The following is a 125,125-nucleotide window of genomic DNA, read 5'->3' as shown; positions in this document are numbered from 1 at the left end:
GTACACCGGTACGTGCGGTATAATGGTCATGGGCATACTATATAGACTTGATTTTATTGTCAAATGCGTGCATGGATGTGGTATATTGGCCTTGGATCCAATGATTATTTCGTGACCGGTGCAGGCTTAACGAGCGAGTCACTATAGGACGTACATTATTAGTAGCATGGGCCACCCAAGGTCAGACTCGGTCGGGCTGCTAGTGTTGTGGACGGTAGCGTATAATGGTCGACGCACCGGCATTGTATTACGGGTCTTTTAGGACAACGCCAACCCTGCTGAGAAGGGGTAATATCTCGGATAGACTATATATGATAGTTATGACCTATAAAGCATTAGTTTTCTACATTAGAAATACTTAGGTCATTCCCACTGGAAGTACACTTATTTCTCTCTACAAAACAATATTTTATGGTGTATTAACAGAGACAACACTTCTTTCAAATCCTTGACAAACTACATGCTTATTTCTATAAGAACTGGCTCATGTAGTGGTTATTACATCTAATAGGAGACCTATCCTTAAAAACAGACAAGTGGCAAGGTTGCCACTACTGATCTATGTAAGACTAGTAATCTTCATGTTATCAGGTTGTTATTAGTTGATTAGTGTTTACATTTCATGGATAGTACATACTTGACTTTCTCTCAGATTTATTTCACCTTCCTATACATTAACTCTAATAATGTTTAGACAGGCGATGCCCGGTGCACCACAACAAAATGGTGTGACGGAAAGGAGAAATCGAACTCTGCTATAAATGATTAGGTTAATGATGGCGCAAGCAAACCTACCAATATCCTATTGGGGGGATGCACTTATGATTGCAGCCAACATTCTTATTCGAGTGCCCTCAAAATCAGTACATTCCACACCGTACGAGTTATGGACCGGTAAAAAGCCCAATTTGGATAATTTATGACCATGGGGTTTGACGGGTTTTGTTCATGATACTTCCCATAAGTATAGGAAGTTAGGCCTAGAGGAAAAAAATGTATTTATACAATACTCAAAACATTCTAAGGGATGTGTATTGATAGACGAACAATCGGATGGAAGAGTGACTGAAATAGAGTCACGAGATTTCAATTTCATTAAGAATGAATACCCTAGCAGGAGTGAGCTTAACAAAGGTTTTGAACTCTATGAATTAGTGGATCAAGAGGGAGACACTCCAAGTAGCCTAGTAGAGAATGAGGAATAAATTTCTCAATCTCCTAGGGATAGTGGGAGTGACTTGCCGCCTAGTGGGAGCACACCACTAGAAGAGGATTCACAAGAACCTCAATTGAATAGAAGTAAACGTGGATAAAGCCCTCGACGACACTTTGAGATTGAAGGGGAGGTTTTAATGGTTGCTCCACAAGCTAATGATGAGCCTAGGTCATACCATGAGGATGTCTCATCTCCAGTTGGAAATGAGTGGATGAAAGCAATGAATGAATAAATAGAGTCAATGAGGACTAACCAAGTCTGGGATTTGGTAGACCTTCTATCAGGACACAAAGCCATTGGAAATAAATGGATTTTAAAGATCAGGTATAAGGCAGATAGTTCAATTGAATGGTATAAGGCACACCTTGTAGCGAAGGGTTACACCCAAAAAGATGGTGTTGATTACGAAGAAACCTTTTCTCCAGTAGTAAAGTTTGCCCCCATTCACATGATCATTGCCATTGTCGCATATTTGGATTTAAAACTATTCCAAATGGATGTTAAAATTGCATTTCTCAATGGAGAACTAGATGAGGAAATATATATGATTCAACCTATTGGTTTTGTAGCTAAAGGAAAAGAGCACAAAGTTTTCAAGCTCAAACGATCCATTTATAATTTAAAACAATCATCTAGGCAATGGTATCTAAGATTTTATCAAGCCATTATTTTAATGGATTTATGATGATCGAAGAAGATCATTGCGTGTATGTGAAACGATCCAAAGGAATTTTTGTAATCCTTTCTTTATATGTTGATGACATTTTATTGGCATGAAATGATAAAAACATGATTGTCACCACTAAAGGATGGTTGTCCTTTACTTTCGAAATGAAGGACATAGGTGAAGCAGATTATATTCTTGGAGTTAAAATTTGTAAGGATCGTTCAAAGAAACTTTTAAATTTTTGTCTCAACAGACTTACATCAAAAGGATTCTTGAACACTTCCAAATGCATAACTGCAAACCCATTGACACTCCTATTTTTAGGGGCGAACCCTTAAATCTAGAAATGAGTCCTAAAGCTCAAGAAGAAATGGAAAAGATGTCTCGAGTTCCATATTCTAGTGTTGTGGGTAGTCTAATGGATGCTATGATGTGTACTCGACTAGATATATGTTATGTTGTTGAGTTAATTAGCATATTCCAATCAAATCCACTCGAAAGCAGTGAAGAGAATACTCAAATACCTCAAGGGAATGGTGGATTACGCACTTTGCTATCAAAGCGGAGATGTGTGTTTAGTTGGTTACAGTGATGTTGATTGGGGTAGTGACCTAGACGAGCACAAATCCACAACAGGATATGCATTTTTGCTTAGTAATGGAGCGATTACTTGGAGTAGCAAAAAGCAACCTTGTATAACTTTATCTACTATGGAAGCAGACTATATAGCATGCTTAGCAGCAGTACAAGAGGCAGTTTGGTTGAGGCGATTCTTACAACATTTGAATGTGGTCACAACCATTGATGATCCTGTGACAATTCATTGTGATAATATGACAGCACTTGCCTATGCTAAGGATCCCAAATATCATGGAAGAACCAAAGACATAGACATCAGATATCACTACATACGAGATATGGTCGCAAAGAAAGAAGTGGTGCTTAAACATATTTCTGTGGGGGAAAATGCACTTTACCCCCCCTGAAATTTGACCATTTTTTCAATTTGAATCTCAATATTTAAGAATTTGCAATTTACCCTCACAAAGTTACAAAATTTTGAAATTCAAGCCATCTGTTACTCAATTTCGTCTTCTGAGACGGAAAGTTCAACATGTGACACGTAGGTGAGATTTTACTAGCCAAATGGGGGTGGCCGAAACCACCCCCAATGGGTTTTGGGGGTGGTTTCGACCTTCCCATTGGGGCCTTGGAGGGTGGCCGAGCCACCCCCATGGGCCGTCGGTTTGGGGGTGGTTTTGGCCGAACCACCCCCATGGGCCAAAGGGGGTGGCTCGGCCACCCCCAATGGGTTTAGGGGTGGTTTCGGCCACCCCACCCCCGTGGGCCATGGGGGTGGCACACATTGGGGGTGCTCCCCATTGGGCTTGGGGGTGGTTTTGGCCACCCCCATTTGGCCCCTTGGGGGTGGTCGAACCACTCCCTTGGGCCGTAGGTGTGGCTTGCCACCCCCAATCCGGCTAGATGGGGTGGCCAAATTTATTTATTTATTTTATTAAATAAGGGCAATATGGGATTTCACAAGTTGGGTTGAGGGCAATATGGGAAGTATCAAACCTAAAATCTCACATGGTCAACTTTTCGTCTTCTCAGACGGCATTAATTAATGGATGGTTCGACTTGCAAACTTTTGAAACTTTATGAGGGTACATTGTAAATTTTTAAACATTGGGGTTCAAATTAAAAAAGTGGTCAAACTTCGGGGAGGTGGGGTAAAGTGCATTTTTCCCTATTTCTACAAGTCAAATGATAGTTGATCCGCTAACAAAGCCTATAGTTCGAAATGCTTGTATGACTCATGTTAGGAGTTTAGGACTACGTAGATTATGATTATTTTGCCGACCATGTACATTGAATGTATTTTACTTTGAATATTATTTTTATATATGTGATGATTTTTTTTTTTTTATGACATTAAATGAATCATATTTTTTTTACTAATACACACACATAAGCCATGTTTGGTATTGGCGAAGGAAGTATGTCAACAGGTTTAGATTGGCTTTCTCACACGAGCGATCGCCTCTAATGCTGTGGTAGCAAGGTAGATCAGGATAGGCGCTTGGGTAGCTACTAGACTAAGATATGTACGGTGTTTCTGAGCTTAGCCATACACTCTTTTGGAAAGAGAACTCCACCATAACATGTATTTCATATTACATGTGCTCATTCGACCGACAATTGAGGTGAGTGAATCGATCCCTTGTTCCTCATCGTGTGAGTCTTATGGGTCATTATTAAGACCCCAATTATGCCCTATGTGACCTTTGACTATGTTGTGAGGCAAAAGATCCAGTGTTTTCTACTTTAGCATGTTGTCTATAACCATGAATGATGTAGTCTAAAGAGACATGACTGGGAAAGCAGTTGACCCTAAGCTAAGTAACATGAGGGCAAGGGAAGATTATTTGGTAACACATTCACGTTTTGTATTTATTGTCGACAGGTTATGCCACTTTTGAATGTTGCGACATAATCGTGAATGCATTACAATTAGTGGGGGTTTAACATATTTATAAAAAATTAATTTCATGAGGGATCCGAGATGTTTAATCCGATGTGACCGAATGAGTCTAGGGAATAACGAGACTTTGTTTTGCTTTTAGGGATGTTGCTATGCTAGTATCTAACAGGACTTAGTGTAGTGCTCCTGATCTTTCTACAGGTGTGCTCGACGATCGCACGACCTATTTGCAAGAATGAATGCTGTCAAAGATTGATAAGAGAGACGTATCAATATGATAGATGTTTGGTTAGCCCATGCTTACCGTGTGTAAGTGGGAGATGAGATGGAAGTTAAAATCAAATTATTCTTTTCATCATTTCAGAATTCAAAATTCTAAATCTCAATTCTCTCTTCTACTCTCCATCAAATAGCATTTAGGTTGTGAGCATATATGTTTTGTTTTTGTAATAAAACACCACTGTTGAGTTCATTCAAATCTGTACGTGAGAGGCATCACTACACATTGTAGAACACTTACCAAAGATCCTTATTTGTAAGTTCTAGAAGAAAGGTACACACATAGAACTCTATGTATTTATATTTATGTTTTTCCAACACCTAGCATTTCCGAATTGGTAGAATATCATTCGGAATAGATACAACCAAAGGATTTACTTATTAATATTGCCATGTATTATCTGGTACCATAAGGTTCATCTAAGATTCATGTTTGCATGATCTCCAACGATGGAGAGATAGGAGAGATGATAACTTACTATATTAATGCTACCATATCCGTGTTTTTAGTTTAACATGGATTTCATTTCACTCTTGTTAGTGTTCTTTGGGAGTTGATGTGTTTTCTCATCCATTATTCTGGGTTTATTAAGAGGTTAAAAAAATTTAGTTATATTGGAATTCCAGTATAACCAAAACAAATTTAATTATTAAAACCATTACCGCCCTTTAATATATATATATATATATATATATATATATATAGGTCGATAATTTTGTCTGTGTATATCTATGCGTCACTGTATATATGTTGAGGATGTTAGGGGTGTAATAATTGAGATATTTTAGGATTAAAATATGTTACGATAGATATCATTAGATTAGGGATTAGAATTTAAATATTAGAGATAAATATTATTATTAGAGTAGTTTATTTTACTTAGTCTTTTATTTTCACTATGCATTGTAATTGTCTATTTAAAGCCATCAAGCTCATTAATAAAAGATTCAGATAATTAATCACAAACCTTGAGTTTGAAAAATGATTTGTAAGTTTTCTCAAAATCTAAAAGGTCTATATTCCTTTAGAATCTAAGGTCTAAGTTTCCTCAAACATAAAATCTAAGGAAACCTAAAATCTATTCCTGTTACATATTTCCCATAACAGAGAATTTATCCGCGTTTTTTTTGAGGTTCTCCAGCATAAATTATGTTGAGATAGATTTGTATGTAATAAACGTTAGGTAAAATAATGCCGAGAAAGTTCAAAATTTTCTTGGTGTTTGGTTATACGCCAAGAAAAAAAAAAAAAAAAAAACATTTACAACACTAGGTTTAGCAGCGTAAAATATAGGCCGAAAAAAAACACTGGGAATTAATATTTGTAGTGACCTTCTGAGGAAGACTTCCATAAATTTCTTTTTAATCTTTATTTTCAGAATTCCTTTACGGCTTTTAATTTTGAAGAAAGCCTATAATTAATAAGAACACCTCTAACTTGTCTTTGCCAACTACGATTCACCTAACTTGTCTAAAAGGCTTTGGTTCAAAACTTTTGTCAATTTCAATTTAAACTGAAAAGGCTTATTGATTAAACTACTCCCATCCAAGCCCAATTTGCCTACAACTGTCAAGTTTTCTAGCTACATGAATCATGATGATTTTTTTTTCTCTGTACTTATTCCACGTATAGAAACACCCCATATGACTGATATTCATGACTTCAATATATATTATAGAGACATCTACAAAGGTCTTGCTCAAGGTACGTATTAAGGTCCTTTTCCACTCAACTTCTCTTTAGGACTTTTTACAAAACTAAAATCACAAGCAAGAAGCCAAGATTGGCCCCCAACCTAGTCTTTAAATGTTTCAAGCCCTCAATCCGGCCACAAAGTTCTCCTCTCCCCGCCATTATTAAAAGCACAGACAAAGAAAACAAAATAGAACTTCTTTCCTTGATCAAACATCACTCTACATGTTTTTTTACGTTAACTTGGTTTTTTATTCCAAATTCTTGCAGGAGTCTAAGTAGGGTTAAAGGATATTTTGAGTGTCATGTCTCTTTCTGCATCCCTCATGTGGAGTGTTGAGATGGTCATGCCTCTACCTGTATTTTTTGTTTTGGTGTTTAAACTGCTTTGTGTAGTCCTTACTAAGAGGACCGGGTTATTTTATGATTCATTTCTTACTTTTTTCTTGTATGTCTCGTACTGTAATTTTCTTTTTAAGTCTGTTGTTAGGGAGCCCACTTCTTTTTAAGTGTTTTAATCTCTGTAACCCTTTTCTTATTTGCTAAAAAAAAAAAAATCACTCTAAAAGTAATAGTTTGACTTTGAAGTTTGAATTAATTGAACAGAAACAATTACACAAAGATTTCCAACCATGAACCATTCTGTTTATAATACCCAACCTTAACTCTTCATAATTAACTCGAGTTTCCACAAGGCAAAACATATCAACATTCAATCTATTTGCCATACCTTTTACCTCTTTTTGTTTTATGGGATCATTCAAATCCTTACATTCCAAATGAAAAAATTCATTTCAAAACTGATGTAGGAGAAAAAGAGAGATAAAATGTCTTTATTTATTTATTTTAAATCAAATATCTTCATATATGGATTGAGGTCCATTTACAATTCCTTCAATTCAAAAAATTGTTCATTTTTACCTATGAACAATCTAAATTAAGCCATGTACGCATTAAAAAGAAAGCAAGCATACAAAGAGCCAAAAAGAACAAAAGGGTGGTTGGACCACCCCTTAAGGTGGTCGATTATCCCAATAAGTGGTTGTAGTGATATGACCACCTCTTCACCCTTTGAGAAGGTGGTGGGCCACTCCAAAGGAGCGATTGGAATGGTCCAACGATCCCCCTTCTTCTTCCTTTAGACCACCTCTCCACCTACAAGGAGATTGTCAAATCACTTGTTTTGAGAGTGGTTCGATCGCTCCCTTTAACTTCATCTATCAAATGGTGAGGAAGATTAAACAGTAGTGGGTTTCTCCAATATTCTCCACAATTAGACAAGAAACACCATTGTCTTTTTATCTTATCAAATGTGATTGGCTTGGTTTCTTATCTTAAAGAAACCCTCTTTTCTTCTTTTTGAGGAACAATCCAAATCAAGATAGCCATATGAGACCCGACCTCAACAAAACACTCCACATGAGGGTTTTCTTCTTTTATTCTTCTCTTTGTGTTGCTCTCTCTCACTTTATGTCCTATTACGAAGAAACAAGTTACAAATCATTATCTCAATCATTTTTTTCGTAAATTCATCTAATAGTTAATGTACCCGTTTACCATACAAAGAGATATATATATATATATATATATATATATATATATATATATATATACTGTCTATATTCGAAGAAATTGAAGGGGTGTCTAGTGTTTTACACGTACACACCCCACAGTTGGGACAAAGACAGCCACTCTCACCTAGGCCTCAAAATAAGAAGAAAATTTAGTGCACTCTCAGATTTCTTTGATATATAGAGAGAGGGATCAGGATCCCGGCAATGCTTCAAAAATTGCCCATTAGCTTTTTCTCAAATCTTGGCCATCCAATGTTATTTAACAGCCACAATTTCGTTATGTGTCCCAACTAAAAATAAATAACAAAATATTATTTATTTTTTAAAAAATATTTATAAAACAAAATATTAAAATTTAAATTTAAAAAAATTGGGGTGGCCGGCAATCCCAACTGAGCCTTCTGCCACCCCCAGGGGCTGATTGGGGGTAGTTGAAGCCACCCGCATAGCCCTAGGGGGTGGTTCGGCCACCCCCAATCGGCTGCTGGGGGTGGCCGAACCACCCGCTATGGCCATGGGGATGGCTTCAGCCGCCCCCAACGAGTCCTTGGGGGTGGCTTTCGGCCACCCCCATGGCCATAGGGGGTGATTCGACCACCTCCCATGACCAAAACCCAAAAATTAATTTTTGGGTTTTGGCCATTAATGGGGGTGGCCGAACCGCCCCCTAGGGTCATGGGGGTAGCTTCGACCACCTCCAACCGGCTCCTGGGGGTGGTTTCGCCACCCCCATGGCTCAATTGGGGTGACCAGCTATTTCATTTTTTTAATTTTTAATCTTAATATTTTAATATTTTATTTTATATATATTTTTAAAAAAATAAATAATATTTTATTATTTATCTTTAGTTGGGACACATGGTAAAATTATAACTATTGAATGACATTGGATAGTCAGAATTTGATAAAAAGTTGATGAGCAATTTTTAGAGCATTGCCGGAGATCCTGATCGCATAGGGAGAAGTTTGTCCAACAATCATTCCTTGAAGATGTGAGAATGTAAATCTAAGCTGGCTGCTCAAAAAGGACCTTTATTACCTATGACAATGAGTTGAGGCCTATGAGCAGGAGCAAGTCTCCCGACCACGGCAAAAGAAGCCAGACTGCCAGGCCCCTCCCAATTAAAACGCCGCTCTAATTCCCACCTATCTCCCCTCGATCTGCATTTTTACTTTTACATGCTATATATATATATATATAATGTTATTGCGGTGCCAACAAAATTAATGACCCACACAAATGTTGTCGAAGTACGGAGAAATGTATCATTTATTGTTGTGCAGTGCTTATCGGCCACACTGTTTTTACTTTTCAATTTTGTATTTCTTTTTTTTTTTTTTTAATTTGGTTTGGTTAATTGATCCCTGATTAGGGCATACGTGAACACAATAATCAAACCCAAATTGTTTTTTTTTTTTTCTTTTGTATAGGACGAATAAGGTTGCCTTTTGATGGAGCGAGGCGGGGTGAGAAGTAGAAGTTATACACACTAGACTTCATATATAGATCTTCTATAAATCTTAAAAAAATTCTAATAAAAAAATAGGGAATAGTGAAAAAAAAAAATCTCTTAAGAGTGTTTTCTGTTGGAAAAACTAAAGAATAACATTGGCAACAAAAACTAGTAGGCCAAGCTACCCTTATTATACTTAAATAGGTTTACGATCTCAATCCTGAAAGTTTAAAACTGTTAAAAACTCGCTCAACCGAACGTCGCACAAGTGTTGAACGAAGTTCTTGTCTTGCCATTAGTTGCAATATTCTTGCTCAAGCAAACATTGAAAAAACTTCATGAACCAGATTTTTGAACTTTTATTGACAGTCAGTTTTGACTTAGTAAACTTCAAATTGATTGCCAATTATATTTAATTTTCTATTTTATATTAGAATTTTAATTTATTAGGATCTTATTTAGTGAAGATCTTATTTATTTTATTAGGACTTTATTTCATTTCCTTATTAAGATTAGGTTTACTATTACTACTAGAATTATGTTTACTTTCTCTACAAGTATTTTTCTTCTATAAATAGGATACTTTGTAATCTAAAACATAGATTTAATTTAGTTATTATCAAATCAGAAAATTTTCTCTTAAATACTCTTTTTTTAGCCTGCTGATTTGTTTTATCTTTCGGTCATAAGATGCAGACACTTTTGATTGTTGTTACTTATGTCAGTCATGACGAGATACTAACATCGTCATGAGGAACTCTCAGAGAGAGAGCTGAATCTTGGAACTTGCATTTCTCGTCATAATAAAAACATGATGAGATAATGACAAAACAAAATAAAAGTTTCAACATTTCAACCATTTCGTCATGACGAAACCAAACAAAGAGTGCCCCAACTTCTCTGCCCTATGTTTGGCCTTAAACAATCGTCTAGATAGTGGTACTTTAGATTTCATAAGGCTGTTACTTAGATTGGCTTTAAAATGCTAAAGGATGACCATTGTGTGGATGTCAAATGTATGAATTAAGAAGAGCTTTTTTATTCTATCTCCATATGTAGATGACGTTTTATTAGCTAGAAATGATATGGAGACGATTGTCTTCACGAAAGGGTTGTTATCCTCTACTTTTGAGATGAAGAACATGGAAGTACCAAAATCTTCTGCTTCTCTCTCGAGAGATGTTTTCTTTTTTTTCCTTTTCACACCCATCCACCTCCTCTATGAGGGCTCTCCACCGCCTTTGTGGGGGCTTCTCCTCCCCTCTTCACCTCCGCCTAGTGCGGCCGCCCCTCTTCCCTCCTTTGTCACTCGTTCTCTTTTGGCTTTTCTTTTTTCAATTCATAACGAAGAAGCTTCAACGACAGTCCTCCATCTCCAAGCCACCACACCTTGCCTTATCGTCACTCTCTAACTATTCTCCTCCATTAGCCGCTACGCCGTGCCCGGTTCTACGGTAAATCTCAAATTCAATTCTCTCTAGGCCCGATCTATCGTCATTCGTTCCTCCACAGGCCCGACGCGCCTGGCCACTGGGTTCCCTAGCCTTCCAGCTCTCCAACGCCGCCTCTTTTTTCTTCATCCAACCACCACGCGCCAGCACATGGGATCACATGCATCTACGTGTGAATCTAACGCGCCTGCGCGTGGATCTCATGCGCCAATGTGTGTTCGCCGAGCTGCCGTCAGAAGCTCCTTCGCCCCTCTATTGAAGTCGCTGCTTCGTGATCTTTTTTACTGTTATTTTTATTTTCCCTGTTTTTTTACCTTTGTTGTTTTTTACAACTTTTTGTGTATTTTGCTACTTGTTTGTTTCGTGGGTTACTGTCTCCTCGGTTTATTTTGCTTTGTTTGTTTTGTGGAGACTTTTATAGCTAGTGTAGTAGTAGATCCTCTCTATTCTACAGTCCTTGTATCGGACTATGACAGTACATTTTTGGTTTCAACCTCTTTAGGGTGGTTGTTTCCGGTTCCATGTGGGAGTTCAAATAAATTTGCCTTAATTTGTACCCCTTTTGCTTCTGTAACCACCTTGAGCGACCCGAGTCACTCGTTTGACCAATTTCCTACCTTATGTAATTATTTCTACATTGTTTTAGTCTGTTGTTGGGGAGCCCACCCCTTTTTCGGTTTTAAGATCACCCACTCTTTGTTTCTTTCGGATCAGGAGTGGTAAGGATCTTCTCTTACAATCATTTTCCTTATTCAATTAAAAAAAAAAAATGAAGAACATTGGGAAATCTAATTATGTGCTTAGAGTTAAGATCTTGAGGGATCAATCTAGAAAATTTATAGGCTTGTGTCAAGAGACTTAATGATCAAGAAGGTTTTAGATTGATTTCGTATGCGCAATTCTAAACCTATATATAGTGATAGTATGGCAGCTTTGCCTTCTCGTTAGGTTTCACACTTCATTTTCTGTATGAGGGAGATGATTGGATGAGAGATTAGGAGGAGATACTTAATGGATATGGTGTTTAATGTGGACAAGTGGGAGACGTTGGAAATTAATTAATCCACGGAACATCCACGTGGGTTAGTCGAACTCGTATACCTAGTTGAGATAAAGAGTAGGTAAGATGGTTAATTATTTGATAACTCCCCGCAAATTTGGATTGAAATAGAACTTTACTATCATGAGTTTGATAAATCTCTCTCGATTGGACCTTCTCCCTTTTTAGAACTTTAGTAAAGGAGTAATGTTGCATGTCAGCTCCGATCTCAAAACTGATATAACTTTTAAAATTACCATTAAATTTGTAATAAATTACTATTAAATTTGAGCTAATTGTAATTTTAAAAGTCAAATCAATTTTATGAAGATATAAGGAGGACATGGAAGTGACATTTAGAATTACTCTTGGTAAAGACGAAACACTAAGTTGGTTTTAAAAGGAATTGAACGTACCTTTCATGAACTGATGAACACGCTTTGAAAATTGAGAAAAAATTTGTCTAATGCCTACATCCATGATCCCTACGTGTAACCATCAAAAGCCCTATAAATTAAAGTGTGGAGACTCAGAGGAGACTCTAGTAGCCTCCTAGGTAATGAAGAAGAGCACTAGCTAATTCGTGAGATAGTGGATTAGATGTAGCCTATGAGACAAGTAACAAATCCGACCCGTAAAAGATCTGCTTGGAGTGAGCTATATCGAATAACACTCGTTATTACGGCCTTCATTTTTTGACCACTCAAAATTTACATGAAGATCTATGAACAAGACCCAGTTGATGTGTACGGTTGAATGTGAAAACATTGTAATAAATTTCTAGTTTTTTAAAGACATGTTGTAATAAATTTGTATAGTAATTATTCCAACTCCACTGCATTGACTATTTCTTTTTTCCTTTCTTTTTGTTTTTTTATTTTTTATTTTGGATGAAAAACATAACTATATTTGTACATGGACATGCCATAACAAGTTAGATGTACATTAATGCATTAGCTAGAAATTATCATTAGACATCTAGTAGCCCCAACCAGAACCGCCAAAGAACTCAGACATCTAGGGTACCTTTCAATTAGAATGTCGTTATTATGTCAATTACATTTGATGCCCCATAAAATGGGCAACTCTGTTCAACTTGGCTATACGTACCTTTCTTTTCTTTTCTTTTTTTCTTTTTTCTAAGCTCCTCTTGGCTATACTTGACGAGATATAAGATTAGTCAAACACGTATGAAACCAAAATATGAGTTGATAGAAACTAAGGATTGCTTAAGGCTTGTTTCTTATTTATTTTCTTGTTTTTATCTCTCTTTGCCCTCTTAAATCAGCTTTATAAGCTGATTTTAATACTCTCCCTCACATGTGGGCTCAAATTCTCCCTTAATAAATGAGGTCTAACACATGAAATATTTAATTAAAATAAGAGGTGAATGACGGTGTCAAAGTTTGAACTTATAACGTCTGCTTTGATTTATCATTAGATCAAAATCTAATAGTAGTCCATCTCAAATTTAATAGTGATTTTAAAAGCCACATCAACTTTGATATTTTTTTTTAAAAAAAAAAAAAAAGAGATAAAAATATGTTTTCTACCATTACTCTCTTGTTTTAGGTGATTCCTTTTGGTGAGTGTTCCTTCCTGTAGGAGAGATTTGTTGTTTCATAAATGTTCATTTGGAATTAGCTAGAATCCTCTCTACGTTAGGCAAAAAATTGGGATAAAATTGTCTCAATTTTAAAAGATGAGGACAATTTTATCCGAATGAAATGGAGAAGGTCCTATTCCGGCTATTTGTTGCCTCCTTGATGACGTGTGTGTGCGCTTCAAGTAAGATGCTTGCAGGTAGTTTGGATATTGGCATGGGTCAGCTGGTTATAATTGTTCAACTAGAAAATGTATGCCTCCATTCTAGGAACGAATTAAAGCTAATTATAACCAAGCCATATATCAACAAGTATATCTACCTGCTCTCATAAACACCATAAATCAATTTTCACCATTTCAATCGAAGTGAGAAATATTTCACAAAGAACAGAGAGATAGAGGGAAATTACAATATTACTCTATATATAATTTTGGAAATAAATTGAATGCTATATATCCAATTAATTTCAGGGACAATTATCAAAGAGGACAAACAAAATAGAGGCCTTCAGCATAGGAAACATTATTAGGGTCTCATCTTCGTCAATAGTAGCCACTTGCTGCCTGTTTTTGTCTCGGGTCCTTTTCCATGTCTGAAATGTAATAAATAGTCAGTAGACATATATAACTAATATAGTTTAATATGTTATTTTCTTAATCATGATATATAGTTTAGTATTTATATAACTAAAACTAGAAGTTTAATTGACATTTTAAAGTGTTCAAAAATTTAGCTTTATCGTCCTCAAGGGGTAGCTCAATCGGCTGTGAATCACGCCTCATGAAACGGTGGTCACTTGTTCAAATCTCCCATCTCCCTCCTCTTGTATGGACATGTCAAAATAATAATAATAATAATAATAATAATAATAATAATAAAGAATCTAGCTTTATCCAATACTATAAATCCAACATGTTGCCTATTGACATCCAAGAAAATCGGGGCATGTTAGAACTAAATGATATAACCATGCATGGGAGGGAGTAATGCTAGGAAGCATATCTGTTTTATCTTTTAAAAGTTGACGTCGCTTTTAAAATCACCATTGAATTTTAGATTGATTACTATTAATTAGATTTTAATCCAATAGTGATTTTAAAAGCCACATCAATTTTTTCTTCTAGACAATACCAAGAAAAATTTCAAGAGGAGGGAAGATCTAGTTTGTAGATCTAGATCTAGATACAAATCTAGTCTCTTCAACCTTAATTAGATTTGATCATCTTTTTTGACTAAGGAGTATCTTCTGAAGGGATGTCTACGATACTGTGATCCTCCGCTGCTGCTTGTGGGGTTTTCATTTTTTATTTTTCATTTTGTTTGTCCTGGCCTTCGGGTTGAGGATGAATTTGTTGTCCTGGTCTTCGGGTTGAGGATGGAGTAGATCGGTGTAGGGGTTTAACTCTCATGGCTAGATTTTTAGTTTCTAGATGTTTTTTATTTTTGTTTTATATTTGGGCTACCCATGTCCTAAATCTTGTTTGTACGAAGCAGATCTGTTTCTTAAATGTAAGTGTACATGAGTTAGCAGAAGCTTGAAGTCATTTTTATGACTTTATAACCTTCTTAGCTTTTAGCTATGATTTTTCAGAGCTGTATGCTCTGTGATATAAGATTTTTATGCTCATGAAAGTTCATCAATAGAAATTCCATATTTTTCAAAAAAAAAAAAAAAAAAAAAAAGCCACATCAATTTTTGGAAGATAAAAAGATAGTTCATAGCATTACTTAAAATAAGAATACTCTACCAGAGGAAATGATACATGTAAGAAAGGTGAATGTTAAAGGAAACTCACAACATGATCAAATGCCCCATCAACCAAATAAGATTAAGATATTTGCCCTACCCAAACATCCAATCATACTAAGACCACATCTATATAAGATTGGGTAAAGGTAAGAATCAAGTATGGTCTCATGCCCTAATCTCTACCGATTTTTCTGATTCTCTTATTACCTTACGTCAACACCTTTATTGACTTAAGCATTGGAGGTAGTGCAGCCGCTGCCCCTTCCCTCCTTTGTGGCGCACCACTCTAGCATTTGGATGTCTTAAAGAGATCCAAGATTGAGGACTAGGTGTACGTAGTCACTGTATTAACAATTTGTAAAAACTATTGTAAAATTCCTATAAAGAGAGATGTTATGATATCTTCATTTCTATGCAAAATAACTAACCATAAAACTTACTTTTTTTCTAGTTTAGCTAATCAATTTTTCAAAACATGCATTCAACCATTTATCTAAATTTATTCTCAATTTTATTACAATAATTATTTTTAAACTTTTTTACTCAAATGAATCATCCCAAATGACACAAAATTAGACAAATCTTAAATCAACAAATTAGATGAATAATCGCAAATTGAAAATCAAACAAATAAGAAGAAAATCAATAACTCAGTTGTGGATGGCGGTGTTGTGGGTTTTAGGCTGAAGCACCCCGATCCCATACTGGGAAGATGTGAAGTAGTCCACATAAAGTTGATGGTTTATAAAGATAGTCATAAGTACTAAGTCCTACATTGTCTAGTTATTATGTGAAATTAAGTTTTATAATAAACTCTAGGAAAGCTCCAAATTGATTAGCTCTTTTGGGGTTATAGTATAAATATAGCTAGCGTTTTTTCTAAGTTATTACAAATGATATCATAGCCACTTAATAACATCAGGACATGTGGTACGTACTTGAGCACTGCATGATGTGGTTTTGACGAGGACATTAAGAATTTAAAAGGGAGAGTTTGCAATACTCTAATCCCATATTGTGAAGATGAGGAGTAGCCCACATAGAATTGGTGGTTTATAAAAATAGTTATAAGTGTTATGTCCCACATTGTCCAGTTACTATATGAAACTAAGCTTTATAATAAATTTTAGAAAAATTTCAAATTAACTAGTCATTTTGAGCTTATAGTGCAACTGTGGTTAGCGTTTTTTTCCTGATTGTTACATAGGTGACAGTAGCTCTATGCGAGATTGGAGATGGAGTGTGCATGGTTCTAGGTATTGGGTATCAGGGGTTCTGTGGTGGCAGGTCTCTGTGTCTTGGGCGAAGGAGGTTTAGTACTGCAGGATTGGAGTTGGAGAGTGTGGCGGTTTTGGGCCTTAGGTAGTGGCACTTTTGTGTAGTGGTGGATCACTGGGTTGTGGATGGCTATGTCGTGGGTCTTGCGCGGCGGTTGCTCTATGCGCCTGATTGGAGCTAGAACGTTCAAAATGGCGAGCAAAGACACGGTGCTTCGATTGCGTTCAAGAGACATAAAGAAATGTTTAAAAAACAAGATAAATTATATATTAAAATAATTATGCGGTCATAAACAGTGTCACATCACATGTTTTCACAAACAGATTTTACATTTGCTTTTAAATAAGTTTTTCGGCATTTTCATTAGCCATTTTAGCTAAAAATATAAAATGACTAAACCATTGAGTATGCTCTATACATCAATATATATATTTTATTCTGCCCTTTGGCATCCTATAAGTTCAGAATTTTCAACAGAAATAAAAACAGAAATACACTATTTTTTTACATATATATGTCGGTACATGCATACATAAAAGCACATTTATACATACAAACATACATGGGTCCATATCTATATACCTATATATATAGATCATATTTGGTAACATTATATTGAATAAAGAATTGACATATCTTCCCCCTCATCCGTTTGTAGCAGGGAAAAGGAGGGTGTGGTCATATTCATTTCATATCATCTACATATGCATATATATTTGGTAACGCAGCCAAAGCTCTTCCCACCTCAAACCCTAACATTCTCCCATAGCGACAGATAAACAGCTTTGGGTTTCCAATTAAACCCGGTTTTCCTTAAAAACCACTTCTTTTCCTTTCCCGGTCCCAGCATTTCCTGACTGCCGTGGGCACTACCAAATCAACTTTTTTTTTTTTTTTAATCATCATATTAATTACCTCTTACCTCTCTTCTCACTACCCTCTTTGGATCCCAGCTCCTGCTTCTTCTTCTTTTTCTTTTTTTTTTTCTTTTTTTTTTTTTTTTCTCTCTCTCTCCCCCCATAAATTTCTATATATAAAGACCTTTAAGTTTTACTGTTGTGATACATAGCCCAGTTCTAAAGCAGGAGGCGTCTGAAAGAGAATAAAAGCTTTTTGCTTTCTCGTCCTTGGCGTTCTGCAATTTGCAAGAGCTTGTTTCTCTCTTTTCTTTGCTTTCCTTTGCTTCTCCTTCTTGGGTAACCAAGCTTGCTTTGACTGCTCAAGAGACATGTCGAACTGCATCGATGTTGCGCCTGAGCAACTCTGCTACATCCCCTGCAACTTTTGCAATATTGTTCTTGCGGTATCCCTGATCTGAGAACTCTTTTTCTTCACCCTGGAGATGGGCTTTTTAGCTCTTATAAATTCCCACTTATTAAAATTTTTTTTATATATGTGTGTGTATATATATATGTGTGTGTGTATACTTGTTTGTTTGTTTGTTTGTGTGGTTTCTTTCTCATATATGCATATCTAAGGGGAAAGAACATTTTAAGATCCTCAAAAAAGCTAGTTTTGCTTTTATTTTACTCAAATCCATTAAATTGCTTTCTGGGATTTCTTGTTTTTGTTACAGTCAGGTCTCCATCGTCGGACTTTTCTTTTTCTTTTTTCTGCAGTCAAAGAAAAGTCATATCTGAAGGTCCTGAAGTGCTGCTCAAAAAACAGGACAACACACACACACACGCAGCGAGCGAGAGAGAGAGAGAGAGAGAGAGAGAGAGAGATTATTGGTTTTGGTTTATGGTGTTGTTTTGTAAATCTGGGGCTTTTAAGCGTCAAGCCAAGCATTTGTTGATAAAACTGACGAGGACAAGTCCTTCCTCCTTTGATTTCTTCCTCCTGCCTTTTACTTACCTTTTCTTTGCTGAAGAGAAAAAGAGAAATGAAGATCCCAGTTGAATTATTTCTTCATCTCACCCTTCCCTAGAAAAACCAAGAACCTGTGCCTAGCTAGCAAGCTTCTAGGTTTTTTGTTTTTTGTTTTTTTTTTTTTTTTTTTTTTTTCAAGAAATACCCTAGTTTTGCAAAGAAATTTTGGAAATGGGTCTTCAAAAGAAAAGGCCAAATAATTTTCAGAATAATTTTCAAGAAATACTCAGTTGAATATTGAAGAATGAACTACACCCACAACCTGTTTGATTATTTTACTTCTGATAAAACAAAAAAGAGCTTCTGATCTGATCTTTTCCTTTTTTGATTTGATATTCGATGAAGTCTAAGGTTTTATTCTTTTATTTTATTTTTTATTTTTGGTGCGGTTTTGCAGGTGAGTGTTCCATGCAGTAACCTGTTTGACATCGTCACCGTCCGATGCGGGCACTGCACCAATCTATGGTCCGTGAACATGGCCGCCGCGTTTCAGTCACTGTCATGGCAAGATGTTCAGGTGCTTGCTACCCTATTATAATATATTGTTTGTTGATAATATCCACACAGACAAAAAATTTCAGCTTATTTTTAGGGCGTTGATAGCCCTCTCAGGCCTATGCTCTCTGGGTCTTACTTTCTTTTGAGCATTTCAAAGCATTTTTCCCTGTGTCAAGTGGTCGGTTGCAGTACTGAAACCCTAGCCAATCAGCCGCCAGACCCAAAAACCTATTTCTTTTGCTTTTCTCTAGACCCATCACGGGAAAGCTTTTCTCTATTCCTTTTGAAGAAGAAAAAACAAAACAAAAAACATTTTGAGCCGCATTTTTAAAAATGTGATTCACCTTGATTTGATTGACGAGTAGGGTTTTGTGGTTTAATGATTTCTCTTCATCAGCTTTGTCTTCTACTGCCCTGCAAAAATACTTTTATTTTACAACTGTCAATCTGGGTTTTATATGCTTTATTTCAGACCATTTTATTCCAACTGATTCAGTCTTTCAATCATCGTTTCCTCCCTCTCTTTCTCTTTCTCTCATAAAAAATCATTGCATTTCTCTGAGATACCTCTCTCTTTCTCAGCTCTTGTATATATATCTCTTTCTTTCTTCTCTCTTACATTAAGTTGTACCTTCAATTGATCAATGGTAAACTCAGGCACCGAACTACTCGACGCCGGATTACAGAATTGAGTCGGGGTCGTCTTCCAAATGCAACAAGATTGCAATGCGAGCACAGCCAACAAGTGTCACAGAGGAAAGGGTTGTGAATCGACGTGAGCCACCCAATATTTTATGTGATTCAAATGATTTCATTTTCTTTTTTGATTTTCTTGATTTTTTTTCATGAGCTGTTGTTTTCCATTTCAGCTCCCGAGAAGAGGCAGCGAGTGCCATCTGCATACAACCAGTTCATAAAGTAAAAACAAAAATAAAAAAATAAAAAAATCTTCTATATATCGATTCTATTGGATATCTTTTTATCCTTTGCGTTGAATATATTCAAACTAGTTCCCCATTTCTCATGTAAAACAAAACTTCTTTCGTATGCAGAGAGGAGATCCAGAGGATCAAGGCCAATAATCCGGATATTAGCCACAGGGAAGCATTTAGCACTGCTGCCAAAAATGTTAGTACACTGCACAATCACAAAAACTTCTTTATTTAAAGCATGGATATTTGATGTACTTACACTTTAAGTTTTCTCTTTGCTAGTGGGCACACTTCCCTCATATTCATTTCGGCCTCATGTTGGAGACCAATAATCAGGCTAAGTCCTTGGACAATGTAAGTTCATTCCGAAAAAAGAAACAAAATTAAATCAAACTCCTTCCATTTTTGTCTACTTTTTAAGTTGCATTCTGCTTCATCTGAACTCGGTTCTACCATATATAGGTGTATATATATACATTAAGATATGAGTGCTAATTAGCACAAAAACCCCTTGCTAATTGTCCATATGATATTGTTGAAAGTAGAGCCTTGTAGTGTTGTGAATGGAGAATCTGTTGAACAATGCTTTCTTCTGTTTCAGTCTCTAAGCTGATATTTTCTTACAACCCTATTTCCTGTAGTGTTACGATCTGAAGTGGATAATATCTAATTAATTATATTAGAGTGGTATTTTTATCTCATAAAAAAGTGAAAAAAAAAAAACAAAAAACAAAAAACAAAAAACAAAAATAACTTTCAAATATAATGAACTGAATATTATGAACCGGAGAGTATTTGTTATCATGAACCGGAGAGTATCTGTTCCGATCTCTTTAGCTAATTGATAGTTTTTTAATTTGTAATTATTTGTTGATGATTTTCAACAGGGGTCTGAGAAGCATTTAATGTCGATGGCTACACTACTGAACAAATGAGGGGGGAGTCTTGATTGTACGAGACCAGTTGTGTACTTGGGAGAAATTCACGTTCTTCAAAGTAAACAAAAGGCCTCCACGTTAATTAATGTGTTTTAAGGAGATTTAACTTTTCCTTATCCATTGTATCTGTGGCTAGCTAGCTTGTTGTTTAGGGGTTTCATTTACAAGACTTCAAGTGCATGATGTACGCTAAGCTAGCTACTTTTAGTTCTCATCGTCGTCAACCTTTTACTTTCTTCCCAAGATTATTACTAAATAAATTTATGCATTTTAATTTGTTCCTTTCATATATATATATGGCCATATTTCTTAAACTACGCTCTTCATATATATATATATATATATATATATATATATATATATATATACCATCATGTCATGCATATATACACACATACATCATTCATGACATTTACAAGCAGGCTATATATATATTCAGAAGAGTATAGCAATATACTAATTATTTCACAAGCCTTGGCATGTGGGAAAGGATGTGTAGGTTTTATCTGAAGAATATTTCAATATTGTTGCCCACTTTGTGTTAAAGTATCATACTAAGAACATGTTTGGAATTGCGTTTGAGAAATAGAGCTTTTAAGTCAAAAAGAGCTTTTGAGCAAAAGCTTTATTTTTAAGTTTTTTTCAAAAGTGAATTATAGCCATTTTTAAGCTTTTTGGATTCTAAAAAGGTCTTTTAATTTTTTTACCAAATGAATACTTTTTTTTTTTTCAAACGGACTTTTTAAGCGTTAAAAGCACTTTTATGCTCCTCAAACGCAATCTCAAACAGACTCTAAGTGATTAAATTTATCTCTTCCTATAAGCTTAACTTTTTGAGATAATTGGTAATTTTACACTTTAGAACCTCTTCGGTAAAAAAAAAACAAAAGAGAGAGAGAGAGAGATCTATTAACCTCTTCAACCATTGCGTGAACTCCACTTCTTGTGTTCAAGCACTAAGGGCATATTTAGTAACTTACAAATAAAAAAGTGGCATATTTAGTACATTGAAATGATGACTATTGGAGAATAGGAATAAATACTAATTACTAGATGCATGTTTAGTACACTGAAATGATGACATTATTGGAGAATATGAATCAGTATTATTAGAAATACAAGAAGTTTGAATGGGATGACCATCCATATTCATTCGTTTGGTGATAACATAAGAATAGAATTTTGAGTCTGTGTTGTTAAATTACCACTTACCATCTATTTTAAAGTTTAAGCTAATATAAGATATAGTTCATTTAATTATTTAATTAATGTTCTAACAATCTCCCTCATGTGCGAACTTAAACTTCCCCTTAATTACTAAGACTTAACAAGTGTAATATTTAATTGAAATGTGAGGTAAACGACAAAAACAATGTTCAAACTCAATACCTTTTTAATTCTGAGACCATGTTAAATTACCACTTATTCTAAAAGTTTATAACGATAGAAAATTGTTAATTTAATGATTTAATTCATATGTATTTCACAGTTTGGTACAACATGAGAACATGACAGAATAGAAAAAGATTCCAACCTAATTTTTTTCTTTTTTAAATACTCTTACTCATAAAAATAACACAAAAATAGCACCCCTCATGATCGAAGCCAGCCCCAACCACCACGCAAGGGTGGTAAGACCACTTGATTTGAGCCATTTGGTGGTCCCAACCACTATATATATGGCACATCAAGGGTGGCAGTGACCACCCCATATGGGTGGGTTTAGGGGGTTGGGAAAACCCTTGGAGGTCAATTGAGGTAGTTGACCACCCTCACACATGCTGGCCGGATACCAGTAAGAGTGTTATAAAAATGACGAATGGTTTTTGGAGAATAATTATTTTTAGAGTTATTCTATTTTTGAAAGAATACATGCATATTACATGACTTTTAAGGAGGAATAATCATTCCTCATTTTAGTAGAATAACTATTACTTAAAAATGGATATTCTCGAGAATAAAAATGTAAATAAATAATAGAATAAGTATTTTAAAGAGAATAGCTATTTTAGAGCATAAGTACTACATTTTGTTAAATCATCTCTTATCTTAAAAGTTGAAGTTTACAGAAAGAATTAAATTTAATAATTTCATCAATATTTTAACAATTCTCATCACATTTGGCCACAAATTCTATTTGAATAGGTGAGGGCCTAAAACATATAATATTTAATTTAAATGGGAGGTGAATTGACGGGGTCAGGATTCGATCTTAAAACCTCTAGCTCTGATACTATGTTAAATCACAACTTTTTTTACAGTTAAAGCTTATAAAAAGAGATAAATTTAATTATTTAATCAACACTTTAAAACATTTGTGTATATCAAACAAGTCCTAAAAGTTAAGACTTCCGGTATGAATTTAGGATATGGATAATAGCAATGAAAGTATAATATATAAGTATCTAACAATGCTGGGAAATTGATAATACTTGGCAGCCAATTTCTCACCAGCCCTTTATGCGAAAGACAAGACACGAAAACGCACACCAATCATACATATACACAAAGAGTTTACGTGGTTCGGTCCAAATCCTGGCCTACATCCACCAACAAGAGAGTTCCATTATCATTAAATTCTTACAACTCATAGTACATACCCATACCGCCCTAGAGAAAAGCCCCACATACTCTCAACAAATGATAATTGAGTTAGACAAAGAACCACTCACTCTCTTGCCCCATCCCCTCCCTAGCTCTCTTCTCTCTTCCTCACATTGAAGAAGCTCTTCTTTGAAATTTTTTCTTGGGATTTTGGATTTTTCAGATGATCTCAACCAAGGATTACATGTCATTTTATAGAGACTTAATTAATCACAAAAAATAGGAGAACAATTTTAATCTAATTGCTACTGGGAAAACCAAACTATTATGAACACAAAGTCTTTTCCATGATGAAGATAAACATTGCGGTCCACATGTTTACCCACACACGTTTTCTCCAGAAATCCAATTCCAAGTTGTCCTTGGACTCCTTTTAAAACTAACCTTATATTCTTATAGATAAATAGGACTTGAGCCCACCAACTTGAATATTGACATTTTCTAGCAATTATCTTCACACTTGTTGACAATTTAAGTCATTATCAATAAATAATTGTGAAACAAACTGATGAATTGACCATTAATATGATCACCAGTGGCTTAGGCAAGCAGCACATATTTATTGCTCTTTGTCCTGATGCAGAGATGACTTAAGAGCCATTTGAAACCTAAGTAAACAAGTCCTATCCTTATCATTGATTCTGAATTTTTCCTGAAAAGCACATTAAAAGAAGGTAGCCTACATATAGTTTGTCAAGTACTTGAATAACATTTTTCATTCTCATAGACCATATATATATATACACCTGTAAAAGGGGAAATTGAAAAGCTCGAACTATTTATGTTTTGTGGTCCTTTAATTTATTTTATATGTTTTGCGGCTCTCTGATTACTTATTTTATGTTAAAAGTGGTATCTTATTTATTTCGAAAGTCCAACTAGAATATATAATAAAACAAGTCATTACACCAACAAAAAGTATGTAATCATTCCCATTCCTTGGAAGTTCCTAGTAATCTGGATATGAAAATGATATATATATATATATATATGTTATGGGCACCAACAAATGGCACCCATATTAACTTAGCTCTTGTCTCGCTTCTAAGAGATTAGGGAAGACTAAGAAATTGATATACAGTAGAGGAGGAGACTCCTTCGAGGGCAGTAGGGAAAAAAAACTTCAAGATCAATTTTTTTTTGCCCAAATCCAAAACTGGAATTCTTGTGCTCCATAAGAGAGTCAAGGGAATTGTGATGGAGGAGATCTGCTACATGGGACCAAAAAGGATTGTGGCACATGTAATCCACGCACACATGACAACGAGTGGGATACACTTGTAGGGACGAGGGCCAGTGTATGGAGGAGGGGAGGCTGGCAAAGGAGGAGGAGGGGCGCTTTGGTGGTGGAGATGGAGGGGAATTGCGGTAGATCTAACCTCCAATAACTCAAACAAAATACCAAAAAAACTAGAGAATGAAAAGATGAATTTTAGACCAGAATTTTAGTCTAGAAGTCGTATGTTATGAGACACTCGAAGAAAAATAAGGTTTTTATGCCTGAGTCAGCTAGGTTAAAATGGTTTTCTTGCCGATGGCATTCGGACACAATCCAATCACGCTCTAATCAAGCCATTCTATTTAATTCCAATTTGGACACCTAGCAACCGAGCTTAAAACCGAGTCATTTCATCCAAAAATCGTTCGGACGCCTTCTAGTCGTTCGAGCCATTCATGTATAAATTTTTAAACTAACAACTCGTTTTGACCGAGTACATATTAGAATTTGAAAACATTTGTCAAATAAAAAGCTCCGGGACATTGAATTATCTTTCTAATGCCACCAAATTTGCCTCATCTCATATCGGAATCTAAAGATATGTCTGTTTTACTCTTGCCGCATCTATGTTAGACATTATCTATAAACTTGAATTCCTACGTTTTCAATCAACTTTTACACTGACTTAACCCTAAACGTAAAACTTAAATCAAAATAAAAAATAAAAAATAAAATTTTTAAAAAGTACATTAGAGTTGGAGGTGGATGGAGAGGAGCTCTTTCCTCTCTGCCCAAACTGAGATCCAGGAGGAAGCTTGGGTTTTGCCTTTAGTAGAGTCTTACAAAGGAAAGCTACATCTCAACCAACCAATCAATTCTCTCATAATTGATGTTTCTTTACCAACATGACGCATTGAGGCACTAGAATGACATGAGTCAACTCTCTCTTCTCCTCACTACCATCTAGTCAATTATTGGTGCTTAGAAAAATAAATAAATAAAATAATCTCGTCACTTATTGGTGATAATTATCCCAGGAATTTAACTTAATTGGTAACTGTCACGTGCACAGTGTTTTGGAACAGCTCCTGCAAAGGCCCCAGAGAAACCCATAGTGAAAGCTACCTTGTTTCAAGAAAAAAGATAGATAGAGAGAGAGAGAGAGAGAGAGAGAGAGAGAGAGAGCCACGAATAATGTATCATGATTTTATACGAGAAACTTTCATTTTCACTTGGAGTACTTCTTGACTTACGTCCATTAAAAATAAAAATAAAAATAAAAATAATTTTTTAAAATTTTAAAGTAAAAATCAGAGAAAAGGGTTTTTCTGTCCAAGAAAAATATAAGTAGATAAAAGGGAGAAATTAACGATGATCCTGGACCACATAGATGGGCATGGGCATGGGGCATCCCATCTAAACATTCAGAGAATCATCCACAAAAGCACTAAAGGTGGAGCAATCACTTTTGCAGATTGCTTCAAACTTTGATTTATCAGCTCTTGACTGAGATGTACATGGAGAGAGTTAACTATATATATGGTCTATTCTTCATGCACTTCATGAGATGGATGCAGTATCTCCTTATAAAAAGGTATATAACAAGTGGCAAAATTAACATTTCTTTCACTCTTTATCATAATGACAAGTGAGCTATATAGGAATTAAAGTCATCTCCACCACTCTTTCTTTATGGAGCCATTCATGAATACCAAAACTAAGCCATCACCATTGTACGTCTCTTTAACATCAAAAGCAGAGGCAGAACTAGAGATTTGTGTTTAGGGGGGGCGCAAAATTCTAACAAAAAATAATTTGGGGGTCAAAAATTAAATTTTATAAAAATTTTATAATTTTTATTTGATTTTATTTTATTTGATTTTTTGGGACCACATTGGGCCCTAGGGTCCCCCCAAGGCTGCCCAACGTGGTTTCGCCCCTAATCAAAAGTAACATCATTCTTTATGGAAATGAATTATCTCCCTTTCAAATGAAATGGAGATGGGTCATTTAGTGAAAATGATGTTAAAATTGAGGTAAGATTACCCTCATCTTTTAAGAAAATGACAATTATGTCCCACCCTTTTGCCTAAATGGTTACTCACTTTACATTGGCTAACGTTGTGTTGTAAGCAAGGACGGAGCGAGGAGGCTTTGAGAGGGGGCATATGCCCCCCTCTCAACCCCCAATTTTTATTTTTTTTTTCATATGGGAAAGCGGAAAAGAAAATTATACCTTGCTAGTTGAGTTGAGTTGAGCATGTTAACAATCGGCACATATTACATTTATATAAAAAAAATAAAAAAATAAAAAAAAACCAATTAAACTCATAAACTGTGTTGTGATTTGGCGATTTCAAATTTGTGATTTGCAAACTTAATCAGCCAAATTTATTTTCTTCAAGCCATTAAATAATTCAAATAAACTATTTAATTGTTTATGAATAGAAAAGGCAAAAATAAATTAATTATTTATTTATTTTGTTAGTTATATTTTTTATTTAATTTTATTTTTTAATCTTGATTCCTCTAAACCAAAATCTTAGTTCCGCCATTGGTTTTAAGTAATTGTTTACCCATTAAGAAGAATCAAGCTAAAGCTTTGTCTAGAGTTTAGCAAACAATGTGCTTCACAGTACAGTAGAAATATATATATATATTTTTTAAAATGTTTGATGGAAAATGGGGAGAAAGAAGCTCTACACTTGTAATCATTGACTTGTCCTCGGGATCTGCAAGTGGGTACTAGTAGATTGCAAGCTGGCAAATTTTATTTTATCTTTTGTATTTTTCATAAAAGAGAAAATGAATAGAGTCGTGAATAGTAGGGATGAATTCATGGGTGGTGGTGCTGGTGGTGCTGGCGAGGGTGCTGCAATGAGACACACATCTGACAATTAGAATCTGAAACGTCAAATTCATGTCTGTTAACTATTCATTACATTTCAATGTCATTTCACCTCTGACTTGCCCACACCTCCTGACCGGCAGAGCCCCCTTCCCTTCCGCACTCGCTCTCCTTGGAGTTTGCACTTTGGACTCTTATCTCTCCATCACCCTTTTTTTGTTTTTTTTTTTTTTTTTAAAAAAAAATAAAATAAAATAAAAGTTAGTACAATAACCTTTATATAATATAAAAACGTTTTAAGAACAGATTAATTATAGTATACAAAAATAACAAATAGGTTCTTACACCCAACTTCCGTCTAAAAGAAAATCGTCAATTAATAAACATGTCTTATAAGTGACACGGAGATGTCATAATCTGATTGATTTTTGTTGTACAGAAGTTGGATCATGGGCCTATTTGTTATTTGAAAAATGCTAGAAGTACCAAATATTTTATCATGAGATGGATGTTAAGATAGTGTGAAACTTATTCATTGGTACCTACCTATAGCATTTCTCTTTATTAATTATTTTGATTATTTTCGATGAATTGATAACCCTAACGTCCATTTCTCTTGTTATTTTTTACATACCACAGATGTTTCAAAACTTATTTATATATACCATAAAAAGCTGACTGCAAATCGGTATTGTGACGTTCCACATTGCATGAGCATAAAAAAGATGATGTGTTTATATGGAATGAGGCCTTTTAGGAGTAAACCTAATAATAAAACCATGCGCGCTTGGCCCAAAGCGGACAATATCATACCACTTAAAGCAGAGGTATTACATATGGTATCAAAGTCATAGCCCAGCTTGAGATGGGGGAAGCGTGCACAAGTCCCATGAGATTTGCCAACGAGGACGCTGAGTCCTAAGAGGGAGTAATTGTGACGTCCCACATTGCCTGCGCATGAAAAAGATGATGTATTTATATGAAATATATTCTCTCTAAATAGTATGACCCATTTTAGGGGTAAATCCAATAATAAAACCGTGTAAGTTTGGCCCAAAGCAGACAATATCATACTACCTAAAGCCAGAGGTGTTACAAGAATAATCACGTGAACTGAACCATATAATATGGTATGATATGATCTGCCTTCGTCCATTAGAATGTTGGTGGAGGTGCTCCTGATCATGTACAAAGCGCAAGTGGGTCCATAGAGTTTGATGCATTAATTGTGAACTTTGAGATCATGGGGTCCCTAGAGAAGTGGCATCCTAGCAAGCTGAAAGAGATAAGTTCTTTGTTAATAGAATTGAAGCCAACATGTGATTCCCATGGCATCATGTTCTGTGAGAGAAATATGCCCTTTTTTTTTTCTTTTCTTTTTTTCAAAAAAATTCTCCAATTTGTGAACATAACTAGTGCCACGTGGTGCCTCAATCATCCAACCGAACTTCTTCATGCGAATTGGACCACATGCAAAACAATCAATTAATTCACCTAGGATTTACTCCATTGAAATTAAAATGTCGGATGGACATGGACCTAATGATCAACAACAAAAGGACCATGTTGGATAAGATACTCCATGTTATAGCTAGCTGTCATGTAAGTGAAGGGGTCGGAGGGGTTCTACAGTCGCTCTAGAGATGGCCCTATCTTGATAAAGTGCATTAAAATATATGTAGCTTGAATTTGAAGGATATATTTTGGTGGGGATTTTTGAATGGACAAATCCTATCATTTTTACCTCCAAACCATGAAATTCTATATGTATGTGCTCCATAAGGAAACAGCTAGGTTAGGAATCCAAAGAATGTATGGCAAAAGCAAGGCAATTATGATATCAAAGATGGGTCTAAGATATGAAAGGAAAGTACGTCAAAAATAATACTACTATCTTTAATGAAAGAAAGCCCCAGTGATTGAAAAATGCCTCTTCAAATTGAATTAAATGAACTGGATGGATAATATACAATTACGCCTCGTTTGGTTCGCGGAATGTCTAGTCTATTGGAAAAAGATTAGCTACTATTAGAAATAGAAGAGTGTGGAATAGATTAGCTATTCTTATTCCTTTGTTTGGTTGTAACGCTGGAATAGACTAGCTAATCATATTCCTTTGTTTGGTGCAATGCAATATGTTGGTGAATGAAATCATATTGTGATCAAATTTTCAAAAATACCCTTATAATACAAATACAATTTATATTATTAAGGACTTTCATTCCTTTTTTAAAAAAAAAAACATAAACAATTTTACTATAATTTTTTTTTGTTTTTTTATTTTTAATTATGTCAGGTATGTGGCTTTTTTTTTTCTTTTTCTTTCTTTTTTTTTTTTTGCAATTACGCTACAAAATTATTTATATAAAAAAATATATAGTTGGAGAAAACAGAATCAAACTCAATCTTGAAATCAAAAAAATATAGTTGGAGAATGTACAGAGAATCAAAAGAAATCAAAAAACAGATTATATATTTGTATTTTATAAAAACCTAGCAGATTCTGTTTCTCCGTCATAGAAAAAAAAAAAAAAAAAAACGAGAAAAAAGAGATACGGAGAAACAGAATAAAAATTAAAAAATTAAAAAAAAAAGGTACATAAAAAAAAAAAAAAAACAAAGAAACAGAGAAAAGAAAATCAGAGAGAAACGGTACAGAGAATCAAAAGAAATCAAAAAACATAATTAGGAAAAAAAAAAAAAACTGAGAAACGGTACAGAGAAGGGAGACGGCATAGAGAGAAAAAAAAAATCGTTTGCACTTTCAAAAAAACCATACCATAAGAATCAGAGAGAAAATAGAAAGAGAAAGAGAAAAAGAGAGATAACGAAATATAGAGACGGAGAAAAGAGAAACAGATATATATATATATATATATATATATAGAGAGAGAGAGAGAGAGAGAGAGAAATATAGAAGAATTAGAGAGAGAGAACGAAATCCCACAAGTGAGATTTTTTGTGGCAATTTACACAATTAATTTAATCCCACAAGAAATGATTAGCTAAGTCACTCATTTTTTAGTGGCTTAGCTAACCCTGTGTGTATAGGATTAGTAGTCCCATGGGAATAGACTATTCTCAAGAATAGAGTGTTACCAAACAAAGGACTAGCTATACCTAATATTAGCTAGTCCAATCCAGGAGTTTATTCCGCAAACCAAACGGGGCCTAAAGTTATATTTGGAGAATATTTTTATCTCTTCAAAAAGTGAAAAGATAAAAATACCCTTATAGTATAACTAACTGGATACAAGGATCTATTCCCTTGAAATATGGTTGGAAAGAGATTTTCTTGAAAAATTATGCTACTATAGGGTGAGTGATGGTAGAGCCCTAATTAAACATCTCTAATTACAAGCCCAGCTAGCCCTAAAGCTGAAAACTCCTCTACTCGATCTCAACGGTAATATCCAGCGGGTCTCCAAGGTTATCAACATGAACACCAGAAGCTAGGTTGAGGAGAAAAAACTAGACACTACTTTGACAAGGAATCCGCTAATAGCATCCTGAGGATCCAGCTGTCCCAAAGTCCTCCCAAGTATACAACGATCTAGAGCACAGTGCTGAGGGCTACTTTTTGGGCCTAAGGGACATGGGCCCACACCTGACCGAAAAGCGGCCCAAGTCCCGAGTAATGTGACTATCTTGGTTCATCAATTTAACATTCTCAAAACTTTATGTGTTACCTTCGTTGGCAGCCCTTAGGGGCCACTTTTGTTTTTTTAATAGGCCGAATTATTTATTTGACTTATTTTCGCTGATTTCTTTGTTACTTAGATGTCGCATCGACTTCGGATTGTTTCAGGGTTGTTGTTTAGGTTGCCCACACAAACTTTATTTATTTTTGTTGTAATTCTCCTTCTCTTCATCGAATATATATATATATATATATATATATATATATATATATAGAGAGAGAGAGAGAGAGAGAGAGAGAGAGAGGAGCCCACATGCAATGCTACCAGCTACAAAGACTGTCGATGGGGAACCAATACAAATTGTTAATTGAAGGCTATTGTTGTAGAGTTTGCACCCCTATTGAACCATGCCACTAAAGGCTTATAGCCCCTATAACACGGCTCAAGGGATGTCACTACTAGTGATCTAAGGATCATACTTCATCTCATACTATCAGAGAGCTTAACAACCCTCACGATCTAGGGACAATCATACTCTGATAATATGTGATGAATGATCATTCCAACTTAGTGAGGGTTTTCAAGTCAAAGGTGTCCGAGATAGGTCCTAGTGAGGTCCCAGCTAGGTCTTGATTGAGTCCCTATAGAGTCCTGCCCAAGTCCCATAGAAGTCCCGACTAAGGCTCAGCCCAATCGCTTTGGGGTCACGGCGGTGTCCCAATGGAGTACCAGTGAAGTCCTAACAGAGTCCCAATTGTGTCTCAACGGGATTCCGGCAGTGTCCTGACAGAGTCACAACCGAGTTCTATCGATGTTTGGACAAAGTCCCGACCACTTCTTGACAATTTCCTAACAAAGTCTAGGCGGTGTCCCCACGGGTTCCCAACGAGGTCTAGGCGGATTCCAATGGAGCCCCGGCAGTTTCCGAACAAGGTCCCGAAAAAGTCTTGGTGATTTGAGAATGGAGAGCTCAAACTCGAAAAATAGTTTAGAGTATTAAAAAAAGAAAACCATTTTACGAAAAATTAAAGAAGCTTTTTGGGTTAAACAGAAAATGTATTCCGTTTACTATTATTTTCTGTCACACTAAACACCAGAAAATATAAAAAAATATTTTTTAAAAATCATTTTACGCCGAAACAATTAAAACCTTATACTTTATTTATTAATTTTTCCCTTCTTCATATGGCCAGATGAGTACCAAGTGAGTATTAATATACCTTTTTTGGATTAGAAAAATAAAATAAAATAAATAAATAAATTACCTTTTTTGGGTTCTCATTAAACAAAACTGTTAGCATACGTACATAAGATCTTTCCTCACCCAGGGAGTTAATACGTGGGGCATGGCTACCAAAGTGCTTGCATGCAGTTTGATCGATCAGAGTAGACTTTCAGAATATTACTAAAGTTGTGGGTTTATAAGAAAAATTAATAGAAGATGATGGATTTAATTGCAATAAAAGCACAAGGGTTCTGAAAGCAAGTAAAGCCTAAATGAATTAATCTTTTAAATGCAAGTTATGAGGCATTACACCCAGACAGTATTGCATATTAAGTGATCAAAATCATAGGTTATTTTTTGTTTTCATAAGAAGTGGATGTGTTTGGACACAAGGTTAACTTTGTCCTGGAGTAATGCTAGAAGGAGGATTAGTCCTTCTCGTGTCCTCTCAGTTCCAGATGTGACTTGGTTTTTTTTTTTTTTTTTTAACAAACAAGTTATCTTCATTAATATAAAATCAATCTTAAGCAAAATATTCCATCATACAATGCCAAAGATACAAGTTAAAAATTCTACGGCCCCAACAGCATCTATGATATTGCCAATAGTCTCTCGGGCTATTACAAAACAACACCTTAGAAATGTCATCATTACAATTAGTATATAGATCTACAGCATAAACTTACGTATCACATCTCTAGTCGCTGTCTCTTTCATCAATGACAAATCTTCCATAAATTTAATGACTCACTTGTCATAAGTTAATAGTTTGCTCCTAAAAAAAAACAAAAAGAAAACAAAAGACCTACCGGAAACCATTCCATTATTCTTAAGCAAAACCTAATAAAACAACAAATCCAAGGCTTGTTGCAGCCCAGCAGACTTGTCTTATTCAGAAGCAAAAGCAAAAATACATAATCAAAAAAAATAAAAATAAAAATTATAAATTATAAAATTAAAAAAAAAAAAAAAAAATGGTAAAAACCACTCCACTCCCAGTGACAACATCAATGATTCGCTGGCGTGTGGCCGGCAGAATGATGCATGAAGGTCAACGGCTAGAAGAAGAGTGGCTGACGAGCACGGTGAGCCATGCTGATTTTGAAGAAAATAGCTCTAGAAATCCCATCAAGTCTGATGGGATGGTGGTGAGCAAAACATGATAGGCCAATAGAGAGTTTGGACAGCGGATCTAAGCAAAGGGGGAAAGAAGAGAGGGGAAGAGAAAGAAAGAGGGGGAAGGAGGGGGAGACCTTCCCTTCTCCCTTGCCGCCTCTCTAATTTTGTATTACTCTAATGAAATAATGAATAATATTGTTAATTTAAAAGTCACGTTACATTTGGGAAGACACAATGATGATTCTAGTCCTCCTAGAATTACTCGATCAACAAAGCCACTCACTCAGATTGGACCACTTGTTATAAAAGATTGGAAAACCCTCTAGTTGTCCAAAATTCATGACAGATTGAAATTTTGCTCATTAATTTGGATGATTGCTTGGAACAGAACTATGTACCTATCAAAACCAAATTAGCAAACTTCATCCCCTTAATGGAAGAAAATGCTCTCACATGCTCCCTTTGCAACTCAGAAGAAGAATTTCCTGAGCTTCCACTTTCCGATTGTCATCTAGCTTGAATCCTATTGGCCTATTGACGTCCAACAATTTACAGCAAGGCATATATAGCAGACTGGATCGGACAATTCTAAACCCTAATCTTACACTCAAGATAAATCCTGAAGAAACTTGCTATTTTCTCATGTTTGCAGCCATTTCTATGAACTCAATAGGGATGGCATGAAAAACAAAAAACCAAAAAAAGCCCTTACATGAACATGAATCCGAACTTGTTTAGCAAGTCAAGAAAATATACAAAGAACACGGGAAAGTTGTTGTTGCACTTTTCCTGCCCATTTTTGTAAAGAAATTTTGTTGCATTTTTTCCAACGGACGTGGCAATCTCAATTTACCCTTGAACTTTTTTTATTTTTTAAATCAAGATTGAACTAGAGGTAGACTGCACATGCCACATCAGCTAAGTTTGCTATAAAAAAATGCAAAATAGCATCTCTTTTATATTTGCTTATAGAAAAAGAGGACATATTTTATTATCTTCAAAATATAAATATGTAAGTGGCATCAACATTCTCTCCCCTTCTGTAGATCCCTTCCATCCCTACTTTGCTCCAGAATCTTCAAAAAAAAAAAAAAAAAATTATTATGGTCCAACCAGAATCCTCAAGAGAGATTTTTTTTTTTTTTTTTTTTTTAAATTCCAATCTCATTGAAGAATGATCACGAGCATAACGCTTTCACATCATAGAGCAAAAAGCTCTGAAAAACCATAGTCGAAGCTACGAGGTTACAAATCATAGATGCTTACATAAAAATCAAACATTCAACACCTATCTATGACATCAATATCCGCTAACCTATGACTACTTTTCAGTTGTAACATCAGATCTGTTCCAAACAGATTCAACTCAATGCATAAGTAGCTCATCTTCCTCGTTTTGAAAACAGATCACATCTACAACCCAAAAGTCTGGACAATTCTTAGTCAAACAAAAATACAGACAACAAAAAACAAAGAAAGCCCAGCCCCAATAAAAAAATAGCCATAAAAGCACAGATCTGCTCCTAAGAAGACTAGTTCTACTCCTCATCGACTCAAAACGGTTGGAAAACTACATCATTTTCCTTGAAGATTGCTCACGAGAGCAAATCTAACGAAAAAACTATTATTCAAAACAAACAAAACAAGCAACACAGCCAATAAATCAGTAGCGACCGGAGTGGAGGAGATGATGGGCACTGGCCAGCGTTGGCACGTGGTGGAGTGGATAGAGGAGAAGGGAGGTGCAGCACCTTAGAGGGAGGGCGGTAGCGGCCAGAGTTGCTAATTTCTGGCTGAAAAACACTTATAAAAACAAAGAAAACCAAGAAAAAAAGGCGCAGAAAGGGAGTGGGGGAGAGGGCCTCCTCCTCTCTTTGACGGCTAAACTTGCAAGGAATATTCAAAAAATATCCTCAAGAAAGAGATCAGAGTATGATAAAAGTCCAATCCACATTCAATTACTTTCTATTTTCATTTGCCATGGTTACGGTCAGGCGCAAAACTAGCCCTATCCAGTGCCCTACAAAGTTTTCAAAAATTTCTCTAAATCTTACGGTTTTTTTTTTTTTTATAAATTGAACCCCTCAAAATTAATGTAAAACCTGGCCAACCTAGGGCGTCCCATATAAAATCCGAGTTGATGTTAAGGATTGTTCCTAGCCTTGGGGGGAATAGACTTCTCTTCATTTTAAGTGAAATAAATAGAAGCCATTTATTGGTAAGAATTTATGTGACTATATCTAAGGGTGTAGATAATGCCACATGATACAAACAATGACCTATCCATTTCAAATAAAATGAATAATCTCTCCATTTCATGCTCTGAAATTTGAATTTAAAGTTAGTGTATCTAACGGTGTATATAAAATAAATATTGACACGTCCTTTAAAAATATAAATAATGCAAAATCATGTACAACATTAGATGCACCTATTTTAAATTATATTATCCGACTATAAACTCATTAATGAACCATAAGGCGGTCTCATGGGTACCAAGAAACAATGTATTAATGGATGAAATGAACAATTTTCTGCTTCAAACACCTTTTTCACCCATTCCCACTAAAGAGAACAATGACTAGAGCACAATCAGTAGACCGGGAAAAAACAAAGATCCTAAAACGTCACCGTTTTAGATTAATAGCAGACAGCATCTTTTTCAAACGAACTGAAAGATAACCTCGTATTCTCATCTGATCCAAAGCTGTACTTAATACCCAAAGAATCTTCGTGAATGTTAGCACTGCTTGAAGAAGGGAAGGAGAAAACAAGTGCAGGAGTAGACCTCTTTGAGCCAAAATTATATGAAGGAGCTGCAGGTCCCTCTTTTGGCTGCTGCTGCTGCTGCTGCACGCCGCCACCAGCTGAGAATGATGGCATGATGGTTGGTGTTGGTGGCTCCACTCCGGAGGAAGAAACCGGGAACGAAAACCCAGAGCTTGTATCTGAAGCAAACGGCCATCTTGACTCAGGCTTGCTAATAGATATAGAAGGCAAAACTGGCTTAGTCACCGAAGAAGCCAAACCTCCTTTATTTAGGGCATCAGTAGAAGCTTCAGAAGTGCTCTCCTGAGGTGGAACCTTAAAACGAGAGCTCCGCCTCTCTTCAATCCTTAGAGCATAATTCTTCAGTTCAATCTGATCTCTATTCTTATAAGAATTTGGTAAGCTATTATGCTCATTTGACATTACATTGGTGGCATCAGAAGATTCAGGTTTCTTCCATGTGGCGGCTCGCTCCAACTCAGCAGACTTATCTTTAGGAGAGGGCTGACTTCTATCAAGATGTTCCAAAATCTTCCTAGCCATCTGATTAGTATGTGGATGTACCATAGGAACACCCACCTCAGAGCTCTGTGGCTTGCTGTTTAATGACTTGGAGTTTGAAGTGCCGCTTGTTCCTCCAAGTGCCATATTTTTCTTGACAGCAGGCAAGAAGCCTTCAGAAACATTAGAATTTTCCACCTGTGAAGGACCGTCTAAAGAAGAACGAAAATATGCAGATCCTCTTGAAGAAGATTTTGCAAGAGGTTTATGCCTTATCCTACGCATAGGTCCCACCGATCCATAGTCACTATCCTGTGCATCACTCGTTTTCACCTATGCATTCAAACAATAAGTAAATCGATCAGTCCAACATACACATATGTTGACAACGATTCAATTTTGCCAATATAGAATATTCAAGTTCCAAGATGTTATATAAAGCAAAGGTAGATTGGCCTACTAAAATAACATGGAAACATAACTGTAAACCTTACATGTATTCGAAATGTTTCACAAGTTGATAAATCTTTACTGCACACAAACTTTAAATCTTTCATATCCGCTTGTTAATAAATTGACAGATGCATCAATCATTCACAGCATAGAAAATTTCAAGCAATTATGAAAGTAAGAGAAAAAATTAAAAAATAAAAATAAAAAAGGATCAAGATCTGAGAAATATATCAATGGTAAAAGCAGCCAAAACTTCGGCTACCTTGCCAGTCCATCTTGTACTTAAATACAGCGCTAAATTCTAAAACAGACCATCCAAAAATCATTAAGAGGCAATAATAACCTGATTTGATGCTTTAAAGATCAGAAAAGAGATGTGACCTGGCTTATTTGGTGCTGATCTACTACTAGCATAGCCAATAAAATACATAGGATTGCACGTAAAAGAGGCTATACAAGCTCTCACAGCTGGATTGAGTGAGTCCAGAAATGGCGCCATGATCCTTTTCTCTGGAACAATCGAGGGCACTAGGGCGCTGCCAGGAACAATTAAGGAGCCATGGACTAAAAGGGGGTTAGTGGGCAGCAAGATGGACCTTCTAAGAGCATTCACGTTGGACTAGGCAAAGTTTGGCCAAATTTTAGCTAAAAACCCCCAATTTTTATATTTTAGCTACCCACTTTTCTAAAACACCATACATCACACTCAAAATCTTTCTCCACTCTATTAAAATATTTTTTTAATAATTTTACATTATTATTTTTTTTAACAAATTTCTCTCTCCTCCTGATCTCTCTCTCTCTCTCTCTCTCTCTCTCTCACCATGCAGACTCAAGCGGATTTGGAAGAGGGCTCCATGTGGTCGTAGCCACAGACGGCGGAGACGGTCACAGCCACCTCCTCCTACTGTGACGTCTTGAAAGTCTTTCATCATCTGAGAAATCCAACCCACGAATAAATCAAAGCAGGCAGCAGCATCAACCAAAAGATCCACTAAACCAACTGCCCAAATATGAAAAAATAGTTGCTTTTCCTAACATACATCATACACTCACTGCATCAAACTCAATAGTCAAAAGTACCCAACAACTTCACATATCACGATTGACACCGAAATTCATATATCAAAAAGAAACCCCTCATCAGAACCATAGTAGTAGAGCCCAAAATAAGCACATCAATGGTCAGTCAAACATAACTGATCAAACACAAAAACAGAGAAAAATGGCGATGAATCTGCGTAGGTAGAGAGGGAGAGATTGGACTATATGAAACTCTCAGATGATGAAAGAGTTTCAATTTCTCATAGCCGTACGCTCATGTTTGGAGGGGGTTTGGAGGGGTGGAGTTTGGGGCAGAGGCGCTGGTGCTCATCGTCATCCGCTCATGTTGCAGAGAGAGAGAGAGAGAGGGAAGAAGAAAAAAAATAATAATACAAAATCTTTTAGAGATGCTACAGTTGCTCTCCACATTGTAGCAAACCCAAATTTTGAGTTTTAGCCAAATTTTGACTAAAAAGAGGATTTGCTGAGTCCAATGCTAATGCTGTAAATGGGCTGAGAAAAATCCAGAAACTTGACCAAGGGGCAGGACTATATATTGACCTGATCAAGATCATGGCTTAGATATTTCCAGCACCAAATTGGGCCTGTTTGGCTCCCACAAATTCAAGAAATAATTTGTGTATTTGACAGGACCCTTCCAGCAACATCATTGACTTGATCTGGTTACCAACACATCCCAGACATGCAAAACCATTTAAAAACAAAATAATATGCTATTACAAAGTCCCGATGCCTACTCAACAGAGGAACCCCAAGAAAAAATGTACAGAGTCTGTTTTCGAGCACATCTATGATTTAGAACAAAGTATGTTCATAGAGCACATGACTCCTCTATCACATGACCTGTGAATAGATGTACCAGTTGTTTGGAAGACAAATGAAGTCTAAGTGTTTAATTAATAGTACGATTTCATATGTTCATTACTCCATAAAACATTCATGAATCAACAAGAGTACTAGTTCATTACTCTTTACAGAGAAAATCAACAAGAAAATATCTACAAAATCCAAACCAAACTTAATAAAATTTAAAAAGGACCATCCTTGCAGGAAAAAGAATATTACAACATTGGGGCATGAATTATGAGGATTGCTATTATGAAAAAGTACCTGTCCATATATAGGAGTTTGTGATTGCTGCAAAGGAGTTGATGCAATGTTCACGCTCCTACTGCCATCACCTCGTAATTGAGTGATCTGATGACATACAAGTTGTGTATAATGGGTAAATCTCATATGCAGAAAAGCACATCGAAATGAATCACAGCTAAAATTACTTGATTCAATTTTACATACCCTGGTCTTGGACTTTGAAAAAATAGTTCTAGAATAAGGTGTTCGGGGAAAGTTATCAAGCCCGAATCTGCTTCTGTGACTTTGTGGGGTCAAATAACCATGTTGATCCTGTGCCATGGCACCAGGCCAGCACATGGATGGCTTGGGCGAAGGTGCTGGAATAAATGGTTTTGCAGCAGATTCATCACCATGTAGTAATGCTATATCATCTTCTGATTTTATATTCTTAGAACCAAGGCCTATTTCTGATGCTCTGTTTCCCATGTATGCTCTAGCAATTTCAACTGGTGAAGCACCAACTTCATCTGGCACCTAGAAAGTTTAATAAGGACCTAAACTTGTCAGAATATGGGAACAAACAAACAAACAAACAATATATATATATATATATATATATATATATATATATATATATATATTAAATTCAAATGCACCCTACGAAACATAAGGAAATTCTGAACTTCCCTTCAGATAGAAGCATAGAAACCTAGTAAAAATGTTAGCTTAAAGGCCTTTAAAATAATTAAAAGCATTTAGCGACTCCTGGTACATCCTAAAAGTTTTTAAATTTGCTAGATTCATTTATTTTTTCTAACACGGGGAAATATATATGAAGCCCATTGATTCCGTCTTCAACACCAAAAGAAGACCAAAATGTCATTAAATTAGCAAATTTAAGCAACACTAAAAGTTTGACTCTAGCAAAAACCTAATGGACTAAAATTTAAATATACAGCAATACCTCAATTTTTTGTGTCGTTTTTTGTTGCTCTTATCTAACTGATGTTGGACATCATTCATGAGAACTAAGAAGTAATAGACATATGACATAGGACTACCGTTCCTTTAAGAGCTAGAGAAATAAGAAATAAGGAAAACATAAAACCTCACTCAGGGAGAAAGATATGCCCTTTAAATTGCTCTAGAGATATAAATCTTCTCTCAGCTGCTAAAACATCCTCTTTAACCATCCTCAGCATCTATTTATACTCCCAAAGCATAAAACTCTAATCGGAAGGGGGGGGGGACCCCTCTCTAAGCCAATAATCAAGTATTCATCTAAAATTTAGGTGTTGTGATATAACCTATCTTATAGTCGTTAAATACTCACCCTCAAGCATTAGATGAGGCATCTCCAAAATAGAAGCTACTTAAAGCCCTCAAAGAAGGCAAATGACTTGGCCCTAAGAGGATTTTAGATGGCAATAGCTTTGAAGAAGCCAAGACAACATCTCCTTATATGATGCAGATGCGCCCACCACCAAAATTCACAAGGATTACTAGGAGACCAACCATGAATGAATGTCCAACACAAAATATTATGATTAGAAAAATATAAGAAAAATCAGAACAACTTTTTTTTTCCTTTTTTTCTTGTTACTTATAAGCAATATTAACAGAATAAGAAGTCAAACACCACCTAAGTAGATTCCATAGAGTTGACAATAAATAAAGCCCATAATTTTGTGTGCAACATTATAAATTAGAACAATTAAACTGACTGGTAGCCATCTCTGATTGAAAATCAGGCTTCAAATTTATCCTGGGCATGAGGATAAACTGCTTAGCCCGTCAGGAGTGAAAGCTCCTGGATTACCTGGTAACTGGTTCTGGCGGGTGGGGTCAGTTACCCGTAGGAGTTTGATTAACGGTGATGATTGTTGTACAGTATGCGTTTGCGACGTGCAATTATCTGAGTAAAGTTCTCCTACGTTATCAAAAAAAAAAAAAAAAAGTAGCTTGAAACACCACACGCATTGGGACCTACACATCTTCTCAAGAAGCTTTGTATACCACAGATCCTGAGAAAAGTTTTCACATGGTGTTTACTATGGTGCACTAGAATGTGGAACCTAATTTGCAGCAAACAAGTAGGCAATCAACCCCTAATTCCTCAGAGATCTAAACTTAATAATTGCAACGCAAAAACTATCTATGATGTGTCTGTCTTGTGTGCGTGAGCGTTTGTATGCGTGAGAGAGTGAGAGAAAGTCCTTCCATAGAAGATAATATTTTGTTGTTTTACACATTTTTCTTTTACTCTAAACTGCTGATACTCCCACAAGACAATTGATTCTTAATATATGAAAAGTAAAAAATATAAAAATATACTCTCAAGCATTGAAAAAATATATATATAGCAATTATATTTTCTCCAATGACATGTAACTACAAAATCAGTGTCTGTGCCTATGTTCTCATATATTGATATTGTGGTGATGCATATCAAACAACCTTTATCTATGCCATCAAACACCTAAGCAGGTATCCTCCAATCATAGAAATGATGAAGCATTAGAAAAGTTTGTCTTCAAGTAATTCTGAGATTAGTCTAATGATGTCACAATTTGTAGAATTGGAGCATCAAAGCTGAAGTTTCATTTTCACAGCGGGAAGTATCTTTCTTTTCTATTCAGTTATCATATATATATATATATATATATATATATAGGTTCCTGAAAGTAATTGAGGTGAATTGTTGTATATACCACTCTTTAAGAATGTGATACTTGGGCATTGTGTTTTTCCATATGTAAAACATAACACAAACTATGCATAAATAAAGAAACCTATGCACTATTACTCCAAAAACAGCCACCTTTGGATACATTAGCATCCCTAACAAAGTTTGTTCTACAGGCATATGTCACGATTCAAAAGCCAAGTTGACAATGATGCCTTCCTCTACACAGCTTACTGGAGCAGAGGCGTCGAACTTACCCAAAGAGCTCTCTTTGAATCTTTTTCTTCAAGTGAAGTTCTTGGAGTTTCATGTGCTACTACAAGCCCCGCAGGTTCTCCTCCTGCAGTCATGTTTGGATTAAGATCAACAGCCCTAGAATATAATATCTCCTTCAAACGATTAACTTCTTCCCTGCATGGAAATGAGTAGAATTAAGAAAGGGCTACATTAACGTTAAATACTTTACAAACTCAGTGGTCCTAGAAAAGCTTAAACTTACAAACTTCATCCCACAAGACTAAAATTCTTTAATAGAAAGAGACTTGATAAATCAGCAAAATTGACAAAACATCATTCAGGGTACAGAAGCAAGGTTCTTCAAAGCAAGCAACCAGTTGCCACCCAAATTAATCAGACAAACTAGCAATAAATTTGACCCACCTAGAAAATCTTTTCCCTTTCAACAGCTTTTCAATTTTACTAATCCTGTTATCATCAGAAAGGTCAGCATTTTTGTCTTGTTTGTGCCCATCAAAGTCAGAGCCACTATTCACCGCTGCTCCGCTAGGACCTGCTACTACAATTGATCTGTTTAATTCAAGCTGCAAAAAATTAGGGCCAAAGTCAAGAATAATGCTGATGGGAATGGAAAGGTTAACCTAATCAAAGCCCTCCAAAATATAAGATCTTTAATCCAAATTTATGGGTCATTGAAACTAACCTTTTTACATTTAAAAGTTGTTTTGTAATTTTTGAACAATCAATTTATTAAGTCAAGCGTGCTACTGAATAAAACCAGAGGCAAGGTTTGTAACTGTTTTAACAAAAAGGACAGAATCCTTACATCTAATGTGCATTGGCCATCATCACACCCACCATCTTGTTCAACTTCTGCATTCAAGTTTTCCATCCATTAATCAGTAAGATAAAATTATATGACCAAAGTTCAGCACAAATCAGTACGTGATCTTTTTATAATATACCAAAAGTGAAAAGGGATAGCAGTGAATAAAAAAAGAGCTTAAAGGAATACATTGTAATGTATACATGTCAGAAGCATGGAGACCACAAAAAGGCTTTTCAACACTTAGAGAAAATAGAACAATAGAAAAACGATAAATAAATTACCCCAAATATTCTAAAAGAGTGGTTTGGTGATAAATGCCACAAATTTCACAGCATCGTCTTCAGCGTTACGAGCGAAGTATGCACACAAACAGTATGGGATAAATAAACACCCTAAGTCTATTCATTCTGTTCTGGAAATATATTCTTCTCTACTGCACGTCGCTCCACGTCTTTTCAAGTATTTAATCCAGCCTCCTTCAAGCCGCTCAACCACAGCCTTTTATATAATTTTTTTTTATTGTAGTAACTCCCATATTCCAATGTTCTTCAGATGTGCTCATTCTAATTACCTTTCTCGCACTATGCAAAATTATTAAACTTCCTTGAACAAGACAATATGAAATTGCACCTCTACCACACGTGCCAGTTCTGTTCCGTAGATTCACACTCCACAAGGCATAACCCACCAATTTCAAAGTGTATCAAAGCCTATACTTCTTGAGAGACACTATTTTTTTTTTTTTTTTTGTAAGTAATAGACAAATATTATTAAAAGCATAAGGCGTCCCTATATACACAGGAAGTATACAAAATGAAACACCTAACTAGAAGCAGCAAAAAGAACAAAAAAATCACTATAACTAATTGTCAAAGGAGAAACATAAGCAATTGTCCATAGATACAAAGTTTTGAAGAATAAGGCTTTAATCTCCTCCAAAGTCCTCTCCAGGCCCTCAAAACTTTTGTCATTCATTTTCCTTCATAAACATCATAAAAAGCACGTAGGCACCATCTTCCACACAGCAGCACTCCGCAGACTACCAAACGTCCATCAACAAGCAAACGGATCAACTACACATCTAGGCATAACCCAAGACAAACCAAAACAATTGAAAAAGGCAATCCAAATGACATAAGCCATGTCACAATAAAGAAAAAGATGGTCCACGGACTCTCCATTTCTCTCACGCGTGCAACATGTGTCCCCCACAATGACGTGCCACTTTCTAAGGTTATCCATGATAAGGATCTTACTAAGAACCGCTGACCACACGAAAATGGCCGCCTTCAAAGGAGCCTTAGTCCACCACACACTCTTCCAAGGGAAGCGACAACCTTCACTACAAACCAGGGAGAAATAGAACGAGTTAAATTTAAATAACCTTCTTTTGGGGGGGACCCATCGCAACTTATCTTCACTTCCTCATCTCACTCTAACTGAGTACAACACCTAGAAAAATAAGGCAAAGACATCCACTTTCCAATCATGAGTCGTTCTAGCAAAACTCACACTCCACTGGTTTGAACCACCATAAAAATCCAAATGAGTCGTAACAAAGGCATCCTTTGCACGAGCAATACAAAATAAAACTGGGAAAGCCTCCTTTATGGCCACATCCCCACACCACTAATAATGCCAAAATTTAATCTTGGAGCCATCTCCCACCTCAAATCTAGCATGACACAAAAATTTCTCCTAACCTTTTTTAATATTCTTCCATAATCCCACCTCAAATGCTACACAAGGCTCAAGCAAACACCCGCCCCATGAACTGCCAAATTTAGAGTCCACCGCCACTCTCTACCAAGCCTCTCTCTCAAGCCCATAGCACCACAACTATTTACCTAAGCGAGCATGACTGAACACTAGCAAGTTCCGAATTCTCAACCCTCCCTTAGAGAGCGGCAAACAAACCTTAGACCAACTAACAAAGTGATATTTGAACTCTTCACCTAGCCCACCCCATAAGAAATCACATTGAAGCTTCTCAATACAGTTAGCAACACTAGGTAGGCAAATTGGCAAGTGTGCTCTTAATAAGGGTAACTATAATGACTTAGGAAAAAGCGCTAGTCACATCTGCACTATCACCTCAAAAGAGATACAAATGTAAGCAATGTGGGACTTAGCATTCATGAGCATATCTTATAAACTACCCACTCATTATGTGGACTACTCATCTTTTCAATATGGGACCAAGTGTTACAGTAATCCTACCACCCTTGGACAAATACACAATTTTCCAATTAGCCAACCAACGATCTATCTTCTCAATAACACCATCTCAAATATGTTTGGCATTGTAGGAAGCCCCCAATGGTAGGCCAAGATACTTTAACCATCAAAGAGAAAACCGCACAACCTAGAATTCCAGCCAACCTTTCCACATGATCAACATTGCCCACAAGAATCAATTCTAACTTCGCCAAGTTAACCTTTAAGCTTGAAGCAACTTCAAAGCAAAGGAACAAGCACCACAAGTGACGAAGATGAGCTGAAAGAGCACCACAAAAGATCAGGGTATCATCAGCAAACAGAAGGTGAGAGAAAACAAACCCACCACATTACCCACTGAAAAACCAGCCAACAACCCCCCACTAACAGCAGCAGAAATCATTCTACCTAATGTCTCCATCACAATGACAAACAGGGGGGACAAGATATCCCCTTGTCTCAAACCACAAGAGCTACTGAAAAAGCATGTTGGAGTGATGTTTACCAAAACTAAGAAATTCATCAAGGAAATGTAATGAGCTATCCAAAAGCACCATTTCTCCCCAAAACCATGCCTCCACAGCATATACAACAAAAAGTCCCAATTAACATGATCATAAGATTTTTCAAGATCCATTTTGCAAATAACACCCGGCTCACCAAATATTAATCTACTATCAAGACATTCATTAGTGATAAGAACAGGATCTTGAGATACACAATACGTTAGGCATGAGTGCTATACTCCAAAAAGGGCTTGGCTATTTGTGTGTGGGATACCATATTGAACATAGAGAAGTACGGTAGATAATTGTTGTAGTTTGCATAAACGGTTTAGACAAAAGGCAGAGGCACGTTACTCTCTTAGGGTCCATTTGGTTTGCGGAATAGGCCCCTGGAATAGAATGGTTATTCCTATGGAATAGTCACTCTTTTGTTTGATAAGGGTTTATTCCTAGGAATAATTATTCCCATGGCAATCACTAATCCTTTACACATAGGAATAGCTATTCCTCTCAAAAATGAGAGGAATAGCTATTCCTAAGGGAAGGAACAACGTTTTCCAAAAAAACCATTTTTTTTTCTTTGAAACTTAAAAATAAATAAATAGATAAAAACAAAAAAATAAAAAATCATGTGGGTGGCCAGCCACCCACAGAAGGCCCTCTGGGGTTGGCCTAGCCACCCTAATTCACATCGAGGGTGGTTAGGGCCACCCCCAGTGCATGTTGTGGTGGCCGGCCACCCATTGACCTTTTTTTTTTTTTTTTTTTTGTAATTTGAGTTTTGGAAAAATTAGAAATCAAATGGGCTTTTTAATAATTTTAGTTTAATTCCAATTATGAAATATGTGTTGCTACCAAACTAGAGAATTTGAATAATTATTCCATTTCCAATAATTTTTTTTTTTTTTGATAGGTAAATTTGTATATATCAAAAACCCAACAGGGCGCAACACGATTACACAGGGAGTATAAAAGAGTGTGTCTAAACACCCAATAAATAATGTGCACCATAATCATGTGATAGAGCATTTAATGTTAAATAAGAAATTAATTGTACAAACCTAGTGGATGTAACAATACACACTATTTTCCTCATAAATTAATTGTACAAACCTAGAGCATTTAAAGGTTGTCAATTGAGTTTCATGCATTGATGGTACTGAAAACCTATAACTGAATTTCGATCGAGAGGGGGATACAAGCATCTATGCTGGGGTTTTTTTTTGGGGGAGGGGGGGGGTGATTGTAGTGGCAAAGGGTGGCTCCAAGTGAGGTTGGTGTCAATAGGAGAGAGGGTGTTTTCTAGGGTATGCTATGGCATGGACGTTCACCAAGAGGGAAGGTTTTGAAGATAGAAGCTATAGAAGGAAAATGTTTGCGCCATATCGGTTGACCAAAAATGTTGTTTGGTTAACGAAATTTTCCAAGGGCAACCAAACACCCAAAAATACCGAAAAAGTTTTACATCAATACAAATAGAGCCAAAGAATGCACATGGATTTCTCATATTTTCAAAAAAAGCCAGCATTAAACTAAGCCCCCTCCTCTTGGAAACACAGTGGTACAACAAAAAACTACCAAAAGACAGTAGCTGGGGCTGAACGTATCAGATTATGAACTCACTTATAACTAGCACATGCCTACTCCAAGCTAATTCAATGCTAATCTGATGGGGTGTTCATGGAGTAGGAGGAAACTCTTAAAATTGAGAGACATTGCAAGACATTTTATATTACATAAGGTGGGGACTGGAGAACTCATTTTTCTCTGGCTTCATCCTTGGCATCTTGATGGGGTTTTACATGAAACTTATTGTCCTCGAATCATCTATGTTGCAGGGAGTCAACTAGATGCTCCATTGTCTACTGTCATTCGAGATAAGAACTGGTACTGGCAGGAGGCAAGGTCTGAAAACCTTGTGAAGATTAAAAGTAAATGGTCTTTGGTGAGTATTGGTGATATGGACCAGCCTACTTGGAGTATTTCTAAGAAAGGGTTTTACAATTGCACTGATACATGAAATGCCAATCGGGTAAAACAGCATCCTGGCATTTGGTGGAGGTTAGTTTGGTCAATGGCAATTCTAAGGCAGGCTTTTATCTTGTGGTGGCTGCTCGAGATTCTCACCACGGGAGAGAGGCTGTTCAAATGGGACTTTGGAGGTGACATGCTTTGTGTCTTTTGCAGGATATGCATTGAAGGGAGAAATCTTTTTTTTTTTTTTTTTTAACGTAGCTTCTGCAAAAGAGTATGGTTGGGAAATTTGAGAAAGTGTTTGATTGATGATCCTCCTTATGAATGGGATGTTATTGTAGAGAGAGGAGTAAAGAATTGGAATGGTAGAGGATTGAAAGTTGCCTTATTTAGACTTGTTTTGAGTGCTTCAGTTTGCAACCTTTGGTGGGAGAGAAATAATATAAGGCATGGGAATCAGTTGCAGACCAAGGAGAAAATTATTCAAAAATTTGTTGGGAAGTTATAACAAGGATTATGTCTAAGGGCAGGTTTCAGAGAAGTAAGGAAAATGAAGATTTATGCAGCAGCTGGGACCTGATGGACAGTATTTTTGGATACTGATGAAGTTGAATCCTCTGGTGCATTTTGCAGAGTAGAATTTTTGCTGTGGCACTGGTTGAAGACTGCTGGCAGTTGCTGAATCCTATTTGGTTGGAATTTTCCACGTTTCAGATTGGTTGTTCACTGTTTCTTGTAAAGTGTATCGTAGTATAGTTCTGTGTACTGCAGGTTAGAACGATTTGCTGTTTAGTGTTGTAAGTAGATGTGAGTCTTGTTTGCTGTTGTTTGCTTGGTGCTATGTAAAGGCTTTCCTCCTTTACTGTATAGTTATGTGTTCAGGAAACTTTGATTTGTTTCCCGGAATTTCTAGCTAATTTTAGCTAGAGGGTGTTTATAATTCTTTGTTGGTTAATGACATACTCATTCATCCAAAAAAGAAAAAAACCAATAATATTCTATAATACCAACTTCAAACTCCTTACGCACCAAAATTAGTATGAACGTAGTTTGTTTTTAAATTAAAGAAGATAAAAAAGTTATGCTTCTGTTTAAAGCAACCACCAAGCCCCACCCCCAACACACACGCACACACATTCTTTATTAATTAATTTTACATCGGAGCCCAGTTCAAGAGTTAGTCGTGGTGCAACTTTTTGTTAATGCTACACCACTCAATAACTAGTAATCGAATTAATATTTTTTCCACAATTAGATTACATATTATTTCTATGCTAATGATGCATCCCCTAAATTTCATGAAAATCCAATGCCATTCATTATCAAATCCATAATTCATGTATTTTATATGTTCTCTAAGATGTAAAAACTAAAATTTTGAACATTTTAGAGAGGAAATAGCTTTTAATCTTTCCTCATCTCGGTAGAAGGCAAGCATATAGATTACAACGAAAGCACGTAATAGCTTTTAATCTTTCCTCATCTCGGTAGAAGGCAAGCATATAGATTACAACGAAGGCACGTAATCGAACGGTTGGGTTGTGAGGGCATTCAAACTAGCAGTGAGTTCATCAAAATACTCATCCAATGAAAAGCTTTTGAGCCGTGTAATATTCACAAGAGCTACAAACTTGAACCTAACCCTAATATATATATATATATAAAGTTTGAGGTAATAACTTCTTCCAAAACTTCTTCCAAAACCTTAATCTCTCAAAATCAGATGCAAAAAGAGAATTCTATAGTAAGGAGTGAGATCAACTTACGGTGGTCTTGATCCGAGAGAGAAGGAAGGGCATTCCTGGAAGCTGGTTTGGAAAAAAACGAAGGGATAAACCGTGTGGCGCCGCTGGAAATTAGGCGGTAAGCCGGATCGACCAGCTTCAATAGCCAGCGGCGTTGGCCTCCGGCTTCCGCTTGGGATTGGCTCGGCGGCGGCCGAGAGTACGGTGTAGACGGCTGCTTCCGCGGCGGCGGCTTCCTGGCCTTCCCTCCGGCGCCCCTCTCATCCCCTGCCCCGTTTAGCCCCGACGACGGCGTTTGCCCGTCGCTCATTATCTCTCTCTCTCAGTCCCAAGCTCGCTTGACGATGGTTGGGTGGTTTGACAGGGACACGGGGAGCGCACGACTTCATTCAAGTTGTGGGGACGATGATCGTAAATAGGGTAAGGCCACGTGGCATCACTTATTTAAATCTCCGTCCCCTCAAACTTTGGCTTTGTTTGTTAAGTTGCAACACTTTCTCCAACTTCTCACAGTACTCGATTAGATACATCTGAGCACGCTGCAATTCATCATGGGTTAATTGTGTATGTGGCAAGCCAAGTTTTGTTAAAAGACAATTATGCCTTTATGAAAGATAGAAAAGCCAATACTCATCATTTCTTCCTCCAACAAATTGTAAAGTCCCTACTCCCTCATTCGTTCTTCCATATCCCTTCCCAGCTCCCCCCACGATATGGTGTCCTGCCAGCCACGACGAACGATTGCCCAAATTTTTAAATCCATTCAAAAGCTAGTTATGCCGATGAAGGGCTCCATACAGTCACTCTAGACATCTTTCTGATCAATATCAAAGATCAAGGTTTGCTTAATTTTTCAGATGTCAACCAGCATTTTGAATTTTTTTTGGGGGTTTAATGCTCTTCTATGTTCTTCTTGTTAAATAAAAGAAAAATAAAAATAAAAAACAAAGGGTTGGCTAGCCACCCCTCAGCCAAAACGAACCACCCAATTTTGTGTAAGGTGTTTTGAAGGGGTAAAATAGGAATAGGGTGTCCTTTTATTTTTCAAACCGGCTATTACTCACTGGCTCAGTCTGTTCAACCACAAGTTGTACCTAATGAAGAGGCGTCAACCCATAGGAGAACAGTGCCATGTAAAAGCATGTCGTTTGCCAAACACCCTCCTTGTCTTGTGATTTGAATCTCTCGATTTTCTTGAGGTTTTTTTTTTTTTTTTTTTAAGGGAAATCATTTCAGTTTCATTAATTGATGAAGAATTATGAGCATAAAGCTCTTACATCACATAGCAAAAGTTATGAGAAAATCATAGCCGAAGCTACAAGGTTACAAGTCATAGATACATACATAACAATCTGACATTTAAGACCTATCTATGACATCAAAATCCGTTAACCCATGACTAATCTTTAGTTGTAACAACTGGTCTACTCCAGACAGACTCAATCCGATACATAGGTAGCAACATCCTCCTGCCGAAACTCATCCTCCTTGACTCACAAGTCAGAAAATTATTCACATCCTCAACCTAACAAGCCAGGACCACAAAATACAGGGAAAACGAAATATACAGGAAAAAAATAAAGAAAAGGCACAAAAGCCCACAAAACACCACCGAACAAAGGCTACCGGATGATTCTAGCCAAAGCGCGAAAAAAACCATGCGCAAACGCGTGCGAGTCACAATCCATCGCGGGGTTGCCAGAATAAAAAGCGGCAGGTGCCGTTGGAAGCGGGCAGGGCTGGTGCGCATTGTGGAGGGGCGTGTGTTGAGGTGGGTCTGACGGAGGGACATAAATCAAGCTTTGAAACAGTTCGATCCAAGAGCCCCCATCAACCCCAAAAAAAAAAAAAAAAAAAATGGTAGAAATGGTGGACAGCACACCCGGCGCAGTGGCGCTTGAGCTTGTAACATAAAATAAAAAAAATAAAAATAAAAAGCAAAAAGAAAAAAGGAGAAGAGTTGGGGAAAGGAGAGGGGGCGCTCTCTGCTAGGGCAACAAAAGTTTAATAATTAATACAAAATTGGGTGAACTTTGTATCTTGAAAGTTGTTTTGATGCATTATGGTGGATTGTACGAGGTCATTAGGTTGTTATAATGTGATTTTGATTATGAAACTATGGTTGTTCTTGAAATATATATATATATGAAAGAAAAAGAAATGAGGATGGAAGGGGAAAGATATGTATGGCCTACATTTTGTATATTCACTATATATATGAAATAATATATATAACTCTATTTATAGAGAGACAATATGTAATGGTCAAAAAATCATAAAGTAGACCTAAACTAATTAAGGAATGGAATAAACTCTACAATAAAATATAATAAAGGAGAATACAAATATTATAACATAAAAAGAAATAATTTATTAAGGAAAATATTGATAAACCTAATTTAAAAAATATACAATATTCCAACATCACCCCTCTTGAGTTTAGAAAACAAAATGAATTAAAGGAGGCCGAAGTCAATGGTTGGATTAAGGTGGTACCGCGCAACAAAGGCTCACAGTGGTGATCAGAGAAATGCTAGAGAACAAAGACAAGCCGCTAAAAAATCCGGTGAAAGGCCAAACCGCAATTGACAATGACGGCCAAAGAAATGTTGGAGAACATATGTTAAGATAAAATAATTCTAGGATCCCCAATGAAGCAGAAAAAATAGCATAATAGAAAATAACAAACAGTCACACAAGACACCAAGATTTAAGTGGTTCGGCTTAACAAGCTTATATTCACTAGCGGAAACAATCCATGAGAAATTACTAACAAAATGATGGAGTACAAAGAGTAGTACAAACAAAACCACTCAAACCCAAAAATTCCAATACACCCAAGCACACAAAAAAGAATTAAATACAAAATAGAAATATTCTCTAAATTCTCTTAATGCCCTAAGACACACCAAGCTTGTGAGAATACAAAATGAGAACACTTTCAAGTCCCTCTGTTTTTCTTTGTTCTCATATGGAGCTGCTGCCTATTCTCTCTCAAGTTTTCTCACACACAAAACTGTAGCACATTCACTCACAAAGATGGTCAAATGGTTATATATAAAAGTAGGTCAAGGCTTCACGGTTAAGGAATTGAATTCTTCCTCTTGAAGAAAGTTGCTGGATGAGACAAAATAAGTGAGGTATCCCGGTTCTGGTTCTCGATTTTGCCCAATAACCAGGAATCGGGACTAGGTTGACACCCTTACTTTTCAGGGTGTTAAAGCATTCACAGCAGCTTCCTCGTCATTTTCCATATGTTTAAGGATTCAAACTACTTTTTGCTCCCATACATCAAAATACACTGCAATAGCTTCTCTTAATCATTCTTTATATCATTAAAATATTTGTTTTTTTTTTTAATTATATTATATATATATAAGAGGAGAGATGAGAGAGAATTGTAAGAGAAAATAGTAAAGAAGATAGAGAAACGTTTATATATATATATATATATATATATATATATATATATATATATATATATATATTTTATTTTAATAATCATAAGGATTGCAATAGTGGAACCCTATACTTTGGGTTCCACTATAGTGATCCTCATGATTGAAGCTCATTTAAGGGGTCTGCTGTGGAACCTTTTTTGCGATTTTTTGGACATATTCCATACACATAGGGAATAGACTCCCTTATAGGGAGTCTACTGAGAATGCTCTTAGCGTACGTACGGGTATTATTACATAATGGGTAAAAGGGTTCAGGCGTACGTTCTAAGGTATTGCCCATTGGGTTAAAGACTGGTCAACATACGTATGGGCAGTCCCCTGGCGTACGTTCTCACTGAAGACAGGTGCGTACGTATGGGTGGTCCCTTGGGCGTATGTACGGTTAGAAATTCTCACTTATTTTGTCTCACCCAGCAACTTTCTTGAGGAAGAATTCAATTCCTTAATTAGCCTAATTTTATATATAGCCATTCGGCCATCTTTGTGAGTGAGTGTGCTGCAGTTTTGTGTGTGAGAAAACTTGAGAGAGAATGGGCAGTAGTTCCGTATGAGAACAGAGAAAAACAGAGAGATTTGAAAGTGTTCTCATTTTATATTCTTACAAGCTTGGTGTATCTTAGGGCATCAAGAGAATTTAGAGAATATTTATTTTTGTATTTAACTCTCTTTTGTGTGTTTGTGAGCTTGGGTGTATTAGGGCTTTTGGGTTTAAGTAGTTTTGTTTGTATTACTCTTTGTACTCTATCCTTCTGTTAGTGAATTTCTCTAGGAATGTCTCCACCAGTAGATGTAGACTTGCTAAGCCGAACTACTTAAATTTTGGTGTCGTGTATGACTGTTTGTTATTTTCTATTCTGCTATTTTTTCTGCTTTATTGGGGATCCTAGAATTATTTTATCTCAACAAACTGGTATCAGAGCTTAGATATTTATTTTGCGGGATGGTTACTGCAAAATATGAAGTAGAGAGATTTGATGGTCAGAATAGTTTCAATCTTTGGCATATCAAGATGTGGGCTTTGTTACGACAACTAGGCTTGACGAAGATTTTGGATGGCAAGGTGCCATCAACACCATCAACGGAGGAAACAAAGGAACTTGAAGAAAAAGCCCACAGAGCAATTTTGTTGTCTCTTTCAGATGATGTTTTGAGACAAGTTGCCGACGAAGAAATTGTTGCTGGACTTTGGAAAAGGTTAGAAAGTTTGTACATAAATAAGTCTCTCACTAACCGTTTATTTCTAAAGCAATGGTTATATACCTTCAGCGCCTCTTTGTGATCATCTAGATGACTTTAATAGAATTATTTTGGATCTGAAAAATATTGATATCAAAGTAGATGATGAGGATCAAGCACAAATTTTGTTATGTTCACTACCTGATGTCTTTGATAATTTTGTTAATTCAATGTTATGGGGTAGATATACCATCTCCTTAGCTGATGTTAAATTTGCTTTGAATTGTATGGAGTTGAGAATAATATTAAATGGTAAAGGTAGAGGGTTTGTTTGTTAGGGGTCATTCAGAAAATTGCTTTAATTTTAGAGGTCGATCTAGTGAGAGAGACTCAGATAAAGGAGGCCAATCGCAATTCAATTTGAAGAACAGAGTTAAATGTTACTATTGCAAAAACTATGAGTATTATAAATCCGAGTGTCCGAAGTTGAAAAATAAAGAGGAAGGTGATAAGCTAAATTCCTCTTCTATGGCTGGTATTGTCGAAGAAAATTATGAGGATTCAGAATTTGTCCTTGTAGTTATTGATTCAGATGGTTGTCTTAATGACAAATGGGTCCTTGATACTTGTAATACCCCAATAAAAAACAATAATTTTTATTTAGATTAATGATTTCACAAATCATTGTTTTATAACAAAAGACCTAAACCCTTACGAGTAACCCAACCCCTTGAGTATTTTAAGGCAAAATCCAAGTTTGGACCATACTTCACTTAAGAGGGAAAGCCAACCCAACAATTTTCACCCCTTTTATTCAGTAAAACTCTATGTGTAAGAGAGTTTTGAAAGAGGTGAAGAGTTTCTTTGGTAGTTTTACTTCAATAAGGTATTATTCTTAGCCTAACTCATTCCTTACTTAGTTGTTATGTTGTTTAGATGTTTTTCATATTTTAGTTTGCAAGTTTAAAGCTTGTAGTTGAGTTGTTGGCTTTAATTTTAGTTTAATGATAATTTAGCATTTTGATAATGTTTGATGTGATTTCTTTTGCATGGAAGTGTTATTTTAAGTTAGAACATGAGTTAAAGACCTTAGGACTTGCTTAGAAATTGTTTGGAGGCTTTTTGGTTTGAAAGGGCTTATATGTCCAACACAGAACGTTCGACCCACTTTGTCCGAACGTTTGATGCCGTGGCCAAATGTTCGAATCCTTCTGTTCGAATTTTCCATGGTGAGGTAGAAAGTTTGTTTTGAACACGTTTATGTATAAGTTTTGTTTTAACTTGAGTTTAAAACTGATGATATGTCTTTTTCTCAGATTACGAGGATGTGGCCACTCTAGAGAACTTTAAAAAAGCACTACAGGACACACTTGACTATAAACTCACATGAATATTACTTTGTTATTTTCCCCATATAGCATGATTATTTTAAGTGTATCAAATATGCATCTTTACAACTCTCATGAAATATATTTTGGATATTGTTAACTATATTTTTGTGAAAATGTGTACTGATTAAGCAAGATAATGAAAATTATGAGATTTGTAAAAGTATGCATAGAAAAGACGAAAAGACTGAAAGACTAAAATTGCATCGTATGACACAGTACACAAGTAAGTGCGGGATAATTGTCATGAGCTTACCATACAAATTAACCAAATGGTCAAAATATGTTTATGTTTATGATGAGCCTTAGATCCAATAGTTGTTCATGATCAACACAACTATGTTCGGTTGGTGGTCACTATAGAACATGCATCATTAGTAGTGTGGTCCACCCAAGGTCGAACTCAGTCAGGCGACTAGTGTATAGACAGTAGCATGCAATAGTTAGAACATTGATACTGTTTTACTTGTCCATCAGGACAACACCAACCTTGTCGGGAAGGTGTTAATATCTTGGGTAGACCATATGGAGTTGATTTATGACATAATTATTATATTACAACATGTAATACATATATATTGCATTTATGATCATATGATGAACTGTGACATATATTGTTGCATGTGTTTTATAAACAATTGAGTTCACATATAATTATGTGTATGTTATGTGCATTTATACATACTAAGTTATTAGACTTACTCTTTTGTGTGTGTTGTTATAAATAGTATAGCAAAATATGGATCTCGGGAAGTATCCGGTTGTTGTGAGGGATTTGATCCGGGTCATTTTTTAGGATTTAGACCTCGTATGGCTAATGTTCATGTGGGATGCTGATTAAATCACAAATGTATGATAGATATCATCTTTATGTTGTACCTTATTAAATATTGGCTTTAATTATATTTCATAACAGTTAGACTTGCTCTATAACTTATTTTGATGATTGGTCTTTGACTGTGACATTTATAGGTTTATCTATATTAAGATATTTTATATTTATTATGGTTACTTGTTTATTGTGGATTTAAATTATAACTATCTATATTTATAAGTAAAAAATATTCCGCTGCAGACTTTCTTCAGAAATGATGAGATTCCAGAGTTTTGTTCTTCATGGAATAAGATTGGTGGATTATTTGGTAACCGTGTTGAAGAGAGTAGATATTGTACACTTTAAGACATCCGTGCATTTGATTATGGACTGGTCTTTCGTCTACAACGATTTTTTCAAACCAGTGACAACAACCACGTAAGCCAATTTATGCTTTTACCCTAATTTATTTTTTTCTTCTCTAATATTTTTTTGCCAGACCAACAACGTCTTCCTCTTCTCCCCTGCGATGGTGTCTTCTCCCTCACTCTTCTCCCCTGCAATCTCTCTCTCCTCCCTCACTCTTCTCCCATCTTATCCCCCTAACAGCCTACCAATACCCCTCTACTACCCGAATCAGACTACCTATGCCTTTGACTTTTTTTTCCAAAATCAGATGCGGAAGGATAAAAGAGAAGAAAACAATTTATGCAGGAGAAGGATAAAAGAGTAATTTGAAAGATGGGGGTGAGAAAAAATCTGCAAGAGAATGACGTCTTGCGTTTAATCGAACCCATCTTTTCTAAAGTGCACAGTGTCTACCCTCTCCAACACGGTTACCAAACACCACCTGAAAGATGAACCATGGAGTCAATTGATAGTTAATTGGTTTCATCGGTGCATTACATCGACTAAGCCACAACTCCTAGATGTTGGGAACCTTCCGATTGAGTTATAACCTGACTTAGGCCCATTAGGGCATCGGTGAGAGTCAAGACGACTAATACTAATAGGATTAAGGATTCTCATTTCATGAGTTAAATTCTTACCCAATTATACGCCCAACCACTTTGAAAATTTTCTTAAGACCATTGAACCACCACCACTAATGATTTGTCACCCAAGCTTTTATTATGAAAATAATGCAACAAAGAGCATCAAACCTTTTGTGCGGCATATAGCATAAAAGGAAAAAAAAATGTTTTTATATTTTTAAGAGTATTTTATATTTAAGTCGTTTGTTAGTTATTTAAGAAAATGAAAAAATATACTAAGGGTGATAAAACTAGTTATAGTGTTTATCACATTGGAGAAAACTAATGAAAATTTTTTCAAGTGATTGAAATTGTGAGTCAATGCATAATTTTATAGATGTAGTGGGACTCTTTTCCAATAGTTGCAACTTATTCAAGAGAAACAATCTTTATAAGAGTTGTTTCTATTTCTTATGAAGAGAAATTTCCTATAGAAACCTATCACTTTGGGAGATTCTTGTATAGTGTAATAACTCTCGACACAAACATTCACAATTTTGTTCTCACAAGAAAAAATAAAAGAAAAATAAAAATATTTGAAAATATTTTTGAAAGAGGCTATGCCTATATCTTCACAATACAATTGTTAGTTAGTTAGTTTTTTTTTTTTAATCAAATAAGGGAAAAATGGTTACATTTGATCCAACAACAACAACAAAAGGGTGGGCACCCCAACAACAAAGCCCAAACAGTTAATGCAACAAGGATACATGGAAAAGTTCAAAAGGACCAAATACAGAGAATGATCCAAAAGGACCAAACAGTAGAAAATGGTTTCATCCATGGCCTCAGAGAAATCATAAACTAGCCGGGCTATTCCTGGGCCGCACAAGGCGGTTCTAAAATGCATAAGAACTCGATGAAGAGACTTATGCGATTAAGGCAACAATCATTGTTAAATGAAAGTTGCAGGGATGACACTGTATAAAACCGAGAAGGAGCCGCTGAAGGACAACCACCGGCATCAAAAACTCCCCCACAAGGTCAAACCAGATCAATTCAGGGAGATAGTAACCCACAGAAAATAAGAAAAACAGCACAACCAAACCTAAAAAATACAGGGAAATAACAGCAAGATTACAACCAATAGACAGAAAGATTACAACACAACAACAAATACACAAGCCAGAAGCTACAGTGGATGATGAGAGGCGGGTGGAGAAGATTGGGCAGTGACGATGGAGAGGAGCCCGGTGAATGGCGACGGTGGAGAGGAGCAGCAACTGGCCAAGAAATACCAAAAAACAAGGGAATAGAAAAACAAAAAACAAGAAACAGAGGAACAAAATACCACACAACACCGGCAGGGGCGGAGGTAGGCCTGCGGAGGGAAGATCGGAGGAACCACACGAGGAGGAGATGGTGGACGGCTGTGGTGGAGATGGGACAACGATGGCAGATTTGTGGAAAGCTCGACCAATCTGTGGTTAATTTGTGGCGGAGGAGGGACAACGAAGGCAGATCAACAATAATCAATTGTTAGTTGATTATTAATGATAAGGTAAGGCAACACATGTTACAAGTTGATTTGACCAAATGTATTTGTTATATAAGTTTAAAATTAATTAGCATTAAATATGACTAATGATTAACAATCACTTTCTATTGATATAATATGGTGTTAGAAATATTATAGTTTTTGATGATTATCATTGATAAAAGGGAAAATTACAGTTTACTCCCCTAAAGTTGACAATGTTTTTCAATTCGAACACTAAAGTTTCAATTTTTGCAATCCACCCCCCCCCCAAAGTTTCAAATTTTTGCAATTTGACCAATTGTATCCAAAGCTTCCCATATTGCCCATAATTTTTTTTTTAATTTTTTTTTAATTTTTTATAAAAAATTCGGTTCTGGCCATTTTTGCATCCCCAAATTTATTTTTGTCTTCATAAAAATAAAAATTAGGGGCAATATGGAAATTTTGGGATAGTATTGGTCGAATTGAAAAAAATTGGAACTTTGTGGGAGTGGATTGCAAAAATTAAAACTTTAGTGTTCGAATTGAAAAACGTTGTCAACTTTGGGGGGGTAAACTGTAATTTTCCATTGATAAAAATATCAAACTCAATCAACAATCAAGAGATAGAGCTAATAGCTCCATCAAAACAACATCACTAATATAATATGGAGTGTGATCCCTCCATATCCTATCATTGACATTTGTAATAGCCACCTTCGCAAGTCGGTGTGCCGCATTATTAGCTTCACGGTGGACAAAGCCACAATTCCACCTTGACAACGTTTCAAAATACGACGTGTGTCCTCCACTAAGTGTCCGAAGCGGCTCCATATACTCGTGGTTGAGTTAACAGCTTCCACTACCTATTTCGCATCCCCCTTTAAGAACAGTTGTTGTATGCCAAGGTCTCTGCTAGACATGCTGCATGATAGGAAGCAAAGGCTTCACCCGTCGTTTGTTCAAACGTGTACAATCATGTTTTAGTCATAGCCACAATAACCCGTCCCCTTTCATCCCTGACAACGACACCTATCCCCGTCCTTCCACGAGAATTATCTATAGCTACATCCCAATTTGCCTTGTATCATCCTAGGGTAGGAGCTAACCAACTTGTTCCTTGTCTGTTATTGTTTACGGCGTTTGCAGGAGGTGTTTGTTCATGTACTTGTTTGAATTTTGCCTCATATTTAATCGTCTCTAGCACAATAACATTTGGGCTGATGAAGCTTTCTTCGTGAATCAACTTGTTCCTCCGCAGCCATATATGTTGAGCTAGTTGTATAAACAGAGCAAAATCTTCCTTTCCACATCTGGAAAGGAAAACAATTTATTATTTTTGTGATAACTCTCAACACAAACATTCACTATTTTTTGTTCTCAGAAGAAAAAAACAAAAGAGAAATATAAATAGTTGAAAATATTTTTGAAGGAGGCTATGCCTATATCTTTACAATACAATTGCTAGTTGTATAATGATTTTAATTATTATAAAATCATTTACAATTTGATACAACAATTTATAGTTAATAAAATAGTTAAGTAAAAAAATTTCAATTGATGTTTCTTTTTTGGTAAGTTGAGGCCTCTTCTACAAACAAACATTATGTCAAACTAGCCATACAAATTGTTAAAATTATGCATTCGTCTTATGGCCACAATCATTTTTTTAATTTAAATATCAATTGATAGCTCATATGAGTGAAATAAATTAGTTAAAATGGAGTACCACAATAGTTTGAAAAGAACATCAACATACAAACTTGATTAAGTTAAGATTATAAAATTATAATATGGTGAAAGTTGCTTTGTCTTGTGAAAGGGTGTTAAAACTAATTCACGGAGGTAATGGAAGTAGAAAAGCAAAAAAGCATCTCATTACAAGGTAGAAGAATATATTTATGACTGTAATCACAAACTCTGCTAGCTACATTTTTGTTGGACTTTCACATTTAAGGTTACTAATTGTCTACTTAAATTAGATTTTTCTATTGATTTACTTAAATTTTATTTTTATTTTTGTTGCTGTAATATTTGTTACTTGTAGTTAGGGTTATCAATTTTTGACACGATTTGCGCACACAACACAAAGCTAACATGATATTAAAGTGTTAGGGTTGAAAAACTTGACTCGTTTAATTTAATGGGTCGAGTTCATGTTGACATATATAATATTATACCCTTGTTTCAACACAACCTAAACCTGAAATGTCACACGTGACATAATGATGAACAATTTTTAATATACTCTGCAAATTCAATACAAAATTAAATAATTATAATTAAAAAGTATAACCCATTTAATTAAATATATTAAATTATAATTTTATACATATATCTAAACACAATTCAAACATAACACGCGAATACGGTAATCCTGTCGGGCCATCATATTTCCGTCACATAGATAGCACCAAAATAAAAGTTAAGCTTTAGTTTAGCTCTATTTAATTATTCAACAATTGTACTATCATTTTACGAAGGATCCCCAACCCCTCCAAATTTCCAAAGTAATAGTCGTACCATATTTAGGACACGTGGATAAAAAAACCAAAGCGGGAAGTACATTTGCGTGTGTCATCTCCTTGCTTTTTAATTTTTTATTTTCTGAGCTGTCACGTCCTTCATTTTCACTTGCAGAGCTTAGAGATCGCTTGGCATTATTTCGTGAGAGGTTAAAATTGACAAATTCAATTTTCTGTCTCTCTCTCGGAGCTGACCAATCCAAGTTCGGATTCAATTGCGTAGCTCTGGCGACACGAGAATCCGGTTCTCCGGTGAACTCTCTCCATTTTTCTTATTCTCCGGTGAGACTCTCGCTGGAATATCCTCCTTTATGCTCGCTTTCGCTTGTTGTAATGGCTTTTTCACTTTGATTCTCATATAGCGTATTCTCCCATTTTACGGTCTGTTTAGTAGCTGAATAAATAGCCGAAACGACTGGTGTAGAGCTCTGGAATTTTCTTTTTTTCTTTTTCTTTTCCTGAATCTTGATTACTATCTGGCGTTAGTTTTCTTTGCAAATGTGAAATCAAAAGAGGTTATTAGCAACAAAATTGAGTGTAGGTATTATTTTTATACTCGATTTTGATTCTTGGATTTTGATTTTGATTTGCTTTCGTCCTTTTCTCAGCAATCGAAAATAGAGACTTCGATTTTTGTTTATAAATGTATGTCTTTTTGAATCTTATTTGCGTTGAGGTTTTGTTCCTTTTTGTGAATTATTACTGAAATTGATTTTATTTTTGATTTGCTAGACATATCTGAGTTTTCGCCTTAGTTGAGTTGAGAATTTGAGTAACGTTTGTGGCAAATGAGCTTGGAGAGAAGATGAAGAGTGTGTCGAGAAAGGTCGGGAAGTATGAGGTGGGCCGAACCATCGGGGAGGGAACTTTCGCCAAGGTTAAGGTTGCACGGAACACAGAGACCGACGAGAGTGTAGCCGTGAAAGTTTTGGCCAAGAGCACCATTCTGAAGCACAAAATGGTTGATCAGGTACTTTATTGTTGCATAAATGCTTGAAAGAGTCTTATATACAAATTGTATGAATATGCAGGTTTCTTTGATAGCATCCATATGAATAAGAATGGTTATCGTCTAATTTCTGAATTGGCTATGTTTCCCAATGCTTAGCTTAGTAGTGCACGTCTCTGGCTGCTGCTGATTTTAAGTGTGTGATATTATCTGCCCCCTTTTTGCTCCTATTCAAGGGGTCAAATTGAAATCAATCTGTTGTTGCGTAGAGCAGGGCATGTTCAGTTTTTGCTCATTCATATGCACTGCTTATTGACTGTTAATGGATTCACGACAGCTGCTTCTGCTTTGTGACTAGGCTGCGTTTGATTGCCACAAGTTGGTTTCTTATGGAACTAAGTTTCTGTGGAATCTGATAATTTCGCCTATATTGCAGGATTTTATAGAGGTTTTATTTTATTTATTTGTTGTTTTTGCGGCGAAATTTCAAATCATTACTTTGTAATGAAACCAAATGAACATCTGAAACTGGGCCTTCAACCATTTTCCAGGTCACAAGTCCAAACAGATAAAATCAGCCTGACATATGGGTGCTCTTTGTGCCTGGCTAAGAAGATGAGACAGAACTAGTTTAAAAGTGAGATTGGTTCAATTTCTAGTTTGTACTACAAGGTTTAATAAAGATGTAAAATAGACCTATGACATATTCTACTCATTTTCTTGTTTGAATGGAAGACGTTTTGTTACATAAGTGCCTCAAGTATTTCTCTGTATGGTAGAATTATGATAATTATAGGGTTAGTGCTGACTTTCCTTTCTCTGTGAAATGATTTGGCTTACCTCTTATTGAGCCTTTCAGATTAAAAGAGAGATATCCATAATGAAGATTGTCAGGCATCCCAATATTGTAAGGCTGCATGAGGTATGCTTTAACTCTTTAAAATATAGTACCAATTAGTATAATGATTTTCCTCTAATTTTGTTTCATATATTTTTGGCATTGATGACACTCCCTTTTCTCTTCTTTCATATTCCTTTTAAATTTCAAGGTTTTGGCCAGCCAGGCAAAGATATATATAATTCTCGAGTTTGTAACTGGAGGAGAGCTATTTGATAAAATTGTAAGGTTTCTCTTGTCCTTATGTACATGGGCAACGCCCAAGTCTTTATGCCTTTTGGGTTGCTTAGCAAATTTGAAGCGAGATGATTTTTGTGTCACTAAAATATTGTTGAGGCCTCCAATTTGTTAATTTTAGATAATAAACTACGTTTTCCTATGCAGAAACTTTTATGCAGCAAATTTTAATGTTTACACTTGAATTTGATATAAAGGTTCACCAAGGAAAACTTCCTGAAAATGAATGTAGACGATACTTTCAACAGCTTATAGATGCAGTTGCACATTGTCACAATAAGGGTGTATACCACAGAGACCTGAAGGTACCTGCAATGTTTTTTGTGGGACTTATTCTTCTGTCAATTGTAATTTCTAGATGTCATTTCTGGTCCTGTCTAAATCTTCCTTCTTTTCCTTTGATGCACAGCCAGAAAATCTTCTTCTTGATGCATATGGAAATTTGAAGGTTTCGGACTTTGGACTGAGTGCGTTGCCCCAGAAAGTGAGCATGTTTGCATTAAATAACGCAAAAAGTTTTAACTATGCATATACTTTTTCTTACTCACTACCCTCTCTCTCTCTCTCTTGTTTATATCTACGAGCAGGGGGTTGATCTTCTTCACACAACGTGTGGAACCCCAAATTATCTTGCACCTGAGGTATATTCGGTCTTTAAGATAAATAAACATTGGAAAGCATCTATTATGCTTTGCCATTTAATTGGACTCTTCACATATTGGTTTTAGTTGATTTTGGCCTATGTGTTTGCTAATTGTTATTGCCTTTCATTTTAACACTTTTGGATTGCTAGACAATTTGTATTGCAGATGTACATATATTTCTATAATAATTCTATATTGTCTGGCTAAATAAAACCATGTTGAAAAGTTTTGTTGAAGTTTCTGAAAGCGGATTTACTTGAGTGGATATAGGTTTTTCTCAAATTGTGAGAATAGTAAGGATAATGTTGAATTACGTGAATGGGCTTAATCTCCACATTTTGCCAAAGAAACTCCAAAATCAAATCCGGAGATCCTTAGATTAAATTTGGAAATTTTAGCCATCCCTGTAATTTTAATGACCATTCCTGCAATTATGAGAAAAATTCGCCCCCCCCCCCCCTCTTTTTTTTGGATGAACAAACAATCCATTAAGCTATGAAGAACACACACGAGACCATAGCTACTTAAATCTGGAGATCCTTTGGTAAAATTTGGAAATTTTAGCTATCACCATAATTTGAATGCCCATTCCTGCAATTATGAGAAAAATACACGATTTTTTTTTTTTGGACGAATAAACAATCCATTAAGCTATGAAGAACTCAAGTTCCCTTGTCACAAACTGACCCCCAAGGGAACCCCAACAACAAAACAAACACAACACCATTACAAACTCATTTGCCTAAGACTGCATTACACAACACAGCACCACAGCTACTCAAACTCCCTAAATTACAACCAAGAGAACTACACCCAAACATCAAACAAACAAATACAACACAATTTCAAACTCCTTTTCCTAAAACTGAATTTGGAATAACCCAAACAAAACAACGAACCTGCTAAAATCAGAATCTTTAAACCCATTCTTGAAAGCAACTCTAAGCTTCACATCCCATGACATGAACTTCAATATATTCTATTCTGAACTAACTTGTCCTCCAAAAATTCCGTGATTCCTTTGCATTCAAATTTGATACTCAATAGCATATTACAGTTCTCAACCCTTTTCCTCCTAAATTTTTCACTCCCAAAACTAGAATACTTTACCAATTATTTTCAAGGAAACCCCACATACACTTCCTCAGTGGTTCTCCCCACAAACATTTGGTAAAACCACATTCAAAATAAAGATCTCTATTTTCAATACCATTTCTGCAGAAAACACATTGATAATCCCCTGTATACCCCCATTGCATCAATCAATCTGGGGCAGAAAGTCTGTTTTTAATTGTCAACCAAAGTATAAATGCATGCCTTCGGATTGCACATTAAAACCAGACTATTCAGCACCATGTAACCTCTGATAATTTTTGAATCTTATAGCTTTCCAAGTTTTATAAGTAGAAAATTGACTTGACTTAGAAGGAAGCCAAGTAGGTTCATCAGCTTCTCCTAGCTGGATTGAAGGAAGGAGACTCTGAATTGTCACCAAGTCCTCAGATCTAGCAGGCCTCCAAATCCATTGCTTATCCACCAATACAGTAGAGTTTAGCTTCCACATGACTTGATGCATCATACACAACCCGGCCCAAATTTCTCATATAAAGCATCTAGAGGATGCTACTAGTCATGCCAAAGAAAAATGTTTTTCACCATTCTGTACTGCATATTGTAAGAAAGTTCTAGCTATCTTCCTTAATTTAAGGATTTTCTTCCAGCCCCATGAGCTATTTGAAGCTACTTTAATAGCTCAAAATGATCTTCCCTTTAAAATATTCTCCTCAGCCAAGCAACCCTGAAAGACCTGCCCGAGCAAAAATATTCCAAATATGCTTCAATATGGCAGCTTTATTACAATCCTCTATACGTTTCAAACCCAAACCCCCTTCTTGTTTAGGGATACAAACTAAATGGCAAGCTACCTTTACTCCCAGAGCAGACTGATCAGTCTCTGTCCACTGAAAGCTATTAAACTTAAGTTCAATAGTGTTGATGATCTTCTTAGGAAGAATAAACATGACCGACCAATAAACTTGAATACTGAACCGCAACGAAGATAGCAACTAAAGTATTACAGCGAAAGACAGTTTTTTTAGATGCCCAGGAATTGATTCAAGCTGTAATTCTCTCCAATAATGCCTTGCAATCCAATGCACTCAATTTCCTAGCAATGAGAGGCACCCCTAAATATCTAATTGGCAACTCACTCTCTTTGAAATGCATCATACTTGATATTTGTCTCTTTACTTCTTGAGGAACACCAGCATAGAAAGTAGGAATTCTTTGAGTGGTTGCTGTCAAACTTGAAAGTTTCTGAAATTGTTCCAGCACCTTGACAATAATTGCTATAGATTGCTCATTAGCTGATGAGAACATTAAGAGATCATCTACAAAACATAAGTGAGTGATTTGCAACTTTGAGTAATTAGTACGAAGCTTAAACTGCTTTGATACCTGCACTTCCTTATTCATCAGTTTTGTTAATACCTCCATTGCAATCACAAAAAGATAAGGTGACAATGGATCACCTTGTCTCAAACCCTTTTTCCTCTGAAAAGACCAGCTAGACTCCCATTAATAGATATAGAATAAGAAGGATTTGTTGTGCATTGTCTATCCCAATTCACAAACTTATCTGGCATTCCCACAACAGAAGGCAATACGGAATAAATTCCCAATTAAGAGAATCATAAGCTTTCATAATATCTACCTTCAATGTGCATCTTGCTTGCCCTTTCTACCTGTGGTAATCTTTAACAATTTCTTGAGCCATTAACACAAATTCAGCTATGCTTTTCTGAGGAACAAAAACTGTTTGACTAAGGCTGATTAATACCTATATGCAAGGCTTCAGTCTAGTGGCCAATATTTTAGTTATGCATTTGTAAATCACAATGCAGCATGAAATGGGCCTAAATTCCTCCATACAAGAAGGATTCTGCACCTTAGGAACAAGGTGATAATAGCTGCATTTGTCTCCCCTAATAACTTGCTAGTAGTGAAAAAGTCCTTTATAGCTTCAACCACATCACTTCTTACAACAGAGCAAGCTTTCTTGAAGAAATGAGAAGAAAAACCATTCGACCCTAGAGCTTTCTTACTTGCAATAGAAAACAAAGCTTATTGAATCTCTTTTTCAGCAGCCATAACTTCCATAGTTGCTGCCTGAGAAGAAGAAACCTGTGAATGCAATAATTGATCCAGCAAACATGCTTCCTCCTGCCCAGAATGATGCAATTGAGTCCCTAGCAACTTCTGATAGAAATCAACAGCTACTTTCTTAATATGATCTCCTCCACTTTCACCCCATTAGTATCTCAAAAACCCCAATAGTATATTTAGCATCCCTCATTTTCACAAGCCTATGAAAACATGCAGTGTTTTGATCATCCAATGCCAACCATTGAACCCTTGATTTCTGTTTTTGAAATGACTCCTCTGCCTTAAGGAAAGAAACTCGAATCACACCCAGGATTTCTCATCAAGCAATCTTGAACATAATCCAATCTAATACTTGCTTGTTGAACCTTCTGTGGAAGACTCCCAAATATAATCTATTCTTCTTTTTAAGAGCTTACTTCACAGCTTTCAGCTTCGAACAAACCCTAAACTTAGGCACCCTCTAACATCTTTTTGCCAACCAACACTTGCCTAGTTCAAAAAATCCTCATGATCTGTCCAGAAATTGAAAAGGCTTTGGACCAAAATTTTTCTCTAAACCTACTGTAACCAGGGCAGGAGAATTATCAGAAATCCCTGGTTGAAGGAACTCCACATTTGCTTGATTATCCCTCTAAACGTTTGATAATATACTTATTACTTATCAAAAAAAAAAAAAAAAAAAACTTCTCCATCTGGTCCAATTACTCATATCCCTATCAAGTTTCCTTGCTACAGAATGATTACCTTATCTCTTATTACTCCAGGTTAAAAAACTCCCCACATGAGTAACATCCATGACTTCAATCTTATGTAGACAACTACAAAATTCTTGTTCATATGTATTAAGTCCTACCATATCCAGCTTCTCTTTAGGGCTCTTAATAAAATCTCTTGCAAGCATCCAAGGTTGATCACCAATAGATTCTTTGGACATTTCAAGTTCCACCCACAAACTTCTCCTCTCCACACCTTTTGTAAAGGCATATACAAATGACATGAAACAATCCCTCTTCCCTTGATCAAATTTCACTTTACAAGAAATAACTTGACTTGAAGACTGGATTAGTTGAACAGAAACAAACTCTTCTTTCCAACACACCCAAATTCTCCCAAGACCATGAATCGAATAGTTACACAAATACTTCCAAACAGGAACAATTCTTTTTATAATAGAACCCACATTGTCTTCCTCAACTCGAGTTTCCACTACAAAACATATCAACCTTTAAACACCTTGCCATTCTCTTCATCTCTTTTTGTTTTAAGGGATCATACAAATATCTTATATTCCAAATGAATATCTTCATTACAACACAAAGGTAAGGGATAAACGTCTCTCGGGGGATACCACCTCAACTTCTACTACTTGCTTCCCTTTTCTTTTCTTTTTGTCCATACTTATCACAGCAGCTTCTATGAATTGACTGAGTAATATATCTGGAGTCTTAATCCTTTCTGATCCTTCCACAAACTCCATCTCACCCACATGTTCATGATTAGCTAAGACTTCAAAAGACTTGTGTCCTAGCAAATTCAGTTCTTTTAAAACAATTGAGTTACTTCTTCCACCCTTTGGCTTCTGAATCACTTCAACAGATTTCTTCTCAGGCACATTGCTTTTCATTGACTTTCATTTTTGCAGTAAGAATCCAAACCTTATCGATCTTTTTGGGCAAGTGAAAGTTGCATGTCCAAACATCTTACATTGATCGCATCTCAAAGGTATCCATGGATATTCAATTTCCACAACACAGGATCTACTATTACCTATATCTTCTTCTATATTCTTTGGAAATTCAGCATTAATATCCACTTCCACTAAAATTCTAGCAAACCCGAATCTATTTTTTTTTTGGTAAGTAATGTAAAACTTAATAAAAAAAGCGTAAGACGCCCCTTAGTACATAGACAAACCCCAATATTTAATCAACTGCTTATTTATTTATTTATTTATTTATTTTTCTCTCTTTATTTAGACAGCTGCTTATTTAGCTCCATTAGTTATTAGCTTTTCAGATTTCCTTGCTCTTTTTTCTCTTTTGTATTAAGTGTTCTCTTGTATATTTTCTATATACTAGGGTTGCGCCCTTCTGTGCTTTTGATATATACAACATTACTTATCAAAAAAATAAAATAAAATAATCAACATACAATGGCCTACCCACTCCACTAGCAACATCCCAAACCAATTGAATTCCATAATGGTGGAGGTATTAGGTTACTGGTTTTGAACTGTTGATCGATAATTCTATTTATTCTTGAAGAAATACGACAACTCTGCTCAGGGAGACAAAGACAAATTATGTTGCGAGTGTATATTTACTTGGTGTCTGGAATATTGCAACAATTTGAACTACATTAGAAGTTCCAAGCGATCCTTTTGCCTTGCTGAATCAGGTTGATGGAGGGTACAGAAATTCACAGAAGGCTGTGCTTTCTATCCCATGTTGCTTTCTCCCCAATCTTTTACCCAACTTATGTGATTTGTAAAACTTATTTCATTCATCCTTCATGCATCCACTTTTCTTCATTGTTATCTCTCTGAATAATAGTATGTTTGTCTGTGGAGATTCTTAACAAGAACTTCAGTATCGACTGAGCTTCATATGATAAGATAAATTAATGCAGCATTGTGGTAACTTTTGAAATTCTCTAGCTTTATTGTTGTCCGTAACAACTTGTCTGTTTCCTAAAATTTAGGTGGTCCAATTGTGAGAGCAAATTTCTTCTTCTTCTTCTTTTTTTTTTTAGATGACAGAAGTCATATTCTCATTTTTTTTAACTGATATTTTCCAGCTGCTTACACTAGATAGTTGCCTAACAGGTGCTTGGCAACCAGGGTTATGACGGTGCAGCTGCTGATGTGTGGTCATGCGGAGTCATCCTCTATGTTCTAATGGCTGGTTATCTTCCATTTAATGAGTCTGACCTTCCAACTCTGTACAGAAAGGTCTCCTGCTATCATTGTACTTTGGATTGATTCCACAGATTGTGGATTTTCTTAGGGTTCTATAGCTACGAACTCAACAGTTTTTTAGATGCCTACACTTTCTGCTGATTCATTTCCTTCTGTTTTAAGTTGTGATGTACAAGTATGTTGCAAGGCCCATCTTGTCTTCCACCTCATTTGCCTGTATTATCTAGAGTTATGTCTCACATTTGAGGAGGTTGGCATGATGAATTCATATAATATAGACACTATTACTATGTATTTCTTATCATAAAAAGGTATTTAGCTTCACAAACTGCCTATTTTATTCTGTTATGACTCCCATGAGGAACGAGAAGCCTTTCTCAGTGGATTGAATGTGAGTCGCAATAACATATTAGTACATGAGTATCATTGAGAGCTACTAACTAACTGCACTTGTGGTTGATTTGTAGATAAATGCAGCAGAATTTTCTTGTCCACATTGGTTTTCTCCAGGGTTTGAGTTGTTGATACACAAGATACTTGATTCCAATCCTAAAACTGTAAGTACTTTGTTTCACCATCTTCAGATCCTAAAACTTTTAGTAATTTGTTTCACCATCTGCAGAAAATGGAATTGCTTTTTCAATTTACACATATATTTGTAAATTCCTGCTCTGTTTAGGAACTGCATTGCGTGCCAATTTGCTTCTCAATTATCTGAATTAGGTGATCTGTATGACTTGGAATAACTTTTTCTATGTGGTATAGTATGATATTTATTTGAAACATGCTTTCCTACTACTTCTAGGACCAGTTAGATGGTGATTATATGTTACACTTGACTTAGGTGATTGGCAAATTCATATGCACTAATGTTGAACTTATAAGCCCATCCCTCTTACAAATATGGAGAAAATGCTAAGACGGGTATGCCCTTAAAGTGCTGATATCAATAGAGTTAGTTTCATATTATATGCTTCTAACTTCAACAAAATGAAATGCGGGGTAAGCCGTAAACCTTAATATCATATATGTGTTCAAGTTAATATGGTGGTGAAAAGGGTGAAGATTAGGGCTGTACATGAATCAAGATGTTTTTTAACAGTTCAAACTTAGCTCGTATAAGTTTCATTCAAGCTTGGTTCGTTTATCGAGCCAAACTCGTTTAAGCTCCACTTGGCTCGGTGATATACACACTCATATGAACATATATGTATGTGTTATATGTTGTATCATATATGTTATTAATATATTATATTATATCATATGTTATATATGGTATCATAGCATGCCAGTTGCGGCATTTGTAGGATAGATTGTGATATTTGGTTCAATTTTTATGTCTGATTAAATAATTTTTCCATATAACCGCTGGAAGCTTGAGGTCCTGTTTTATGTTCTTTGCTTTCTGTAATTATTTCCTGTTTTATTGCAGCGCATTCAGATTGAAGGCATAAAAAAAGATCCATGGTTTCTGAAAAACTATGTTCCTGTAGGGCATAACGCAGATGAGAAAGTGGATTTGGATGATGTTCGTGCAGTTTTTGACGACATTGAGGTTGGTTATTGCTTTTCTTTTGCTATGTATGATTTTCTTTCTCATTTAATTAATAAATTTTCTAATGGAAGTTAGAACGATATCTGATTTTGTAGTGGGACTTCTAAAACATATACAGTAGTTTACAAAGTTCACTGTATTAAACTTAGCTTTTGCCCTTTATAGACCATTTTCTCTGTTTTATTTTATGGACTTGAGTTTCTCTCTAATTATGTTTGGAACTATTGGTATATTGCAGGACAACTTTGTTTCTGAGCAGTCAGAAAATAATGAAGGGGGTCCTTTAGTAATGAATGCATTTGAGATGATTACACTATCGCAAGGGTTGAATTTATCCGCATTGTTTGACAGAGGACAGGTAGGGTTATCATTCCAGAACTTTTGCGATCTCATCTCCCAAATAGAAGTCTTTTGAGTACTTTTCTTATTCTACTATTCCACGAGTCCATAGTGTCTTTGGAGTCAGCATATGGCCATTTTATTCTTTTGCTTTATCCTGTGTAGTGACGAAACACAGTTTAAAAAACAAGCTCTGTGGAAGACTATTGCTAGATTAGAACTATGGAAATGATATACAATATTTTGGCTTCCATTGGTTGTAATGGATCAGGGTAAGATATAATATACGTGGACATATATTTAGTAAAAACAAAGACTAAATATTTTTGGGTTCAGTGTTTGTTAATGAAACAGGGCAAGAAAAGTAACTTTTGCAATATGTTTAATCAAAATGAGCGAAAACCCAGGGAGTAGGAGAAACTCATGTTCTAGAATAATGTCATAAACTTCATAGGGACAGACATTTTGATATAATTTGTTAAGAGTATTTTTAGGGCCATTGGTGGTGTGTCACGCTACAGAGATCTTGATTTCTTCAAGGTGATAGAATATTTTTCTTTTTTGGTACAGTTTACGCTGTGCTTCCTGGATTATTGAGTAGATATGAAATTTTAGAAGCTCAGGGCTTTCTTGTTCTCTGGCAGGATTACGTCAAGCGACAAACTCGTTTTGTTTCCCGCGAACCAGCAAAAGTCATTATTTCAACTGTTGAAGCTGTTGCCAAATCGATGAGTCTCAAGGTCCATACACGCAATTACAAGGTATTAGCCATAATGTCTATCATTCATATAGATTTCCTTTGCTGAAATGCATGTACGCTGTATCTGCATCTCTGCCACCACTAACACAACCATCTTAAATCATCAAGCTGGTTCAAGAAACTGTTCTTCATGCTTGTCATTAAACTTGTCACAAATGGTTGTCATGATCCTTTGACTGTGCTTATTGTATGATCATAATTGTGCCATGGTTTTCTTTTCTATAATAGACTTGTCAAACAAATGCCATTTAAAAAATTACATGTTATTGACAAAATGATGTCCAATTATTATAGGGTTTACCTTTATATTTTGTTCATTGATTTTTCACGTCTTAGAGTTTGCATAAGAAATCCAATGCATAAAAAGCACAAGTACTGCTTTCTAGTTTTATTAACGTTTTTACTTTTTATTTTTTAAAGTTTAATATGTTTTAATTTAATATTCCTTACAGATAAGGCTTGAAGGAATAGCTGCAAATAGGGCGGGACAGTTTGCAGTGGTCCTGGAGGTAACTCCCAGATTTTGTTTCTACATCCCTGTTTCTATTCTTCTTCTTCTTTTTTCTTATTATTACTATTTTTTTCCTCTTCTCTTTTTTTGGTAGTGATGCCTTGATTTCATGTATAGGTCTTTGAAGTTGCACCATCACTTTTCATGGTAGATGTTCGAAAGGCTGCTGGGGATACTCTTGAGTATCACAAGGTTAGCTTCTACTTATATCTGTAAATTTAAATCTGATTCCGAGAAATGTGTCCGTATTATCATTATGCTCTATCAGACCATATTTATGATGAAATTACATAATGTCTTTTCTCTTAATCGCAATCACTTTTGGGGGATTTTCCTTGTCCCAATAGTTCGACATCAAACATGTATCTAAGTTCTTGTTGGTGCAGTTGTTGGTCTTTATGTCACTAAAACACGCTAGTCATCACGGCTAGTTGTTTCTCTGTTGTTGCTACCTCTAATAGTGACTTATGACTAATTACATACATGTTGTTCTACCCTTTCATTCTTTGCCATTTGTCAATCTCAATAGGGTTGTAACAGAACCAAACTGTTCACAAACAACTCGAGCTCTCAACTCATGTTCGGTTTATTTAATAAATGAACTGAGTTGGAACAAAAATTTTCGTTAATTTTTACTCGATTATTGACTCGTTTTGAACTTGTACTAACTCGTATAAAAACTCACCATTCATTTTGAGCTTGTTAGTGCGCGCGCGCGCGCACACACACACACATATATATATATATATATATATATATATATATATATATATATATTTGTTTATTTTTCTTCAACGCATCTAGAAATCTAAAAAAATCAAAGAATCAGTTTTCTAAAAAAAAGAAAGCCAGTTCCTTTAAGTATTGACTAAAGTGCAAAAAAAAGAAAAGAAAGAAGAGTTGTCACTCACTAGATGACAAAATCCAATTCAAACAAATATTTTTACTAAACACTCCACTAAGCAAGCTTCTATTTTCGAACTCTTTGGTTTTTACTAAGCACCATACCACTCTAGAACACCACCTCACCTAAACCTTTAATAATAATTTGTGATTTATAGTTTTTTTGCGGCCACTAGTCATATTCTATTAGGTTCTTCTGATTTCCCCAAACCTATCTCAACCTTTTTCACCAAATATTATCACTATTTCTTTTATCTTGTTCTTTCTTTCTCTCACTCTCAGCCAACAGTCACTTCTTTGTCCCTTCTCTCTCTCTCTCAAGCATAACCATTAACCCCCTTAGCTTCTCACATGGCCACACCCTACCTCTTCTTTTCTTTGAAGTACTCCAACAGCCTGATCATTGTGGCCATCTGGTTCAACGCTGTTGTAGTTTCAGACACAATCAATGGTGTCAAAATAGGTGATCCGGAAGGTGAACAAGAACTGGGATCTAATTCGTGGGATTGGGAAGTACTTGAGGTCAAAGATGTACCACAAGAGAGGCCTTGGGACATCAAGGCCAAAATGGAGGTGTTTTTCCCTGCTACGGTGCCAGGCCCAAGGCACCGGAGCGTCGAGACCAGTCAAGGAGTTGAGCTCGAGCTCAAACTCGGTTCAATTTCGACTCGTTTGATTTATTTGAGTCAAGTTTGGACTCAACCAATTTTATGCAAGCCAAGCTTGAACATCCCGGTTGTAGCTCAACTTGAGTTCATGCCGAGCTCGAGCCAACATTTGTTTTTGTCTGAATTTGAACAGCCAATACTCAGCTTGACTCGGTTCGATTAAAGCATTAAATCTCAACATCCTTATTTCAGCTAGCCTAAATTATCAATTTCTTGTTTCTTAGTCTCAATCAGACAATTAGCATCAGTCATGGGTATATGGAGCTTCGACAGGTTTGAGGTGTTTGGTGTGTCAAAAGTTTGTTAAACGGCATCTGATGGTGCAAAACCTTGGGAAAATTTAACTTCCATCTCCTTATTCTCTTTTCCTGGATTCTATCAACTATCTTAACACCTCTTTCTTGTGGGCTCTTTTTGCAGTTTTACAAGAATTTATGTGGCAAACTAGATAATATCATTTGGAAATCAAGTGAAGGTAAGGCTAATTCCAGTATGCTTAGAACAATGACCTGCTGAACCAGTTCCATCTGTGTGATGCAAATGTGAAAGCAGATAAACAGAGAGTGTCTATTTCTTTTTCGGGGCAAACGATCTACAAACAGGAAAATCTTGCTCATACAGGACCTACGTATGTTTAATCTTGTTTTTTTTAGAAATAATCAGTATGTTGTTGTATTGCAAAATGGGAGTGCACCAATATATTGTGTACTTCATTTTCCCACCGATACACCCGGGGAGACTTATTAACCCTTTCACCGTGTATATATAGACGCTCTATGACAATCAGAAAGTTCGTGTCAACTTGTGTTTGGAAAGTTGGAAAGAGATAGGAATGAAGCTTCCTTAAGGTAATGTATGGTCATATGGATGCGATTCATAATGTTCCGTACCTTATTGATTACTTTTTTTGTTTTTTTGTTTTTTGTTTTCCTTCGCTTCTTGCTTCTGTTGTAAATGTGATTGTTGATTCTCGGATTTTATAATTATACAATCATAAAATGGGATCTTACTAGTACTAATATCACCACCCGAACACGCCTTTAGGAAAAAAAAAAAAAAAAAAAAGGGAAAAAGAAAGACCAAACAAAAATCACCTCCCAGAACTCATTATTGACATTCCCTATGGCAGAGACAGACCTACGGGAGCCTTGGCCACGTTAAAAATTTTGCCAAAAAACTCTCCACCCGAAAGATTTTGAAAAGAAAAAAAAAAAAAAAAAAAAAAACCCAAAAAATTAAAAGTGAATGTTTTTTAAGCTGTCATTAAATAGAGAGGCTTTTATTATATTGTTTGTAGTTGTCTACTAATATGCAAAAAAAAAAAAAAAATGTTTCTTCTCAAAGTAATTTACGGTTTGGCATACATTTTATATATATATTTTCATTAAAGTTATTTTGTGGATGCAAACTATTTCTTAGCCTAGATGCCATTAAATTTTTGAAGAATTTTTGGGACAATAATACATTTTTGAAGTTGCAATTATCGTCTCTACTATCGCAAATGTATAGTGTAGAAACAAAATTGTACCAAAATTAATAATATTTTATGATCTCGCTTTAATTACCTCAAATATTTAATACATTTTATCATTTAAATAAAGCATGTTTTTGTGTAAGTATTTGAAGATTTATTCATAGATCAATTGAGAGAATATATTTCTTTTAAATTATATCCATCCTCCACTAGAGTAAAAAAATAATATTTAAAGAAAATAGAGAATGAAATTAAAAAATTTGTTGGAATTTGTATTGAAAAAGGAATAGATAAAATAGAGAAAAATGCTTTTTTAATTAGGTAAAATGCATGATGCTACTCTAAGACTTTGATTGTTAAACCATTATTCTCGCTATTGTTTTTTGCTTTTAAATTAACAATATTAACAAACAACCTAAAACACAAAACAATTAAAATTATTTTTATTTTTATGTCACATCAGAACACTTTTTTAAATAATAAAATAAAAAGTATCATCTAAAAATCATCATCAAACGATTTATTCGTTTTTTTATTATTATTATAAGGAAAATGTTACATTTCTTTTTCTATTTATTTATTTATTTTTTTTTTCACTTTTTAAAATTACCATTAAATTTGTGGAACCATTTATGTCCTACACATGAACCCACAGATTCAATAGTAATTTTAAAAAGTGAAAAAATGAGAAAAGAATCCGGAAAAATGCATGAGGAATATACTTTGCCAATGTACATAAAGATACCAATTTGTTGAGTTGCACCATATCAATTTGATCAAATTGATATAGTGCAACTCGACCTACAAGGAGACATATCTGTTTCATTTTCTTTATATATATATATATATATATATATATATATATACCGAGTCTCCCGAAGAAACTTGAAGTTACTACAAGTCAATTCTGAAATTTTTATTTGCACTCAAAGCCTGTATTTTCAAATGTAAGTTTTTGCAATCAATTATTCTAGAAGAAATACTATTCATGAATAGTACCCAAAGATACTATTCATGAATAGTATTACCTACATAGCTGGATAAATGACTATTCATCTGCAGTGTTACTGACACAAGAAGACAATTTTCTTTTTCGGAAACACATGTTATGTTATCTAGGCAAGTTACCTGGCTTTCATTGCAAAAGTCTCAGACTTTCTTGTGAAAACATCCTGCTTGAAAAAAAAAAGCATGTTATTTAGAAAAGTTACTCAGCTTTCAGTAAAAAAAAAAGTCTCAAATTTTCACGTGAAAGCATCTTGAAGAATCTTCTCATTTGCCTATTTAAGACGGCATCCAAATGAGGGGAAGACAAGTCCTCCTTGATAAAAAAAAAAAAAAAAAAAAAAAAACGAACTCTAAATTTTTCTCTTCTCCCTCTTTCTGAAATCTTGATTACAAGAGATGTACTTCAGAATTTTCTTAATGTGTCAATATTTCTCGGAATTGACAGAATTGTTTCATGTAATGGAAGTTCTATCTTCAAGTTAAATCAAAGCCTTACCATTTGTAAGTACATATTTTCTAAATATTTTACTTACTGCTTTTATATTTATATCTATGCTTTGTAACATGTTTTCATATATATAGGAGGCGCCCTACCGAACTTCTCCTTAAGAATTTCAGTGCATCTCATAGGGGAGAAATTGTGGATGAGGGTAATAGCAATATCTGCATTTACATCCGTAAAATGTAAATAATGGTTTTTGATATCTGCAACCGCATCTGCATCATGCGATTATTATCCGCATTTGCGCGGTTAATGCAGATAATAAGTGCAGATATTATCTGCTATCTCGCATTTGAGGTAATGAGTGTTTTAACCTTGAGAAGTTGTAATTTACTAATTATTTCTTCTAGTAAATACACAAAAAATAAAAAAATTATAGCTGAACACTATTGTTCAAATCACACTTCCTAATCATTTTGCCAAGAAATTTTCATCACATATATTATTTAATATTTAGCTTCTAGTATTTTTATAGTTGGTGACGAGAAAAAACATTCTAAAAAATAATAATAATGATGAAGGAAGAACATATAGGGCAATTAAATTAGAATAAATCAGAAGAGTTTCCTAAAAATAAAATCTACACACATAAATTAAAAAATATTAAATATAATATATATATAAAGGAATGCTGAGATGATCCGCATACCCTAAAATCGCTATTCGCATCCGTATATGCGGATAAGTGCGGATAGCAAATGCAAGCAGTTATTATTCACCTGCATTTTCACCCCAGTGTCTCGTTGTTTCTTTATAAATTTCTAGCTGAATAATGGTGCTTTAATCCACACTTATTTGCTATATATAGCTGGTAAGCAATATATATTGCCCATTTTTCTATAAAATGAGGAAGACCGATAGCCGTTTTGCTAACCCTTTGCGTTGTGGAATTTTTATTTTTTATTTTTTAAAAGTGATATTTATATTGTCTTTTTATTATTATGATTTTTATTTATTCTCTCTTTTAGGAGCGGTGGCGTATTTAATTTTACTTTCTTTTTTTTTTCTCATAAAAATATTAAAAATTAAACCTAAATATAGTGGACAAACTTTTTAGAACAAAAATAATGTTTGGCAAGTTTGACCATTTGTAAAGGATAGGATTCTATAAGACGAACTCTTCGGAAGCATCAATAATTGTGTTGTGAAGTTCGGCAATGCATGCATTATAAGGATATATGATTAATTGTTGGTCCTAGAATGTTATGTTGCATGTGTATTACGTTGGTCTATTTATAGCTACAACTCAAAACAGCACCAATACAATTTCACGTTTCTTGCAATTAATTTTTGGATTCGAACAGCAAAATTTATTAAAAATTGTTTAACACCAATCTTTTATATTTCTTGGTACGGTACATTCACCTCAAGCTAGGGCATCTCGAGTCTACTCATCTAATTTAGTGGGTTCTTTAAGAATTTCAATAATGACAGAAATTTCCTCCAAATCCGTTTAGAAAAAATTTTCTTCAACCTACTTCAATAGGTGATAAGTGTCATCTTTCACATATTTGTTTTTTAATATTTTCAAGAGTCATTTATTGTCATTCTATTAACCTAATAATCTAAATATTAATTTTTGAGAAACTCAAAGATATTGAATGACACTTGTCACTTATTGAAATAGGTTGAAGAAAATTTCTTCCAAACAGGTTTAGAAGATTTGTGTCCTTTCAAGAACTTAACCGTGGTTCCCAAGGAGTAGCTCAATCGGCTGTGTACCACGTCTTATGAAGCGGATGTCACTAGTTCGAATCCCTCTTCTCTTTTCCCTTGTGTGGATATGTTAAAAAAAAAAAAAAAACAAAGAACTTAACTGTGATACCTAGATAGCAACACTTTCATGGAAAGTAATCAAGCCATTAGATCACCATTATTTTTATAAGAAAAACAAGTCAATAATCTTCTCCGCACTATTTTTATAAGAAAAACAAGTCAATAATCTTCTCCGCACGGAAGCCACTCGCCCTCGTCAATCTCCAAACGACTAGCTATTAATACGATTAACACGATAAATATCTCGCCTATAAAGAACTTCACGTCTTATGGGTATCAAGGCTACTATAATGGACTAAGAGCCTCTCCCCTTAAAAGTGGTATATGCAAGTTTTTTACATGCACTAAAAACATCACCGAGGTGGTGTTTGTCAAACACCAAGGTAGTCCACTGTTTACACTTTTTGTAAAAAAAAATTAATAATAATTGGTATAGAAAAATGAAAATGTGATATATATTGAAAAGTAAAAAAATTTATTTTATATTTATTTTTTATTTGAATAATAATAAAAAGTGAATGATATTTATTTTTTTTAAAATAAAGTGAATAATATTTAAAAAATGGTAATGTTTTTAATATACCAAGCCTAGAATATTTAATTGTTATTCTTTTGGAGAGAGAGAGAGAGAGAGAAGGAGACCCTAAATTAATGAGAACGTGGGGAGTCTGTACCAAGGCAACTGTGCAAATAGAAACTTCCGTAGATAACACTTCAAAGACTATATAATAATAATATTATAAGCATTGATAATTTATCTATAACAAATTCATCACAGAAATTAACATGTTAATGTTGAGGATTTTGACTATATAATCTACTCAAATTCGATCAACCTTGGAAGTTTCAAGGTTGGAAGAACTTATCTTTACATTTGCATTTCCATGAGAGAAGATAATAGCTCTCATCTCCCTGATGAGATGAAACTTTCAGCTTCAAGTCAGTTCTGTGGCGTGGAGATGGAACCAAAGCAGCCATGCAAGGCCGGCAGCTCAAGCACTTGTTAACACACCGTGGAGGCCTTGACCCCAAAACCAACTTCATTTGCTTCACACCTTCACTCTCCCTCACTAAATTTGACCCACCTGCAAGAGAATTAAGAACCCTCTGTGTGAGATATTTTATATGGGTTTTAGGGAAAAAGAAAGAAAGAAAGAAAGAATGGGTATTTCTATGTTTTGTTTTTTTTTTACCTGATTTGGAAGGTAAGAATGTGAGTGATAAGAAGACCATCACAAAGACAGCATTCTTGAGCCCATTTAAGTCTTTTCTTGATGAAACCATCAATCCTTTCTTCAAGTAAAAGGAACACCAGAAAGATGAAAGTTTTGCAGAGGGGTTTGGGAGTTCAATTAGGGAGAGATGGGTGGTGGGGAGAGGTAGTGTATTGCTTTGCTCACTGGTAGGTCCCAACTGCAATTACTTGGCTCTGAAGTTTCTTTGGGAGCAACAGTGGCTCTGACTTCAGGTTTTCAGTGTGAATGACAGGAGTCTCAGTTTTTGCTGGCAGAAATGACAATCCTTTGCTGCCTTTTCAAATTATTGGAGTACCCTTTTTTGTCATCATCTACACTTTGTTGAATCATTCCCGCTGGGTTCTGTTTTCTCACTAATGGCCGTGAGTCTATGACCTCTTGACATTGGGTTTTGGTTGAGGGAAAATATGGAAACAACCCTTTATTCTCTGACTATTTTTAGATCAAGGCCAGACATTTTTAATCTTTCTTTTTTTCTTTCAATTTTATTACCATGTGCTAAAAGTTTTTTCTTTTAATTCACAACAACCTAGAGTGTAGACATGAAAGTAAGCTCTCATGAGAGATCTGTAGCCAGCAGAGCTAGTGGTTGTAACCCATGATGAAAATTCAGAGTATTTATAAGAGAACCCCAGATAATATAACTTAATTCCTTACTACCTTTCGAGACAATTTAAAGACTAAGGTTTACAATAGTTGAGGAATCTCGTTTAAGAGCGGTGAGTTTGAAACCCTATTAAACAAGATTTTGTTGAAGCTCAAATCCGGATATAAGATATTTGTAAGACCAAAAGGGTTCTTCGTAAAAGATGGACTATGGACCTGTTGTAAAAGACCCATGGTAGCGATGGTGTGTAGCCCATGTGCACCAAGGAGATGCGTGTGGTACATCCATTGGGATATGACCCATAGGGTCGAAAAGATTAGACCGGTAAAAGTAGAGAAGAGGCGCGTGGATAACAGAGGTGGAAAGATCGATATAAGAAATCTCTAAAATCCCAACCAAAAAGACAATAAATTTAAGCAAGAAAGGATAAATACGAGTCTAAAGAGACCGGAGGTGGGGACATCAGGTTGGGGGAGGAGGGGAGGGCTCGTTTTTCCCTCCTCCCTACCACGGGGTAGGGGAGAGGGAATTTATTTTCTTTGAGAGTGTTCTCATATGACTTATCAATTCATTAAAAAATCAAAATCATGTATGAGTTCACAAACGGACAAATTTCTTTCATATCAGTTTGGAGAAAATTTTCTCTAAACTATTTTAATAAGTGATAAGTATCATTTAACAATCTTTGAATTTCTAAAAAATTAAAGTTTAAGTTATTTGGGTAGTAGAATGACAATAAGTCTTTAGATCGGTAAGAAATGACATTTAAGACTTATTGAAGTAGGTTAGAAAAAATTTCTTTTCAATTGATTTAAAAGAAATTTATGTCACGGACAAAATTACCTCAAACAACTACAAATTATCTAGATAGATTTTTTTTGTGGAAGTCTTTAAACATTGATCTTTTGATACAAAAGTCAATCCTACATGAATAGAATGGAAAGATCTAGCTAGCTAGAAGTACCAGAACAATGGCTTTTAAGTTTTAACTGACTCAACGAAAGAACAGAGTAAGGACACAATCCCATATCACTTCAAGTTTGAAGAAAAAATCTCTATTATTTGGACAATAGATTCATAAATGGACAAAGCTCAGTAGGTGGGGGGAGGGGTAGTTCATTAATGATAGGTAAATACATAAAATAAGCTAAAAATATCTCCTTTTCCCCATCAAGAAGATGAATGGGAAAAATCTCTATTGAACAAGATGAAGCAGAAAGTAGTAATTTTAACAAAGAGGCTATTGTAATAAAAAATCGTCAGATTCCAATTATGCCATGTACAAATTATCTCAAGGATAAAGAAGAAATAAAAATAAAAAGCCTTTCGATCTTCCATTTCCAAGCAAGAAATGAAAAAAATTATAGTACTCTCCTAGTCAAGTACATGTCTTAGGAAATTGATACTCGATTAAGGAGAAATAATAACTATTACAGAAGTTAAAATGAAATAACTCTTTATATTCATTAGTTTGATTGTAACATTAAATAAAACTTGGAATATGTATTAATTCTATTGTTTAGTACAATGCAATATGTCGGTAAATAGAGTCATATTATAATCAAAGTTCCTAAAATATTGTTATAATGGAATTATAATTTATATTTTTATCGATTTTTTTTTTTTTTTTTTTTTTTTTTTTTAATATAAACAGTTATATTAGAAGGGAAAAGTTTTAAAGTGTGGATATTGCTCGTTACATTTAAAAAAAAAAAAAAAAAAAAAAAAAATCCAAAAATCGGATTTTAAAACAAATACACTTCTCGAATATTTTTTGAAACTTTTTTAAATGACGCATTTAAATTTGCAAGCCCGTTCCCCAACGGCTACCTAAGAAAAATTCAAATCCTAATTTCTATTAAGTTCCCCGTCGCCTTTCTCTCTAAGAAAAAAAAAAAAAAGGTTCCCAATTCCTCCTCCTCCGCTCCTCATTCCTGCTCTCCCTCACCCTCTCCAATGGAGACCACCAACGCCATTCTCAGCACGCCCCCGACAAGTCCCGCAAACACCCCAACCCCGTCTCCGCCGACTCCTCGGCTCGCTCCTCTCGGTTCGAGGCCTACAATCGTCCCCTGGCGGCGGAGGCGGCCTTCAGGGAGAAGCTGCCAATCCCGGAGATTTGGCCCTGGGTGGAAAGACCAACGGAAGAGCTCTGTCCTCGAGCCCTGCTGCCGCTTCCAGGTTTTATTTTCTCTGTGCCCTTCTTTCAAATTGATCGCTGGAGATTTTGGGAAAAATGGAAAGGTAATAGAAATTGGATTTACGTATGCGGTTCATGTTGAAACGATTGGCCTATAGTTTCGAGCAAGTGAAATGAAATGAAATGTAGACTCTGGAGGCCGAATGATTGTGTTTGTTTTATTTAATTGAATACAGATTATTGTTTAAGCGAGTTTCAAATAATCAACTCTCTAAGCGCTACTAATGGTATCTACTTTTGTCTCCCCTATTTTTATACTCAAAATTGGGATTAACGTTTTAGGCTACCTTTTAAAAATGTCGGATTCACAGATGTATAGTATGTATTCAGTGCTTTATATTACACTTCTATTCCTTGTTTGGTTGCCAAGAAAGTGGAGAAAGTTGTGAATTACAAAGTTGTAAACATGAAATTACTTCATATGTTCAATTATTACGTTGAAACGGTGATTGATGAAAACAATCAATCTTCTCTCTCTTGTTGGCGCGTGATGTGTTTGATAGCTGTCAAATCTGGGTAGTGCACATTGGGTATTAGCTTGTGCTCTGATTTACATTCAAAAAAAGGTCAAGTTGCTGGAGAAGTTATAATAACCAGGGGCAACAAGATTTGTAAATTGTAATATGAATATTCATGGGAAAATGGGGTTGCAACTCGCTCCATTCTGTCATCATAGATATCTGTCTTCATTGCATTTTGTTTTGACAGTTGCGTTATATTCTTATATTTCTGTTTCTGTTTTTGTTGGTTGACTGGCTGAACAAGATTATTGCATATATTTCGCTGTATCTCCACAAGGTCTGACCACTCCTAAATTTTATTTATTTATTTTTCTTTGGCACCTGAAAAATTGAGAAGCAATTGAAACAAATTGAATAAGAGTAGGAAAAAGTGCATAGAAATATGTGTAGGAAGAAGGAATTAGGGAGCTGCTTGTCCAGAATAAAACAAAACCTATAAATTGAAATATACAAGTATTAAACAAAACCTATAAACAGAACTAGGGAGCTGCCTGTACTTGCCGAGGGCTCTTCTGTCTCCATTCTGCTTCCAGTGAGTTTCTTCTTGTAGTATTTTAATTCCATAAAGTAATCGTATTTGATAGTCAGTTTTGACTTTTTGAGTGAAGAATGAATGAAGTGAGCTTTAGATAATGTGAACAACTTCATAACTACGTTACAGTAGCCTACTTTGCTTGTGCCTTATTTTTTCAACTTTTTGTTTGATGCATTTCTCATAGTAATTTCCAAATGATTCAACTGGCAAGTTTAGCAAGTTGATCTAGAGTAGGCAACAAAACTGATTGGTGTTCTGGATACAAAACACAAGACTTCCAAAAACATATGGCAAGGTAGTTTTTTACAATGTAAAACCTGGGAAACTGTCATGTAGATTGTGGATCTTATGAATAGTAGGTACTCTTGCTGATTTACATAGGTAAAATCACGTTCTCTTTGTAAGTATTTAGGGAAACTCTCATGGGTTTTGTTAAATTATATTGTGGATCTTATGGATACTAGGCAGTCTTGCTGATTTACATTAGTAAAATCACGTTCTCTTAGTGACTTAGCGACACATAAATAGCCTACAAAAACAATTGACATAGTTGTTATGTAAACTTTTGAGTGTAGTGGTTGATTTACTTGGTTGTAAACTTACTCTCTCTCTCTCTAGTGAATTAAATATCTGTAACACCCCGGTCCCATATTGGGAAGATGAGAAGAAGCCCATATAGAGTGAGTGATTTATAAAGATAGTCATGGGTGCTAAGTCCTACATTGCCTAGTTACTAGGAGAAACTGGGCTTTATAATGAATTCTAGGGAAGCTCCAAATTGACTAGTTTTTTTAGGGTAATAGCGTAGATGTTGCTAGCACTTTTCTCTGGGTCGTTACAAGTGGTATTAGAGCCACCTAGGAACGCCAGGTCATGTGGTAGCACTGCATGACGTGGCCCTGACGAGGACGTTAGGAATTTAAGAGGGGGAGTTTGTAATAACCCAGTCCCATATTGGGAAGATGAGAAGAAGCCCACATAGAGTGGGTGGTTTATGAAGATAGTCATGGGTGTTAAGTCCCACATTGTCTAGTTATTAGGTGAAACTAGGCTTTATAATGAATTCTAGGGAAGCTCCAAATTGACTAACACTTTTTTCTGGGTCGTTACAAGTGGTATCAGAGCCATCTAGTAATGCCAGGTCATGTCTGCATGACGTGGCCCTGACGTGGATGTCAGGAATTTAAGAGGGGGAGTTTGTAACATTTGTAACACCCCCGGTTTCATATTGGGAAGATGAGAAGAAGCACACACAGAGTGGGTGGTTTATAAAGATAGTCATGAGTGCTAAGTCCCACATTGCCTAGTTACTAGGTAAAATTGGGCTTTATAATGAATTCTAGGGAAGCTCCAAATTGGCTAGCGCTTTTCCCCCCCAAGAGGACTAGTCAATTTGGAATTTTCCTAGAATTTATTATAAAACCCAGTTTCACCTAGTAACTAGACAATGTGAGACTTAGCACCCATGACTATCTTTATAAATCACCCACTCTATGTGGGCTTCTTCTCAGCTTCCCAATATGGGATCGGGGTGTTACAAACTTCACGCCTAAATTTCTGACGTCCTCGTCAGGGCCACGTCATGCAGTGCTACCACATGACCTGGCGTTACTAGGTGGCTCTGATACCACTTGTAACGACCCAGAAAAAAGCGCTAGCCACATCTGCGCTATTACCCCAAAAGAACTAGTCAATTTGGAGCTTCCCTAGAATTCATTATAAAGCCTAGTTTCACCTAGTAACTAGACAATGTAGGATTTAGCACCCATGATTGTCTTTATAAACCACCCATTCTATGTGAGCTTCGTCTCATCTTCCCAATATGGGACCGGGGGTGTTACAAACTCCCCCTCTTAAATTCCTGATGTCCTCGTCAAGGCCACGCCATGTAAACATGACCTGGCGTTACTAGGTGGCTCTGATACCATTTGTAATGACCCAAAACCATATCTGCGTTATTACCCCAAAAGAACTAGTCAATTTGGAGCTTCCCTAGAATTCATTATAAAGCTTAGTTTCACCTAATAACTAGGCAATGTGAGACTTAACACCCATGACTATTTTCATAAACCACGACCACGTCATGCAGTGCTACCACATGACCTAACATTACTAGGTGACTTTGATACCACTTGTAATGACCTAGGGAAAAGCGCTAGTCACATCTGCGCTATTACTCCAAATTGACTAGTCAGTTTGAAGCTTTCCTAGAATTCGTTATAAAGTCCAGTTTTTCCTAGTAACTAGGCAATGTAGGACTTAGCACCTATGATTATCTTTATAAACCACCCACTTTATGTGGGTTTCTTCTCATTTTCCCAATATATGACCGGGGTATTACAAACTCCCCCTCTTAAATTCTTGACGTCCTTGTCAGGGCCACGTCATGCAGTGCTATCACATGACCTGGCGTTACTAGGTGACTTTGATACCATTTGTAACGACCCAGGGAAAAGCGCTAGCCACATCTGTGCTATTACTCCAAAAGGACTAGTCATTTTGGAGCTTTCCTAGAATTCGTTATAAAGTTCAGTTTCACCTAGTAACTAGGCAATGTGGGACTTAGTACCATGACTATCTTTATAAACCACCCACTTTATGTGGGCTTTTTCTCATCTTCCCAATATGGGACAGGGTTGTTACAATATTTGTGTGATATGATGACCGTCTTTGAGTTAGTGTAATATATTGAGTTATTTTCTTTCTGCCACTGCATAAGCATTTCCCTTCCTCTCATTTTGTATTAGATTTGAATTTCCCACAATTAGAATATTAGAAAATTTGAGTTTCCCACTGCATAAGCATCTCATTTCCACCATGTTTGTTGAGAAAGGACTTATAATCGGGGCAGACTCTCTTGCTTCAATATGCAAGCAGACCTGAAAAACAGAATTCTCCTTTAGATGTATAATAGGAAATGGGTACTGACTGTCCCTTTCTAAATATAGCATCATAATAAATTTTAAAGTCAGCTGCTGACCTATGAAAGTATAAGAGGGCTACACTTCTTCAATTTGGATATTTGGAAAGGATGGACAAAGCATTCAACTAGATACAATTACAAAATAAAGAACAAAGAGTCCTTTCATAACAATAATTTGATAGTGTAAAATAAACTTTGTATGATTTTAATACATCTAACATCAGACAGGTAACTGTAAATGTGTCTAATTTGGTATAGCATTTACTGGGAGAACCTAAATACATCCATCAACTTCATGAAGTATGGATTTTTACAAATTGATAGTTTTCATGAAAGAAGAAAAAAACCTTGCTTAATAAGGATTTAAGATTGATAGCTACAAAGATGTATACTGAAATTTGCTATAATAAATTATAAAACAAATACCTTAGTTGATTTCTTTTTTTCCCATTTCTCTTGTGAATTCAAAGTTTTCTTTCTAGGTTTAAAAAGTGTGTCTCACCTTTCTTGGACCTCAGTCCTGAAACATATTATTAATGTCTTGATGAATTATTTGGTTAGCCTATGAAATATGAGAAATGCTAGGCTTACAAAGAGTTTACAAAGGCAATCTTACAAAATGACATGGCAACGCCACATCAGGAAAATTTTTAAATTTGCCACATTTAAAGTAAACGGAAAGGCTTGACTTCGCCTCATTTTGTCAAAAATTTTGGCTCCTAAGAATTAGATTTGGTTTTTCTTCCAGTTTCACTGTCTCCCTTTCTAGATTCATTTTTGCTGAAGCTCCAAAACAACCAGATATGTTGGCTTCAAAATAACATCACAAGCGCGAACAAAGAAGGGAAGCTGTCGAAAGTTTTGAGCTACAAAACCAGATCTGGTTTCCCATTCTTTGCCATTGCAGAACAGCCTAGCAGCCACCATCACTCTTGCTTCTAACCCCGGCTTCAAATTTCAGGGCTCAATTGTTATCAAAACTGGTACGCTTTCTCTCTCCCTTTTTTTTTTTTTTTTTTTTTTTTTTTTTGAATTTTTAGTCTTTTTGTTTTTTGGGTTTCTGGTTCTCTATTTGTGATGGTTTACCTATCAACATGGTTTCGGTACATACCAAAGTGCCTAAGGAGCTTAAGGGGATGGTAGATACCAAAGCTTGCTCTAGTGGGCTAATTGAATTTTTCTTTTCGTCGATGAATTTCAGATTCAATTTATAATTTGAAAGCTTCTGTGTGATTATCTGAATACTTTCTATTTGATTTAGTTGATGCCTGTTTCGAAAATGAATGCATCTATGTGATTTGTTAATGCCTAGTTGAATTTGAGAGCTTATATGCAATTGAGCGAGTGTACGATTGAAGAATTTTAATGGTTTTCTGCAATTTAGTGTGCTCGTTTGATGAATATGACTAAAGTACTACCTTGTTTAGTGAATGCCCCCACTTGAAGAATTTTAGTGTTTCTGTGTGTTTTAGTGAATGCCCATGTGCAGAATAATGTTTCTATGTGATTTAGTGTGCCCGCTTGGAAATTTGAATGGTGATATGTGATTTTAGTGTATGCCACTTAGATTTTGAACGTTTCTTTGTGATTAGAAAATGACCATTTAATACCGTGATCGCTCTGGCATGCCTGGGTTCATGCCAGAGCACCTTAACAATAGAGTGTACTATACTGTATGTGATTTAGCATTTTGTACATCTTGAAGGTAGGATTCCTGCTACTTAGAGAAATAATTAGTATGATAACTACTTGATAGATAATGTAAGCATGAAAAAATTGGTGGTTGTGCCCATGGTTTAGAGTCACTGGCTCTTTAGGGTGGAGCATTTGGAGAAATTGCTAGGGTACCGTGGGCTAAGTGGCCTTTCTAAAAGGGATTGCTTGGCCAAGGAGTAGGAACTCGCTAGGGCACCAGTTTGCGCATTTTTTTTGGAGTCAATCTTGGGGGAGTTGCTAGGTGGCTCGATCTCACCGCCGAGATGAGAGGCACAAGCATTGTTTGCCCACCTCACCAATAATGAAGGTGTCGAGGATGGCATCAGGGGATACATGAGGCTTTTGGAGGCGTTGTTCTTCCGAAAGGAAATTGGAGTGGACCGGCGGGAGAGAGAGTGCCTAGAAAACAAATATAGATGCTCGCCCCACGCAGCCCAGGACACGGAGAGGTCTGGTCCATATTGGCGACGAATTTGCCCAACGAGGGGTTCGCCTAGATGAGCCCTATGGCGGCTGCAGAGGGGATCGCGAGAGGGAGTGTTGCCTTTAGTGATGCAGCAGCTTGGCAAGCCTGAGATCCTCGTAGTGGACTTGGAGGACTCAATTGTCCCTCCTATGCACCTTTTGCGGGATCTTCTTCGACCTCCAAAGGATTAGCAGCACCCTTGGGCATGTCAAGATCGCAGTCAATGGGTGACCGTCCCTTGGTGCCGACGGTGATCAGTGTGGATTTGTCAGAAAACAATACTTGTGCCCGTGGTTTAGTCACTGGCTCCTTAGGGTGAAGCATTTGGAAAAGTCACTAGGATACCGTGGGTTAAGCGGGCTTTCTTGAAGGGAATAACTTGGCCAAGGAGCAGGAAGCTGTTAGGGCTCTAGTTAGTGCATTTTTTCTAGAGTCTGTCTTGGGGGAGTTGCTTGGTGGCTTGATCCCACTGCAGAGATAAGAGGCACAAACGTTGTTTGCCCACCTCACCGATAATGGAGGTGTCGGGGAAGGCATCAGGGGGTCCACAGGAGGCTTCTGGAGGCGTTGTTCTTCTGAAAGGAAATTGGAGTGGTCCAGTGAGAGAGAGAGTGCCTGGTAAACAGATATAGACGCTTGCCCCACGCAGGACCAGGACACGGAGGGGTCTGGTCAATATCGGCGACGAATCTGGCCAACGAGGGGTTTGCTAAGATGAGCCTATGGCGGCTGCGGTGGGGATCGCGAGTGGAAGTGTTGCAGCTTCGTCCTCTGGTGATGCAGTAGCCTGGCAATCCTGAGATCCTCTGGTGGACTTGGAGGAATCATCTGTCCCTCGTACGCACTTTTCGCGGGATCTTCTAACACTTTCAAAGGCTTAGGAGTACCCTTGGGAATGTCAAGATCGCAATGAATGGGTGACTGTCCATTGCCGCCGATGGTGATCAGTGTGGATTTGTCGAAAAACACCACGAGTTCTTGTGCTCGTGGTTTAGAGTCACTGGCTCCTTAAGGGGGCGCATTTGGAGAAGTCACCAGGGTACCGTGGGCGAAGCGGCCATTTTGAAAGAGAATGCTTGGTCAAGGAGCTAGAAGCCTCTAGGGCTCTAGTTAGTGTATTTTTTCTGGAGTTAGTCTTGGGGGAGTTGCCTAGTGGCTCGATCCCACAGTAGAGATGAGAGGCACAAGTGTTGTTTGGCCACCTCACCAATAATGGAAGTGTCGGGTATGGCATCAGGGTGTCCACGGGAGGCTTCTGGAGGTGTTCTTTCGAAAGGAAATTAGAGTGGTCCGGTGGGAGAGAGTGCCTGGCAAATTGATATAGGCGCTTTCTCCACGCAGGCCTAAGACACGGAGGGGGTCTGGTCCATACCCGCAACGAATCTGCCCAACGAGGGGTTCGCCTAGATGAGCCTTTGGCAGCTATGGGGGGCATCGCGAAAGGAAGTGTTGCCACTGGTGATGCAGCAGCCTGGCAAGATTGAGATCCTCATGGTAGACTTGGTGGAATCATCTGTCCCTCGTACGCACCTTTCGCGGGATCTTCTTGGACCTTCAAAGGCTTAGGAGTACTCTTGGGCATGTCAAGATCGCAGTCAATCGGTGACTGTTCCCTACTGTCGATGGTGATCGGTGTGGATTTGTCGGAAAACACCACAAGTTCTAGTGCCCGTGGTTTAGAGTCACTAGCTTCTTAGTGTAGAGCATTTGGAGATTTAGCTAGGGTACCATGGGCTTAAGTGGCCTTTCTGAAAGGGTATTCTTGGCCAAGGAGCAGGAAGCCGCTAAGGCTCCAGTTAGCTCATTTTTTCTTGAGTCAGTCTTGGGGGTGTTGCCTGGGGGCTCGATCCCACCGCAGAGATGAGAGGCACAAGTGTTGTTTGCCGACCTTATCGATAATGGAGGTGTCAGGGATGACATTAGGGAGTGCACGACAGACTTCTGGATGCGTTCTTTCGATAAGAAATTAGAGTGGTTCGGCGGGAGAGAGAGTGCCTGGTAAATTGATATAGACGCTCGCTCCACGTAGGCCTAGGACACGGAGGGGTCTGGTCCATACTGGCGACAAATCTGCCCAACGAGTGGTTCGCCTAGATGAGCCTTTGGCGGCTACGAGGGGCATCGTGAGAGGAAGTCTTGCCACTGGTGATGCAGCAGCCTGGCAAGATTGAGATCCTCATGGTAGACTTGGTGGAATCATCTGTCCCTCGTACGCACCTTTCGCGGGATCTTCTTCGACCTTCAAAGGCTTAGGAGTACTCTTGGGCATGTCAAGATCGTAGTCAATGGGTGACCGTTCGTTGCTGCCGATGGTGATCAGTATGGATTTGTCGGAAAATGCCACGAGTTCTTATGCACGTGGTTTAGAGTCACTGGCTCCTTAAGGGGGCGCATTTGGAGAAGTCACCAGGGTACCGTGGGCGAAGCGGCCATTTTGAAAGAGAATGCTTGGTCAAGGAGCTAGAAGCCTCTAGGGCTCTAGTTAGTGTATTTTTTCTGGAGTTAGTCTTGGGGGAGTTGCCTAGTGGCTCGATCCCACAGTAGAGATGAGAGGCACAAGTGTTGTTTGGCCACCTCACCAATAATGGAAGTGTCGGGTATGGCATCAGGGTGTCCACGGGAGGCTTCTGGAGGTGTTCTTTCGAAAGGAAATTAGAGTGGTCCGGTGGGAGAGAGTGCCTGGCAAATTGATATAGGCGCTTTCTCCACGCAGGCCTAGGACACGGAGGGGGTCTGGTCCATACCCGCAACGAATCTGCCCAACGAGGGGTTCGCCTAGATGAGCCTTTGGCAGCTATGGGGGGCATCGCGAAAGGAAGTGTTGCCACTGGTGATGCAGCAGCCTGGCAAGATTGAGATCCTCATGGTAGACTTGGTGGAATCATCTGTCCCTCGTACGCACCTTTCGCGGGATCTTCTTGGACCTTCAAAGGCTTAGGAGTACTCTTGGGCATGTCAAGATCGCAGTCAATCGGTGACTGTTCCCTACTGTCGATGGTGATCGGTGTGGATTTGTCGGAAAACACCACAAGTTCTAGTGCCCGTGGTTTAGAGTCACTAGCTTCTTAGTGTAGAGCATTTGGAGATTTAGCTAGGGTACCATGGGCTTAAGTGGCCTTTCTGAAAGGGTATTCTTGGCCAAGGAGCAGGAAGCCGCTAAGGCTCCAGTTAGCTCATTTTTTCTTGAGTCAGTCTTGGGGGTGTTGCCTGGGGGCTCAATCCCACCGCAGAGATGAGAGGCACAAGTGTTGTTTGCCGACCTTATCGATAATGGAGGTATCAGGGATGACATTAGGGAGTGCACGACAGACTTCTGGATGCGTTCTTTCGATAAGAAATTAGAGTGGTTCGGCGGGAGAGAGAGTGCCTGGTAAATTGATATAGACGCTCGCTCCACGTAGGCCTAGGACACGGAGGGGTCTGGTCCATACTGGCGACAAATCTGCCCAACGAGTGGTTCGCCTAGATGAGCCTTTGGCGGCTACGAGGGGCATCGTGAGAGGAAGTCTTGCCACTGGTGATGCAGCAGCCTGGCAAGATTGAGATCCTCATGGTAGACTTGGTGGAATCATCTGTCCCTCGTACGCACCTTTCGCGGGATCTTCTTCGACCTTCAAAGGCTTAGGAGTACTCTTGGGCATGTCAAGATCGTAGTCAATGGGTGACCGTTCGTTGCTGCCGATGGTGATCAGTATGGATTTGTCGGAAAATGCCACGAGTTCTTATGCACGTGGTTTAGAGTCACTGGCTCCTTAAGGGGGCGCATTTGGAGAAGTCACCAGGGTACCGTGGGCGAAGCGGCCATTTTGAAAGAGAATGCTTGGTCAAGGAGCTAGAAGCCTCTAGGGCTCTAGTTAGTGTATTTTTTCTGGAGTTAGTCTTGGGGGAGTTGCCTAGTGGCTCGATCCCACAGTAGAGATGAGAGGCACAAGTGTTGTTTGGCCACCTCACCAATAATGGAAGTGTCGGGTATGGCATCAGGGTGTCCACGGGAGGCTTCTGGAGGTGTTCTTTCGAAAGGAAATTAGAGTGGTCCGGTGGGAGAGAGTGCCTGGCAAATTGATATAGGCGCTTTCTCCACGCAGGCCTAGGACACGGAGGGGGTCTGGTCCATACCCGCAACGAATCTGCCCAACGAGGGGTTCGCCTAGATGAGCCGTTGGCAGCTATGGGGGGCATCGCGAAAGGAAGTGTTGCCACTGGTGATGCAGCAGCCTGGCAAGATTGAGATCCTCATGGTAGACTTGGTGGAATCATCTGTCCCTCGTACGAACCTTTCGCGGGATCTTCTTGGACCTTCAAAGGCTTAGGAGTACTCTTGGGCATGTCAAGATCGCAGTCAATCGGTGACTGTTCCCTACTGTCGATGGTGATCGGTGTGGATTTGTCGGAAAACACCACAAGTTCTAGTGCCCGTGGTTTAGAGTCACTAGCTTCTTAGTGTAGAGCATTTGGAGATTTAGCTAGGGTACCATGGGCTTAAGTGGCCTTTCTGAAAGGGTATTCTTGGCCAAGGAGCAGGAAGCCGCTAAGGCTCCAGTTAGCTCATTTTTTCTTGAGTCAGTCTTGGGGGTGTTGCCTGGGGGCTCGATCCCACCGCAGAGATGAGAGGCACAAGTGTTGTTTGCCGACCTTATCGATAATGGAGGTGTCAGGGATGACATTAGGGAGTGCACGACAGACTTCTGGATGCGTTCTTTCGATAAGAAATTAGAGTGGTTCGGCGGGAGAGAGAGTGCCTGGTAAATTGATATAGACGCTCGCTCCACGTAGGCCTAGGACACGGAGGGGTCTGGTCCATACTGGCGACAAATCTGCCCAACGAGTGGTTCGCCTAGATGAGCCTTTGGCGGCTACGAGGGGCATCGTGAGAGGAAGTCTTGCCACTGGTGATGCAGCAGCCTGGCAAGATTGAGATCCTCATGGTAGACTTGGTGGAATCATCTGTCCCTCGTACGCACCTTTCGCGGGATCTTCTTCGACCTTCAAAGGCTTAGGAGTACTCTTGGGCATGTCAAGATCGTAGTCAATGGGTGACCGTTCGTTGCTGCCGATGGTGATCAGTATGGATTTGTCGGAAAATGCCACGAGTTCTTGTGCACGTGGTTTAGAGTCACTGGCTCCTTAAGCCGCGCATTTGGAGACGTCGCTAGGGTTCCGTGGGCGAAGCGGCCATTCTAAAAGGGAATGCTTGGCCAAGGAGCAGGAAGCCGCTAGCGCTCTAGTTAGCACATTTTTTCTAGAGTCAGTCTTGGGGAAGTTGCCTGGTGGCTCGATCCCACCGCAGAGATGAGAGGCACAAGTGTTGTTTGCCCAGCTCACCAATAATGGTACCGTCGGGATGGCATCAGGGTGTCTACGAGAGGCTTTTGGAGGTGTTCTTTCGAATGGAAATTAGAGTGGTTTGGCGGGATAGAGAGTGCCTGGCAAAGAGATATAAACGCTCGCCCAATGCAGGCCCAAGACACGGAGAGGTTTGGTTCATACCGGCGACGAATATGGCCAACGAGGGGTTTGCGAAGATGAGCCTATTGCGGCTACGGGGGGATCACGAGAGGAAGTGTTGCAGCTTCGTCTTCTAGTGATGCGGCAGCCTCGCAAGCTTAAGATCCTCCTGCTAGACTTGGAGGAATCATCTGTCCCTCATACGCTCCTTTCGCGGGATCTTCTTCGATGTCCAAAGGCTTAGTAGCACCCTTGGGCATGTTTAGATCACAGTCAATGTGTGACCGTCCCGTGCTGCTGATGGTGATCGGTGTGGATTTGTTGAAAAACACCACGAGTTCTAGTGCCCGTGGTTTACAGTCACTGGCTCCTTAGGGTGGAGCATTTGGAGATGTAGCTAGGGTACCATGGGCATAAGCGGCCTTTCTGAAAGGGTATTCTTGGCCAAGGAGCAGGAAGCCGCTAGGGCTCCTGTTAGAGCATTTTTTATGGAGTCAGATTTGGGGGAGTTGCCTGGTGGCTCACTCTTACAGCAGAGATGAGAGGCACAAGCGTTGTTTGCCCACCTTATCGATAATGGAGGTGTCGGGGATGGCATTAGGGGGTGCACGACAGACTTCTGGATGCGTTCTTTCGAAAGAAAATTAGAGTGGTCCGGCGGGAGAGAGAGTGCCTGGCAAATAGATATAGACACTCGTTCCACGTAGGCCTAGGACACGGAGGGGTCTTGTCGATACCGGTCACGAATCTGCCCAACGAGGGGTTCGCCTAGATGAGCCTATAGCGGCTGCGGGGGGCATCGCGAGAGGAAGTGTTGCCATTAGTGATGCAGCAGCCTGGCAAGATTAAGATCCTCATGGTGGACTTGTAGGAATCATCTGTCCCTCATACGCTCCTTTCGCAGGATCTTCTTTGACCTCTAAAGGCTTAGGAGAACCCTTGGGCATGTCTAGATCGCTGTCAATGGGTGACCGTTCCTTGCTGCTGATGGTGATGAGTGTGGATATGTCGGAAACCACCTCGAGTTCTTGTGCCCATGTTTTAGAGTCACTGGCCCCTTAGGGCGGAGCATTTGGAGAAGTCGATACGGAACCCTAGGCAAAGTGGCCTTTTTGAAAGGGAATGCTTGGCCAAGGAGTAAGAAGCTGCTAGGGCTCCAATTAATGCATTTTTTCTGGAGTCAGTCTTAGGGGAGTTGCCTGGTGGCTCGATCCCACCAAAGAGATGAGAGGCACATGCGTTGTTTGCCCACCTTATCAAGAGTGGATGTCTCAGGGATGGCATTAGGGGTCCATAAGAGGATTCTGGAGGCATTCTTTCGAAAGGAAATTGGAGTGGTACGGCGGGAGAGAGAGTGCCTGGCAAATAGATATAGACGCTCGCCCCACGCAGGCCCAGGACATGGAGGTTTTTGGTCCATACCGCCCACGAATCCAAACAACGAGGGGTTCGCCTAGATGAGCTTATGCCAGTTGCTGGTGGGATCGAGAGAAGAAGTGTTGCCTCTGGTGAGCTTGAGATTATTCGCCTAGATGAGCTTATGCAACAACTTGGCAAGCTTGAGATCCTCGTGGTGGACTTGGAGGAATAATCTGTCCCTCGTACGCACCTTTTGTTGGATCTTCTTCGACCTCCAAAGGCTTAGGAGCACCCTTGGGCATGTCAAGATCGCTGTCAAAGGGTGACCGTCCCTTGACCAAGTTGCTACGGTACCATGGGCTAAGCGGCCTTTTCGAGAGGGAATGCTTGGCCAAGGTGAAGGATGCTCCTAGGGCTCCAGTTAGTGCATTTTTTTTGGAGCATGTCTCTGGGGAGTTGCCTTAGGGCTCGATCCCACCGCAGAAATGAGAGGCACATGCGTTGTTTTCTCACCTCACCGATCATGAGGGTGTCGAGGATGGCATAAGGGGGTCCACGGGAGGCTTTTGGAGGTGTTCTTCCGAAAGGAAATTGGAGTGGTCCGGCGGGATAGAGAGTTCCTGTATACAGATATAGACGCTCGCCCCATGCAAGCCCAGGACACGGAGGGGTTTGGTCCACACTGACGACGGATCTGGCCAATGAGGGGCTCGCCAAGATGAGCCCATGGCGGCTGCGGGGGGGATCACGAGAGGAAGTGCTGCAGCTTCGTCCTCCGATAATGCAGCAGCCTGGCAAGACTGAGATCCTCATTGTGGACTTGGAGGAATCATTTGTCCCTCGTACGCACCTTTTGCGGGATCTTCTTCGACCTCCAAAGGCTTAGAAGCACCCTCACGTATGTCAAGATCGCAATCAATGGGTGACCGTCCCCTGTTGCCGATGGTGATTGGTGTGGTTTTGTTGTAAAACACCACGAATTCTTGTTCCCGTGGTTTAGTAGAGTCACTGGCTCCTTAGGGCGGAGCATTTGGAGAAGTCGCTAGCGTACTGTGGGCTAAGTGGCCTTTCTAAAAGGGAATGCTTTGCCAAGGAGCAGGAAGCTACTAGGGCTTTAGTTAGTGACCGTCCCCTACTTCTGATGGTGATCAGTGTGGATTTGTCAAAAATCATCACGAGTTCTTGTGCCTATGGTTTAGAGTCACTGGCTCCTTAGGGCGGAGCATTTGGAGAAGTCGCTAGGGTACCATGGGCTAAGCGGCCTTTCTGAAAGGGAATGCTTGGCAAGGAGCAGGAAGCTGCTAGGGCACCAGTTAGTGCATTTTTTTTGGAGTCAGTCTTGGGGGAGTTGCTTTGTGGCTCAATCCCACTGTAGAGATGAGAGGACAGGCGTTGTTTTTCCCACCTTATCGATAGTGGAGGTGTTGGGGATGGCATTAGGGAGTCCACGGGAAGATTTTGGTGGCGTTCTTATTTAAGGAATTTAGAGTGGTCCAGCGGGAGAGAATGTGCCTGGCAAATAGATATGGACACTCGCTCCACGCAGGACCAAACATGGAGGGGTCTAGTCCATACCGCCAACGAATCAGCACAACGAGGAGTTTGACTAGATCAGCCTATTCCGGCTGCTGGGGGGATCGCGAGAGTAAGTGTTGCCTTTGAAAGTTATTTAAATAGATTATTTTGATGATGATGTTATTTTAATATCAATTTTAGCCAATAATTTTTGGGAAATTTATGGTGTTACAGAGAGTAATAATTAGAGAATGGTAATTGGTGAAATAATAGGATAGTAAATGGTAAGAAGAATTGTATTGGTAGGTAGAATAGTAAGGAAATGTAGAATAGCCAATGGTAGGTATAATAGTATTGGTATAAGGATTGTAGAATTGTAAATGGAATGTAGAATAGTCAATGGAAGGTAGAATAGTCAATGGTAGGTATAATAGTATTGGTATAAGGATGGTAGAATTGTAAATGGAATGTACAATAGTCAATAGTAGGTATAATAGTGTTGGTAGGTAGAATAGTAAAATGAGAGTATAATTGTAAATGGAAGGTAGAATAGTATTTGGTTTTTCTTATAAATAGAACTCTTCCCCTTCACAAATTTTACCACTCCCCTCCCTTCTCTTCCACATATTTTTCCTTCTTCCGCTTTCTACTCGGTTTTTCTTCTTTCTGAGAGTGTTTACTCAGAGCAGAGCGAGAAAGGGCGAGACAAAGCGCTGCAAGAAATAAAGAACACGAGAGATAACGGACTTGAGAAATTAGTTTCAAAAGATACTAGTAGTGTTAGTCAGATTGGAGCAACTAGATTCCTTCAGACCACTTTTAGCTTTAGTCTAGAGGTAAGTAAATTCACTACCCCTTCTAAAATTACTTCATGTCATGCTATTTATTCATTCTTGTATCAAACTGTAAATGACTATTTTATTTACCTGTCATGGAGATATGTTGCATGCATGCATGAAGGATTTCTAAAAGAATTATTTAGAAAGTTTTCATTTCTTTAAACGCTTTCTAAGTACAATAAGTTTATATTTGGAAAAGTTTCCATTTTGAGAAAAGAAAGTTGAGAAATGATGATGATTATAAGAAAGAAGAATGATGATGATAAACCCTCATACATATTGCCCTAAGATGCATCAAAAGAAGTACAAAGAAAAGTACAAGAAATGAGTTAAATGTTTATGAAATGAGGGCGCATATATGGAGGAGAGTATTTTTGGCCCCAAGATAAGTAAGGATAAGAGGAGTTCGGTACCGATACTCGAATGGAGGTGAAATCACTGAAGGAGGCTATGCAAGAAGGTGGTATTCCATCAACATGACCGTTGAGTGCACCAAGAAAGAGTTAATTGACGGTCGGGCATGGCTGAGGCCACAGTTCAGTGCCATGGTCACAAGGATCCGCAACCCTCGTACACAGGAGTAACAGTGTACATGGGCCCTAATATGAGAAAATGATAATATAATTTCAACGATGATTTACAATGATGATTTATAATGATGCATTATGATGATGATTTATTACTAGATATAATAGTATGTATATGCTACGGGATATGCAACCGTACATACATGTATTATTATGGCTAGATGTATATATTTATTTGTGAAAACGATTTGCAAAACTGAGAACAAGGAGTAAAACTATTTATGGTTGTGGATTTTACTTGCAGGGCCCTTTTGGGCTCATTTAGTTTTATTTATTGTTTTCAGGTAGAAAGGACGCTGGAATAGGAGGCCAGAATGGGGGCGGGAATAATTATTAACTTTCAAAGTCTTTTCATATCAGTTATAATAATTATATGATATTCTGCAACTAAAGTTTAATGTTTACTAATTTCGCTTGTAATAAAATCTCTTAAAGTGTTTTATACATCTATTGTATCCTTTAAAATCAAGTACTCTGATAGACCTTATAGATCTTTGCAAAAACTTTTGTTGTCAAAGAAGAAAAGTGGCAAACTCAGCCTTCACGGGCTGGGAATGTTACAGGTCTGGTCCATACCGGTGACGAATTTGCCAAAGGAGGCGTTTGCCTAGATGAGCCTCTGGCGGCTATGAGGGGGATCGCGAGAGGAATTGTTGCGTCTGGTGATGCAGCAGCCTGGCACGCTTGAAATCCTTGTGGTCGACCTGGAGGAATCATCTGTCCCTTGTACGCACCTTTCGCGGGATCTTCTTCTACCTCCAAAGGCTTAGGAGCACCCTTTGGCATGTCAAGATCGCTGTCAATGGGTGCTGTCCCATGCTGCCGATGGTGATCAGTGTGGATTTTTCAGAAATCCCCACGAGTTCTTGTGCCCTTGGTTTAGAGTCATTAGCTCCTTAGGGCGGAGCATTTGGAGAAGTCGCTTGGGTACTATGAGCTAAGCGGCCTTTTTGAAAGAGAATGCCTGGCCAAGGAGCAGGAAGTTGGTAGGGCTCCAGTTAGCGCATTTTTTCTGGAGATAGTCCCTGAGTTGTTGCCTAGTGGCTTTATCCCACCGCAAAGATGAGAGATACAATCGTTGTTTGCCCTCCTCATCGATAATGGAGGTCTTGAGGATGGCATCAGGGGGTCCACATGAGGCCCCTGGAAGGGATGTTCTTTTGAAAGGAAATTGGAGTGGTCCGGTGGGAGAGAGATTGCCTGGCAAACAGATATAAACGCTCGCCCCACGCAGGCCTAGTACACGGAGGGTTATGGTCCATACCGACGACGAATCTGGACAACGAGGTGTTCGCTAAGATTATGGCTGCTGCCGGGGGGGGGGGGGGGGGTGTTTGCGAGAGGAAGTGTTGCAACTTCGTCCTCTGGTGATGCAGCAGCCTGGCCAGACTGAGATCCTGGTGGTGGACTTAGAGGAAGCATTTGTCCCTTGTACGTAGCTTTTGCGCGATCTTCTTCGACCTCCAAAGGCTTATGAGCACTCTTGGGCGTTTTAAGATCGCAGTCAATGGGTGACCGTCCCTTGCTACCGATGGTGTTTAGTGAGGATTTGTCGGAAAACACAAGCTCTTGTGCTCGTTGTTTAGAGTCACTGGTTCCTTAGGGCGAAGCATTTGGAGAAGTTGCTAGGATACCGTGAGCTAAGCGCCATTTCTTAAAGGGAATGCTTGGCCAAGGAGCAAGATGCTCCTAGGGCATCAGTTAGCGCATTTTTTCTGGAGTCCGTCTTAGGGGAGTTTCTTGGTGGCTCGATCCCACCACAGAGATGAGAGACACAAGTGTTGTTTACCCACCTTATCAAGAGTGGATGTCTCAAGGATGGCATTGGGGGTCCACGAGAGGATTCTGGGGGCGTTCTTTCGAATGGAAATTAGGGTGGTCCGACAGGAGAGAGAGTCCCTGGCAAATAGATATAGACACTCGCCCCACGCAAGCCCAGGACATGGAGGTGTTTGGTCCATACCGCCCACGAATCCGAACAACGAGGGCTTCGCCTAGATGAGCTTATGCTAGCTGCTGGTGGGATTGAGAGAGGAAGTGTTGCCTCTCGTGATGCAACAACCTGGCAAGCTTGAGATCTTCTTGGTGGACTTGAAGGAATAATCTGTCCCTCGTATGCACCTTTTGCGGGATCTTCTTCGACGTCTAAAGGCTTAGGAGCACCCTTGGGCATGTCAAGGTCGCTGTTAATGGGTGACCGCCCCTTGACCAAGTCGCTACGGTACCGTGGGCTAAGAGGCCTTTTCGAAAGGGAATGCTTGGCCAAGGAGGATGATGCTCCTAGGGCTCCAGTTAGCGCATTTTTTTCTGGAGCATGTCTCTGGGGAGTTGCCTTGAGGCTCGATCCCACCACAGAAATGAGAGGCACAAGCGTTGTTTTCCCACCTCACCGATCATGGAGGTGTCGATGATGGCATCAGGGGGTCTACGAGAGGCTTTTGAAGGTGTTCTTCCAAAAGGAAATTGAAGTGGTCCTGCGGGATTGAGAGTTCGTGTATACAGATATAGAAGCTCGCCCCACACAGGCCCAGGACACGGAGGGGTCTGGTCCACACTGGCGACGAATTTGGCCAACGAGGGGTTTGCCAAGATGAGCCCATGGCGGCTGCAGGGGGGATCGCGAGAGGAAGTGTTGCAGCTTTGTCCTCCGGTGATGCTGCAGCCAGGCAAGCCTGAGATCGTCATTGTGGACTTGGAGGAATCATTTGTCCGTCGTATACACCTTTCGGGGGATCTTATTCGACCTCCAATGGCTTAGGAGCACCCTCAGGTATGTCAAGATCGCAATCAATGGGTGACCGTCCTTTGTTGCCGATGGTGATTGGTTTGGTTTTGTTCTAAAACACCACGAGTTCTTGTTTTCGTGGTTTAGAGTCACTGGCTCCTTAGAGCGGAGCATTTGGAGAAGTCGCTAGCGTACCGTGGGCTAAGCGGCCTTTCTAAAAGGGAATGCTTTGCCAACGAGTAGGAAGCCGCTAGGGCTCTAGTTAGTGACCGTCCCCTGCTGCCGATGGTGATCAGTGTGGATTTGTCAGAAATCACCACGAGTTCTTCTACCCATGGTTGAGAGTCACTGGCTCCTTAAGGCAGAGCATTTGGAGAAGTCGCTAGGGTACTATGGGTTAAGTGGCCTTTTTGAAAGGGAATGCTTGGCCAAGGAGTAGGAAGCCGCTAGGGCTACAGTTAATGCATTTTTTCTGGAGTCAGTATTGGGGAGTTACTTTGTGGCTCGATCCCACCGCCAGATGAGAGGCACAAGCGTTGTTTGCCCACCTTATCGATAGTGGAGGTGTCAGGGATGGCATTAGGGGGTCCACGAGAGGATTTTGGTGGCATTCTTTCGTAAGGAAATTGGAGCGGTCCAGCAGGAGGGAGTGTGCCTGGCAATTAGATATGCACGCAGGCCTAGACATGGAGGGGTCTAGGCCATACAGCCAATGAATCAACACAACGAGGAGTTCGACTAGATCGGCCTATTCCGGCTGCTGGGGGATCGCGAGAGTAAGTGTTGCCTCTGGTGATGCAACAGCCTGGCAACCTTGAGATCCTCGTGGTGGACTTGGAGGAATCATCTGTCGCTCGTACACACCTTTCGTGGGATCTTCTTCGACCTCTAAAGGCTTAGGAGCACCCTTGGGCTTGTCAAGATCGCTGTCAATGGGTGACCGTCCTTTGCTACAGATGGTGACTAGTGTGGATTTGTTATAAATCACCACGAGTTCTTGTGCACGTGGTTTAGAGTCTCTGGCACCTTAGGGCGGAGAATTTGGAGAAGTCGCTAGGGTATCGTGAGCTAGGCGGCCTTTTTGTAAGGGAATGCTTGGAGAAGGAGCAGGAAGCTGCTGGGGCTCCAGTTAAAGTATTTTTTCTGGAGTCAGTCTCTGGGGAGTTGCTTGGTGGCTGGATCCCACTGCATAGAGGAGAGGCACATTCGTTGTTTGCCCACCTTATCGATAATGGAGGTGTCGAGGATGGCATCAGGGGGTCCCCTTGAGGCTTATGGAGGCGTTCTTTTGAAAGTAAATTAGAGTTGTCGGGCAGAGGAGTGTGCCTGGCAAATAGATATAGATGCTCGTCCCACGTAGGCCAAGGTGATTAGTGTGGATTTTTCGAAAATCACCACGAGTTCTTGTGCCCATGGTTGAGAGTCATTAGCTCCTTTGGAGAAGTTGCTAGGGTACTGTGGGTTAAGCGGCCTTTCTGAAAGAGAATGCCTGGCCAAGGAGCAAGAAGCAGTGAGGGCTCCAGTTAGCACATTTTTTATGGTGATAGTCCTTGGGGAGTTGCTTGGTGGCTCGATCCCACTGCAAAGATGAGAGGTACAATCGTTGTTTGCCCTTCTCACCGATAACGGAGCTCTCGAGGATGGCATCAGGGGGTCCACGTGAGGCTTCTGGAAGTGTTGTTCTTCAGAAAGTAAATTGGAGTGGTTCGGCGAGAGAGAGATTGTCTGGCAAATAGATATAAACGCTCACCCCACGCAGGCCCAGGACACGGGGGGTTCTGTTCCATACCGACGCGAATCTGGCCAATGAGGTGCTCGCCAAGACTATGGCTGCTGTGAGGGGGTTCGCGAATCTGGCTGCGAGGTGATGCAGCTGCCTGGCAAGACTGTGATCCTCGTGGTGGACTTGGAGGAATCATCTGTCGCTCGTACGCAGCTTTCGCGCGATCTTCTTCGACCTCCAAAAGGCTTAGGAGCACTCTTGGGCATTTCAAGATTGCAGTCAATGAGTGACCGTCCCTTGCTGCCGATGTTTTTTAGTGTGGATTTGTAGGAAAACACGAGCTCTTGTGCCCGTGGTTTAGAGTCACTGGCTCCTTAGGGCGAAGCATTTGTAGAAGTCACAAGGGTACCGTGGGCTAACCGCCTTCTCTTTAATGGAATGCTTGTGCCAAGGTGCAAGATACTCCTAGGGCTTCAGTTAGCGCAATTTTTCTGGAGTCAGTCTTAGGGGAGTTCCCTGGTGGCTCAATGCCACCGCAGAGATGAGAGGCACAAGTGTTATTTGCCCACCTCTCTAATGATGGAGGTGTCGAGGATGGCATTAGGGGGTTCACGGGAGGCTTCTGAAGGCGTTGTTCTTCCGAAAGGAAATTGGAGTGGTGCAACCGGAGAGAGAGTACCTGGCAAACAAATATAGACGCTCTCCCCACGCAGGCCGAAGACATGGAGGGGTCTGGTCCATACCGTCCAGGAATCAGCACAACAAGGGGTTCGCCTAGATGAGCCTATGCCTACTGCTAGGGGGATTGCGAGAGGAATTGTTGCCTTTGGTTATGCAATAGCTTGCCAAGCTTGAGATCCTGGTGGTGGACTTGGTGAAATCATCTGTCCCTCTTACGCCTTTCGCGGGATCTTCTTCGACCACCAAAGGCTAGGAGCACCTTTGGGCAGGCAAAGATTCGCTGTCAATGGGTGACTGTCCCTTACTGCCGATGGTGATTAGTGTGGATTTGTCGAAAATCATCACGAGTTCTTGTGCATGTGCTTTAGAGTCTCTGGCACCTTAGGGTGGATCATTTGGACCCTTTTGTCCATGTTCCCAGAGTGGTGGAACTATGCACAACTGTGAATGATGAAAAATGCATCACACACATCAGGATCCTCATAATTGCAATATTTTCCTAAATGTAATCCAACCAGCACAACAAACAGATTGACTAGAAGGCCAAAGGGTGAGTGAAATAATAAGTGCGTACATTGTTCATAATAATCACCCAAGAAACAAAACTATAATAATTAAAAATGAATAATGTTGGACATGTGAAATAAACTTAATAAAAAATGTAATATTACAATCTTAGTAACCTTCACCACAAACTTAATAATTTATTACTCTAAAATAAGGTATGAAATAATTTTTTTTTTTTTTTAAAAATGTAACTTATAACAACTTAACAGATTCACTATACCCATTACCACACCAAATATGTCGCAGAGATATGATCATAAAGAATGAGTTCCAACAAGAAGGAATACCCACAAGCATACAAAATACATATTTTTGCTCAGATTTCCGATATTCGGAGCAAATATTTTATCTACATCAACTTGTTCGCGATTTGATGCTCCTACTGGCATGGTCAACAGCCTTTGTGCATCATAAGCTGTGGGGCTGCAGTGCTCCTAGAAGATTTTTCACTGCACTATCATAGTTTACAAAGCCCAGAAACCAAAATTCATGGTTGTCGACAGAGATAACCTATATGTACTTTTCCCCTGGCTTGACTTTGGTTGTTGATGGATTCACTGCCCTCAACTGATGTAATGGAATAACCACCTGTTTTATGCACAAGAGAAAGCATGCACGCCAATATCATTAACCAATTGAAGAGAAACTCAATGAATGAAAGCCCGAAAACGGTCTTTCTGAAAGGGAATGCTTGGCCAAGGAGCAAGAAGCTGTTAGGGCTACATTTAGCGCATTTTTTTTGGAGTCAAGTCTTTGGGGAGTTGCCTGGTGGCTTGATCCCACCGCTGAGACGAGAGGTGCAATCGTTGTTTGCTTACCTCATCGATAAGGGAGGTCTTGAGAATGGCATTAGGGGGTGCACGTAAGGCTTCTGACGGGTTGTTCTTCCGAAAGGAAATTGGAGTGGTCCGGCAAGAGAGAGTGCCTAGCAAACAGATATAAACGCTCGCCCCAAGCAGGCCTAGGACATGGAGGGGTCTGGTCTATACCGACGACGAATCTGGCCAACAAGGTGTTCACCAAGATTATGGCTGCTGCAGGGGGGTTCACGAGAGGAAATGTTGCAGCTTCGTCCTCTGGTGATGCAGGAGCTTGGCAAGACTGAGATCCTTGTGGTGGACTTGGAGGAATCATCTGTCCCTCTTACGCACCTTTCACGTGATCTTCTTCGACATGTTGGGCATTTCAAGATCGCAGTAAATGGGTGATCGTCACTTGCTGGCGATGGTGATCAGTATGGATTTGTCCGAACACACCACCAGTTCTTGTGCCTGTGGTTTAGGGTCACTGGCTTGTTAGGCAGGAGCATTTAGAGAAGTCGCTAGGGTACTATGGGCTAAGCGGCCTTTCTTAAAGGGAATGCTTGGCCAAGGAGCAAGATGCTCCTAGGGCTCGAGTTAGTGCATTTTTTCTGGAGTCAGTCTTGGGGGAGTTGCTTGGTGGCTCAATCCCACCGTAGAGATGAGAGGCACAAGCGTTGTTTGCCCCCCTTATCGATAGTGGAGGTGTCGGGGATGGCATCAGGGGGTCCACAGGAGGCTTCTGGAGGTGTTCTTTCGGAAGGAAATTAGAGTTGTCCGACGAGAGAGTGTGCCTGGCAAATAGATAGAGATGCTCACCCCACGTAGGCCCAGGACACGAAGGGGTTTGGTCCATACTGGCAACGAATCTGCCCCACGAGGGGTTCGCCTAGATGAGCCTATGGCGGTTGCGAGGGGGATTGTGAGAGGAAGTGTTGCGTCTGGTGATGCAGCTGCCTGGCAAGTTTGAGATCCTCGTGGTCGACCTGGAAGAATCATTTTTCCCTCATACGCACCTTTTGCGGGATCTTCTTCGACCTCCAAAGGCTTAGGAGCACGCTTTGGCATGTCAAGATCGCTGTCAATGGGTGACCGTCCCATGCTGCCGATGGTGATCAGTGTGGATTTGTTGAAAATCACCATAAGTTCTTGTGCCCATGGTTTAGAGTCACTAGCTTCTTAGGGCGGAGCATTTGAAGTCGCTAGGGTACCGTGCGCTAAGTGGCCCTTTTGAAAGAGAATTCCCGTCCATGGAGTAGGAAGTTGTTAGGGCTCTAGTTAGTGCATTTTTTCTAGAGTCAGTCTTTGGGGAGTTGCCTGGTGGCTCGATCGCACCTCAGAGATGAAAGGTACAATCGTTGTTTCCCACCTCACCAATCATGGAGGTCTCGAGGATGGCATCGGGGGTCCACGTGAGGCTTCTGGAGGGGTTGTTCTTTCGAAAGGAAATTGGAGTGGTCCGGCGGGAGAGAGAGTGCCTGGCAAACAGATATAAACGCTCGCCCCACACAGGCTCAGGACACAGAGGGGTCTGGTCCATACTGGCGACGAATCTAGCCAACAAGGCGTTCGCCAAGATTATGGCCGCTGCGGGGGGATCGCGAGAGGAAGTGTTGCAGCTTCGTCCTCTGGTGATGCAGCAGCTTGGTAAGCCTGAGATCCTCGTGGTGGACTTGGAGGAATCATTTGTCCCTTGTACGCACCTTTCGCGCGATCTTCTTCAACCTCCAAAGGCTTAGGAGCACTCTTGGGCATTTCAAGATCGCAGTAAATGGGTGACCGTCCCTTGCTGTAGTTGGTGATCAGTGTGGCTTTGTCGAAAAACTCCACGAGTTCTTGTGCTCGTGGTTTAGAGTCATTGGCTCCTTAGGGCGGAGCATTTGGAGAGGTCGCTAAGGTACAGTGGGCTAAGCGGCCTTTCTTCAAGGGAACACTTGGCCAAGGAGCAAGATGCTCCTAGGGCTACAATTAGCGCATTTTTTCTGGAGTCGATCTTAGGGGAGTTCCCTGGTAGCTCAATCTTACCACAGAGATGAGAGGCACAAGGGTTGTTTGCCCACCTTACCAATAATGGAGGTGCCGAGGATGGCATCAGGTGGTCCACTGGAGGCTTCTGGAGGTGTTGTTCTTTCGAAAGGAAATTGGAGTGGTCCGACGGGAGAGAGAGTGCCTGGCAAACAAATATTGACGCTCTCCCCACACAGACCCAGGACATGTAGGGGTCTAGTCCATACCGACGACTAATATGGCCAACAAGGGCTTCGCTAAGATGAGTCTATTGTGGCTACAGGGGCGATCGCGAGTGAAGGTGTTGCACCTACATCCTCTGGGGATGTAGCAGCCTGGCAAGCCTGAGATCCTTGTGGTGGACTTAGAGGAATTATTTGTCCCTCGTATGCACCTTTCGCGAGATCTTCTTCCACCTCCAAAGGCTTAGGAGCAATCTTGGGCAAGTCAAGATTGTAGTCAATGGGTGACCATCCCTTGCTGCTGATGGTGATTAGTGTGAATTTTTCGGAAAACACCACGAGTTCTTGTGCCGTAGTTTAGAGTCACTGGCTGCTTAGGGCGGAGCATTTGGAGAAGTTGCTAGGGTACCGTTGGCTAAGCGGCCTTTCTGAAAGGGAATGCTTGGCCAAGGAGGAGGAAGCCGCTAGGGCTATAGTTAGCGCATTATTTTTGGAGTCAGCCTTGGGGAAGGTGCCTAGTGTCTCGATTCCACAATAGTGATGAGAGGCACAAGCGTTGTTTCCCCACCTCACCGATTATGGAGGTGTCGAGGACGACATCAGGGGGTCCAGGTTAGGCTTCTGGAGGCGTTCTTTCGAAAGGATATTGGTGTGGTCCGACAGGAGAGAGAGTGCCTGGCAAATAGATATAGACGCTTGCCCCACGCAGGCCAAGAACGCGGAGGGTTCTGGTCCATACCGGCAACGAATATGGCCAACGAGGGGTTCGCCAAGATGAGCCTATGGCGGCTGCGGGGGGAATCGCGAGAGGAAGTGTTGCAACTTTGTCCTTTGGTGATGTAGTAGCCGGGCAGGCTTGAGATCCTCGTGGTGGACTTGGAGGAATCATTTGTCCCTTAGACATACCATTCGCGGCATCTTCTTCGACTTCCAAAGGCTTAGGAGCACCTTTGGTCTTGTCAAAATCGCAGTCAATGGGTGACCATCCCTTGCTGCCGATGGTGATTAGTGTAGATTTGTTGGCAAACACCTTGAGTTCTTGTGCCTGTGGTGGGCAGGTTTCGTAGAGTCGCTCCCTATGCTGCCTATAGGTTCTCAGGTGGAGCTTAGCCTGACGAGGAGCAGCAAGCTGACGGAGTTGAGAGTGCAAGGGGTGCTCCTATGTGACTTGGTTCACCTGCGGAGCCGTCACGGGGGGGCCCCTTTGTCCCAATTGATGAGATCAACTGAGCAGTTCCCCCTATTTTGCGGGTCTCTACAGCCTACTCCAAAAGCGGTTGGCCATCCCCAGCGAATTGAGGTATTGTCTACCCCATTAACTAGTGAAAATTATGATTTGACAGCTCTTCTGGAGGTACAGGGGGGCTCATATGGCGGCCAATGTGATTTGCCTGTTTTAAGAGACTTTGTTGAGGCTCTGGCCTAGTTGCTACCACGAGGTCTTGTAGGACAGTGGAGATTACCAATGGACCTTACGCTGCCTGTGTGAGGTGTTGGCGCGGGCTACGTTTGAGGCTGTTGTGGTCTGCAGCGATCTAGCAGTGGTGCTTTATCAGTGAGGCTGCAGGCCATGGAGGTGGAAAATGTCGAGATCCATCGGAAAGTGGCTCGTTTGACTAGCGACCTGGAGGCCTTTCTTTTGGTGGAGGCAGTGTCAAAGTTGACGAGGGTGGAGATTAAGGGAGAGCAGCAAGGGTCTATGAACGTATGGCTATCACTGAGAGGATGTTGGGGTTGCTTCAAGACAAGTTGTCAACTGCGGGAGGCGGCGAAACAGTCATAGGTAGCTAGCTCCGCCACTTGCTTTGACAAGAAGAAAGAGGAATGAGTGGCGTAGAGTGAGGCTCGCCTACGAGACGAGATGTGTGATCGCCTGCAATTCCTTCAGGGTGTAGAACGGGGTTCGAAGGCTGAGGTTAGTTCCCCAAGGTCGGGATGAGTGTTGGTTTCATGGCTTTAGGAAGGGCTTTAAGATCTGCAAGTCTTTTTTCATCGGTCACTATGGCGAAATGAATATGGCTGTGCTAAGCTGGAGGGACTACTCCCCTAATGTTTGCATGAGGCTCGAATTGGTGAAGGATTGAATGTTGTTCCGCAATGAGTGTCCTACTTTTGAAAGGGGACTCAGTGGTGCCCCCAACCCTGATCTTTGTGACCCTACTCATGTCTTATTTAATAATAATATAGCATTACATGACTTTTCATTTTCTTTGCTTTGCCTTCTTCCTTGCGTTAAACTTGACCTATTTTAAAGCCGAAACAACTTCATAAACATGAGGCAAAATGTGTCGTGGTTAAAACGCATTTGATGCCTGAGTAATATGTAAAGATTGAGCAAAATTTATTACAATAAGAGTGAGTGATGAAACACCATTTAAAAATAGGAGTGGGAACATCGGTTATGGGAGAAAGAGGAGTGCATGGGTAATTACATTGTTTTGAGTACAAATGCAAAAGATGACTGATTGTGCTCGGCAGGATTTTTATCCAGTAGGTGGTCCTGCCCGACACTGTTTTTAAGTAGCCAAGCAAAGGACAACCACTCGTGTCTAGTGGGATACTGCCCTTGCCAACCCATGCAAGAGTTACGCCAACAACTTTGTTACGAAGTGAATTTAGTACGTGGGCTTGCATGGCATTGTTTTAAGTAGCCGACCAAGGGGCAACCACTCGTGTTAGGTGGGATACTACACTTGTCGACCCAAGCGGGAGTTATGCTGGCACCTTTGAAGATGCGATGCGAATTCAATAAGTGGGCTTGCCCGACACTGTTTTACGTAGCTGAGCAAGGGGCATGCACAACGGGATACTACCCTTGCTGACCCAAGCGGGAGTTATGCTATCACCTTTGAAGATGCGATGTCATAGAGGTCTAGGCGAAGTTGAATTACTTTTAGTATTGCCTTCGTCTTCTTGGTAGGTTCCTACAAGGTCCTTTGACGCTCAAGTTAGTTGTTTGCTCATTACATTGAGTATTTTGCAATAATGGAAACATACCTAAAGGATTCGGGATCTTTGGTTCATTTGACATCCCTGTCGACGCGTCCTTCTTCTGGCCAATGTTATCTTCCTTTAGGCCCGTCTCCAATGACTCCAACGACCCTTCGACGCTCAAGTCAATAACTATTTGCTTGCATTATGAATGAGAAAAGCATACCTAATGCCTTTCGCTTGGAATGACTTTACTGGTAGTGACAGTGGTCTCTCTCTACACATCCTTCTCGTGGCCAACGTTATTTTCTTGCATGGCAGTCCCCGGTGACTCTAGGGACCCTCTGACGCTCAAATCAGTAATTGCTCGCTTGCATTATGAAACTGAGAAGCATACTTGGTGTCTTTCGCTTGGAATGACTTTACTAGTAGTAATGGCGTAGGTGTTCCGCGTTCCACAAATGTGGTAATCGTTTGCCCTCCATCGTTTTGAGGTGATATGTTCTCGGTTGCTTGGACTCGATCACTCAATATGGGCCTTCCCATGGGGAGTCGAATCCTTCTGTTGGGTTTCTTGTGGCTAGGAATGTTTTCCAAAGGACAAGGTCTTCTTCTCAGAAGCTTCGATGCTTGGCTTTCTGCTTGTAGCACTTGGCCATCACCCTCTAGTATACTGCAATTTGCATGGCTGCTCTAGATCTTCATTCGTATCAGCATCATAATTGCTGGCATGAAGGCTAGAGCGTCCAATTTCCATAGGCATCATTGCCTCACTCCCAGAGGCCAAAGCAAAGGGGTTTCTCTTGTTGGCGTACGCACCGTCGTCCTGTAAGCTCAGAGCACTCCCAGGAGCTTGTTGGCCCATAGTCCCTTGGCTTGGTCGAGTCCAGCTTTGAGCATTTTGAAGATGGTCTTGTTGGTCGCTTTGGCTTAGCCGTTGGCTTGTGGGTGCGTTGGATGAGTAGTAGTTCTTAATCTGTAACTAAGAGCAACAATTACGGAACGCATGATTGTCGAATTGTTTTTTGTTGGGAAAACTTCACAAAGCCCACTTGAACACCCCCCCCCCCCCCCCCCCCCCCCCCCCCCCCCCTCTCACAAGGTGAACAATGACTGGAAACATAACTTATACAAGTGAATTTTTCAGTCATCACGTCTTAACGGGATTCAGGAATTGTTAAGACAAAAATAACAAAGGAAAGTAGGTATGAAGATCTGAAATTATTCACATTCTTAACAGGAAATGAATCGCGTCATAATGTTGAGAGTAAAATCTTCGCATTCCCGTCATGTTCACGGCCTAATGTCTCATCCAACAGGGTAGGCGGAGAGCAAAATCAGAAGTACCATCACGACTGCATTATGATGTGCCTTCCAACGAGGTAGGCCAAGAGCAAACTTGACATCTTGTCACTTGCTTGTTCTGACGTGCCATCCAACGGGGTTGGCCAAGAGTCATTCTGTAAGTCCCGTTACTTGCCCGTTCTAACGTACCATTCAACGGGGTTGGCTGAGAGCTATTTTGTAAGTCTCGTTACTTGCCCGTTCTGACGTGCCATCGAACGGGGTTGGTTGAGAGCCATTATGTAAGTCCAGCTACTAATCTGTTCTGATGTCCTTGTAACAGAAAACTCCTTTTGCACAAAATAGCTTGCAAACTCACATCAAGGTTTTAAAAACAACTCAAGAACGAATACAAACATTTGCATTGAATAAGGCTAAACTAAAACCTAACAAAGTTAATTTGTTGGAGGGGTCTCTCGTTGTGCTGGTTGTTTCTGGATTGCATGGTCACTATGGTTGATTTAGTCTCGTAGTAGGAAATGTTCTCATAGACGACACCACATTGATGGTACAATTTTCCAGCCTGGTGGACACTGAATGACGACAACCTACAAAACAAAGAGAAGAGAGTAAAAGTGCTTGATAGTGTGAGGCCTCGGGGGATAGCTCTAATGCTTAAGTCATCGATGTTCTTTTCTAGGTGTTTATGAAGTATTGTATGCTTAGAGAAAGATCCCAGAGAGCATACCTGGTTGGAGTCCCCTTCATGAATGTTTAGTTGACTTCTAAATTGTTCTATGCACTTATCAGCAATCCACTTTGAATTTATCACATGATTCTTGTACTTCCTTGTGCATGTATGTTTGGGTCTTATTAAGATTAACATGAAGGACCTGTCATCTTTTAACTGCCTCCCATAAATCCTGTAACAACACTAATCTTCTTTTCATATTATCACAACTCTAGTTTTGTCATTTTTCTTAAAATTTAAGTCCTTCCTTTTAAGTATATTAGAATTTCTAACAACATCTCAAAACTCATAGACATAAGCAAGTGTCATCCCCACATCCAAAACTAGATTGAGCAAATTATCTGGTTGAAATTGAACCCACGTAGTGACAAAACTATGCATGAATGTTCCCTCTTCCTCTTTATCACTACCACAAGGGGACTTCAATATATCACTCGTAGACATGTGTTTATAGTTATGACTCAATCAAGTTTGGGCACAAGGAACGTTATAAAGGCGAGAGTTAGCTTCAGTGTTGATGTTTTGGTTGGATATTTTATATGTTGCTGTATGAGTATTCAATTATGATGCTTTATGGTAGAATACGGTATTTGAAATAAATTGTTGAGAGCTACATAATTTAATGATTTTAATTCAAGGCAAGGGGATCTTTATCATTTAATCTATGAGAGTGGCAAAACTTGCATTGAGCATCATTGAATGAACAAAAAAAATTATTCAACAATTTATGTAATATTCTTGAAGCAAGAGGTGGATTAAAAGCCACAAAACACATGCTAGTAGACTAGAAAGTTGCAATGCGTTTTCATATCCTAGCTCATCACATAAATAATAGTCATAAAACACCAATTTAGGCACTCAGGAGAAACAATCAGTAGACATTTCAAAGATGTAGGTTTGTTTTTGCTTCCGTGAACATTTCATAGATGTTACATGTGATTATATGGTTACTAGTATAGTTTCTTAAGAAACCAGAGCCAGTTACAAAAAACTCTATAGATGAAAGTTGGAAATGGTTTAAGGTGTATTATAATGCACTTTTTCCTAAGTTTTATTCATACAATTATAGGATTACTAACTTATATTTTGTTTTTATATCAATAGAATTGTTAGGTGCACTAAACATACCATATATTAGGGTACTGAGGGTACCTTTATAAGATAAACCTAGTAGATGAAAATGGACTTCTGAAGAAGATATCAAACTTGTTCATGTTTTTGGTATAGCATTACAATGAAGGAAGCGATAAACAGTAGAATAAAGCTTCAACCTCGCTATCTTAAAATCTTGAAGGGGAAGCTCTCAAGAACATTACTAAATGTTGGGATAAAAGCAAAACCACATATAAAATAAACATTGAAGACTTTTGTTAATGATCTCCAAGTAGTCCGTACAATGTTGTGTGGCTGTAACACAAGCAAATTTGGGTGGGACAACATGAGAAAATGTGTTGTTGCTGAAGATGTTGTGTGGAAAGTATATGTGCAGGTAAAATTTTAACATATTACATGTTCTACATTTATATTATTATTGGTATAATCTATTAATTGGATATTATCTTATTTGATGGTCTTGTAGAGTAATAAAGGGGAAGCTGCTTTTAGAAACAAAGTTTTTCCACAATATGAGGAACTTTGCATTGTCTATGCAAAAGACGATGCTAGCAAAGATGGTCAAGTATGTGTTGACATGTATGAAGAGATACAAAATGACAGAAAAGGGATGAAGACAATATGGGCTAAGAACCAGTGTTATGTTATTTTAGGATGGTTGGATTATTTTTATAATCAAATTAGAATGATGTATTTTTATAATAAAGAGACGATTTAACATCCCTTCAAAAAAGAAATAATTCATTTCATCACATTATAGAAACTTTTCAGCTCAAGCCACATAATTTCTGTTCTCATTGGAAATAGACTCTGTATCTTGTTCTTTTAGTCGTTGGTGATGGGGATATTAAAAATTGATGTCCAGATATATTGGCCCTTATTTCAATCTTGGGTTGCATTTTCTGTCCATGGTAATGAATTTTACGGCATGTTAAAATTTGTGTTGAGATATACTGACCTCATTCCAGCCAAACACATAAAATTATAGCTTTTTTTTTTTTTTTTTCCTCGTTCTTCATTATTGGAAGGTATTTTCTGATCAATGGGCACAAGATTCCGTACCCAGGAAATTCAACCAAGAAGTACTTTCTTCTGTTTTTTTAAGCCAACCAAGAAGTACAAGATTCCACACTGAGATGTCTCTTCCCAAGCAGCTTGATTTATTGAGTAATCAGTTCACCAGTGACAGCATGTTACTGGTTGTGACACTTTGTACCATAAAGGATATGAATTTTTTCCTCCATAAATAATTAAAAGAGAAAATATACATTCACTCATTTTTAATGGTTAAAATCTCGACTAGTGATGAAATAATTTGTTGGAGTCGAATGTTACGCGAACAAGCACACTTTTAACATATAAAAATGCTATTTTTTACTATTTCAAGTATTGAAAATGTGAATTTATGGCTTACACATTGAAATGATAAGTTTATGAGTTATACATTGAACTATTGAAGTAATATGAGCCCTATAGTATATGATGGATTTTATGGCATATATTACTCAGCTTATTAACATGTGTTCAGTTTTTGGTACAGCCTGATCGGCGATGAGTTATCTGCAAAATAATATGAGCGTTAAAAGGTCATTGGTTTTGGCTGGAGATACTTCGATGCTTAAGTTAATATATTTGTCTAGAGTGAGAATAAAGTAATGAGCTTGAATATTGGGGAGATGGCTCGACCCCTTCACTTGATGTGTTGCGTCCATTTTATAGGGTTTTCTATATTCACTTTGCTATTGATGGTCCATGTTTATGTTAGTTGAGAGATTACAATTGGTAGTTGAGCGATAATGATGTTCCACACTTTGATGCTCATATAGTGGTTGACACAAAATCTCCAAAAATATTTAAAGTAGTTGAGTTGTTGTAGAACTCTATGTGGCTGTTTGAGGTAAGAGAAAAAGTAAATGACAAATTTGATCATAGTACAAGGAAAAAGAAAATACACAGTATAAAAAACTTCTGAAAGTATTGAGAAAAAGAATAGTAGAAATTAATCCCACAACAACCATACCAAAGCACGATCACGTGAAGGTGTGGGCATAACGAAGAACAGTCATATAAAGGTGTGCACTTCAGAATATTTTATAAGAAATAGTAAAAATTAACATTAAAGAGTAAAGAGCAAAAAGTTGTACAAAGAAAGAGTATTTTATGCATAGCATACTACAAATTTACAGAGCTTAATAGAAAGATTATTTGATGCCCAACATAGTACATAGTGTTAGATCTTGTGTGTTGGCTAAATTTGGTAAGAAAAATGGTGATCAAAGTGCAAAAAGTTCTTGGGTGTCCGGACAGGACACATAGCCATCCGGACGAACATTAGTGCCGCAAAGTGGTTATTTTTTCTGAGAGCCTCGTCTGCAAGCCGTCCGGACGAGATTGATGAACATGAAAACCCGAGAGCCTTGTCTGCAAGCTCGTCTACAAGCCGTCTGGACGTGCCGAGCCAAGAAAGCAAGTTAGCGATGTTTAGAAGTCTATCGGAAGAGTCTGATAAAGGAGAATTACGTGTGAAAAAGATTGTGAGCAAGGAAACAAGTTGTAGGCTTGTCAATCTTACAGAGCCAATGTTTTGCAAAGGGTTATAAGTGTCCCATGTCTGTAATCTCTGGATAATTTTCTTATAGTGATTTCCTGGATTTGGCTGCCCTGGAGAGATTTTACTTTTAAAACGGTTTCTAAAAGGTTTCCTCTTCGTCACCAAAATATTTGTGCCTGCTTGATTTTCTGCTTTACATATTTTGATGATTGATTGCTTGTTGCCTCTTATTTGTTAATTCCGCATTAATTGGTATTTGGAGTTTGCATAGCGTTTTTTAATTGGTATCAGAGCGGGTTCACTCCGTGAAGGATTAAATTCCTGAGTGAGATCCTTGACTCCTTTTTACTATGAATACGTCTTAGTTTTTTATCAGTGACTCTTATGGTTTTGATGAACTTAAAAATGTGTACAAGATTATCTCTGATAAGTATAGACAATTGTCCTACAAGTATAAAAAGATTTGTAAGAATTTTAAAGATCTAGAATAGGAAAAAGAATCCTTAATGACCAAATTGTCTAAATCACATGTCTTGATTGATTCTTTAAATTATGAGATTTCTATGCTTGATGAAAAGAATATATCACTTGATAATGATCTGAAAGATTCTAAAGAATTCTCACAAAAATTCTCTAGTGATAATCTGAAAAGTTTTTTCTATGTTGATAACAAGCATAGTATGATTGTTGATAATAGTGGTAGCTATACTTCACATGCTTCTAAATATGAAAGAAAGACCTTCTCTATTAAGCCTGTGAATATTAAAGAAGTCAAAGCTAATATAGTCTGTTTAGATAAGGGCAAAACTTCTTATTTGAATAATTGTGTGAACCCCAAATCCAAGACTTCTTCTAAGAAACAAACTCAAGCTAAGTTTGTTCCTACATGCTACCATTGTGGGATTATTGGTCACATCAAACCAAACTGTTTTCAGTTTAAATCCCAAAGACTTTGGAAAAACTCGGTTTCTCCTAAGAAAGAAAAATGTGATGTAGAGTCGTGTTTGCCTAGATCAAAGTCTAAATATATTCTTCCTCCTAAAAGACAACATTCTCAAAAGTTTGTTCCCACCTGTCATCATTGTGGCAAAGTTGGTCATATTCGACCAAATTGTTTTAATTTGAGACCCCATGTGCGTTATAAATCAGGTCCTAAGATTGTTAAAGAGTGGGTTAGGAAGGATTATACCATTTACCCATTGAGGAGGAGTGGTAGTGATCTCACTTTAATTTAGGAGAGTCAATAACATGCATAGGATTGGTTGTTTTGCATATTTTTGAATATCCTAGAGCATGTTGTTTTTCTTGCATTGTTTTTTTTTTTTTTTTTTTTGCTTTCGTGTTTATGCATTGCATTTTTTGGTTGTTACACTTTTTGTATGAAGAATGTATACATGGTTGTTTTGAGATTCTTGTTTTGAGGAAAATTCATAAAGGACTTTTCGAGAAATTCATATGTCATGATCTTTGAAAGGCTTATAGATCAGATGTTGTGTGCTGACCACCAAGATTTTTGTCTACATGCTAATGTTCATGAATGTATAATATCTTTTGAAGACCTATAAGTAGTTATTAAACAAAATCATTATTTTATAGTGGAACCTATAAGTTGTGATGAAAGTTTAATGCTAAATGACCTTTATGTATTGCCTGTTGTAATCTCAATTCAAACATGTTGTTTTTCTTTGCTGCCCTTCTTTGTGTTTTATTTGTGTTAATAAATTTTTTAGAAAGGTATTGTTGTTGCAAAGATGTTTGAAAAGTTAATATGGATATATGTTTTAAATGCTCTTTAATTGTTTAATTGGAAATCCTCTTAATTTATTTACTTATGGAATACACTTATCTTGCTTGAGTTGATTATCGTTATAATGAACTGTCATTGATCCATTCAAGTATGTGTTATTGTGGTACATTTTATTTATGCTATCTCTATACACTTAAGCTTCAAGAATGAACGTCAATCCATGACAAATTTGTTGTGTCGAACAAACCACATGCATAGGATGGATTTTCTTTGGGTTAAAATTGACCAAATCTTGATTGAACTTAGAACCTATAAATTACAGATCAAACCGTTATGTCTTGTACGTCAATATTATGAAAGACACGTCCTCAAAAAGAAAATTTAAAGTGAAATGTGCAAAATGCCAAAATATTCAAAAAAAGAAATTTTCACTGTGTCAATTTTTGTGCTTTGACTCGTCCAAAATTAAAATTCCGAATGTAGCTTTGAGCTTTGTGATAAGATTAAGGGGGAGAATATTGGATGAGGGTGCAATTTGGAAGTTTGGCTCGTAATTTTAATTTTGGAAGTTTTTTGTGCTTTGGCTCGTCCAAATCATAGTAAGGTTTGACTTCTAACCTAATAAGTTATGAATTTCTTTCATATGATTTGGAAGTTTTAATGTACTTTCTTTGTCAATATATGTTTGTCCATTGCTTGGCTCTTGATTGTAGCTTATCACACACAACATATATAGCATGAATAATGATGATACATAATGGTATGACATGAGTTGCAACAATAATTTTTTTTATTCATCTTTTGATACTCTTACATGCTTTGGGTATATTTGGCACATTCAACAAGAGTTTATCCTAATCTGCAATTTCTAATCATTTATTAGATATACTTTTCTTATGAATACTCCTGTTCTTAAAAATTTTTTCCTCATTGATAATGAGTCATACATTGAGGGGGAGTTTTGTTCTTCATGATACTGCATTCTATACTTCATACATTTTTCAAATTTTGATCATGCGTATTTTTTATTTGGTGATATCCTTAAACATTCATGCTCCCCATATGTTTTGATGAGTTTTGTGTGTGTTTCAGGAAACATGAGACCTTTTGTCAATTTGTGACAAAAAGGGGGAGTAAAAATATTGGGGAGATGATGCCTATTGATTTTGTCATCAAATTGTTAAAGGGGAAGTTTGTTAGTTCTTATGTGTTGGCTAAATTCGGTAAGCAAAATGGTGATCAAAGTGCCAAAAGTTCTTGGGCGTTTGGACGGGACACATAGCCGTCCAGCAGAACATCAGTGCTACAAAGTGGTTATTTTTCTCAAGAGCCTCATCTGCACCTTCCTCTGCAAGCTGTCCTAATGAGATTGATGAACATGAAAACCCGAGAGCCTTGTTTGCAAGCCTTCCGGATGCACCGCGCCAAGAAAGCAAGTTAGCGATGTTTACCCGAGTTTGCCCTAGAGCCCGTTCGGACGAGCACCCTCCTCATCCGGACAGCAGTGTACGAGAACTTAGTTTTCTCGTGTTATTCAAGCCCTGTTCGGACGAGCTCATTTACCGTCCGGACGGCCCGTAGGTTTTAGGTCTATTTTACAATGTATTTGAGTTCTACCTAGATTATGGGTCCTTAGGCTTTATATATAGATCTCTACAGATCTGCATAGGTACGAATTTTCTACCCTATAGTTCATCAGAGGCTGTGCTAAGAAAAAGTTTATGTTGTGAGGTAAATCGTCTCTCTTAGAGTATTTGTTAGTTTGATTTGTACGCTTCATTGAGAAGTCTATCAGAATGGTTCAGTAAAGAAGAATCACGTGTGAAGAAGATTGTGAGCAAGGAGACGAGTTGTAGGCTTATAGGCTTGTCGATCTTATAGAGCCAAGGTCTTACAAAGGGTTGTAAGCGTCCCCGTGTCTATAATTTCTGGATAATTTTCTTATAGTGATTTCTTGGGTTTGACTACCTCGGAGAGGTTTTACTTTTAGAACGGTTTCTAAAAAGTTTCATCTTCGTCACCAAAATATCTGTCTGCTTGATTTACTATTTTACATATTTTGGTGATTGATTACATGTTTCCTCTTATTTGTTAATTCCGCATTAATTGGTATTTGGAGTCTGCATAGCATTTTTCACATAGTTACCAAGTTTCAAAGAGAAAGTACATATTTTGAACATACCACGTTAAAGAGTTTATGTCAGGCATACTAGAGTAAATAATTTCAAAAAGAAAGAGTTATACATAGTATGATGATGTGTTTTAATGAGAAAGTGTTTGATTTATGTTGCAAAAAGAAAACAATGTTATTTCAACTACGTTTTAAATTGAGCTCACCTCACCTCAACACCGATTTGAATTGTTGTTTACTTACTGAGTCGTAGAAAATGGGCCAAATAGATGATAGCCCTACTCTCCGAAAAGATTTTTAGATGCATAATTTTTATTAGGGCAGTCACAGCAACTTTCTTATAACATCTTATTTTCCTAAATACAGGGAAAATCTCAAATCTCTCCCTCTCTAAAATATAGGGGGGAGTAGCCTCTCACTTGGAAGAGGTTAGGAAAAGCTCTCTCTAAAAGTTGTCACAGCTGAGTTAGCTACTATGCCATTCTTAAATCTTTCCCTCAACGCCAAGGCTTAAGAGTGCAAATTTCGAATATGAAATATCACATAATGCCATTTCTTTCCCGAAAGAGAAGTAAATATCAATAAGAAGGGCAGATAGCCCCATTTCATGCAAATTAACGTAGTTGCCCGAATACAATTCATAAGGAGGAGAAGCCTGCAAAACCAAGAACAGTGTGAAAAGTTACAAAAAACAACCAACAAGGTTGTCATGGCAGACCTAATGGCCTCTGCCACCACCACTGCAGCCCATAAATCTGCGGCATTTCATGCTTACAACTGCACAAAGCAACCAAACACTAGACACGAGTAACTAACTTAAGACTGAATCTGACAACAGACTCTGTGAGACTGGAAATAAACAAAAACAGCTTGAACACTATCAAAGACCGTGTGAAGAAGCTAAAAACCACTGGGAATAGAAGATCCAGCAAAACAAAACCGGGAAGTGAGGACCTCAAACCAGGGACTTGGTAACTGTATTCTCGGGAAACATGGCCATAAAAGAAGCCCCCCACATCAGTGGGGAGCTAAATAGCTGAAACAAGCTTTCCCATGTCAAGAAAGCCTGCTAAAAAAGGATGGAAGAAGATCTGCCACATTCCCCTGGAAAACAACCAAGCCACTAAGCTACCGGCACCTCACTGCTGATAGGCTAAAAACGTATGTTGACTGCTGCTACCCGTGTGAGTTGAGAGTACGAGCCTTATGCATCTACTATTTGTCGAGTCAAAACAGAGTTGTTGGATTTCCTAATCTGGTTCAACATCTTTATAACTGCCTCTTTGATCCATCAAATAAGAGTTAATGTCCATCCCTGGTTAGGAAAGGATATCACATCTCCACAAGCTCTCCACGAGCAGCTCGACTGTGCTACAGCTGATTGAGTTGCAGTGCTGGAGATTCAGCCCCACCAGTGTCTTACCCAATTTCTCCAGGTAAGGCAAGCTCTTGTTTGATACTTCAGAACAACCCGACAAAGAGAGGACCTGCAAATTGAGCTGCTCAGCACAGGAAAGTATTTTGATGCCAGAATCTGTGATTCCACACTTTGACACATCTAGATCATTGAGTACCAAGCAATTGTCTGCGACTGACACCAAGCTAGCATCAGTAATCTTCCTGCATCCCTCAAGATTCAGGAGTTCCAGGGTCCCGCCATGTAGCCTAGTCAAGGCCAAAATTACTTCATCTGTCAAATTCAAGCAGCCGCTAAGTATTACCTTGACAAGTCCTGCCTCAGCGCTCTCTAGAACAGGGAGAAGCCCAGCATCGGTTATTCCATAGAGCCCAGTCAGGTCTAGATACTGAATCTGAGGGCATAGCTTACCCACCATAGCCAGGCTAGCAGTACCAAATCCGGGGCAGTTTCGTATGGACAAGGATCGAAGAGAGATGCAGGGAGAGGGCAAAGGAAATCCCAAAGTCATATCCCTGATTCCCATGCACTTCACTAGGGTAAGAGACTTCAACTTTGTTCCAAAGTTTGAGATGGCACCAATAATCCCTAATTGGGTAACCCTGTTACACTCTTCCAGCTGCAGGCTCTCTAGTGATCCTGCCGCTTTGGCAAAAGCTACCAGTCCATCGTTGGACACAAAGCAGCACTTGCGAAGGCATATCTGCTTCAGGTTGATGCATCCCTTGCCAATGGCTTCAAGACCCACATCTGTTATACCCCGACAAGAAGTGACTGTCATTGACACCAGTTTTTGCAGACCCTGAGCAATACCCATGACCCAAAAACCCTTCTCACTAACATTTTGAAGACCACTAAGGACTAGATTTGTAATGTCTTTTCCATAGTGCCCAAGCACGGCAAGGGAGAAGTCGGAGATGTTCAAGGTCTGAAGCTTTACCTTTGACAGCAGAGGAGCTGATGACAATAGACTTGATACTCCATGATCGCTAACAAGGGGGCAATCTTTCAAAGAGATAGACTGCAGCTTGGGGCAAAACCTTCCAATAGCTTGCAAGCCTTCGTTCCCAATTTTTGAACATGATTCAATATTCAATGAAATCAAATTAGGACAGTTCTTGGCAATTGCACTCAAGCCCTTGTTAGAAATCGAGGGACACTCACAAAAGTCAAGCTTCTCCAACAAATGGCATCCTTTTGCTATCTCAGATAGGCCATCATCCCCAACAGAAGAAATATTCCACAAGGAAAGAGCCTTGAGAGATGGGCAACAGCGGGCTACAGCTGAGAGGCCAAGGGTGGTGACCCCACGAAGAGAGTTGCTTCCTCGGATCGACAGCTTTCCCAGTCCCCCACGGCCTCTGGTTCCAACTGCAATTGCAGCAAGTCTAACATCGGTAGCTTTCTTCCCTTCCAAACACCTCGTAAGGTATCCATCACTTTCCAAATCCTGATCTTCATTACCGGTGACCATATCAACATTATCAGAAACCGGCACCTCCTTGTGAATGTCATCAGCCTTACGGATACTGCTCAGAAGCATAAGCCAACGCTTGGAGACACAAGCACAGGAGCTCCTCTCTTTGCCTTCAGGGACGCGTCTGAATATCTCAAAAAGGCATTCCTCAGGAAGAACGTCAATGGATGGTTTCTTGTCCTCCTCAAACTCATTTCCCCCAAAGACAAATGGGGCACTGATCCGAGCCCGCTTGCAAGGAGGTCGGTACACATCCACATGGGAACCAATTGAGAACAAGCGACCCAAATCCACAGGATTCGAGTAAAAAGAACCGCCAGGATAGAATTCATCATCGCCTGAAAACCCAGTGGCAAAAACTAATATCAGCTAAAACTGTCCACACAAATTTGCTTGTTTGTTTTTTATTCTTTTTTGGCTCAAGCACACAAAATTGTTTAAAACTAGCTAAATCTCAAAACGGTTTCTATTATGCTATTACTAAAGAAGATCTAAGCTTCACCAAGCATATTATGATATCCCGGGGGGGTATATTTTCCAAAGAGAATTGAATAAGGATCTATCATTGAATCTAAGCGTAATGTACCATAAACGTTTTCTTAAAACAAGTCCATCTTGCTGTACCTAAAAACCTCGTACTTGGTGTTCCCATAGGGGAACGACTCCCACAGAGAGAGAGAGAGAGAGAGAGAGAGAGAGACCCCCAAGGATGAATAGCATAACACTAACACAATAAATCAACAAGTATTTTGTGCTTCAAAAAATTTGCAATTACTCATCCAAACCATATTATCTACAGATCAGTGACAATCCCAATGATTCTTATCGAAAATACACTCAGGATCTCAAGCTAAGAGCACGCAGATCAATACAAATAGGCAAAACCAGACTAGGAACCAGCACTAACCCATTAAAATCAAACAAAAATAAAGAATACCCACCAAGCCAAATCCACCAAGAATCAATCATCCACCAGAAAATAAACAAAAGAAACAAAGAAAAAACCAGCAAACACCCAGAAAAGCTTACCACGGCAGTTGACGAGGGTCGGCATGAGCAAAGACTAATAATCCACAAGAATAATCCAAATCCAGACCACGTCTTCGTGCAAAACCCACAACTCAAACCAAAAAGAAGATTAATTATTATCGCAACAAGAAGGCTCAAGAGCATTTGAAACCCCAACCAGTAGGGCAAAAAGGAGAAAGAAGAAGACGGAATGGAAGCTTTGGGACTTAACGGATGTGCATGTATTTGTGTCCGCAACGGCAAAATGTTTTATATATATATATTCGAAAAAGCGAAAGAATAGGTGTCACTCTCAGAGGCTCATTCAGGTACCTCGCTGCCTTTGTCAACATGCAAAATTCAATGTATCTTTCTCCAAAACTGCTCATTCAGGCCACAGGTTCCAACCGCCACCTCAGCATCTGCAGAGCCAGAAACCGGAAACCGGAAACCG

General features: G+C 38.4%; 5 protein-coding genes and 1 long non-coding RNA gene across 6 annotated transcripts; 3 read left to right on the top strand and 3 right to left on the bottom strand.

Annotated features, from left to right (window-relative positions):
- Nucleotides 1-17,528: 17,528 nt before the first annotated feature.
- On the top strand, nt 17,529-21,008 carry LOC132166535 (axial regulator YABBY 5). The gene is made up of 7 exons (XM_059577364.2): nt 17,529-17,795; nt 18,762-18,881; nt 19,520-19,637; nt 19,732-19,780; nt 19,915-19,990; nt 20,077-20,148; nt 20,682-21,008. The coding sequence occupies exons 1-7, from the start codon at nt 17,721-17,723 to the stop codon at nt 20,727-20,729; spliced, it is 558 nt and encodes a 185-aa protein (XP_059433347.1). The 5' UTR covers nt 17,529-17,720; the 3' UTR covers nt 20,730-21,008.
- Nucleotides 21,009-35,802: 14,794 nt separating this feature from the next.
- LOC132165508 (nucleoporin-like protein) lies at nt 35,803-49,875 on the bottom strand. Its single transcript, XM_059576105.2, has 7 exons — nt 49,466-49,875; nt 43,000-43,046; nt 42,597-42,757; nt 42,194-42,347; nt 39,473-39,784; nt 39,287-39,373; nt 35,803-36,991 (listed from the first exon to the last, which is right to left on the bottom strand). Exons 1-7 carry the CDS (start codon nt 49,752-49,754, stop codon nt 36,029-36,031), a joined length of 2,013 nt encoding a protein of 670 aa, XP_059432088.2. The 5' UTR covers nt 49,755-49,875; the 3' UTR covers nt 35,803-36,028.
- An 11,525-nt stretch (nt 49,876-61,400) lies between these two features.
- LOC132165280 (CBL-interacting serine/threonine-protein kinase 24-like) lies at nt 61,401-75,764 on the top strand. The gene is given in 16 exon segments (XM_059575775.2): nt 61,401-61,583; nt 62,034-62,271; nt 63,110-63,172; nt 63,300-63,371; nt 63,583-63,690; nt 63,795-63,869; nt 63,973-64,026; nt 70,019-70,144; nt 70,579-70,668; nt 71,544-71,666; nt 71,905-72,024; nt 72,650-72,766; nt 73,218-73,274; nt 73,394-73,468; nt 75,268-75,330; nt 75,332-75,764. Coding segments are annotated over 15 exon segments (1,332 nt in total). The 5' UTR covers nt 61,401-61,583; nt 62,034-62,106; the 3' UTR covers nt 75,356-75,764.
- A 4,569-nt stretch (nt 75,765-80,333) lies between these two features.
- LOC132166505 (EPIDERMAL PATTERNING FACTOR-like protein 8) lies at nt 80,334-81,937 on the bottom strand. The gene is made up of 2 exons (XM_059577329.2): nt 80,801-81,937; nt 80,334-80,692 (listed from the first exon to the last, which is right to left on the bottom strand). The coding sequence occupies exons 1-2, from the start codon at nt 80,889-80,891 to the stop codon at nt 80,454-80,456; spliced, it is 330 nt and encodes a 109-aa protein (XP_059433312.2). The 5' UTR covers nt 80,892-81,937; the 3' UTR covers nt 80,334-80,453.
- Nucleotides 81,938-83,388: 1,451 nt separating this feature from the next.
- LOC148583023 (uncharacterized) lies at nt 83,389-115,169 on the top strand. Its single transcript, XR_015909505.1, has 3 exons — nt 83,389-83,651; nt 88,451-88,632; nt 114,807-115,169. It is a non-coding gene; the product is annotated as an uncharacterized LOC148583023 (long non-coding RNA).
- A 6,178-nt stretch (nt 115,170-121,347) lies between these two features.
- LOC132165483 (EIN3-binding F-box protein 1) lies at nt 121,348-124,804 on the bottom strand. Its single transcript, XM_059576069.2, has 2 exons — nt 124,693-124,804; nt 121,348-124,001 (listed from the first exon to the last, which is right to left on the bottom strand). Exons 1-2 carry the CDS (start codon nt 124,715-124,717, stop codon nt 122,089-122,091), a joined length of 1,938 nt encoding a protein of 645 aa, XP_059432052.2. The 5' UTR covers nt 124,718-124,804; the 3' UTR covers nt 121,348-122,088.
- Between the last annotated feature and the right edge of the window lie 321 nt (nt 124,805-125,125).

The sequence above is a fragment of the Corylus avellana genome, chromosome 11 (genome assembly GCF_965113065.1).
Source record: "Corylus avellana chromosome 11, dhCorAvel1.hap1.2, whole genome shotgun sequence".
Classification (NCBI taxonomy): Eukaryota; Viridiplantae; Streptophyta; class Magnoliopsida; order Fagales; family Betulaceae; genus Corylus; species Corylus avellana.
This window is presented reverse-complemented; position numbering and strand designations above follow the sequence as displayed.

Coding starts and splice junctions, on each gene's coding strand:
- LOC132165483 (XM_059576069.2), bottom strand. CDS start 124,717: ATGCCGACCCTCGTCAACTGCCGTG. Junction 124,002..124,692: donor GACCCTCGTCAACTGCCGTG/GTAAGCTTTTCT, acceptor CTGGGTTTTCAG/GCGATGATGAATTCTATCCT.
- LOC132166505 (XM_059577329.2), bottom strand. CDS start 80,891: ATGGTTTCATCAAGAAAAGACTTAAATGGGCTCAAGAATGCTGTCTTT. Junction 80,693..80,800: donor ATTCTTACCTTCCAAATCAG/GTAAAAAAAAAA, acceptor ATTCTCTTGCAG/GTGGGTCAAATTTAGTGAGG.
- LOC132165508 (XM_059576105.2), bottom strand. CDS start 49,754: ATGAGCGACGGGCAAACGCCGTCGTCGGGGCTAAACGGGGCAGGGGAT. Junction 43,047..49,465: donor TCTCTCGGATCAAGACCACC/GTAAGTTGATCT, acceptor ACTTGAATGCAG/AAGTTGAACAAGATGGTGGG. Junction 39,374..39,472: donor TTTCAAAGTCCAAGACCAGG/GTATGTAAAATT, acceptor GTATGTCATCAG/ATCACTCAATTACGAGGTGA.
- LOC132166535 (XM_059577364.2), top strand. CDS start 17,721: ATGTCGAACTGCATCGATGTTGCGCCTGAGCAACTCTGCTACATCCCC. Junction 17,796..18,761: donor TTTGCAATATTGTTCTTGCG/GTATCCCTGATC, acceptor GCGGTTTTGCAG/GTGAGTGTTCCATGCAGTAA. Junction 20,149..20,681: donor AGGCTAAGTCCTTGGACAAT/GTAAGTTCATTC, acceptor GATTTTCAACAG/GGGTCTGAGAAGCATTTAAT.